Genomic DNA, 132,959 nt, shown 5'->3' with positions numbered 1-132,959 from the left:
CCCCACCCTATCACAATTTTTGATATGGCTCTGTGAGATATTAACCCCTCAAGACCAAGCCTATTTGCACCTAAAAACCAGGCTCATTTTTCAAAATCTGACCTGTCTCACTTTATGCGCTTATAGCTCAGTGATGCTTTAACGTATGCTAGCGATTCTGAGATTGTTTTTCGTCACATATGGCATTTTATATTAGTGGCAAAATTTGGTCACTACTTTGTGTGTTTTTTGTGAAAAACATCAAATCATCATGAAAAATTAAAAAAATTAGCATTTATGAACTTTGAAATTCTCTGCTTCTAAAAAAAGAAAGTCGTATCACATAAATTAGTTACTAAGTCACATTACCGATATGTCCTCTTTATTCTGGATTCATTTCATAAACATATTTTACTTTTTTAGGGTGCTACAGGGCTTAGAAATTTATCAGCAAATTACCACATTTTCGTGAAAGTTTCCAAACTGATTTTTTTAGGGACCAGTTCTTTTTTTAAGTTGATTTAGGAGGTTTGTATACTGGAAACCCCCATAAGTGACCCCATTTTGGAAACTACACACCTTAAAGAATTAATCTAGGGTATAATGAGCATTTTAACCCTACAGGGGGTGGAGAAAGTATTCACCATTAGGCCATATAAAAAATTAAAATTAAAAATTTCCAAAATATATACGTTTAGATTAAAGTTTCTCATTTTCAAAAGGAAGATGAGAAAAAGGAACCCCAAAATTTGTAAAGCAGGTTCTCTTGAGTACTACGGTACCCCATATGTGGGCATAAACCAATGTATGGGCACACAGCAGGGCTCAGAAGGAAGGGAGCGCCAATTAGCTTTTCCATTGCACATTTTGCTGAAGAAGTTTCCGAGCGCCAGGTGCATTTGCAGAGCCCCTGTAGTGTCAGCAGAGAGAAAAAAAACCATAAGTCACCCCATTTAGGAAAGTACACCCCTCATCATCTTGGGGTAGGATGAGCATTTTGACCCCACAGGTGTTAGAGGAAAGTATTCAAAATTAGACAGTAAAAATGAAAAACTCAAATTTTTCCAATAATATGTTCGTTTAGTTTGAAATTTCTCAATTTCACGAGGCACAAGAGAAAAAAAGTACCACAAATTTGTAATGCAGGTTCTCCTGAGTAAAAAGGTACCTCATATGTCGGTAAAAAGCCACTGTATGGGCACACAGCAGGGCTCAGAAGGAAAGGAGCGCCAATTAGCTTTTTCAATGCAGATTTTGCTGAAGAAGTTTCTGAGCACCCACGTGTGTTTGCAGTGCCCCTGTAGTGCCAGCGGAGTAAAATATCACCATAAGTCACCCCATTTTAGAAAGTTTACCCTCAAAGAATTCATTTTGGGGTGTGGTGAGCATTTTGACCCCACAGGTATTAGAGGAAAGTATTCAAAAGTAGACAGTAAAAATGAAAAACTCGAATTTTCCAATAATATGTTCCTTTAGTTTGAAATTTCTCAATTTCACAAGGAACAGGAGAGAAAATTCACCCCAAAATCTGTAACGCAGGTTCTCCTGAGTAGAACAGTACCCATTTGTGGGCATAAACCATTGTATGGGCACACAGCCGGGCTCAGAAGGGAAGGAGCGCCAATTAGCATTTTCCGTGCAGATTTTTCTGAAGAAGTTTCTGAGCGCCAGGTGCGTTTGCAGTGCCCCTGTAATGTCTACAGAATAGAACCCCCCCAAAAGTCACCCCATTGGGAAAGTACACCCCTCAATAATTCATCTTGGGGTAGGATGAGCATTTTGGCCCCACAGGTATTAGAGGAAAGTATTCAAAATTGGCCAGTAAAAATGAAAAACGCAGGTTCTCCTGAGTACAATGGTACCCCATATGTGGGCATAAACCACTGTATGGGCACACAGCAGGGCTGAGAAGGGAAGGAGCGCCAATTTGCTGGAGCAAAACCGCAGCTAGTAATAGTTATTAGAATAGCGCAGTTACTAAAATAAAATTAAAAAAAAAAGATTACAGGTAATGTGGGGTGGTTACGGACAGTCTGGGGTGGTTCCGGGTAATCTGAAGGTGGTTACGGGCAGTCTGAGGTGGTTACGGGTAATCTGGGGTGGTTATGAGTATTCTGGGGTGGTTACGGGTAATCTAGGGTGGATACGGTCAACATGGGGTGGTCACGGGCAACCTGCTGTGGTTACAGGCAACCTGGGGTGGTTACAGGCAATCTGCTGTGGTTAGAGGCAACGTGGGGTGGTTACAGACAATCTGGGGTGGTTACGGACAATCTGGGTGGTTACAGACAAACTGGGGTGGTTACAGACAATCTGGGGTGGTTACAGGCAACTGCTGTGGTTACGGCAACCTGGGGTGGTTACGGGCAACGTGGGGTGGATACGGGCAACGTGGGGTGGATACGGGCAACGTGGGGTGGATACGGGCAACCTGCTATGGTTACAGACAATCTAGAGTGGTTACAGGCAACACTGCTGTGGTTACAGGGAAACGTGGAGTGGTTACGGACAATCTGGGGTGGTTACGGACAATCTGGGTTGGTTACAGGCAACCTGCTATGTTTACGGCAACCTGGGTGTTTACAGGCAACCTGGGGTGGTTACGGGCAACCTGGGGTGGTTACGGGCAACCTGGGGTGGATACGGACAACCTGCTGTGGTACAGACAATCTAGGGTGGTTACAGGCAACCTGCTGTGGTTACGGGACACGTGGGGTGGTTACAGACAATCTGGGGTGGTTACGGACAATCAGGGGTGGTTACAGACAATCTGGGGTGGTTACAGGCAACCTGCTGTGGTTTCAGAGGCGACATGCAGTGGTCAGAGGCGACGTGCAGTGGTCAGAGGCAAGGTGCGGTGGTCAGAGGCAAGGTGCGGTGGTCAGAGGCAAGGGTGCGGTGGTCAGAGGCAAGGTGCGGTGGTCAGACGCAACCTGCGGTGGTTGCGTGCAATCTGGGGGGTTACATGTAATCTGGCATGATTACGGGCATTCTGGGTGGTTATGCGCAACCTGCGGTGGTTACGGGAAACCTGAAGGGGTTACAGACAATCTTGAATTGTTACGGATAGACTGAAGTGCTTTAGGTAATCTGGGGTGGGTACATGTAATTTGGGGTGGTTACAGGCAATCTGGGGTGATAACGGACAATCTGGAGGGGGTCACTGGCAACGAGTGGTGGTTACGGGTAACGTCCGGTGATTACGGGCAATGTGCAGTGGTTACGGGCAACGTGCGGTGGTTACGGGCAACGTGGTTACGTGTAATCTGGGGGGTTAGGTGCAATCTGACGTGATTACGGGCAACCTGCGGTGGTTACAGGTAATCTGGGGGGGGGGGGGGGGGTATTTGGGGTAGGAGGTAAACGCAATTATAAACTGCAATTATTACTAAATAAAAGTGTGTGTTTTATTTTTTTGTATGTTTGCACTTTTTGTACTTTATACATTCATTTTCACTGTATTACTATGATTACTGTGATATTTTCTATCACAGTATTCATAGTTTAGTGACAGAGACCAAATTAGTCTCGGTCACTTTAAATTTCCAGAGCTGGCTGGTTGTGGAGTGCATGCGCACTTCATAACCAGCCAGGACGGCGAGGAGGAAGGAGCTCCAGGATCAGGTGAGTATATGGGGTAGGGGGTGACTGGGGGACGGGAGGTGACTGGGGGGGTGGGGGCACATCACTTTTTATCCCCTGTCACCAATCATTCATGGTGACAGGGGATAAAAAGTGCCGGCGGCACATGGCAAAAGCGATCAGCGGTATATAGTATATACCGCCGATTGCTTGTACCGGGACCCCACAGGGGCGGTGGCGGTGGCGGAGAGCATGGGGCTTTCATTCATTTTTACTTTGAGATCACTGTGAACAGATATACTCTGTTCACAGTGATGGCGGCGGCCATCTTGGATCTGATGGCCGCCGGGGGAGGGGGGGTTAGTTACTGAGGCACTAGGGGGGCTGATCTGGGGTCTGATTTTACTTATTTCATCTCCCCCCACCGTGGATTCACGGTGGGGGGAGATGAAATATAGCGGCGGGCACCGGCCCATTAGTGACCACGTTTTGGCGGTCACTAAGGGGTTAATGGGGGTCAGCTGCGGGATCGGATCGCAGCTGACTCTCATTTCCTCCGGGGCTGCAGTCAGATGAGAGCGGGATCGCTATCTCTGTAGCGATCCCGCTCTCATCATAAAACCCCCTCAAGTCAGGAACGTATATGTACATTCCTACTGCACGGGGCATGTGCAATAGGAACGTATATATACAGATTGCTGACGTGAAGGGGTTAATCACAGGTACTCTTTAACCCGTTTATGACAGGGGCCTTGAGGACAAAGCCATTTTTTATTTTTGCAGTTTAATTTTTCTATTCTTGTCAATTTTCTATGTACAGAGCTAGAGAGCTGTATGAGGACTTACTTGTGCGGAATGGATACTTTTTAACTAGAGATGAGCGAACCGGGTTCAGGTTCGAGTCGATCCGAACCGAACGATCGGCATTTGATTAGCGGTGGCTGCTAAACTTGGATAAAGCTCTAAGGTTGTCTGGAAAACATGGATACAGCCAATGACTATATCCATGATTTCCACAAAGCCTTAGGGCTTTATCCAAGTTCAGCAGCCACCGCTAATCAAATGCCGAAAGTTCGGGTTCGGATCGCTCATCTCTATTTTTAACCCTTTCCAACATATAATGTAAATGAACACTATGGAAGTCTGTCACCTATATATAGCACACATTTGGACGTACATTTACACCATAAACTACAGGGGCTCTATGAAGCGAGCTCAGGAGCTGAGGCTTCATAGAGGGTGAGGACCCCCACGTCCTCACAGGTAGTGACAGGCAGCAGCGATCGCACACCCGCCCATCATTAACTCCTTAAAGGGGTGCTCCGGCGGGGGGGCACTTTTTTGGGGGGACCGGGGAGGAGGTGGCTGAAATAAAAGATGTTCACTTACCTTCCCGGTTCCAGCGGCGGGTCCCGCATCACGGCTATCCAGTCCCCGGTTCCCGGCCGCTTCGGGTGTCTGACGCCGCCCGAGACGCTACGTCTCAGGGCCGCTCAGCCACTCAGTGAAGGAGGCGGGATCCGAGCGGACTTCACACGGATCCCGCCTCCTTCACTGAGTGGCTGAGCGGACCTGAGACGTCACGTCTCGGGCCCGGGTCAGACACCCGGAAGTGGCCGGAAACCGGGGACCGGAGCGCCGTGATGCAAGACCCGCCGCTGGAACCGGGGAGGTAAGTGAACGTCTTTTATTTCAGCCACCTCCTCCCTGGTCCCCCCCAAAAAGTGCCCCCCTCCGCCGGAGCACCCTTTAACCACTTAGTGACCGCCCATACGTATCTTAACGGTGGTCAGTAATGGGCTTTTTTCCGATACATACGCCTTTTTATGGCATATGTATCGGAATGCTCTGCCACCCCCTGCAGCGGCAGAGCAGGGGATCAGCTGTCAGTGTGTCAGCTGATCTCCCCCTGTAACTACCCAGAGCAGAGGGTCCTCCACTCCGGGTAGTTTAACCCGTTAAATGCCACTGTCAAATGATGATACTCACCTGATCACCATGTCCTGCGGCGCTGTCTGTTCCCCGATTGTCTCCATGGTAATCCCGAGGGCCTAATGAAGGCCCCTGGGCTTACCATAGATATGCCTCTGCTCAACTATAGAAGAGGGATGGCTGAGCAGATTGCCTGTCAGCATGATGCTGACATATACAATACACTGCACTACAGTAGTAGTGCAGTGCAGGGGCGTAGCTAATTTTTTTTCGGGCCCTGGTGCAAGAGGTCAACTTGGGCCCCCCCTCCCTTACCACATACTGACTAACACAACCGCTGCTACTGAATAAAATCCTCTGTACATAGACCAATATCACCTCATCCAGTCATATAGAGGTGGCCCCAGCTCTACACAGGCTCTATACACCATATACATTACAGTGCAAATATATCAGGTGACTCACAGGGGACGTCTTCTCTGATCGGAGTTCTTCCCTTTTCATCTTCTCCATCTGCCCAGGGCCATTATGAGAACTTTTGGAGCCACGAATCCACAGAATCTGCCAGACAAACATATTAGGCTCCTCACACTGACACCATCCTCATCTCTCTACAAACTGCACATCTGTATTGGCCCCTTTACACCCTCATTTAGTGGGTAGCCTGACTCTATGTGACTCCCTTATAGTACATATCCCCCTATTGTATACACCCCCTGTGTAGTCCACCTTATAGATGGCCCCCCAATGTTTCCCCCTTATAGATGGCCCCCTGTGTTGTCCCTATTATAGATGCCCCCCATGTTATCCCCCATATAGATTGCCCCCATGTTATCAACCATATAGATGTCCCCCATTTTATCCCCCTTACAGATGCCCCCATGTTGTCCCCTCCTCCTGCCCCTCCATCATCATACTACTACCCCTTTCATCCTCCTGCCCCTCCATCATCATACTACAACCACCTCCACCATATACTACTACCCCTTCATCCTCCTGCCCTTTCATCATCATACCACTTCACCCCTCATCATCCTCTTGTTCCATGATCATCATACCACTACATCCTCATCATCCTCTTGTTCCTTCATCATCATACCACTACACCGCTCATCATCCTCTTGTTTCATCATCATACCACTACACCCCCCACCATCCTCTTGTTCCATCATCATCATCATACCACTACATCCTCATCATCTTCTTGTTCCATCATCATACCACAACACCCCTCATCATCCTCTTGTTCCTTCATAATCCTCTTGTTCCTTCATCATCATACCACTACACCTCCCCATCATCCTCTTGTTCCATCATCATCATACCACTACATCCTCATCATCCTCTTGTTCCTTCATCATCATACCACTACACCCCTCATCATCCTCTTGTTCCATCATCATACCACTACATCCCCATCATCCTCGTTCCATCATCATCATACCACTACACCCCTCATCATCCTCTTGTTCCATCATCATACCACTACATCCCCATCATCCTCGTTCCATCATCATCATACCACTACACCCCCATCATCCTCTTGTTCCATCATCATACCACTACCCCTCATCATCCTCTTGTTCCATCATCATCATACCACTACACCCCTCATCATCCTCTTGTTCCATCATCATCATACCACTACACCCCCATCATCCTCTTGTTCCATCATCATACCACTACACCCCTCATCCTCCTCTTGTTCCATCATCATCATACCACTACATTCCCATCATCCTCTTGTTCCATCATCATACCACTACACCCCTCATCATCCTCTTGTTCCATCATCATCATACCACTACACCCCATCATCCTCTTGTTCCTTCATCATCATAATCATACCACTACACCCCTCATCTTCCTCTTGTTCCATCATCATCATCATACTACTACAACCCCCATCATCCTCTTGTTCCTTCATCATCATCATACCACTACACCCCTCATCATTCTCTTGTTCCATCATCATACCACTACACCCCCATCCTCCCTCTTGTTCCATCATCATCATACCACTACACCCCTCATCATCCTCTTGTTCCATCATCATCATACCCACTACACCCCCATCATCCTCTTGTTTCCATCATCATACCACTACACCCCATCATCCTCTTGTTCCATCATCATACCCACTACACCCCCATCATCCTCTTGTTCCATCATCATCATCTACCACTACCACCCCCATCATCCGCTTGTTCCATCATCATATCAACTACACCCCCATCATCCCCTTAAAAACAAAAAATCTATACTCACCTGCATGATTTTCTGTAGCCCCCAGGTCACACACGCTGGCGGGCTTCCCCCCGGCGGGAGGCGGGGCTTAGCGCGGAGGGGTCGGAGCTTCGCGGGGCCTGTTTTTTTCTTAACGCGATGCTCCCTGCGCTGGAAGTACTTCCCCCCCCCCGCCGCACACAGAGCTCCCCTGGGGGCCGCAAGACAGCCGGGGGCCCCTTGCCTCTTGTAATCGCAAGCAAAAACATTGCTTGCGGTCACAAGAGGGAGTGGGATGGCGGGCAGTGCAGTGGTAAGGGGGGCCTCGCGGGCCCCCCCTTGGTAGCGGCCCTAGGTCGCAGGCGGGCGACCCCCTGTCGACCGCGGGTCGCTACGCACTGGTGCAGTGTAATTGTATCAATGATCAATGATTACTGTTTAGTATTACACTAGTGTAAAGTAAGGTACACGAGTGTAAAAGTTAAAAAAAAGTGCACCAAAACACATAACACTCCCCCCCCATAGTAAAAATGCATTACATTCCCTATACACAATAAACCGTTACATAAAAACAGATCAAAAAGACAAATACTATGCATATTTGGCATCGCCATGTCCGTAACGACTCAATCTATAAAACTATATCATTAATTATATCGCAACTGCACCCCCTGTAAAAAAAATAGCGATAGAATTGCTGTATTTTATCAATCCGCTTTTAGAAAATACTGTCATAAAAGAGATCAAAAAGTTCATATACATGTAAAACTTGGTATCAGTAGAAACTACAGATCTTCCCGCAAAAATAAGCCCAAAACCAGCTATGTTACACAAAATATAACAACAGCTATGGGTCTTGCAATTTGGCGACAGTTTTGTGGGTTTTTTGCTAGGAAGATAGTTTCTATTTGCCCCAAAGTGGTAATAGTTAAAAAAAACCTTTACAAATTGGTTATCACCGTAACCGTAGTGAACCACATACATGTATTATATTATTAGTGACCACAGATACGGATTTTTACCAGCAGTCCACTAATGGGCTCTATTCTGCTGCCATCAGCTCTTTATGGCGATGGCACCGAACTCTAGTGACCCAGTCACTAACCCTCCCCGGACGGCCATCTGATCCAAGATGGCTGCCGCCATCACTGTGAACAGACCGTTCACAGCCATCAGCGCTATAGGTGGATTAATCAAAGCACTATGGCTCTCTAGAAGGCGAGGAGGAAAAAAAGCATTTAAAGTGGTTCCTCGAATAACATTACTTGTCCCCATCCTATGGAAGTAGAAATCACAGGGAGTCCGACCTCCAGTACTCAGCTACAGCATATGACTCTTTCCAGCAGCTCTATAAACAATGAATAGAGATGCTGGTCACTTACCGAGGCATGGCTGTATTAAAAACAAAGGAGGCGGGGGCCGATCTGAAGATTGCCAGGGGCACAGCTGTCTGCACCTCGCAATTTTTTACATTGTAGGGATAAGTACATTTAATTTGAAAAACCCCTTTGAGGCCAAAATCCAAAAAGGGTTAATGTGAAAAAAAAAAAGTTGGGGAGGCGCAGCACTTGATTGCACCCAGGCCAGTATAGTTGAAAAGAGACAAGTTGAGCAGCAGGAGAGGCAGCACTTGATTGCTCTCAGGCCAGTATTGTTGAGAATAGACAAGTTGAGGAGCAGGAGGAGGCAGCACTTGATTGCACCCAGACCAGTATTGTTGAGAACAGATAAGTTGAGGAGGAGGAGGATGAGGCAGCACTTGATTGCATCCAGGCCAGTATTGTTGAGAACAGACAAGTTGAGGAGCAGGAGGAGGCAGCACTTGATTGCACCCAGGCCTGTATTGTTGACAACAGACAAGTTTAGGAGGAGGAGGAGGAGGCAGCACTTGATTGCACTCAGGCCAGTATTGTTGAGAACAGACAAGTTGAGGAACAGGAGGAGGCAGCACTTGATTGCTCCCAGGCCAGTATAGTTGAGAAGAGAAAAGTTGAGGAGGAGGAGGAGGAGGAGGCAAGCACTTGATTGCACCCAGGCCAGTATTGTGGAGAAGAGACAAGTTGAGCAGCAGAAGGAGGAGGCAGCACTTGATTGCACCCAGGCCAGTATAGTTGAGAAGAGACAAGTTGAGCAGCAGGAGGAGGCAGCACTTGATTGCTCTCAGGCCAGTATTGTTGAGAAGAGACACATTGAGGAGTAGGAGGAGGCAGCACTTGATTGCTCTCAGGCCAGTATTGTTGAGAAGAGACAAGTTGAAGAGCAGGAGGAGGCAGCACTTGATTGCACCCAGGCCAGTATTTTTGAGAAGAGACAAGTTGAGGAGCAGGTGGAGGCAGCACTTGATTGCACTCAGGCCAGGTTTTGTGGGGTGCTGACTTAGCATCACACTCTATGGAGGGCTTCAATAAGTTTAGCTGCTATAGGTTACTTCACCTATAACAGCTTATGAGAAACAAACTTTTTTGGTTGCGGCTAAACTGGGTTGACGGCACCCAGCAAAGCAGAAATGGACAGGTTTCATGGGGCGCTGACTTAGCGTCACACTCTATGGAGGGCTTCTATAAGTTTTGCTGCTATAGGTTACTTCATCTATAACAGCTTATGAGAACAAACTTTTTGGTTGCGGCTAAACGGGGTTGACGGCACCCAGCAGAGCAGCAACATGTACTCTCAGTCACGGGACAGGAGCTGTTTAATGCTACCTGTCCTGACTCTTTTCTCACTTTTCTCTCCCTATTTCTTTTTTTATCTCCCTAACTCTCCCTAGATCCCACAATTTTTTTTTATTTAGATGCCTATCTCTCCCTATCTCTACCTATCTCTTGATTTCTCAGCCTCTTTCCCAATGTATCAGCTTATTTTCTATATCCAGCTTTCCCTGGATCTTGCTATTTTTTTTCTGTCTTCCTCTCTCCTGCTTCTCTTTCCAACACTTTCTATTCCTTCTCTATCTCTCTCTGTATCTATCGAGTTGTTTGGCTATCTGTCTCTTTTCTCTCTCTATCTACTGTGGAGCTCCTCTCTCTCTCTGAAGTCTTGCAACACAATGAGGGGATCCCGCCTCCTTCACTGAGTGGCTGAGCGGACCTGAGACATCACGTCTCGGGCCCGCGTCAGACACCCGGAAGCGTCCGGGAACCGGGCACCGGAGCGACGAGATGAGGGACCCGCCGCTGGAACCGGGGAGGTGAGTGGACGTCTTTTCTTTCAGCCACCTCCTCCCCGACCATATGAAAAAATAACCCCCACGCTGGACAACTCCTTTAAGTACGAACTCATTATGTTTCTCAAATTCAGGTGCTAGTTTTCTAAGATAGTATTCTGCAGCTCTTAGACCATAAGAGTGGGGAATAGAGCTATATAGCGCCTCCACGTCTATGCTTGCCAGGTACGCCCCAGGGTCCACATCCAGATGTTCTATTTTACGGAGGAAATCCATACTGTCGCTAGTATATGATGGTAGACTCTCAACATAACTTCTCAGAACCTTATCGATGTACTGACTAATATTCTGAGTGATGGAGTCAATACCAGAGACAATCGGTCTCCCCCATAATGGATGTAGACCCTTGTGCACCTTGGGCAAAGCATAGAACGTGGCAAGTTTAGGGTGTTTTGGGAGAAGGAAAAGAAATTCATTTTTGTCAATCAAGTTATCTTTCAGAGCTTCCTCCAAAACGCATCTAGTTCTCGCATAAACATATCTGACGGGTCTTTTGGTAAAAAGGTTATAACAGTCTCTGTTGTTAAGCATTGCGTAGCACATTATCCTATATTTCTGATGATCCAGAATGACCAGATTGCCACCCTTGTTGAAGGTCTTGATAATAATCGTGACATCCCTCTCTAGAGACAGTAAGGCCTCCATTTCATTCTTGGGCATATTTGTGGACACATGTTCACGTGTCTCAAGTTCTTCCAGATCATGGGTAAATAGCTGTAAAAAGATATCGATCGGTCCTGTCTCATTTAAGGGTGGCAATCTGGTACTCTTGGGGCGAAGGTCTGTAAATGGCCCCTTTCCTGGCTCTCTTTGGCCCTCTTCATATAAATCTGCTAGTTGTTGAACATCAGATAATTCATCAGGGGATATCCCTAGTTCGATACATGTTTTACAATTCATATGCTTAAAGAACTTCGGGAGTTCGGGAGAACTTCGGGATTTAGGTCCCTTACCCAGAAGAAGGGGTTAAATCGAGTGACTGGAGTGAAGTCATACATCTTGATTTTCACAGAAAACCAGGATACAAGGCATTATAGGAGTAATAATCCCTTGTATCCTGGTCTATTCTGTGAAAAAAGTACAATTTTGCATCGCCGTTGTTATTTTTAACAGATTTGTAACAAACTTTTTCAATACCGAACCAAACTTTTCTCAAAGTTTGTAACAAATCTGGTTCGTAACGGTTCGGTCCGCTCATCCCTAGAGTATGCCATTGTTAAATAAAGCCCTGCCCCCTTTCCCAGCTGGATTTACTAAGAGACGTACACCTCTTAGTAAAGCTGACCAGCCCTGCTCTGGAGGCCACTCCTCCTTCCTGACGATTTGGACTACACAGACTTTATGCTGTTATAATACTACAGCAATTGGGGAATTATACCTATATATTGATGCATATGTTATACATCCATTTTATTTCCTTTTCTTTCTTTTTTTAATCTTTTATTTTTATCTTTTCATTGCTTGTTTTTAAAACTCATTTTATCTGGTTTACCAACTTTTGCTCATTTATTTTTAATGTTTTTTTTTTATTTTATTCTATATTTTTTGGGTGTACACCTAATTTAGGCATTTAATTGTATCGCCATTATTTGTGATTTTATACGTGAATCTAGATCTCTATTTTTATCTTTTATACAATACATTGTCTCACTTGAGGACCTATACACTTTACCTTCTCTTTAGATTTATACTTCTTGGGTAGAATCTTTATAGGTTAACCTCGTTGATCTCACACTATATTCTTTCCCTTATTGTGGGTGTGGTTTGTGTTACGTATGTAGGAGGTGTGATTTTTCACCATGAGTGTGTTTTTTTCCCACCAGAATTTTCCTTATAAATCACCCTTATTATACAGACTGTACAGTTATGAAAATACGGAGGGATCAGGTTTGTACAGCCTGACAGCTGACAGTTATCCCCCTCTGCTTCACTGTGCTGCAGACAACATTCCCAAGTGTTTTAGGGCGGATTCAGATTACGGAATTCTCGCGGATAAATTCCGCGGAATTCCGTTGCCTGTATGCACTCAAGGCTGCGCGCCTTTCCGCCAGCTTCATGGACACCATTCCAGGGGCCGGCTGATTCCGCTATCCGCCGAAAGAATTGACGTGTCAATTCTTTCGGCGGAATGCGGAATCCGCCCAAGCATAGAATGGTGTCTATGGCACGGGCGGAGAGGCGCTCGGCCATGCGCGTGTACAGGCAACGGAATTCATCCGCGAGAATTCCTCAGTGTGAACCCACCCGAAGTCTGTAATGCTAACATGCATTAGAATAGACATCAGGGATACAATTTCTGGGGGCCTAATACTGGGGTATAATATGTGCTGAGGGCCTGATTCTGGGATCTGTATTATGCAGGAGGCCTGATACCAGGGTCTTAAATTATGGACTGAGTTGTGCTGGGGGCCTGTTTCTGGGGTGTGTATTATGCAAGGGACCTGATACCAGGGTCTTATTATGCTTCTGGGGTCTGTATTATGCTGGGGGCCTGATTCTGTGGTCTGCATTCTGCTGGGGGCCTGATACCAGGGTCTTATTATGGGGTCTGTGTCATGCGGGGGGTTCTGGGGTCTGTATTATGCTGAGGGCCTGATTCTGTGGTATTATGCAGAAAGCTTGACACCAGAGTCTTCATATAGGTTCTGTGTTATACTGGGGGCCTGCTTCTGGGCTCTGCACTCTGCTGAGGGACGGATACCAGGGTCTTATTATGTTATTATGGGCTGTGTGTTATGCAGGGGGCCTGCTTCTGGGGTCTATATAATGCCGGGGGCTTGATACCAGTGCATTATGGTGTCTATGTTATTCTGGGATCTGGTTCTGGGGTCTGTATTATGCTGGGGGCTCGATACTGGAGTCTTTTTATGGGATCTGTGTTACATACAGTAAATGGCCTGACACAGAGGTGTGTATTATGCTGAGGGCCTGATAATGGTGTCTAGATTATATTGTGAGCTTGATACTGGGGACCAGGGGTGGATTAACTTTACCATAGGCCCTGGGCTGTTCAAAAGCCTAACCCCACACACACACACACTGTAACAATGGCAGCACTAGCATGGTGATTATTGTACAGGATAAATAATGTCATGATGCCCTGATTTGTGCAAAATTGCTGTAAAAAAGCAGCATGTTTTTGCAAATCATGGTCGAACTGTAGCCAGGAGACAGTACACCATTGAAAGTATAAGTCTGTTTGGGTGGCCATGGGCCCCGGGCTACCACCCGAAAAGGACCTATTATAATCCGCTACTGCTGGGGACCAGATCTTGGGGTCTGAATTATACAATTATTACCAGTCACAGCAGCAATACAGAGGTCTGAGCCATGTGTACAGAGGAGCTGGATGAAGGGGGAGGAGGGGTCTGAATGAAGCACAATATTAGGGTGGCTCCAGCAGCACCCACCCTGTAGCCTCTATGTGAGCCCCTGCTATTAGCAACTAGCTATACCGGGGCCTACTCTGAGATGTTGCACGAAGCTGCCTGTGCACTCCTGCCCCTGACTCCCACATATGATAACAGCCGTAGGGGATCCCTGGGGTGTGAGGGCCCTGGGCAACTGCCCAGTTTGCCACCCTAACATCAGCCGTGCACACAGTCAGTATCATTGTGCACCAGCTAGGAGAAGCACACTGTATATAGAAATTACAGTTTCATCAATATAGATCTATATTCTACATTTCTTGTTAATCTCCATATGATGCATTTCACCTTCCCCCACTTTTGTAGTACCAGAAATTCAGATAATTAAATTGACTGGTTTGGTTCATTATTTTTTTTCTATTGTTGTTCTGTGAATAGGGCAATGGTTCTTTAACCCTTTCAAGACTAAGCCTATTTGGGCCTTAATGACCAGGCTCATTTCTCAAAATCTGACCTGTCTCACTTTATGCGCTTATAGCTCAGTGATGCTTTAACGTATGCTAGCGATTCTGAGACTGTTTTTTCGTAAGATATGGTACTTCATGATAGTGGCAAAATTTGGTCACTGTCTTGTTTTTTTTTGTGAAAAACATCAAAATATAAAAAATTTGAACTTTACAAACTTTGAAATTCTTTGCTTCTAAAAATAGAAAGTCGTATCACATAAATTATTTACTATGTCACATTTTCAATATGTCTTCTTTATTCTGGCTTGATTTCATAAACATGTTTTACTTTTTTAGGGTGTTACAGGGCTTAGAAATGTATCAGCAAATTTTTAAACTTTCATGAAATTTCCAAAACCCCCATAAGGGGCTGCATTTTAGAAACTACACACCCTAAAGAATTAATCTAGGGGTATAATGAGCATTTTTACCCTACAGGGGCTGGAGGAAAGTATTCACAATTAGGCCGTAAAAAATGGAAAATAGAAATTTTCCAATAATATATTTGTTTACATTAAATTATCTAATTTTCACAAGCAACATGAGAGAAAACGCACCCCAAAATATGGGCTACCGTTCTACTCAGGAGAACCTGTGTTATAGAACGCAGGTTCTCCTGAGTAGAACGGTACCCCATATGTGGGTGTAAACCACTGTGTGGGCACACAGCGGGGGTCAGAAGGTAAGGAGCTCCAATTAGCATTTTCAGGGCAGATTTTTCTGAAGAAGTTTCTGAGCGCCATGTGCGTTTGCAGTGCCCCTGTAGTGTCAGCAGAATAGAACCCCCCCAAAAGTCATCCCATTTTGGAAATTACACCCCTCAAAGAATTCAACTTGGTGTGTGATGAGCATTTTGACCCCAAAAGTATTAGAGGAAAGTATTTAAAATTAGACAGTAAGAATGAAACAATTAAATTTTTTCAATAATATGTTTGTTTAGTTTGAAATCTCCCAACTTCACTAGGAACAGAGGAGAAGATGCACCCCAACATTTGTAACACAGTTTCTCCTGAGTAGAATGGTACCCCATATGTGGGCGTAAACCACTGTTTTGTGTTTTGGTGCACTTTTTTTTTCTTTTACACTAGCGTACATTACTGTACACTAGTGTTATACCGTAAAGTGATCTGTGATCACTGATACAATACACAGTACTACTACTGTAGCGCAGTGGCATCTTGCTGACATGCTGACAAGCTGCATAGCCATGCCTGTCAGCATCATAGCATATCCATGGTAATCCTGGGGGGATCTTCATTAGGCCCCGGGAATTACCATGGAGACCATTGTAACGCCTGGAGTAGTGGATCCACTGGACCGGCACCAGCGATGGCACAAACCTCACCAGGGAGCGGAGTCTAAGGGGCCGCTGGTTTTCACCAGAGCCCGCCGCAAGGCGGGATGGACTTGCTGCGGCAGGCGACCCCCAGGTCGCTACCCCTGGCTTGGTTGCTGGTGACGGCAGGCGAGGCGTGGCAGGAGCAGTAGGCAGGAGATGGCACTGGCAAAGGTCTGCAGGTGAGAGCGCACGTGACAGGCTGAACGCAGGAACAGATGGAGTGACAGGGAAACAGGAACCAGGAACAGGGACTAGGGACCGGGTAACGGATAGGACTCAGGAACAGGGACTGGGACCAGGTAACAGATAGGACTCAGGAACAACAGGGGGCTGGGCCAAACGCTATGGGAAGCATGTAGAGGCTCCAACACTAAGGACAGGGCATGCTGGGATTTATAGGGGAGTGATTGGGTGCAACTACCAATTAGGAGCGCACTGCCCCTTTAAATCTGAGACAGCCGGCGCGCGCGCGCCCTAGGAGGCGGGGACGCGCGCGCCGGCCGGCACAGCGGGAGACAGGAGCGTGGAGAGGTGAGGCGCCCCCCGGGGCCGAGGTGACAGCAGCGCCGGGTCCCCGACTATGGACACCGGCTGCTGCATAGGGCAGGTAGCGGTCGCGGCGGCGGCCCGGAACGCGGGACGCCGCCGCGGCCGTAACAGTACCCCCCCCCTTTGGCCTCCCCCTCTTTCTTGCCTGCAAATGGTACAGGAAGCCACAAAGTCTTTGACATCTTGGGATAGGCTGGGCCACCAGTAGTGGCGAGAGATCCGTTGGCCGGTCTTACGGACTCCCGGGTGCCCGGCCTCCAACGAGGAATGTCCCCAGTTCAAAATACCTCTTCGAAGCGCAGGGTGAACATGAGTCTTTCCGGGGGGTACTCTCTGAAGAGTGGAGGTGACGACTGGTACTAGGCGATCAGGCGGTATAACGTGGCAAGGGACCTTCTGTAAGTTCTTCCGGTGGTGAGAGGACACGACCTTAGTCTTGGGTACGGGGAGAGGGTACACCTCGGCAGAGAAGGCATCCGCCGAGTCTTGGTCTTCTGCCGGTAGGCCGGATAGAGGCTTGGCCGGGACAGGAAATGACATAATACACTTGGTCTGAGGTGACTTGAGACACTGGTGGGAACAGTCCTGACCCCAACTGAGAATCTCCCCGGTTCTCCAGTCCAGCTGAGGGGCATGTTCTTGTAGCCACGGGAGTCCCAGGAGGACCGCGGGGGAAGAATGGGGCAGGACGTAGAAGGATATCTCTTCTTGATGTGAAGGACCCACCTGGAGGACTAAAGATGCGGTCTGGTAGTACACACGGTCGGTAAGAATTTCGCCCGTGACCGAGGAGATAGTCAGGGGCCTGGCTAGTCGGGTCACGGGTAGCCGCCATCTTTGGACCAATGTTGCCGCAATAAAACTGCCTGCTGACCCAGAATCGAGGAAGGCAGTAGTCAGATGATTTTGTCCTGAGGGAGTCCGGATGGAAACTGGCATAGACAGACTGGGAATGGTGGCATTTACACCTAGGGACACCTGTCCCACCGGACCTAGGTGCGAGCATTTTCCGGATGTTTGGGGACGTAGGGGACATCCCAGCCGGAAGTGATCGGAACCACCGCAATAGAGACAGAGATTCTGCTCCAGGCGCCGGATTCTTTCATCAGGCGTCAGGTGAGCCCGTTCCACCTGCATAGGAATCTCAGGAGAGGGTTGGGACATCGAAAGGTCAGGATTCTGGAAAACTGGCGCCAGCTGGGGATGGCGACGGGAACGGGTTAGTAAATGTTCATGCCGAACCTCCTCCTCCCTCTCCGAAAAACGAGTATCAACTCGGGTGGCCAGTAGAATGAGTTCGTTCAGGGAGGTAGGCAGGTCTCGGGCAGCGAGCACGTCTCTCACACGACTAGACAGGCCCTTCTTGAAGGTGGCCAATAGGGCGGCCTCGTTCCAGTCCAATTCAGCTGCCAGGGTGCGGAACTGGATGGCGTAGTCACCAACAGAGGAGCTGCCTTGAGAGAGGTTGAGGAGAGCAGTCTCGGCTGAAGAAGCACGGGCAGGTTCCTCAAAGACGGAGCGAAACTCGAATAGGAAGGCCCGGAGATTGGCAGCAACAGGATCATCACGGTCCCACAGTGGCGTGGCCCAGGCCAGGGCTCTACCCTCTAATAGGCTGATGATGAAAGCCACTTTAGAGCGCTCGGTGGAAAACTGACTACTCAAAAGTTCAATGTGCATGGTGCACTGAGTCAGGAATCCTCTGCACAACTTAGAGTCCCCAGAGTACTTGCTTGGGAGGGCCAGTCGGAGTGAAGAAGCAGCGTCAGGAGATGGTGTGCGCTGGGCAGTAGTCTGCTGCTGTAAGGCGGCAGTGAGTTGCTGGATCTGCTGTGACTGTTTCTGGATTTGTTGAGCCTGTTGCGCGACCACTCTGGCGACGTCACGGAGATCTGGCACCTCGCCGGGATCCATGGTTGGAGCCTACTGTAACGCCTGGAGTAGTGGATCCACTGGACCGGCACCAGCGATGGCACAAACCTCACCAGGGAGCGGAGTCTAAGGGGCCGCTGGTTTTCACCAGAGCCCGCCGCAAGGCGGGATGGACTTGCTGCGGCAGGCGACCCCCAGGTCGCTACCCCTGGCTTGGTTGCTGGTGACGGCAGGCGAGGCGTGGCAGGAGCAGTAGGCAGGAGATGGCACTGGCAAAGGTCTGCAGGTGAGAGCGCACGTGACAGGCTGAACGCAGGAACAGATGGAGTGACAGGGAAACAGGAACCAGGAACAGGGACTAGGGACCGGGTAACGGATAGGACTCAGGAACAGGGACTGGGACCAGGTAACAGATAGGACTCAGGAACAACAGGGGGCTGGGCCAAACGCTATGGGAAGCATGTAGAGGCTCCAACACTAAGGACAGGGCATGCTGGGATTTATAGGGGAGTGATTGGGTGCAACTACCAATTAGGAGCGCACTGCCCCTTTAAATCTGAGACAGCCGGCGCGCGCGCGCCCTAGGAGGCGGGGACGCGCGCGCCGGCCGGCACAGCGGGAGACAGGAGCGTGGAGAGGTGAGGCGCCCCCCGGGGCCGAGGTGACAGCAGCGCCGGGTCCCCGACTATGGACACCGGCTGCTGCATAGGGCAGGTAGCGGTCGCGGCGGCGGCCCGGAACGCGGGACGCCGCCGCGGCCGTAACAACCATCGATGGACGGCACCGCAGGACCTCCGATCACGTGAGTATACCCGCGCCAGCCACCGGAACCCATAACATGCCGCTGTTATGATATGACAGCGGCATTTAATGGGTTAAACTACACGGAGCGGAGGATCCTCCGCTCTGGATAGTTTCAAGGGGAGATCAGCTGTCACACTGACAGCTAATCCCCCGCTCTGCCGCCGCAAGGGGGCGGCAGAGCATTCCAATACGTACGCCGGTAAAAGGCGTACGTATCGGAATAAAGCCCATTAGTGACCGCCGTGAAAATACGTATTGGCGTCCACTAAGGTGTTCATGTAATATTTGTATTGCAAGCGTCATTACACACACGGCAATACTAAATGTGTACTTTTATTTTTTTTACATTTATTATTGTATTGAGGGCTATGGGGCTTATACGTAAATTTTATTTTATTATAAATGCATTTTGTGTTTGTGTGTGTTTTTTTCTAACAGTTTGGGGGACATTTATTAAGTCCGGCGTTTTTTACGTACATAAATCCCTCTACATAAATCCTGTGCGCTTACTGTGGAGCAGTAATCTTCTCTCATTTCCTGCAACTGTAGTACAGGTAGAGAGGGCACTGTATCACTCTATAGATACAGCAGCACCATAATGTAATAATAATATTACTGTGTGATATCAGACACATGACTTTGTGTGGTGCTGGATAGTGATGAGTCGAACCTCGAACAGTAGTAGTGTTTGGTTCGAGGTTCGACTCGAACCTGAACCCCATTAAAGTCAATGGGAGATGTTTGGGTTAATTTTGACACATATACAGGTGAGGAAAAGCTGGAATTACCATCCAGAAGAGTAAACTGTATACTTGGAACAACTAAGGTTACAAACCCACTTGCCGGATCTGCAGCGAGTCTCCTTGCTGCGTTTTTGCAGCGAGAATCGCTGCAGATCCTGGCCCTATACTTTCAATAGCAGAGAAACTCACAGATTTTGTCTGCAGCCCGCCCCATTAACCCCCCGTCCGCCGGACATTATACATTACCGGGTCCCCGTTCCTGCTTGCTTCGGGGCTCCCGGTGTCTTCACGGCCCGCCCGGCCAATCAGTGCGCTGCGGCGGGGCAGCGCACTGATTGGCCGGGCGGAACGTGCCGGGAGCCGCCAAAGCAAGCAGGAGCGGGGACCTGGTAATGTATATCCTGCCCGCCCCCCTGCAGCCCCGATCGCCCCGCAGCCCCCGGCCGCACGATCGCCCCCAGCACCGCAGCCCCCGGCCGCACGATCGCCTGCAGCCCCCCAGCCCCCGGCCGCACGATCGCCTGCAGCTCCACAGCCCCCAGCCGCATGATCGCCCGCAGCCCCCAGCCCCGCAGCCCCCGGCTGCATGATCGCCCGCTGGGGGCGATCGTGCGGCCGGGGGCTGCGATGCTGGGGGCGATCGTGAGGTCGGGGGCTGCAGAGCTGGGGGCGATCATGCGGCCGGGGGCTGCGGGCGATGGTGCGGTCGGGGGCTGCGGGGCTGGGGGCGATCGTGCGGCCGGGGGCTGGGGGCGATATACATTACCTGATCCCGGCTCCTGCTTGCTTCAGCGGCTCCCGACACGTTCCGCCCGGCCAATCAGTGCGCTGCCCCGCCGCAGCGCACTGATTGGCCGGGCCGGCCGTGAATACACCGGGAGCCCCGAAGCAAGCAGGAACGGGGACCCGGTAATGTATAATGGCCGGCGGCCGGGGGGTTAATGGGGCGGGCTGCTATTGAAAGTATAGGGCCAGGATCTGCAGCGAGTCTCGCTGCAAAAACGCAGCAAGGAGACTCGCTGCAGATCCGGCAAGTGGGTTTGTAACCTTAGTGAAGAAAATTTGGCTCTAAGAATGACAGAAAAAAATTAAAAGGGAAAAATACTTCATTCCTTTCAATGGATAACTGAGGTAGCAGAGTTAAGAGAGTGACATAGCAGAGTTGCGGTAGCAGAGTTGAGACGGCAGAGACGTAGCACAGTTGTGGTAGTAAGGTATTTACAAAGCAGAGTTGAGGTAGTAATGTAGTGATGTAGCAGAGTTGACGTAGCAGAGTTGAGGCGGCAGTGACGTAGCACAGTTGAGCACCAAATTACATCCCATCCACCAATTGGAACAGAGCGACTTGTTTTAACGCTGATCTGGCGTCTTTATCAAGCTTATAAAAATTTCTGCTGTTTTCTGCATCCTTATATATATCCATTAAAAGGTTGTAGCTAAAAACTGGCATAAGATCACAATCAAAATCCAGCATGGATCAAACACTATTCAGAAAATTGCTAAAAATCAACAAACATACTCAAGGTTCTTATATTACAGCTGGTCAGACCTTCCCAAGTACTGTATCACAACGAGAGCTCCCTCGTGGCTCAAATGGATATTCCCATCTGATCAGCTGTAATATAAGAACCTTGAGTATGTTTGTTGATTTTTAGCAATTTTATGAAGTGTTTGATCCATGCCGGGTTTTGATTGTGATCTTATGCCAGTTTTTAGCTACAACCTTTTAATGGATATATATAAGGATGCGGAAAACAGCTGAAGTTTTTATGAGTTCGATAAAGACGCCAGATCGGTGTTTAAACGCGTTGCTTATTTTTACTGTACATTTTATCGGAGTGTGCAATAAAGTAGTGCTTTTATTAGCAACAAGAGTCCCTATTCCTGCGCCAAGGCTGTAAGGTTAATCTAATTGGTGGATGTAAGTTGGTGTACTTTAGGCAATCGCATTGTGACGGATGACAATTGCGGGATCACAAGCCAGTCTGCGGTACTTCTGCTCAATACAAATGCTTCATAGAGTTGTGCCTAGTTCAGCACAACCTAACAGGTTAGTTTCCATTTAATGAATGTCACCTGTTGCTTGATCCACTGAAGACACTACACTATAGTGAGCCTCTGTTTCTTGTATATTTGTCTATCTGTAGCACAGTTGAGGTAGTGAGATATTGACATAGCAGAGTCGAGGTAGTAAGGTAGTGATGTAGCAGAGTTGAGTCGGCAGTGATGTAGCAGAGTTGAGGCGCAGTGGCGTAGCAGAGTTGAGGCGGCAGAGGCGTAGCAGAGTTTCGGCAGTAGTGACGTAGCAAAGTTGAGGTGGCAGTGACACCAGTTGTAGGTCACTCAGCTTTCCTAGGGTGTTGTAGAGTAGTCAGTATAATGGAGGTCTCTCAGCTTTCCCAGCATCTTGTATAATGGACATCACCCAGCTTTCCCAGCATCTTGTATAGTAGGCAGTATAATGGAGGTCACCCAGCTTTAATAACATCTTGTATAGTAGGAAGTACAATGGAGGTCCCCCAGCTTTCCTAGCATCTTGTATAGTACGCAGTAAAATGGCGTTCACCCAGCTTTCCTAGCATCTTGTATAGTAGGCAGTATAATGGCGGTCACCCAGCTTTCCTACCATCATGTATAGTAGTCAGTATAATGGCGGTCACCCAGCTTTCCTAGCATCTTGTATAGTAGTCAGTATAATGGCGGTCACCAAGCTTTGCTAGCATCTTGTATAGAAGGTAATACAATGGCGGTCCCCCAGCTTTCCTAGCATCTTGTATAGTACGCAGTATAATGGCGGTCACCCAGCTTTCCTAGCATCTTGTATAGTAGTCAGTATAATGGCAGTCACCCAGCTTATCTAGCATCATATATAGTAGTCAGTATATCGGTGGTCACCCAGCTTTCCAGCATCATGTATAGTAGTCAGTATATCGGTGGTCACCCAGCTTTCCAGCATCATGTATAGTAGTCAGTATATCGGTGGTCACCCAGCTTTCCAGCATCATGTATAGTAGTCAGTATAATGGAGGTCACCCAGCTTTTATATTGGAAAGATGGAAAGCTATGGGTGGGCTATTTATTAATGCAAAAAAAAAATGATTTTGGGGGGGATACCCCTGTGAAAATTACTTTTTGCCATTGAGAAAGATTTTGCAACAGAGAGAACTCTATTTCCTGGATATATATCTGTATGACAATAATACACGGTAAATATATCTATATGACAATAACACACAGTATATTTGAACAGTATTTCAACCCCCTAAATTGACAAAAATTAACATTTAACTAAGCATCTCCTATGTATGATTAATAAATGCTTATGATAGATGGGAAGACGTCTTTTTTATACTATTATTCAGTAAAAAAAGTTAGCTTTGGTTCGAGTTTGAGAAAATCGAGATGTTCGACTCGAACCTAACTTTTCTCCAACAGTTCAAACAACGCTAGTGCTGGATACTGACATGGTAACCTGCATTAAGAGGATACAGACACACCTACACCTGTACCTATATATAGAAATTATGAGGTATTTTGATTACTGTTATTATATTGATTAAAGACATGCATATGTAATCTTGTTTATTTCTATTCTTTGCGATTGTACAGGTATTTGATCCATCAAGTTTGGATAGGTTGCGTCATCAGTAAAAATACTCTGTTGTACTAATGACCTTTATGGAATACATACTGTATTTGCAAAAGTATAGGTGGCGGTCAACACAAGACAAAGTAGAGGGAAAATACAGAAGCAAGGGGAATGCTGTATTCAGGGCTATTTAAGTTCTTCTGATGCCTCAGGCAGAAATTGAAATGTCACCCTTATACCCTATGCCCAATCCTCCCCCCCTCGCTCTTAAAGGAAGCAAGGTCGCTTTTAAAGGGACCCAGGTCGCTCTTAAAGGGACCGAGGTCTCTCTTAAAGGGACCCATTTAACTCTTAAAGGGACCCAGGTCGCTCTTAAAGGGACCCATTTTGCTCTTAAAGGGACATATTTCGCTCTTAAAAGGGACCCATTTTGCCCTAAAGGGACCCAGGTCGCTCTTAAAGGGACCAGGGTCACTCTTAAAGGGACCCAGGTCGTTCTTAAAGGGACCAAGGTCGCTCTTAAAGGGACCCAGGTCGTTCTTAAAGGGACCCAGGTCGCTCTTAAAGGTAATCATTTTGCTCTTAAGAGGGACCCATTTCGCTCTTAAAGGGATCCAGGTCGCTCTTAAAGGGACCAGGGTCACTCTTAAAGGGACCCAGGTCGTTCTTAAAGGGACCAAGGTCGCTCTTAAAGGGACCCAGGTCGTTCTTAAAGGGACCAAGGTCGCTCTTAAAGGGATCCAGGTCGTTCTTAAAGGGACCCAGGTCACTCTTAAAGGGACCAAAGTCGCTCTTAAAGGGACCCAGGTCATCCTTAAAGGGACCCATTTCGCTCTTAAAAGGGACCCATTTCGCTCTTAAAGGGATCCAGGTCGCTCTTTAAGGTACTCATTTCGCTCTTAAAAGGGATTCATTTCGCTGTTAAAGGGATCAAGGTCGCTCTTAAAGGGACCCATTTCGCTCTTAAAGGGACCCAGGTCACTCTTAACCCCTAGACGACCCTGGACGTAGGGTTACGTCATGGAAGTCTGTCCCCAGACGACCCATGACGTAACCTTACGTCCTGGGTGTTTCTCCCGCTATGAAGCGTGCTCCGGAGCGGAGCGTGCTTCATAGCAGGTGGGGGCCGGCTGCAAACAGCAGCCGGGACCTCACCGGTAATGACACGCTGCAGCGATCACGCTGCCGCGTGTCATTAACCCCTTAAACACCGCGGCGTTTAAGTGTAAGTGACAGGGGGAGTCCCCTGTCACTTACCGATCGGGACCCCCGCAGTGTGACTGCGGGGGTCCCGATCGTTGAAACGGACTGCCGGAGGTCTCTCACCTGCCTCCGTGCGGTCCGATCGGCGATCTGCTACACTGAGCCTGCACAGGCAGGCTCAATGAGCAGAGCGCCGATAACACTGATCAATGCTATGCCTATGGCATAGCAATGATCAGTGTATAAATCAAAGTACTGTATGTAAAAGTCCCCCAAAGAGACTTCAAGTGTAAAAAAAAAAAAGTTCAAAACACTATTACACTACCCCAAAACCCCTCCCCCAATAAAAGTCTAAATCACCCCCCTTTCCCATTATATAAATAAAACATATAAAAATAAATAAATAGATAAACATATAATATACCGTAGCATGCGTAATTGTCCGATCTATTAAAATATAACAAGCGTCATTGTGATCGGTGAACGGCGTACACGAAAAGAGGGGAAACAGTGCGCAGATTACCGATTTTATGTTACATTATATATTAAAAAAAAAATCAATAAAAAGTGATCAAAACGTCCGATCTTCACAAATATGGTATTAATAAAAACTAGAGATCATGGCGGAAAAAATGACACCCCATACAGCCCCATAGGTGAAAAAATAAAACCGTTATAAGCGTCACAATAGGCCCATTTTATTAGTATTTAATTGCCAAAAAAGGATTTCATAAAAAAATACATATATAACATTAGAGAATCTGTGTAACCTGCATATGGTTGTGTTCGGACTGACCTATAGAATAATAGTGTCATGTCGCTGTTACCATATAGTGCATTACGTAGACACAGGAACCCCCCAAACGTTACCATATTGCATTCTTATTTACGATTTCACCTATTTATATCTTCATAAATAATATATTTGGAATTCCATCATACATGTTATGGTAAAATGAATGACGCCATTACACAGTACAACTATTCCTGTAAAAAACAAGCACTTACATGGCTTGTAGATAGAAAACTGAGAGTGCTGGAGCTCTTAGAAGGGGAGGAGGTAAAAACGAAAACACTAAGATCAAAATTTGTGTCATTTTGGGCCTGGTCCTCAAAGGGTTAAAGGGTCCAAAGTCGCTCTTAAAGAGACCCAGTTCGTTCTTAAAGGGACCCAGGTCGCTCTTAAAGGGACCGAGGTCTCTCTTAAAGGGACCCATTTAACTCTTAAAGGGACATATTTCGCCCTAAAGGGACCCAGGTCGCTCTTAAAGGGACTCAAGTCGCTCTTAAAGGGACCAGGGTCACTCTTAAAGGGACCAAGGTCGCTCTTAAAGGGACCAAGGTCGCTCTTAAAGGGACCAAGGTCGCTCTTAAAGGTAATCATTTCGCTCTTAAAAGGGACCCATTTCGCTCTTAATGGGATCCAGGTCACTCTTAAAGGGACCCATTTCGCTCTTAAAGGGACCCTGTTCGCTCTTAAAGGGACCCGGGTCGCTCTTAAAGTGACCAAGGTCGCTCTTAAAGGTACTCATTTCGCTCTTAAAAGGGACCCATTTCGCTCTTAAAAGGGACCCATTTCGCTCTTAAAGGGACCCAGGTCACTCTTAAAGGGACCAAAGTCGCTCTTAAAGGGACCCAGGTCATTCTTAAAGGGACCCAGATCGCTCTTAAAGGTAGTCATTTCGCTCTTAAAAGGGACCCATTTCGCTCTTAAAGGGACCCAGGTCGCTCTTAAAGGGACCCAGGTCGCTTTTAAAGGGACTTAGATCGCTTTTAAAGGGACTTAGGTCGCTCTTAAAGGGACCGATTTAGAGCGACATGGGTCCCTTTAAGAGCGACTTTGGTACCGTCCCTTTAAATGCGACTTGGGTACTGTCTCTTTAAGAGCGACTTGGGTACCATCCCTTTAAGAGCGACTTGGGTACCATCCCTTTTAAGAGCGACTTGGGTACAATCCCTTTAAGAGTGACTTGGGTACTGTCCCTTTAAGATTGGCTTGAGTACTGTCCCTGTAAGAGCGACTTGTTTACCGTCCCTTTAAGAGCAGCTTGGGTACTGTCCCTGTAAGAGCGACTTATGTAATTTCCCTTACACAGCGACTTTAAGAGAAGCTTGGGTACCGCCCCTTTAAGAGCGGCTTTGGTACGGTCCCTTTAAGAGCGGCTTGGGTACCGTCCCTTTAAGAGCGGCTTGGGTACCATCCCTTTAAGAGCGGCTTGGGTACCATCCCTTTAAGAGCAGCTTTGGTACCGTTCCTTTAAGAGCGGCTTGGGTACCGTCCCTTTAAGAGCGGCTTGGGTACCGTCCCTGCTACATGGCTGCCTCAGCTCTGCTATTTTACTGACTGAACTCTGCTACTTATAATGGTAAAGATCATTGCTCGGTTACCATGACAATCTTATTCATGTCAGTGAGACAACATCTTCTATTGGCCAATAGTGGACATGTGACTGTGGATGTTGTGATACATTGCCTGACAAGACCTTAAGTTCCTATTGGCTGCTATATTTCAGCTATTTGCATATGTGCTCTGATTGGCTGTTAGCGTTTAGAGTGTGGCCATTATTTCCAATGGTCCATTATTTTCTATGGGAAATTCGGGGTCTTTAAACGTAAATTTCTTAAAAACGACAAATCTGATCAAAAGCGAAAAATAGATAGCACACCTCACACCGCCGAGGGCTTCGAAACATAGTTTGAACGGAGTCTGTGTGCAAAGCGGTTTGTGCTGTAAAATGCCTGGAAGAAACGGAAGAAGAATACAGAAAGTTATATATATATATAGCCACAACATGTTGCCACAGTATATTGTCCTCAGATACAGAGTCAAAAGAGACCTGAAGGAGACACTTCAAAAGTTTTGATTGGTCTGGGGTAAGGATGAGCGAACCGAACCGTTACAAACCAGTTTTGTTACGAACTTTGAGAAAGTTTGTTACGAATCTGGTAAAAATAACAACGGCGACACAAAATTGTACTATTTTCACAGAATAGACCAGGATACAAGGGATTATAACTCCTATAATCCCTTGTATCCTGGTTTTCTGTGAATATCAAGATGTGTGACGTCACCCCTGTTAGGGTGAGACCTTAAATTAGTCTCCTCAGATATATCTGGGTGCTGCCTAATCAAAAATGTAATGTGACAGCTGTCTGTGAGTAGCAACCAAGACACATGAAAGCAACTTCAGTGTTCAAGCTTATCGAATTTATTAAGGGAAAATCAGTTCATATCTTTACAATCAGGTTCAAAAAATGGGAGAACCCTGTTTAGCCGCAACAACAAAAAGTTTAAAAAAAAAGAAAAATTCCAAAAAAAAGTCCCATCACTGCTCAGTTGTGTAGAAAAATGTTGGCGACTCATTGGGATTCTTGGTGTCCAAGACCGTGCACCCCAGTGCTGATGTCTGGTCCTTTAATTATGGGCAAGGGCAGTACATGTCTGTTGCTGCCCATTGGGTCAACATTCCCCCAGAAGGCCACCAGAAAGTTAGCCCATTCTTGCCACTGTCACTTCCCCGATGCTTTAGGGGGCCAATTCTGCAAAAGTTCTGCCTCCACCAGCTTGCAACCATCCACCACTTTGACTGCAGTCAAACCTGCCCCGGTGTCCTACCAACGATGTCAGGCCCGGCGCTCTCAGGCAGTCCTCCATTTTGTGAGCCTGGGTGAATGAAGCCACAGTGGGCAGGAGCTCCTACAGACCATCAGGGAGGAGATATATGAATGGCTGACCCCAGGTCAACTAACGGTGGGAAGTGTTGTAGCCCACAAAGGGAGGAACCTTTTCTCTGCAGTGCAGCAGGGAGTCATAAACTTTGTATAGCACATGTGATAAACCTTACAGTGCACAGGTTTCTTCGAACATGTCGTGCCAATTGTTGATCCCTTTTGAGGACGTGACTCTGTGAGCAGGCATCAATGACATCATCCCGCTCGTCCGTGTTGTTGAAAGTACGGTGAACAACATCATCAGCGAGGAATCATACTGGGCTTGGTGCAATCAAATGGTGCCGCCTCCTCCAATAGTCTCTTTTCAACCATACTGGGCTGGGTGCAATCAAGTGCTACTGCCTCCTCCTCCCCCTCCTCCATACTGGGTCCAATACAGTGCTATTACTGCTGCTGGTTCCACTGTCAAATGTCTGTTTTCCACCCTACTGGGTCTAAGGAACTTTGTGTCCTATGTCCCGTGTAATCACTTACACCTTGGCTAATTTTTTTTCACTATTTTTGCACTTCGATTTTTTCCACTTTCTTCATTGTAATAGCAACTGCAACTAAACGAAACTATACCCTATCAGACTCCCACAGCCCCCCCCCCTCCCCCCTCAGAAAGACATCCAAGGCAACTAGACATCAACCGTCTCATCCAGCATTAGCCAGCAGATCCATATTTTCTTGAACTTCTTAGGGCATTTGCGGCTCTCATATAGAGCTTGGTATAATGGGACATATTTGTTAATGAGCTGTTTCCAGCAAGCCAGAGAAGGAGTTTCCACACACTTTTAGGCCACGTTCATACGCTGTAAGACAGCGGCCGTTCTTTGACACAAAACGGCTGCTGTCTGTGAAGTTCATCACTTCTTTTGAATTGGTCTGTACACGTCTGTAGAAGCTTATCTCCGTTACGCGAAACAGCTGTCACGCTGCTGTGCTGATTGAGGAGCCCTGGCGTCTCCGTCGTGCTCGTCCTGCACTTCTACTCCTTTGAAGTTTTTTAAGAAGATTTAATAAAGACATGAATTTTTAATGGTGAGTGCTCTCTCCAAACTTTTCACTTTTTTGTATTTGAAGATGCATCTGCTAATCCCGTAGAAGTGAGTACCCCATAAATTGATATGCAAACCCATATATTGTCTTGTTTGTGGGATCCTAGACACAAGACTATAGGAGTGCCCGTTACTGTTTCTTTTTTATGATCAATTTTACTGATCAATGCTTTGCTATGGTATAGCAATGATCAGTGTATTAAATGCAATGTAAAAATGTTAAAGTCCCCTAAGGGGACATAAAAAGTGTAAAATAAAAAAATGTAAAAACACACCATAGCCCCTCCCCAATAAAAAATTAAATCACCCCCTTTCCAATTTTATAAATAAAACACATAAAAATAAACAAATAAATAAACATATTATATACCTTATCATGCGTAATCGTCCAACCGATTAAAATAAAACAATATTATTCCCGCATGGTGAACGGTGTAAACAAAAAGCGGTAAAAAACCACTGCTGATTTTTATTACATTTTATTTTTAAAAGAAATTATAAAGATTATGGTACTAGTAAAAACTAGAGATCATGGCACAAAAAATGACATCCCATACAGCCCCTTATGTGAAAAAATAAAAGCGCTATAAGAGTCACAATAGGGCCATTGTAATCATGCCTATTTGCCAAAAAAAAAGTTTTGCTGTTATTAAAAATAGTAAAACATTAGAAAAGCTATATGAACTGCATATTGCTGTATTCAGACTGACCTATAGAATAAATATACCCTGTCAGTTTTACCATAAAAAGCATTACGTAAACAAGGAACCCCCCAAAAATTTGCAGAATTGTGTGTGTGGGGGGGGGTTCCCAATTTCACACCATAAATAATATTTTGGGGGTTCCGTCATACATGTTATGGTAGATTAAAATATGCCTTTACAAAGTACACCTGCTCCTGAAAAAAACAAGCCCTCACATGGCCCTGTAGGTGGAAAAATAAAAGAGTTATAGCTCTTAGAAGGCGAGGAGGGAAAAACAAAAACGCTAAACTGATAAATTGGGAATGGAAGACACTTTACATATGGGGATTAAAAAGAAAAGTGAAGACAAAACGGTTAGATTTGTGTCTACCTATAACTGTAAGTAGGAAATGATGCGGACGGTGTTACAAAAACACTGTCCGGTCTTAATTACAGACCTAGTGTTAGTGTTAAAACTTCCCAGAGCTCCTGCAATAACAGCTAAAAGAGGTAAAAACCTGAAGGATGTGCTAGTTAATCCTTAGAGAATCGGGCTAACTTAAAAGTGCATTTTCGCTTTTTCCTCCTTGTGCTTAAAAGGCCATAGCCCTTCTTTTTGCGCTACTAATTGTACTTTATAATGACAGGCTGAATTTATGCATAAAGTACACAGCGCCGTTTGCCCTGGGGTAAAGCTGTCTTGTTATATATGTTCCTCAAGTTGTTACGATTACAACGATATGTAACTTGTATAACTTTTACTTTATTTGATGGCTTTTAAAAAATTCAAACCATTTAAAAAATATATATGTTCCTTAAAATCACTCTATTCCCATGCTTATAATGCTTTTATCCTTTGGTCTATGGGGCTGTGTGAGGTGTCATTTTTTGCGCCATGATCTGTACTTTCTATCGGTTTCTTGACTGCACATATACGACTTTTTGATCACTTTTTATTACAATTTTTCTGGATTTGATGCAACCAAAAATGCGTAATTTCACACTTTGGAATTGTTTTGCGCTTATGCCATTTACCGTGCGAGATCAACTTTGCCAACTTTGATAAAGTCGGTGTAACCGACGAAACTAGTCAGGAAGAAGGCTATGGGAATTTTAATGTAGTTAGAGTATTGAGCACTGTATATGCACTGATCATGCTCTGATCACTACTAAATTAATCAGACCATACTCACGCAGCCTGTGAAGTGATGTATAAGCTTCCGGCAGCTACGGGCCTGGGCTGTAGCTTATATGCCGACTTAGCTTAACAGTCTAGAATTGGGCATAACGCTATTGCCAGACTGACAGATAGCCATCACTCACTAGCTGCAGGTCTGACTTTTTCCATTAATCGGTCTCTAGTCTATACACTATACATCACCAACAGCAGAAGCTTTAAGCCTAGCTGTGATCCCGATCACGGATACAGCAGAGACAGTGTATGACTCTCGCCATCTACTGACCGAATCTTATTAGTGCCTATGGCAAAGAACCGCTACTGATAGCATTCATATATGCAGACACAATGAGTAATACAAAGGCGGTGAAGCAACCCCCTGTGTTTTATCTCGTATGTGCAGACTACGAGAGGAGGTAGATGCACCCCTCATCCGTAGTCTAATCATCTCCTGGCCGATGATATAGGATTGATCTAACAGCATTCAGCTCAACACCTAACTACTTTTAACGTAGCACTGTATATACACGTTATCACAGGATTCTTTTGATTTAATTTTATTATTGTATAAAATAAAAGCTAAGTTTTAGCTTGGGGCAAGAATTAGGTATTTCGCCTACGGGCACTAAGTCTAAACCGTGCAAGATCAGGAATGACACAGCAATCAGAGTTCTCGGCACTACTTACATTCGCTAGTGGACATATTAATTTAGTGTGCATGGTAGCCAATATACTGGAGCATGCTACAGGTGGTGCACAGAAATAGGTTCACAGTCCTTCAGATAATCAAAATATGAAGTAGAGTCTGGCACTCACCGATGTAGCAAAAATATTAAATTCCTTTATTCACCAAACAGGTAACAGAGTGGATAAACACACAGATAAGGCAACAGCTGTTTTGCGTTAACCACGCTTTTTCACAGCCCTGACATCATCACGTATCACGGTCATTCTTATACAACATTACGTCTCAGTAATTAGCATATTTAAAAAGACATACATCCTTACATAGAAAATAAATCAAGACACATAAATACAATCAATGATATTAACACAAACTGCATCTTTGTACAGTGCATAGTAAGAGAGCTACTACTGCATCACCAGCAGGTTCCATGAATACCGGATCTATCATTCAGACCAAGCGGTCTGATGGCTTCCATTTTTAGTATCAGTTCAGTCTGACGATCGCCCCCAGCTGGCAATTGTTTTACCTGTTTCAAACCCATACAACGTAAATCAAAAATTGGCTCCGTCCTTAAGAGGTTAAGGTCATTTTGTCCTTAAAGGGTTAAGTATACATGTTATTATGCATGGAAAATTGCCTTATGTATGTGGATGAGGGCCCTTTTTAAATTGTGTGATATTTGTTGATGGTGGTGGTGGGGGGGGGGGATTAAAAGGTTGCAATGAGGCCCAGTCATTTCTAGTTACACCCCTGTGTCAAACCAAACACAGGTAGTTTTACCTCCTCCATCATGTGTGAATCCAGCTTTACAGGCTTATCATCTGAACTGACTCATACAATTATTAGGACTATGTTCAAGGGATTATGAAATTACTCTAATAATCCTTGTCAATTATCTGCAGGAAACTTAGTCATAAGCTTTGTCATAAGGCCCAATTAACATCACGTTTTGGGGTTCATTTGCCTGCATGCCTTAGATAAACTACTCTGACATAAATCACTGCATAACATTATTAGACCAAATATAGTCTAATAGTTATTAGGTTTGGTCATGTCTCAAGAATACATATGTTTTATTTGCGGGACACAAAAGCATAGTATAACATAGGGTATTCCACAGTGTATGTCAGTGTACCTTTTATTAAAAATCATCCCTACATATCCCAATGATGAAGCCCTGAAATATGATGTCAGATGGGTCTAGGGTCACCAGGATTTAAAAACATATAAGTCTTATCTGTATGCGCTTTCGAAGTCTATCACAAGTGAAAAAAGTACAAGGGTTAGACATAGAAAATCTTTTTAACTTTTTAGGGTGCCTACTTATGGGCTTATTATGGCTAGATTTTTGTATCCATATTACCGTAACATGTCTTGGCCTGACTGTGATTCTGATAAATCAAACTAATAGCTGCCAGTTTGGGTCATGAGACCTACAGTATAGTGAGGATTAGACTATAATACGCCCATGAGAACTGCAGTTTTCTGTTTCCAAATGTAAAAAAATGCACTTGGAGAGAAGGAATCCTCTATCCAAGTATCATATCGGCAGTTCTGTGTTAGCAAAGACTTCAGAATAGAAGGATTTAGCTGTAGTGATTTCTGACAGCCTTAGGCTATGTTCACACATAGTATTTTGTAACAGCATTTATGTCAGTATTTTGGTCAGTATTTGCAGCCTAAGGCCATGTTCACATGGCGTAAGAGACCAGCCGTTCTGTAATCCGGCCAGGTCACAGAGCAGCCGGTCTCTGAAAAGATCATTCCAGCTGGTACTGCAGTTCTTTTCGGCCACAGGGTTTTGATGCGGGCACATCCTTGCATGCCCGCATCAAAACTCCCAAAAGGACACTATATAGCTTGCGGACGCATCCGATTGCTTTATAGTGTGAACTGACATGGTTTTCTACAGATGCTATTCACTGAATAGCGGCCGCAGAAAACTGACATGTCAGTTCTTTGCGGCGCCGCAAGGGATTCTGGGCGGAACGTATACAATGTGTATACGCTCCGGCCGGGATCCCATAGAAGGCAAGGCAAGGTATGGTTTCGTACAGAGTACGGCCATTGTTGCCGATTGCAACAAAGGCCGTACTTTTATGAAAACATACGTTGTGTGAACATAGCCTAAATCCGGAGTGGAACAGACAGAAAATTTATAATGGAAAGATTGGCCCAGTTTCTGTGTTTTCAACCTAGTCCTGGTTTTGGTTGAAAAAAATACTGACCAAAATACTGAGCGAAATACTGTGTATGAACATAGCCTTAAAAGAGTCACCAAAAGAGTCAAGTGGTAGAGAAAGCAAATATTATGCTGGGCTGTATAGCTAGAGGTATAACCAGTAGGAAGAGGTAGATTATGATCCTGCTATATAGAGCTCTGGTGAGACCACATCTGGAATACTGTGTCCAGTTTTGGACACATAAAGATATTGACACAATAGTATGGATACAGAGATGGGCTACAAAAATAGTGGAAGGTCTGAAAGTATAAAGTCTGGAAAGACTAAACCTGAGTTGTCTGAAGAAAAGAAGAGAGAAGAGCAACCTTAAAGACTTAATAAGGTTCAAGAGGGAAATGTTTTTAATGAGAAACTAAACACAAGAACAAGGGGCCACAATCTAAGTTCAACTGTGGGTAAGATCAGAAACAAAACATATCTATCCCTAAAATAATAGAAATACAAAAAAGGAATACAAAAATACAAAAAAGAAATAGATAATAGAAATGCAAAAATGGAATACAAGAAATACAAAAAGGCAGACTAGATGGACCCAGTGGTCTTTTTCTGCCAATAATCTGGTCAGTAATTGTGCGATGCCCCGACCCGAGGGGGTCACTCCGCAGTGCGGATGGTATTGCAGGCAGTAACCGGGCAGCTGTGGACACGGTCACGGTCACGGTTAGGGCACGAGGGTGGCACAGCTGTAGGCCGGTCTGCGGTACTATGTGGGACACTGGGCATGCGATTCTTCGTTGTACCTAGTCGGGGCACCAGATATTGGACACCAATGCCAGGGTTCAGTAACAACGGTGGTTACAGTTTTATTATAACTGAGGTAACTGGTAGCAACAGTCTCATCCGGATGCAACCGGGGATATACTTGTACAAGCAGAGCAAGGGTGGTGCTGCATAGTCTGAGAGTAAAACGTGCCGGATGATGGGAGTAGTAGTGATAGAGAAATAGAGAGGCTGGGTGGATTAGAGTACTTGCGGTGAATATTTTGAGATGATGAGAAGGTAGAGAACAGGAACGACACCCAGATGAGAGGATACTCCAGGCACTTGAGCAGGCGGACAGCCGATAACTGCAACAGCAACGCACCAGCCACTCTTCTAAAGGTACACATCCGTCCTCTCTGAAGTAGAGGACAGAACTCCTCAATAAGGGGAAGTCACATGGTAACGCCTGGCCAAAGCTCGACGGCCATTGGAGGAACCATGGTTACGGGGCACGGTCACGTGATCACCAGCCTCCGCATACCACTGTACATAGTTATACACACAGAAATATACATAAAACTGTACAGGATCCTGAGAGCAATAGGGGTGAAACAGCAAGTAGTTGCAGTGCATAGAGTTACCAGGACAGGCAGGACCATAATAATAAAAGTAGACTTACAGTGAGAAAGGGACAGCCTGTTCTGGGACACTGCATTTGTAACTTAAACCATGGGTGGAACTGACACTATGGAACTATAATGGAAAGATAGATAGATAGATAGATAGATAGATAGATAGATAGATAGTTATACAATATGGGTTTTTTTTGTCAATTCCCCCTTTTTTAGGTCAATTCATGGCACTGATATACATTCTGTAACTGGAATCAATCTTGTATTTGCATTTCCGGCATATGACCATGCACAAACTAACATCCACTGGCCCCATGGAATAACAGCAAGCAGGGATCATAAACCACAAGAAATTGATTAGGCTACAAACACACTTGGCGGGTCTGCAGTGAGTCTCCTTGCTGCGTATTTGCAGCGAGACCCGCTGCAGATCCCGGCCCTATACTTTCAATGTTAGACAAAATCGCAGCAGGGATGTACATCCCTGCTGCGAGTTTGTCCCCAGCCCGCCCCGTAACCCCCCGTCCGCCGGAGCATATACTTTACCTGATCCCGGCTCCGGCTTGCTTCGGCGGTTCCCGGAGTCTTCAGCAAGCCGGAGCCGGGATCAGGTAAAGTATATGCTCGCTTCAGTGCCCGCCCGCAGCCCCGGCCTTCTGATCACCCTCCCCGCAGCCCCAGCCGTCTGATCACCCCCCCCCCCGCAGCCCCGATCGCCCACCCGCAGCCCCGGCCGTCTGATCACCCCCCCGAAACACCGATCTGCGGGCGATCGGGCGGCCGGGTCTGCAGGGGAGCGATCGGGGCTGTGGGGGGGTTTGATCAAATGGCCGGGGCTGCGAGTGGGCGATCGGGGCTGCGGGGGGGGGGGATCAGACGGCCGGGGCTGCGGGCGGGCGATCGGGGCTGCGGGGGGGTGATCAGACGGCCGGGGCTGCGGGGGGGTGATCAGACGGCCGGGGCTGCGGGGGGGTAATCAGACGGCCGGGGCTGCGGGGGGGTGATCAGACGGCCGGGGCTGCGGGCGGCCACTGGAGCGAGCATATACTTTACCTGATCCCGGCTCCTGCTTGCTGAAGACTCCAGGAACCGCCGAAGCAAGCCGGAGCCGGGATCAGGTAAAGTATATGCTCCGGCGGACGGGAGGTTAACGGGGCGGGCTGGGGACAAACTCGCAGCAGGGATGTACATTGAAAGTATAGGGCCGGGATCTGCAGCGAGTCTCGCTGCAAATACGCAGCAAGGAGACTCGCTGCAGACCCGCCAAGTGTGTTTGTAACCTTAATGCATAATTTGCTGAATAAGCAAGCCAAAATCTGAATGATAATTATGTAGATTTCTAATAATTATTGTGCATACCTTCAGAATCCTGTGCCACTCCTAAGGTTTTAATTAGCATAGTATAATAATGTCTGGCCAGGTGCCCAGAACCACTCCAGTATATATAGATCAGTAAGAATGAAGGTAGTTGAAGGCATCTCTTGAGACGAGGAAGTAAGTGTGGAAGATTGAAGATTGTGGACAACATGGCAATTGAACACATACAGGATAAGGTACATTTCTTCAGTTTCTTTTAGAAATGTAACAATGTAATGCTGTGACTGAGGTCCAGGTATTCTGAAGTTCAGTGCCTTCAAAGTCATGATATTAGGCCTCTAACTGTAATTTCTAGTGCTAAGGACTATAGTCATCATGTAAACAAATCTGCCGTTGTTTGGCTACACATGTATGATGTGGTATGGAAATATGTTTAGCAGCTATAGTTTCTTTGCCATTATTATTTTAATCGTAATTTGTTTTAAAAACTACTTAATTCGTTTAAAAAAAACTAATGGAAAATGAAAAATTAGGCATCAAGGTAAAGACATGCACAGAGCCTATATGGCAGTGTATGGAGATCATATGGCTACCTAGTATAGAGCTGTCTAATTGAGCATGGCACAATTTTTTTCTGTTGATTTTATGCAGAAAATGACAGAGAAAAAAACAATATCCCTCTGTATCAAATTGGAGGTCACAGTAGGCAAAGATCCCCATACACCTTATACTTTTGTCAGCTGTATGGGGCTCTCCTGACAATACATAGCCACATGATAGGTGCTAATAGGGGTCTGACATGATGGGGAAATTTCTGACCTACCCCGTTGTTCTGGAAGAGATAAGCCACAGCCAGAGCTCTCTGTCTGCAGCTCAACCCTCCCCATAGAGAACACAAGAATGCTTGGCCGTACCAAAAGTTCCTGTGTATGGAAAGGACAGGGAGTGGACAGGAGAGATATCTGACAGCCAGATTTTCGTTCATCAGTTATTGAAGGTGAATGTGGGCTTTACGTCTCAGTATAAATTCGAATAGAACAGAATGGATTTTTAACTAGAGATAAGCGAACCGGGTTCGGGTTCGAGTCGATCCGAACCCGAATGTTCAGTATTTGATTAGTGGTGGCTGCTGAACTTGGATAAAGCTCTAAGGTTGTCTGGAAAACATGGATACAGCCAATGACTATATCCATGTTTTCCACATAGCCTTAGGGCTTTATCCAACTTCAGCAGCCACCGCTAATCAAATGCCGAAAGTTCGGGTTCGGATCGACTCGAGCATGCTCGAGGTTCGCTCATCTCTATTTTTAACATAGCCAAGTGCATGAACCCTTAGTAGGAGGAGACTCTAATTTAAGGTGAATGTACACAAATATTCTTATTGTAGCTCCAGGTGTCATTTCCTGACTGCAAAATGGCGAATTCTCTAAAACTCCTAGGCATTCCTAGTCCTTAGCTTTCAAATGTTGAATAAACATGCAGACAAAAGTATATTATAGTATCACTTTCTCATAAACCAATTCTATGTATACAACCATTTGAACACATTGCCTCTGATGGCGTTACAAATAAAAGTTGCAATACCTCTGTATATAAAAGAAACATAGTTATTAAAGTGTGGCTGCTGCCTATCTTTTAGGATCTGATGTAGTGTCACCACATCAGTATTTCCTACAGATTTTTCCTGCATGGAAATGTCTAAGGGTCCATTTACACAGAAATATTATCTGACAGATTATCTGCCAAACATTTGAAGCCAAAGCCAGAAACAGACTATAAACAGAGATCAGGTCATAAAGGAAAGCCTGAGATTTCTCCTCTTTACAAATCCATTCCTGGCTTTGGCTTCAAATCTTTGGCAGCTAATCTGTCACATAATCTTTCTGTTTAAATGGACCCTTAAAAGTTACCTGTTGGAGTAGGAATGAATATCAGGTGATGGGCATGATTATACAATCAGGAGCTGTATATGAGGCATGCATGCAGGGCCGGCCTTTGGGGTGTGCGACCTGTGCGGTTGCACAGGGCGCATCACTCCTGGCCAGCTGGGGGGGGCGCTCTGGCAGACAGCTGCACATCTAACTGCTCTGGCAGACAGACGTTCTATCTGTCTGCCAGAGCGCCCCCCTAGCTGTCCGCTTACCCTCCGGCGCCCACCGCGGATACGGACACTCTCCTTGCAGTGTGGCCATGACATTATCTGGGTCCCCCTCACCATGTCATCCTTTGTGCCTCCTCCTGTCTCCTTCCAGACCCCCATCAGTATCTCCACCTTACCGACCTCCATAGTGTTATGTGGACACTGATGTGGTTGGGGATCTCAGACATTAGGAGGATTGTACAGCATTAGAGAAACATGGCTGCTTTCCTCCAGCACACAGCGCCACCCCTGTGCACAGGTGACACCCGATATTGCAGCTCCCTCACGTCTCTTCTCTGGGGCTGAGCTGCAATACCACAAACAACCTGGAGCGGTGCTGTTTTATTTTTAAGCAGATTAAATGAAATTCTGTGATGTTTCTCACAGCTGAGGGTTTGCTACGAGTACGTGTACTCTATTCCCTGACAGACAGCAGAGATACTGGAAAGAACTGCAACTATTAGAGAGTTCCAAAACTTTTCATACAATAATCCCTTTAATTCCCCTCTGACCTCGGGAGTCTTTGCCGCAGTCACTCATGACCCCTCGGTGACTCTCCATTTAATCCAAAAAATTTATGTTAATCTCTGTCAGTGTGGAGTCATCTTCCTGTACGGCGGTGGCGGCTCCCAGGAGCTGAGGTACCGAGCAGCTAGGATGGTTCCCCGAGGAGCCAGGAGGAGGCAATACTGAGAGCTCACTGATTGGTCACCAGGAGCGGCGATCTCCAAGGCCTGATGATAGACATGGAGGTCACGCAGCGCCGTTGCTAGGTTACGGGCTCTCTGTGTTATGGCAGGAGTCTGTGCGCCATGTTATCCTGTATGTGCTGAAGCTGCAACGTGTCTGCTGTGGTGCTGATACAGTATCTTATACTCAGTATAATGGAGGTCACCCAGCTTTCCCAGTATCTTGTAGTCAGTATGATGGAGGTCACACAGCTTTCCCACCATCTTATACTCAGTATAATGGAGGTCACCAGCTTTCCCAGCATCCTGTAGTCAGTATGATAGAGGTCACCAGCTTTCCCAGCATCTTATACTCAGTATGATGGAGGTCACCCAGCTTTCCAGGTATCTTGTAGTCAGTATGATGGAAGTCACCCAGCTTTCCCAGCATCTTATACTCAGTATGATGGAGGTCACCAGCTTTCCCAGTATCTTGCAGTAAGTGTGATAGAGGTCACCCAGCTTTCCCAGCATCTTATACTCAGTATGATGAAGGTCACCAGCTTTCCCAGTATCTTGTAGTCAGTATGATGGAAGTCACCCAGCTTTCCCAGTATCTTGTAGTCAGTATGATGGAAGTCACCCAGCTTTCCCAGTATCTTGTAGTCAGTATGATGGAGGTCACCCAGCTTTCCCAGTATCTTGTAGTAAGTATGAAGGAGGTCACCCAGCTTTCCTAGTATCTTATACTCAGTTTGATGGGGGTCACCAACTTTCCCAGCATCCTGTAGTCAGTATGATGAAGGTCACCCAGCTTTCCTAGCATCTTGTAGTAAGTATGGTGGAGGTCACCCAGCTTTCCCAGCATCCTGTAGTCATTATGATGAAGGTCACCCAGCTTTCCTAGTATCTTGTAGTAAGTATGATGGAAGTCACCCATCTTTTCTAGTATCTTACACTCAGTATGATGGAGGTCACCCATCTTTCCTAGTATCTAACACTCAGTATGATGGAGGTCACCAGCTTTCCAGTATCTTGTAGTCAGTATGATAAGGGTCACACAGCTTTCCTAGCATCTTGTATAGTACGCAGTATATGGAGGTCACCCAGCTAGATAGATACTGTAGATTGATTGATAGGTAGATACCTAGATAGATATAGAGATAGTCTATGTTACTATTGGGGGTATCAACAGGGGGGGGCGCCAAAAGAAAGTTTCGCACAGGGCGCCATCTACCCTAAGGCCGGCCCTGCATGCATGCCCCTTAATGTAAAATATTCACACCCCTGCCTGTATAATTAAACCAGGGATGGGAAACCTTTAGGCTGCACTCACACATACGTAGATTTTGCAGACCTACGGACAATGAATGCATGCAATGGATTGTTTCCCCGCCCAGCATAATGTGTCAATATCCATTGCATGCATTCACCGTCTCTAGATCCACAAAATCTACGTACAGTATGTGTGAATGCAGCCTTAGCTCTCCAGCTGTTGCAAAACTACAAATCCCATCATGCTAAGCTAAAGCTTTGGCTGTCCGAGCATGATGGGAATTGTAGTTTTGCCACAGCTGTAGGGCCACAGGTTCCCCATCCATGTATTACACTCATCACCTGATAATTACTCATTATTATTAAAGTCAAGTTCATGTCCATTTGACTATTGACTGAATTGTAAGACAAACTATCTTGGGAATGGGAGAAACTGTAAAAAGATGAGTAATGCGCCCGCATCAGAACACTGCGGTCGGAAAGATCATCCGTCCGGTACTTAAGTACCTCACGGAACGGCCGGTCTCTTACGTAGTGTGAACATAGCCTTAATGTGCGTTTAATAAGCATTGATTGGCCACAAATGAGCAATTTCTGTAGATTTTAATGTTATAAACATATAATACATGACGAAACAATTTGTACATACAATAGCTAGTAATAAACCAACAAACTTCATTGAATGTTCTTCCTCCTTTATTCTTTAGTCATTTGGTGGACTTATCCCTGACTACAATTAGCCATACAGATAAGATAGCTGATTTCTCAGATAGCTGAATCTTCAACTCCAACTGCTATAAATACTTTTAATGGTTGATATTCATTTTATGCTTTTCTGTAACCACCTTTACTGAATATTGCTGATTGACATAAACACCAATCCAAAGAGCACCAGAAATTTCCAGAAATTTCCCAGAAATTTGCAGGCAGCTCGTTTTTTACTGCAAAATCTGTCCTGAGTCATAGGAACACATTAGTCACGGACACCCTTCAGGATTTTTCCTGAAGGGTGTCCGTTCAGGAAAATAGGTCAGGATTTTTTAGATCCTGTCCTATTTTGTGGGAGCCCTGGAACCTCGGATGTGCATCAGGAAAGTGTCTGGAGTTCTGAATCATATGGGAACCCCCCCCCCACACACACACCACTCGTCCACCTTTCCCCAGGGCTTACCAGACGGCACCCCCGGCCTCCTGCTGCCGCTGTCTCTAGTCTGCCCCAGCCTCTTGCTGCACTGCCCACCCCCGGCACCCCCAGCCTCCCGCCGTCTGCCCCAGCCCTCAGCACACACGGCAAAACGTGTTCAGACATTTGTTATGATGGGAGTTGTAGTTTTGCAACCTGTTGCTCTCCCTGTTGCAGAACTACAACCCCCATTATGTCCTATAGGCAGGTAATAATGGGAGTTGTAGTTCTGCAACACATTAGAGGATGACACAGTATAGGAGGAGGAAGGCAGTGGCACAGTAGAACTACATCTCCCAGCATGGTGTGTGTGGTAATATGCAGGACTACATCACATAATGGGAGTTGTAGTTCTGCAACAGATTAGAGAATGACACATGGCAAGAGGGGGAGACAGTGACACAGTACATGGGGGGGGGGTAAGGGGCACGGTACACAAGGGGGAGACTGTGCTAGGGTACACGAAGGGTGACGATGGCAGGGTACACGAGAGGTGATGGTGGCAGGGTACACGAAGGGTGATGGTGGCAGGATACACAAGGGGTGATGGTGGCAGGGTACACAAGGGGGAGACAGTGGCACAGGGTACACAAGGGGAGAAGGTGGCGTGGTACACAAGGGGGACACGTGACAGTGGTAGGGTACATGAGGGGCAATGTGGATTCTTGTGACGTATGTTAGCATACTAGACCACATTGAGAACGCTTCTTTTTTTTTTTCTCATCAGGAAATCCTGATGGTTTCCTGAAGGTAAAAACGGATTACTGTCAGGAAATCCTGATGCTTTCCTGATGCCATTTAATGCCTCCTGATCAGGATTTCCTGACAGTAAAAACTGACATGGATGTGTGAATGGGGCCTTGGAGTATTTTTAAGGAGAAGTCCAGCCCAGTCAAAAATCTGACAGGCGAAAGGGGCAAGGGAGAAAATAACAAACAATCTTTGCTTACCTCTCCCCATGCCCACGATGAGCAGCGTGGGTGGACCCAGGACCCCTGCCGGAAGGCATTTTCCTCCAAGTTGGGATGACATCACGACTCAGCGGAGAATGCCCATACCAGCTGATGGACAGCTCGCTCAGCTGATCAGTGACTGCAGTGGTGTTCCACCCCAGTCACTGACTGGCTGAGCGGCCAATCCATCAGCCGGGTTGTGACGTCGGCTCTAGTGGAGGTCCCAAAGTGGCAATCCAGAGGTGGAGAGGCATGGGGTATAAGAAAAATGTTGCTCCTGGCCGGCCTTTTTGTTCTAAATTTTTTCTTCATTTAGAGGCATTATAGTTTCCTATGTATTGCTTCTTGTTGATGTTGGAATTATAATGAAGTACATTTCATGAAAAAGAGAATTCAATTACAATAACATGCTCATCAGAATGATTTGTTTTTCTATTTTTATTTTTATTTTTTAGGCATCAATGGAAAGATGTATCCAAGAAGCTGGAGGAAAACTTGTAGTGATTTCTTTCATTTCCCCTACATGTAGATACTGCAGAATGCTAATGACCTATCTTGAAGTAAGCAATGCCACGAACAGCTAAGAAGGAAATTCTGACTAAGGGTATATTCACACGAACGGGCTCGCAGCGAGATTCTCGCTGCAAGCCCGGCAGGTCCTGGCAGTTCCCATACACTACATACTTGCTGCGGTCTAAACGACCGCAGCGAGTATGTAATTCTGCCGCCCTTAACCCCTTCTGCTACCGCCCGGCTCCCCCGCTGTAAGCATACTTTACCTGTCCTTGCTGCACGGGTCCGGCGTCCTGCTCTCCCTTCCGGCCAACCAGTGGCTGCGGCTGGGCAACACACTGATTGGCCGGACGGGAGAGCAGGATGCCGGACCCGTGCAGCGAGGAGAGGTAATGTACGCTTACAGCTGGGGAGCCGGCCGGGAGCAGAAGGGGTTAAGGGCGGCAGAATTACATACTCGCTGCGGTCGTTTAGACCGCAGCAAGTATGTAGTGTATAGGAACTGCCAGGACCTGCCGGGCTCGCAGCGAGAATCTCGCTGCGAGCCCGTTCATGTGAATATACCCTTAAAATATAACTTAGCGTATGCTCAAACATACCGTATAGCAGCGGATTTCACACTGCAAGCTTCTCGCTGTGAAATCCACTGCAAATCCATTCCATGGCACTCCATTCTTGCAGCGCATTTTCAATCTATAGCTGGAATTTAATCCATAGTGGTGTAAAGTGAGATACTGTGCTGCCGTGATGTTAAAGAATAAAAAAAAGCCATGCTTGTCCACGCTCCTCCAGTGAGCCCCTCCTCCTTATGTTTCTCCGCTCAGTGATGGCCCACTTGGCCAACCACTGGCTTCAGTGAGACAGTGATTGACTGATTGGACTGTAAGTGAGCGGGGGGACAGAGATGAGACTGGAGGACACTGAGGGAAAACAGAGAGGTAAGGATAGCCTCTTTTTTAATTTTTTTTAATCAAATAGTTTTTATTAAAGGTTTTGTATTTTTTTGAAAGACACATAACCACAGGGAGGCCAGTACAGTAGCCCAAACCCTGCGCAAAACAGTACAGAACAGAAAGTAAAAACAACAAATTGGCAACAACCAAAATAGTTCGAAAGGGTAACCCTTCAGAAGAGGAGGGGTACGCAGCAGTAAAGACAGTAAACCATTAGATAGGCTCTATAACCTCCATTATAAGCAGAAACTCCTGGACATATTTCTAGGTGGCCGTTGAGGGAGAGAGCCTGCCTCTAGTAAGTGACGGCGGCGCCATACCAGGGGTATCTAGCCAAGGGGCCCAGATCTTCTCAAATTTTTTCATCGCCTCCCCGCTTTTCATAGGCATATTTATCATTGGCAATGAGCCAGTTAACTTTAGCTACAAAGACAGTACTCGTCGGAGGGTCCTGGTCAAGCCAGGATTGAGCTATCAGCTTTCTAGCCATATACAAGATCCTAGCAACAGCTACTTTGCCAGGATTGGGTAAGGCTATGTCCTCTACGTAGCCTAAGATGCAAACTAAGGGAGACTGTTCAAGGTGAACAGAATAGACTTTGTGGATAATTGAAGCAACCTCTTGCCAATACCTCATTAATTTTGGGCACCGCCAGAACATGTGCAGGATCCCTCCCTCGTCTCTCCGGCACAGGGCATCGGGACGAAGTCCCACTCTAAATAAGAACTCCGGAGTTCTGTAGACACGGTGTAACAGGTACAAATGGGACAGTCGGTGCTGCTCCCCCACGGACAACTGGGGCATCATCTCCAAAATTTCCTTCCATAACTCATCCTCCAGGGGACCCAAGTCAGCCTCCCACTTCTCCTTTATGGTCAACGGATGTTTTTCTAAAAATTTGTCGTGCAAGTGGATATATAGCAAGGAAATGAGACCAGATGTGAAAGTAGATGCACCTACTATATGGATAGGCGGAATAATTACCCGCTCCCGGGATAAAATGTCCCCCTCACTATCACACGCATGGCGTATCTGGAGGTGTTTGTAAAAATGTGTCCTAGGGATGGGGAATTCTTCACACAGCCGCTGGAAACTTTTTAGCTGGCCATTAATGTATAACTGCTCCACTCGTCTAAGACCAAGTGCCCGCCATGGTGTAAACCCTTCCAAGAAGAATAACTCACTCAACCAAGGGGTATCCCATATAGAGGTGTATGCAGAGCATCTGGACAACCCATACATGTCTCTAACCTTCTACCAGACTCTATGATAAAGCTGAAGTGTAAGGAGGCCTGCTGCAGCCGCTGAGAAGCGTTTAGCCTCCAGGACCTCAAATAACTGCCCCGTTCCAAAGTGGGCCTGTAATAATTGGAAAGTAGGGTCCGTTAACGTGTCTGTCTCCCACCCCCTAAGATGTTGCAGCTGAGAGGCTAAGAAATAAATCATGGCATTAGGCACTGCCAACCCCCCTGCTGTTTTAGCTCTTTGCAAAGTTTCTAGCTTTATACGAGGGCGCTGGGAACCCCAAATGAGGTCTCTGAATAAGCTGTGTACTTTATGAAAGTAACGGATAGGAATCCATATCGGGGAATTATGCAATACATATAGTAATTGAGGCATCCATACCATTTTTATCAGATTAGAGCATCCCACCACTGATAAAGGGAGCTTACGCCACCCCCCCAGAATAGAAAGCCAATGCGGATTAAGGCGCCAAGACCGCACTGTGGGGCGCCACACCCCAGGGTGTTCCAGGAGGAGACTCAAGGGGGAGTGGTCAGAGAGTGACCGCGGCAAATATTTTACCTCTATCACCAAGGACAGCGTCCAAGCATCCCCAAGGGCAAGGTCAATACGAGACAGACTATTGTGCGTAGCCGAGTAACAGGAGTAGGTGCGCACACCCGGGTGCCGTGCCCTCCAAAGATCAAAGAGAGCTACCTCGGGTAAGAGCGCACCCAAGGGGCTCAAGCGCACATTTGAGGTCGATGCCACTGCAGACATCCTATCAAGGGTGCCATCCACAACAGAATTGAAATCTCCTATGAGGAGCAGTGAGGCATCCGGGTGTGCTGCACCAAAACTCAAAATTTTTTTAAAACCGAATTATTGTAAGGTGGAGGTATATAGAGTGAACACAATACCCACTTAGTAGCATAAATGGAGCAATACAAACAAATGAACTGACCGTGAGGGTCTACTTTAACCTTTAAACAAACAAACGGTATATTTTTATGGATCAATATGCTCACCCCCTGGGAATACTGTGAATAGTAAGAATGATAGCTCCAGCCTATCCATGACCTGTGTAACAGGTGAGCTGTGTCTTTGGTAAGGTGGGTCTCCTGCAGACACAAGATGAGGGGGTGGAAAGTACGTAATCTATTAAACAGTGCGTAACGCTTATCAGCCTCACCCAGACCTCTTATGTTCCAGGAGACCACTCTAATGCCATTCGCCATAAGGGAACAGAAAGAAATACATTTGCAAATATAAACACATCAATGCACAGTGCGTAGTACAATGAAAAATATCGGAGGGTAGAGAGTACATGTATAGTGTGTGGGAGTTGCCAAGAAACACAGGGCCTGGTAGACCCAGCAACCAGAAAAAAAAACAAGTAGAAAAAAGAGAAACAGAAAAAAGAACAAAAAACAGGAACAGGGACAATTGTCCACTACGTGTGGACAGTGGGGGCCACCAGTTCTCCACACTACCGGGTATAGGTGAAAAGCTCGCATCTTCTTCGGGCCACCCCGCTTCAATCAGGATACAAAGTGCAACTGCGGGCTGAGGACAAAAGGCACCAAAAGGAAATATATATTCTCCACAGCAGAGGGAGAAACCTTCCACAAACCATGGAGGAAAGCAAAGGGGCGTGGAACACATCAGGGGTTGGCCCCCCGCCGAATCTGCTGCTGGTGGGCTTCAAGCCAGCGGTCAGCATCTCGTGGTTCAGTGAAGAAATGCGTGTCTCCCATAGCAACAACGCGCAATTTGGCTGGGTACAACATGGCATAGGGAACATGAAGTTGGCGTAGCCTGCGTTTGATTTCCGTAAAGCGTACCCGCTTCTTTTGAATTTCTGCTCAATAATCCGGATAGAAGGAAATGCGACAGCCATTGTAGGTAATATCAGGGTTTTGGCGTACAGCCTGCAGGATAGCGTCTCTGTCTTTATAGTGTAGCAGTTTCGCCAGAACCGAGCGTGGCTGAGCCCCAGGTGGCAACGGACGAGCAGGGACTCGGTGGGCTCTTTCTATAGCATACAAAGGTGACAGCGTCCCATCTCCCATAGCATCCTTAATCCAGGATTCAAAGAAACGAGTGGGATTAGGGCCTTCTGCTTTTTCTGGGAAGCCCACAATGCGCACATTGTTGCGTCTCAGTCTGTTTTCCAGATCATCTGCTTTTAGGAGGAGAGCAGAGATTTGCTGATCATGTCTGCGAGTATCTCTAGCAACAGGGCCTAGCTTGTCCTCTAAATCACTGATTCTGCCCTCAGCAGCAACCATTCTCTCATTAACTTTTTGCACATTTTGGCACATAAAGGACAGTTCTTCCTGGATAGAGCCTACTTGCTGTTGTAGGGAGGCAATGGCCATGTTGTCTTTCATTACTGCTCAAAAAACCTCCCTCAGTGTGGGCTCAGGCAGGTCATCCTCCTCCTCCTCCCTGTGGATCTGGGCCTCATGACTCTGCTGCCCAGTAATGACAGGCCCCAGTGAGGATTGGGCGGGCAGGATTGCGTCCGGGGAACGCGGGCTCCGGTTTTGGCTGGTGCCTGGGCTGCCCCCCTGCTCCCCTGGCTGGTCCCCGGCACACACTGCCAACTTGCCTGCAGCCTGCTGTATGGGCGCCCCGCCGGATCGGAGCCATCTTGGAGGCCTCTGTTGGATGGCGCCGCCGTGTCCCTGTGCTCCCGGGTGTTCTTTTTGGACGTCCCGCCAGCCATGTCGGATCCCCGCCGCGTCCTCGGTCCTCTGGTATGTGGGGTATGTGGGTGCCGCCGTCCTCCAGCCCGCAGGAGCATGTATAATGCGGCGGTATGTGGGAGCTCACATGGCGCGCGTCTCACTCCATCCCCGGTCAGGCTCCGCCCCCACTCTTTTTTAATTTTTAACATCACAACAGGACATGGTATTGCAGCTTGTTTTTTTTCATGGGACAAGCTGCAATACCAGGTGCAACTGCTAATAAATGCATGGAACTGTGTCCTTCGGGTGGCGGGGCTGCGGGAGGTGTTAAAGGGGCTGCGGGCGGGCGGCTGGCTGGAGCATATACTTCACCTGGTCCCCGCTCCAGCTTTCTGAAGACACCGGGAACCGCTGAAGCAAGCCAGAGCCGGGATCAGGTAAAGTATCAGCTCCGGCGGCCGGGGGGTTAACGGGGCGGGCTGCGGACAAACTTGCAGCAGGGATTTACATTCCTGCTGCGATTTTGTCTGCCATTGACTAAACAGGTACGGGATCCGCAGCGAGTTTCACTGCGTATACGCAGCGAGAAACTAGCTGCAGATACGTTGTGTGTGTTTGTACCCTGAAGCTGTTTCTGCAAAAATTAGAAACATTTACTCAACTTCACCAGGTGGACAGACATAAGGGGGTTTAAACATAAATTGGGCATGCCACCCACCAGCACTAAATTTACTGCAGTTTACAGCTGCGCATAGGGGTAAATTATAGCAGCCTAGAGTTGGCATACATTTCAGTAAGGGCACAAGGATTTATGTAGAGCTCCTCTGAAAGTGGTGACTGAAAGTATTCATCATCTAGGGGGAGATTTACTTGTATGGTGGTCTTTAATAAGGCCCTGTCCCCATGCAGACCGCCAGATTTACTAAGAGACACATGCATCTTATTAAATCCAGTGGGACTTGACTCTGCTGCACAGTGGGTGGAGAAATCTACACTGGCTCTGGTTTCTGCCATGGTTTACCACTGTTTGCAGGCATAAACCATGATACAGTAAATTAAGAGTCTTGCCGTGCCCTCTTGCCCACGCATCAGGCGAGCGGGGTCTATGCGATGAAAAAGGCACAAATTTTTGCGCAATAATCTGAACCTTTTCCATGGCATACACCGGGGGGGTGGGGATTTATGAAGATCAGCGTACAAGTATGCCAGTCTTATATTACGCCTTGCCCCCTTTTCCTCGGCAGGATTCACTAAGAGGCGCACATGCGGGCATCCAGCAGATGTAGATTTTGATCATGATTTACGCCAGCGAGCAGGCGTAAATCATGATGAATGAGGCACGGGAGGAGGCCACAACTCCTCCTCCCTGCCATATCACGCCCCCCGCAAGCTCCGCCAGCCCACCCAACGAAAGGCATACGCCAGGGAGAAGGGGCAGATCTGCACCTTCTCCCTGGTATACGCCTCTGGCGAACGCTTCGTAAATCCCCTCCATAGTGTGTAGTTACTAAAAGAACTTCATGTTTAGAGTCTACAGCCATTTAGATGTAGTAACGGGTAATTGTATCTCTTTTTTTCTCTAGAACCTAAATCAAGAGATGCGTGGAGTCATTTTCAGGAAGGTGGACATTAATGCTTCACCAGTAACTATGATTTTAACATATTTATTTAACTACAGCAGTAAAAATCAACTGGAGTATTTTTTTCTAAAGCTGTATTTTATTCTATTATCTTTAGGATCTGATGGATGAATATAACATCCATAGTGTACCATATACTTATCTGGTCAAAAATGGTCAATTGGTATGTAATTTTTTTTTATCAAGAGCATTACTATTATAACTGATTTATACATTATGTTTTAGATTACCTTTATGTGATTGGAAGCTGGTATTTTGACTAAATTATGTGGAGATCAGAAGAGGATTAAACTGCTATCACTATGCAGTTATTACAAGTTACACCAATGAGCTGAATAGCCAGTAATATGCTGTGGCCTGGGTCACTGGGACCAGCCAGGGTATTGAACCAGCCAGTGGGTTTTGGTGTTTTGGGGCTACTTGTCACGGTGGCCAGGAGTGGTCCTGGACACATAGGCAACTGGACCTTCAAATAGAACAGATGTGAGGTGCAGGTGCGGCGGGAGAGATAACTGTGTACAACTTTAAACAATATTCAACCTTAATGGAACTTAACTTCAGTGCAATACAAAAGTAACAGTGTATAGATAATTAGTGCTAAGATCAGTAATATTAGTAGTAGCCGCAGGGCCGCCATCAGGAATTTCGGGGCCTCATACAAGCTGTATTGTCTGCACACTTCAGTGTGCTGTTTGTCTGCCGGAGTGCCCCTGGCCACCCTCCTCCCGCAGGGGTTAGTTCCCTTGCCTCTCCTGCGTGGCAACATAGCATGATGTCACCCGGCACCAGTACTGGCCGTCGCCCTGATAGGCTTGACGTACGCTTCGGACAGCCACAGCTCCTGTATTCCGGAAGCCAAAACCTGGAGTGGATTTGAAAAGAGAAGAAATCTCAGTATTTCCTTTATGGCCCATTCCCAGTTTAGGTCTGTTTCTGACTTAAAAAATCTGTCAGATAAATCTGCCTGTGTAAACGCACCATTAGTAAGAGCTCAGGAGGGAAAGAAGAGGGGGGATCAGGTAGCTGTTTGTATTGCTGAAGGGCTGGATATTTTGTTTGTATAGCAGGGGTGGGGAGGCTAGCATGACTGGTTAGCCACTGCTGTGCAGCTACAACCCTCAGCATTCCTGGTCAGCCGCTGCTGTCAAACTACAACCCCCAGGATGCCTGTCACCTACTGCTATGAAACTACAAGCCCTTTCATATGCCTAGTCATCCACTACTGTGAAACTACAACCCTCATCATGCCTGGTCACCTGCTGCTGTGAAACTACAACCAACCCCCAGCATGTCTAGACACCTGCTGCTGTTAAACTACAACCCCCAGCATGCCTAGACACCTGCAGCTGTGAAACTACAACCCCCAGCATGCCTAGACAGATACCATACAGGCTGGGATATAGTATACAGATTCCATATAGCCTGGGATATAGTATACAGATGCCATACAGTCTGGATATAATATACAGATACCATACGGCCTGGATATAGTATACAGATACCATACAGCCTGGGGTATAACAGATACAGTACAGCCTGGATATAATGTACAGCAGGGGTACTCAACAACTTTTAGTGAAGGTCCACTTACCGGGGTCTATTGTCAGGTGAAGGTCCGAGCTGAACATCAGTAGGAAACGTGTTTTGTTACTTTGTCACAAACGTTCAACTATTTATATACAGAATTGCTGCTTATTAGCGGGAAAATTGGCATTTTTTTCTCTCTCACCAGTCCTTTGATATTAGGTACAAAGGGGGTGACTGCCCTGGTAGTATATAGCCCCCCTGTTGCTCCCCCAGTAGTGTATAGCCCCCCCTGTGCGCTCTCCTTCAGTAGTATATAGCCCCCTGTTGCTCCCCCAGTAGTATATAGCCCCCCTGTGCGCTCTCCCCCTGTAGTATATAGCCCCCTGTGAGCTCCCCCCAGTAGTATATAGCCTCCCCGTGCGCTCTCCCCCTGTAGAATATAGCCCCCTGTGAGCTCCCCCCAGTAGTATATAGCCCCCCTGTGCGCTCTCCCCCTGTAGTATATAGCCCCCCTGTGCGCTCTCCCTCTGTAGTATATAGCCCCCTGTGCGCTGTCCCCCAGTAGTATATAGCCCCCTGTGAGCTCCCCCCCGTAGTATATAGCCCCCCTGTGCTCTCCCCCTGTAGTATATAGCCCCCTGTGAGCTCCCCCCAGTAGTATATAGCCCCCGTGAGCTCCCCCCAAGTAGTATATAGCCCCCCTGTAAGCTCCCCCCTGTAGTATATAGCCCCCTGTGAGCTCCCCCTGTAGTATATAGCCCCCCATGCGCTGTCCCCCTGTAGTATATAGCCCCCTGTGAGCTCCCCCCAGTAGTATATAGCGCCCCTGTGCTCTCCCCCCAGTAGTATATAGCCCCCCTTGTGCTTTCCCCCTGTAGTATATAGCCCCTGTGAGGTCCCCCCTGTAGTATATAACCCCCTGTGCGCTCCCCCCAGTAGTATATAGCCCCCTGTAGTATATAGCCCCTGTGAGGTCCCCCCTGTAGTATATAACCCCCTGTGCGCTCCCCCCAGTAGTATATAGCCCCCTCAGTAGTATATAGCCCCCTGTGAGGTCCCCCCTGTAGTATATAGCCCCCTGTGCGCTCCCCCCAGTAGTATATAGTCCCCTCAGTAGTATATAGCCCCCTGTGAGGTCCCCCCCTGTAGTATATAGTCCACCTGTGCGCTCTCCCCTTGTAGATGCCCCCCAGACAGGAAAAAAAAATAACAAAAACAACTCACCTAGCACCTCGTTCCCCGCTGCGCCTGTCTTCGTCTCTTCCCATCAGTCCGGCCCCCGGCTGATACGCGCTCTGTAGGGATGTCCCGGGGATTCCCCAGCAGAGCGCGCATCAGTGACCTCAGCGTACGCCGCCGGCCTGCACTTCCGGGAAGGACAGGCCGGCAGCGTACACTGAGGTCTGTGGTGCGCGCTCTGCTGGGGAATCCCCGGGACATCCCCAGAGAGCGCGTATCAGCCGGGGGCCGGACCGACACTGCCCTCAGCCCCACAGGCGTACTGACATCTAAGGACAGTACGCCTATGGGGCGGGAGGCAGTGCGGTGGGGAGCGGGACGGACCGGATCCGGGGCGGTTAGGAGGTCTGACCAGGGGTCCGGACAGCTGGCCTCCGCGGTCCGGGTTCGGACCGCGGTCCGCCAGTTGAGGACCCCTGATGTACAGGTAGGTAGCGATCAGTGGCGGATTATAATATGGGCGGTTTGGGCGGCCGCCCGGGGCCCGAGGCTCCGGGGGGGCCCATGCCACACCGCCCACATTATAATCCGCCACTGAGTCTTTCTTGTAGTCCCCCGGCTGATGCGCGGCTGCCGGGGGTGTCCCGTCCTATCCCCGGCAGCACGCGTATCAGATCGCTCCCCGTGCGCCTGTGGCTGTGACTTCCGGCGCACGGGGAGCTCTCTGATGTGCGCGCTGCTAGGGACAGGATAGGACACCCCCGGTAGCCGCACATCAGACGGGGACAGACCAGGAGGCGTGAGGCTCGACCGGGTAACGAATGGCAGGTGAGTTGTGTTCTTTTTTTTTTTCTTTTTATCTGCTGTGCACGGGGGGGGGGGGGGGGGGTAACCATCTATAAGGGAGGGAGAGAGGGGGACCATCTATCAGGGAGGGGGGGGGAGAGGGGGACCATCTATAAGGGAGGGGGAGAGGGGCACCATCTATAAGGGAGGGGGTAGAGGGGCACCATCTTTAAAGGGGGGGAAGAGGGGGACCATCTATAAGGGAGGGGGGAGAGGGGGGCCATCTATAAGGGAGGGGGGAGAGGGGGACCATCTATAAGGGAGGGGGGAGAGGGGGACCATCTATAAGGGAGGGGGGAGAGGGGGCCATCTATAAAGGAGGGGGGAGAGGGGGACCATCTATAAGGGAGGGGGGAGAGGGGGGCCATCTATAAGGGATGGGGGAGAGGGGGACCATCTTTAAAGGGGGAAGAGGGGGACCATCTATAAGGGGGTGAAGGGGGACCATCTATAAGGGAGGGGGGAGAGGGGGACTATCTTTAAAGGAGGGAAGAGGGGGACCAACTGTAAGAGAGGGGGGAGAGGGGGGCCATCTTTAAAGGGGGGGAAGAGGGGGACCATGTATAAGGGGGGAAGAGGGGGAGCATCTATAAGGGAGGGGGGAGAGGGGGACCATCTATAAGGGAGGGGGGAGAGGGGGACCATCTATAAGGGAGGGGGGAGAGGGGGACCATCTGTAAGGGAGGGGGGAGAGGGGCACCATTCTTAAAGGGGGGAAAGAGGGGGACCATCGTTAAAGGGGGGGAAGAGGGGGGGCATCTATAAGGGGGGGGAAGAGGGGGACCATCTATAAGGGAGGGGGGCTATCTATAAGGGGGGGGGAGAGGGGGACCATCTATAAGGGAGGGGGGAGAGGGGGACCATCGTTAAAGGGGGGGAAGAGGGGGACCATCTATAAGGGGGGGAAGAGGGGGACCATCTATAAGGGAGGGGGGGAGGGGGGACCATCTATAAGGGAGGGGGGGAGGGGGGACCATCTATAAGGGAGGGGGTAGAGGGGGACCATTCTTAAAGGGGGGGAAGAGGGGGACCATCGTTAAAGGGGGGGAAGAGGGGGGGCATCTATAAGGGGGGGGAAGAGGGGGACCATCTATAAAGGGGGAAGAGGGGGACCATCTATAAGGGAGGGGGGAGAGGGGGACCATCGTTAAAGGGGGGGAAGAGGGGGGGCCATCTATAAGGGGGGGAAGAGGGGGACCATCTATAAGGGAGGGGGGAGGGGGGCCATCTATAAGGGAGGGGGGAGAGGGGGGAAGGGGGGACCATCTATAAGGGAGGGGGGAGAGGGGGATCATCTATAAAGGGGGGAAGAGGGGGACCATCTATAAGGGGGGAAGGACCATCTCCTATAAGATCAGCACCCTCCTCTCCTGACATCCTCTGTGCTACTGTGACCTCCCCTAAAAGATCAGCACCCTCCTCTCCTGACATCCTCTGTGCTGCTGGTACCTCCCCTTTAAGATCAGCCCCCTCCTGTCCTGACATCCTCTGTGCTGCTTGGACCTCTCCTATAGATCAGCACCCTCCTCTCCTGACATCCTCTGTGCTGCTGTGACACTGCGTCCTCTCCTATAGGATCAGCACCCTCTTCTCCTGACATCCTCTGTGCTGCTGTGACCTCCCCTATAGATCAGCACCCTACTCTCCTGACATCCTCTGTGCTGCTGTGACCTCCCCTATAGATCAGCACCCTACTCTCCTGACATCCTCTGTGCTGCTGGGACCTCTCCTATAGGATTAGCACCCTCCTCTCCTGACATCATCTGTGCTGCTGGGACCTCTCCTATAGGATTAGCACCCTGCTCTCCTGACAGCCTCTGTGCTGCTGGGACCTCCCCTATAAGATCAGCACCCTCCTCTCCTGACATCCTCTGTGATGCTGTGACCTCCCCTATAAGATCAACACCCTCCTCTCCTGACATCCTCTGTGCTGCTGGGATGCTGTGACCTCCCCTATAAGATCAGCACCCTCCTTTCCTGACATCCTCTGTGCTGCTGGGACCCTGCGACCTCCCCTATAAGATCAGCACCCTCCTCTCCTGACATCCTCTGTGCTGCTGTGACCTCCCCAATTATATCAGCACCCTCCTCTCCTGACATCCTCTGTGCTGCTGTGACCTCCCCTATAAGATCAGCCCCTCCTCTCCTTACATCCTCTGTGCAGCAAGGGACCAAACATTATGTTTATTGGGGACAGCATGGGGTGGGGGGCAGTAGTGGATTATAATGTGGGTAGATTGACCGGGGGGGCAGGTTTGGTGGACAGCCCGGGCCCCAGGGTACATTTAATCCGCCACTGGTAGCCATACAGTAGATGCGTGTGCATGCATTCTCAGGAAAAAGCAGCTGCTCCCAGACCCCTCTGTCCCCTTCAGACTCCTCATCCCCTTCAGAGCCCTCTGTTCCCTCTGCAGTCTCATCGGTCCCTACCAGACTTCTCTGTCCCTCTTCACCCCTTCTACAGACTCCTTAACCCTCCAGACTCCATGTCCACAGAAATCAGCACACACACACAGAAATCAGCACACACACACAGAAATCAGCACACACACACACACACACAGACACATACACACAGACACACTCTTACTTTATGCAGGGAAGCTCCAGGGCCCATGTGCTGCCCTCCACACACAGCAGCTCCAGCCGCCAATACTGCCCTGATGGCGGCCCTGGTAGCACGAAACAGGGTAAGAGAAAAAATTGCAACAGGAGATAGGGGCTGGATAGGAGGGCCTCTTGCCTAATGTAAGTGAAGTGTGTGAAATATCTTTAAGAACTCCTTGTGCTCACGTATAGAAATAGTTATTAGTGATTAGCGAATACTGTTCGATCAAATAGATATTCGATCGAATAGTAAGGTATTCGATCGAATATTATCGAATAGTTCGCTGAATATTCAATAAATATTCGATAAGCGTTCAAATCCCCCAGCTTCCGTTTTTTTCTTCCAAGTGGTCGAGTAGATGTTTTTCAATAATTGAATACTTGTTCCCATAGACTTTAATGGGATCGAATATTCGATCGAATATTCGAATATCCATACGATATTCGTATAAATATCGAATATTCGAATATTTCACTATTCCCTCATCACTACTAGTTATCTTATCTGACTGTCTTCTGCCTCTTAGTGTTGGGTTCCTGGCCTGGCCTGGAGAGCGGATATCGTGCTCTACTGTGGGTCATTTTTTCTTTCTTCTCCTTTCTTTAAGGGTTTGACTGTCCTGATCTACGTTGTAGGAAATGGGGGGGATGCTCCTTTATCTCCAGACACCCTGCAGTCAAATGTAGCAGTGCATCACTGGTGTTGTAGGTCACACTTGGAAATGGAAACTAGTCTGGTCTCTCCCTAACCCACAACCAACCGCAAACTACACTACTCAGGAAGGAAGTGCCGAGTGTGTGAGTGTGTGACAAGCTAAACCTTCCTCTGAACTGTAGCTGTGCCCTGTGGGAGTGTGACACCTAGTGGTTGGAGTACGGCTCAGCAGTTAACTGTACTATCTGTGACACCTGACAGAAACACTTTTACTTGGGTGTGTAAAGAACAAAGAAACACATAGTGGGGCACTACAATAGGCTAGCTTTTATATAGACTCTGTATTGTAATTTCCCTTTTGTGGGGCGATACAATTATGTTAGCCACAATTTAGAGCCCATACTATAGTTCCAAATATGTAGCAGTTTCTTTGTAGCTGACTATCCCAGCAGAACCCATAAAATGGCGGTATCCAATGGAATTGTTCTTAACGCAAAAGCCACATATTGGTACCAACACAATAATGCCATCTCTGTTAGTAAGTACCACTAGGACATGAGATTGCCTAAAATCCACTGCAATTAAAAACCTACACCGTGGTTAGAAATAAGCGTAAGGTATTATGAAATACCTTTCATATGTACTGTACTTTACTGGTGTACCATATTTTTCATAAGTCATTTACCTGTAGCTTATTTTAGTGTCCATACGAGTGTGGCTACAATTTATCAATGGGATATTCAGGATTAAGGACAGGTCATCAATATAAGATGACTGAAGGATATCATTGTTTCCACCTTTACAAATCAGCTATTGAGTGAAAGGGCTCCATATCCATTTCACTCTTTACCGCTTAAAGATCTTTACTGTGGCTTTGCCTGGTATTACCCCTCTTTGCTACTTCAATATCAGGTACAGTGGCTACAAAATGTATGCCTGATGAGCAATGAAGACGACACAGCGCTCAATCAGCTGATTAGCGGAGCAGACAAGAGTTATGGTGCGTTTACACACACAGATTTATCTGACAGATTTTGGATGCCAAAGCCAGGAGTGGATTTGAAAACAGGAGAAATCTCAGTCTTACCTTTATGACCTATTCCCTGTTTATAGTCTGCTCCTGGTTTTGGATTCCAAAATCTGTCAGATAAATCTGTCTGTGTAAACGCACCATTAGACCCCAGTATTTTGATGGCTTGCAACCAGGGGCGGTCTTGGCTTTTCTGGAGCCCCAAGCGAAGTTATGTCTGGGGCCCCCCCTCGACACGCGTTCCAAAACAATAGACCGCTGTGTGTTGCCCCCAGTAGTATATACCCCTTGTGTCCTGCCCCCAATAGTATATACCCCTTGTTTGCTTCCCCCAGTAGTATATAGACCCCTGTGTGTTCCCCCAGTTATATATAGCCCCCCGTGTGCTCCCCCAGAAGTATATAGACCTCCTGTGTGCTGCCCCAGTTGTATATAGACCCCCTGTGTGCTCCTTTAGAAGTATATAGACCTCCTGTGTGCTCCCCCACTTGGATACAGACCTCCTGTGTGCTCCCCCACTTGGATATAGACCCCTGTGTGCTCCTCCAGTAGTATATAAACCCCCTGTGTGCTTCCCCCATTTATATAGACCCCCGATGTGCTCTCCTTTGTGCTCCCCCTCCCATACAGTATATAACACAATAAAACAAACACTTATACTCACCTGGGTCCGGGCGTCTCCTCTTCTCTTCACTCTTGTGGCCGCAGGAAGGGTTTTCCCTGCGATCACAAGAGACTGCACTCCCCTTGTCCTGGCGCCGATGCTCCAGTGATGTCACTGGAGCGCTGGCACCACAAGGACAAAGCTGCCACTTGTGACCACAGGGAAAGCCCTTCCTGCGGCCACAAGAGTGACTGACGGGAAGGGAGCCAATGTCTCCTGCCCTGTCAGTGCTGCTGCATGTAACTATGAGCGCTCATTACGAGTGTTCATAGTTACAGTTCAGATGGCAGCAGCGAGCGGGGCAGCGGCCCTGTCCAGCGGTCTTGAGCACAAGAGCAGGGCGTGGGGGCCCCCCTGGATGTTGGGGGCCCCAAGCGATCGCTTGGTGTGCTTGGTGCCAAAGACCGCCACTGCTTGCAACTAGGGATAGGCCATCAATATAAAATTTCTGTAAAAACATTTTAATCTTTATTGTTACTTTGCGTCAAATGTAATTATACAATAAACTAAATTATATTACATATTACTACTGAATGCCATTCATAAACAAATATTTTTATATTACAGCAAAACCAAGTAAAGGGGGCTGATGAAGAATCACTGATAAATCGTATCATGGAGCTGAAAGACTAGAATTGTTCATCTTCCATCTGATGTCATTCAGTTTAATTTGTTTAATCATCATCTAAGTAATCTGACTTTACCACGTTTACAACCACCATGAAGGGCAATAATAATAAAAAATGTATATGTCTGTAAGTTTTCATTTTATCTCCATTTTAAATAATGACTTTAGTTCAAATATCTTTGTTATCCAAGGAAAAAGTCATAGTGACATAGAAGTGACCATAAAAACACAGATCAAGAACATACTACCAATTTGTAAAGAAGTCTGCTTTGGTTCACCCTTGCCCATATCTTCTTTTGGGATGGGTAAATACAATAAAGAAGAACTACCCAACTTAAGACCTCTTTCTATTAGATGGTAATAGTTTGGGGCATATTTATAATGCATAATGCCTTTTGATCTCATGGATGCCCCTAGAGGGAGGAAGGCTTAGCACAGAAACACATTACTGGTTCTAGACACATTGGGGTTGATTTCCTATTATAGCCTGTGCCAAAACACTGTCTTACATGATTTGCACTACATTTATTATGAGTTTTTGATACTTTTTAGACTCTTTTAGCCTCACCTAACAAGATAATAGGGCTTGTTGTAAGTGGGCATTCCTTCCAAGAAGGGGCATGGCCTGTGTGCAACTACCTGCACTAACAATTATGTTGTAGCATTTTGGAGTAAAGTAAGCATCTAAAAGTTGGTTCAAACGTAAACTGCATAGTATAAAGATGCACCTGACTGATCAAACAGCCTAAGCCTGTGATAAATCGGAAGCATTTTTATTCTGTCTTGTCTAAGTTAAATTGGTATTCCACTCAAAATCATTTTATATTAATAAATAGCCCACCCATAGCTTTCTATCTTTATAAAAATAAGTAATTATGTGTTCTGCGTCGTTTTCATGCATTTTATGTGGACCCACCCTCTTAGTCCACTCCATCTCACTCCTTCCTCTTGGCCCCCGCCTTCTGAGACATGGAGCACGTGTCCTCCATCTCTTCAGTAGGCTGGGTGAGCACTTGTAACCCTGCCCACGGTAGATACATGATCCACTGACATCAGCTTATTGCTTGGCAGTGGGCCCTGCTTCCAGTAGCAGCAGAGCCAGCTCATTCATTATACTTTAGGAATTACTTGTCTTTAACCTATAATTGTCGGGCGCCGACCACGCACCGCTACTTGTAATAGCGGTGTGCGGCCGGTGCCGACGATTAGCAAAGAATAATACATTATCTATCCAGGCTGCAGGGCTCCTCTTCCTCTGTGCTTCTCCCTGGGCCCTGCTCGCTCCAGCTTCAGAGCGGCCTGTCTAAGCTGACAGGCCACTCAGCCAATCACTAGCCGGGACCGCCGCGGCCAGTGATTGGCTGAGCGGCCTGTCAGCTGAGACAGGCGTATCTGAAGCTGGAGCGCACGGACCCGGGGAGAAGCACAGAGGAAGTGGAGCCCTGCAGCCTGGACGGGTAATGTATAAAGTTTAAACAAGGGAACTCTCTGTCACATAATGTTGTTATGGCTGATTCATTAAATAAGTTCAAGGGAGGTCTGGATGCTTTTATTGAAAAATATAATATTACAAGTTATGGGTAATAGATTTCCGGTGATGCGTTGATCCAGGGATTATTCTGATTGCCCTTGAAGTCAGGAACAAGCTTTCTCCCTGTGATGGGGCAATTGTCATCTGCCTCCAGGAGCGATCTTGGCATTTCTGGGGCCCCAAGCAAAGTCATGTCCCCCCCCCCCCAGTAGTCCTCTTCTAACCCTCCTACCACCATACAGTGATTACATATTGACTCAAAACTGCTCTGCACAAAACAGAAAGATATCACCAATGATGCCATTACATAATACTGCCACATCATGATCACTATCACTACAAGCCTATAACAGAGTGCAGTTACATCCAGTGACTCACAGGTGGCGTCTTCTCTGATCAGGGTCTTTTACTTCTTTTTTTTTCCTATCCATCCAGCATGGGCCATCTTGAAGTCTTCTCCCGGCTGTGAATCCTCTCTGCAGAATCTGTCAGAGAAATATTTTAGGCTCCAAGACATACAGTAGTTAGGTCCCCTGTACCCCTCTATAGTAGTTACACCCCTCTGTGCCCCCACAGTTTTAAGGTGTCCCTGTGCCCTCACTTAATAATTAGGTATGTTCTGTGCTCCAGTATAGTAGTAAGGTATATAGGCACCTCTGTGCAATCCCAATGTAATATACACCAATGTATGCTGCCCTCAGTAGCATATACCCCTTGTGCACTGCCGCCAGTAGTATTTTCCGCTTGTGTACTGCCCCCAGTATTATATACTCTTTTTGTGCTGCCCCCAGTAGTATATAGACCCCTGTCTGCTCCCCCAGTTATATATAGACCCCTGTGTGCTCACCCAGTTATATATAGACCCCCTGTGTGCTGCCCCAGTTATATGTAGCCCCACCTATGTGCTCCCCCAGTATAATGTATAGACCCCCTGTATTCTGCCCCCAGTCATATATACCCCCTGTGTGCTGCCCCCAGTCGAATATACCCCCTGTGTGCTGCCACCAGTTGAATATACCCCCTGTGTGCTGCCCCCAGTTGTATATACCCCCTGTTTTCTGTTCTCAGTTGTATATACCCCCTGTGTGCTCCCCCACTTATATATAGCCCCCTCATGTGCTCCCCCAATAGTCTAAAGCCTTCATGTGTGCTCCCCCAGTTATATACAGATCCCCTGTGTGCTTCCCAGTTTATATAGCCCTCCTGTGCACTCCCCCGTTTATAAAGACCCCTGTGTGCTCCCCCCATTTATATAGACTACCTGTGATCTCCACCTATTTATATAGCCCCCCCTGTGTGCTTCCCCTCCCCCATTTATATAGACCCCCGCTGTGTGCTCCCCCCGTTTTCACAGACCCCCGCTGTGTGCTCCCCCTCCCATATAGCATTTAACACAAAAAACCAAACACTTATACTCACCTGGGTCCGGACGTCTACTCTTCTCTTCACTCTTGTGGCCGCAGGAAGTGTTTTCCCTGTGGTCACAAGAGGCCGCACTCCCCTTGTCCTGGCACCTGCGCTTCAGTGACGCCTCTAGAGCGCCGGCACCAGTGACACAGAGCGGCCTCTTGTGACCACAGGGAAAACACTTCCTGCGGCCACAAGAGTGACTGACAGGGAGGGAGCCGATGGCCCTGTCAGTGCTACCGCTGCTGCTGCAAGTAACTATGAGCTCTCATTACGAGCGCACATAATTACAGTTAAGATCGCAGCAGCCGGCGGGCCAGCGGTCTTGGGCACCAGAGTAGGGTCCCCCTGGATGTTCGGGTCCCCATGCAATTGCGTGGGATGCTTGGTGCCCAAGACCGCTACTGTCTGCCTCATAGGGGTTTTTGCCTTCCCCTGGATCAACACAGTAGGGTTTCCCCAGGTTGAACCTGTTGGACTCTTGTCTTCTTTCCACCTTATTAACTATGTTAACTATGTTACTGCCAATCCCACCTGGAGAAAAAACGAGGCATAAACAGTATATCCCATGTAAGATTATATCGGATAAAGTCCTTATTTTGGGGCTCAACTTCAAAGATAAAAGGTGCTTGATCATAATATGTGCGTGGAGATGAAAAGAAAAAAAAATTAAATTAAATTAAAAATGTCTTTATTTTATTCCAATATCAGCGTTACAGGTAGAGAATACAGCATGCTGTGTGGTGTTACAGGTAGAGAATACAGAGTGCTGTGTGGGTTTACAGGTAGAGAATACAGTGTGCTATGTGGTGTTACAGATAGAGAATACAGTGTGCTGTGTGGGTGAGACCACAATGAAATGATAAAGTACTGCAAATAATCCAGTAACACAATGAAACTCCAATGTGTGAACACAGCCTAGATGTTTTGCAACAGATTTGGGAAGGGAATAGGCAGGGTAGAGAACTGTGATGAACAGCTGTAAGAAAGCAATGCAATTCTGGAACCTTTAGTACTATGTACAACTGCTCAATCAGGAAGTACAGCCACACAATACAGAACAAAGAAACCCAAAACAAAAGGATTTTTGGTAGTTTCAAATCTGGGATAGATAGGTAAATAATGCTATTTTCTTCTGCAGAAGGTTCTTTTTTTACCTCTACCTGAAGTTCATCTTTAAAGGAGAAGTCCGGTGAAAATTTTTATTAAAGCATTGTATTGCCCCCCCAAAAGTTATAAAAATTTCCAATATACACTTATTACGGGAAATGCACATAAATTACTTTTTCTCCTGCACTTACTACTGCATCAAGGCTTCACTTCCTGGATAAAATGGTGATGTCACTTCCTGGATAAAATGGTGATGTCACTTCCTGGATAAAATGGTGATGTCACTTCCTGGATAAAATGGTGATGTCACTTCCTGTCCCTTCAGTGCCCTGTATCCCTCAGTGTCCCCCTGCCATCGTCCCCTCCAGCAGCCACAGCCCGCACAGCTCTGGGAGTCGGGGCGTGACATCACCATTTTATCTTTTACCATTTACCATTTTATTTCCCGTAATAAGTGTATATTGGTGTTTTTTTGTATAACTTTTGGGGTTCAATACAATGCTTTAATAAAAATTTTCACCGGACTTCTCCTTTAAGGGATTAGGGTCTGCAGTAGTCTGCTCAACTAATCTTTGGCTGCCGCAGTGTTCCTCAGCCACTAAAGCACTGTAAACTGAGAAAAGGAGAACTGCAGCGGCAGGAGGGCAAGGAAGGTAAGGTATATGGTATTATTTGATTTACTCAAGTACAGTAGTAAATAGAAAAATACCTTTAGTACACTAAATGCCATAAAAACATAAGCCTCAATTAGAAATGAGTGAACTTCAAAAGTTCAGTTCAGCAGATGTGGTGTTTATAAAATATGCTCATCAATACTTACCCTTGGTGTCCTCTTTCTCTGGTCTCTCAGTAAGTCAGTAATTGGCTAAGCAGGCTGTGATTTCTGAGATGAGAGTGGCAGCCTGCTCAGCCAATCACTGACTGATTAAGAAGGGACAGTGCCACAGCCAGTGATTGGCTGAGCAGGCTGAGACAAGAGTGACAGCCCCCTCAGCCAATTACTAGTCGAGGCACTGTCCTGTCTCAGTCAGTAATTGGTTGAGTGGGCTGGGGGTCGCAGGAGTAGGACACCAGGGGAGTGCGGGAAGGTTAGCATACCTTTAAAAAAAAAAAAAAAATATATATATATATATATATATATATATATATATATATATATATATATACATCAAATTGTGCTGCCAACATCTTTACAAACTCATTCCGAACTTTGCAATTCTCTTTTCGTAAGATTTGGTTCACTCATCTCTACCCCAACAAAAAGTAAGAAGCAGAGAAATGAGCAGGGAAGTGGATGACATCACAGAGGGAGCTACAGGGGACCCAGTTAAGTGAGCATGACTTATTTTTATTATTACTTTTATAGCAGCCCCAGCAACATATAAAAATGTACATGTCCTGAATACCTCTTTAAAGCTCCTGGTACAGTTTTGTTGCTGATGTAACTTTTAGAGGCAGTGTGGAAGTGAGTCATGTAACAAAGAATAGGTTATGTACCATGAGAGCATTAGCACTCAGTAGCCCTGCTCTGTCAGTATGTGTGGTCTACCACTTTATGCTGAATGATGCAGGTCAGACAGAGAATAAGGGCAGCAGAGGCTACAATCTCACCAAGGCAATATTCTGCACTGAAATAATGCAACAGCTTTGGTTGGGGAACTGTCAGGGTGCTGTGGGAGGGGATTAGGCAGGGTGGGTGGACTGTAATAAACAGCTGAGGAAAAGCAATACATTCTGGGAATTGTAGTACCAAGCAACTGCTCAATCAGGATTTAAAACCACAAAATACAGGACTAAGACCCCGAAAACAAATTAAGTTTTGGTAGTTTCAGAACTGAGGCAGAAATGGAAGTAATCTGATTTACTTTTATTTTTTGTTGAAATCATGATTTGCTGCTCTAGTTGTTATGGAAGTGAAGATTCCATGTTAATGTTAGTTTTATACATGACAGCTGCATTTTATTGCCATGTAAAGGGATCACCTGGTGGTCTAGTGGATCTATTGTTCTGGCCAGATATCAGTGCTGGAATAACGATGATTCCGGCACAGAAATCCATAGATTTGGGCTGCAGCAGCCTAGAGCAATACAGCACTGATGTAATCGATCAGTGCTATATAAAGTATACTACACTGATCTCAATGGGAGAGTTGTAATAGAAGTCCCCCAGGTTGATTTCTAATTAATGAAAGAGCCTTCCCCCGAACAAAAGTTTAAATCACCCTCTTTTTCCATTTTATAAATAGAAATAAATAAGTAAATAAATGGGCATATTTGGTATCACCGTATGTGTAATCGCCCAAACTATTAAATTATCACATTCCTGATCTCGCAAAAAATTCCAAAGTGCAAAATTACACATTTTTGGTTGCATCAAATCCATAAAAATTGTAATAAAAAATGATCAAAAAGTGGCACAAAGATCATGGCACAAAAAAGGAGACCTCACACAATGAACATTTAATTATTTAAAAAAGGATTAACATTTTTTAAAAGTTGTCAAATAAAATAAAAGTTCTACAAATTGCATATCATTGTAATTGTGCTGACATGAGGAACATAGATGACATGTCCGCTTTACCATAGGGCAAAAGGTGCAAACACAAACACCTCCCACACACAAATAAAAAAAATGTGTTTTATTTTTAATTTCATTGTGCATTTAATTTTTTTTCTGGTTTCGCACTATATTTAAAGCAAAAATTAAGTCTGTCATTGGAAAGTATTGCAAACATTTGGGTCTGTAGGTGAAAACATGCAACCGCTATGGCCTTTTAAGCACAAGGAGAAAAAAAAAAAACAGGAAAGCACTAAAATGAAAATTGGCCTGGTCTTCAAAGAGTTATACTGAAAGCAGACCTGAGCTCCTGATAGCCCTTGCCAGCATTCTGTGATAACAATAGTGATAGTAATGGTGTGTTTAGACAAAGAGATTGATCTGACAGATTTTTGAAGCCAAAGCCAGGAATGGATTTGAGAAGAGAAGAAATCTAAGTCTTTCCTTTGTGACCTGGTCTCTGTTTATAGTCTGTTCCTGGCTTTGGCTTCAAAAATGTGTCAGATTTGTCTGTCTAAACATACCAAAAGACACGAAGCAGCCATTGCAGACAGAATTTTGCTTTAAAGGGGCACTTTCGTTAATTTTTTTTTTTTAACAGGGGTTGTGATTGCAAGCAGTTTTGCAATATACATTTTTTTTATTTTTTCAATCAAGATTATACATATGGCCACTAGGTGTCTCGCTTCACTGTGTATGTGTACAGCTGCTGTGTATTGACATTCAGTAGCAGAGAATGCTGGGGTGTGCTTGCGTTGTATAGTCAGCTTTTTTGTCACACAGCACCAAAACCTGTTCTAAAATTGACAATGACACTTATTCTGCTCTCAGACGCAGTTTTATAGGCCACCTGATATAACCTAAGAGGTGGCTGATAAATTTAACCTTGGAGAGCTATGGATGTTGGCGGATCACTGACGTACAATGAGTCATTTTACGCCAGTGAGTCCCCAACATCCACAACTCTCCTGGGTGAAGTTAACCCAGTGAGTCACCTGTCAGGTGATGATAGAAATGCCCTTGGTGTTGGTGAGGTGCAGTAGAAATCAGCCAACAAGAAGACAAGTTCAACAGCGACTTTACTCAAACGTCAAGTACAACAGGTAAAACTCTTGAGTACCTTCATAGCCGCTGGCCACAGATGGGTCGATAAGTAAATAAATTTGTCTTTCAAATACAAAGCATAAACATGATATGCAGCATATAATTGCAGCATAGGTGAATATTCCCAAATAAAGTGCAATAGGAATGAATATCACAATAAATAGAAACATTTAGCAGTTTTCCTTCCACATACATGGTGTAATGGCCAGGCACTTTTCTTAAAGGTTACATGTGGCCAACATGGCACAACTTAACACTTTGCCCAACTGGACATACTATAGAAAACACAAACCCTAACTGCCCAAAATCGAAGTACCACAGTATACTCTCACTATACCAAAAAAAATCACTGAAAAGAGCATAATGCATGAAAAAATATATAAAATACAACTTTTAACCGTTAGGCGATCCTCACCGCGTTCAGAGCGGGGCCGCGCGGCGGCTGCGCTCTGAACCACCGCGGTCCCGGGTGCCGCTCGTAGCCCGGGACCGCGGGTATTAGCGGGCACGGTCCGATCGCGGTGCCCGCTAATACAGTAATCCGATGCAGCTGTCAAAGTTGACAGCTGCATCCGATTACCGAATGCAGCCTTTCCCTGGTGTCTAGTGGGGAGGATCGGGATCCACACATCTTACCCCTTCCGGGGTTAGCGCCGTAATGGCGCTGGTCCCGGCTCAGCACTCGATTGCTTCCGGCTGCAGCAGCCGGAAGCAATCGATGTGCCTATCTCATCGATCTGTGCTGCATATCTATGCAGCACAGATCTGAATGACAGATCAGTGCACTTATACTAGAAGTCCCCCAGGGAGGCTTCTAGTATAAATGTAAAAGTTAAAATAAAAATGGTGTTATTAGTAAAAAGCCCCCTCCCCTAATAAAAGTTAGAATCACCCCCCTTTTCCCATGTTATAAATAAAAATAAACAAATAAATAAACATGTTTGCTATCGCCGCGTGCGTAATCGCCCGAACTATTAATTAATCACATTCCTGATCTCGCACGGTAAATGGCGTAAGCGCAAAAAAATCCCAAAGTGCAAAATTGCGCATTTTTGGTCGCATCAAATCCAGAAAAATTGTAATAAAAAGCGATCAAAAAGTTGTATATGCGCAATCAAGGTACAGATAGAAAGAACACATCATGATGCAAAAAATGACACCTCACACAGCCCCATAGACCAAAGGATAAAAGCGCTATAAGCATGGGAATAGAGCGATTTTAAGGAACATATATTTGTTAACTGGTTTGAATTTTTTACAGGCCATGAGATACAATTAAAGTTATACATGTTATATATCGTTGTAATCGTAACAACTTGAGGAACATATATAACAAGTCTGTTTCACCCCAGGGTGAACGGCGTAAAAACAAATACCCCCCCCCCCCCCCCCCCCCCCAAATAAAAGAAATGCGTTGAATTTTTTTCTGGTTTCGCAGTGTACTTTATGAAAAAATTCAGCCTGTCATTGCAGAGTACAATTAGTGGCGCAAAAAATAAGGGCTCATGTGGGTTTCTAGGTGAAAAAATGCAAGTGCTATGGCCTTTTAAACACAAGAAGGAAAAAACGAAAACGCAAAAATTTAAATTGGCCCGGTCCTCTAAGGGTTAATGAATCAAGGATAAAATCCTAAATGACATATAAATATATCCCAAATAATAATAAACAGTGCAAATACTAGGAAATAATCAAATCTTACCCCTCCTAGATAATACATGAGAAGATATCATCTGGAGTGAGTGTGAAACATCCATATTCTCATATGGGTACATTTTTTACTATGGGTCCACTGTTGGCACTGGTGCTTTGGACAGCTAAGTAAGCCATTTATGGTATAAAGATGCTTGGGGCAGCCGTTTCCTGGCACTGCCCTAATATGCCCTAGCAATGCTGTCCCTCCCGACCGCTCCCATCCTAATAAGGGAGACCCCGCTACTCTCACCTCTAGGGTCTATAGGTAACCCGATGAAACGGTGGCTGTGTCTCAATGCATTTCCATCCTGTTAGGGAATTAGTCAGGGGATCGTAGTGAAGTTTCAACACCACAAAAGTAAAATGAATGTGAGGGGCTATGTTGCACATACGGTTGCCAACAACATATATGGCATCCCCTAGCGCTGGTCATGTGATTTGGGCTTATAACTACTAAACTCCGCCCTTCAAGGTTGCGGAATCGCGCATGTTGCATAAATTAATTGTCCACCATGTTAGAACCAGAATAGACCAGGATACAAGGAATTATTACTCCTATAATCCCTTGTATCCTGGTTTTCTGTGAATATCAAGATGTGTGACGTCAACCCTATTAGGGTGAGACCTTAAATTAGTCTCCTCAGATATACCTGGGTGCTGCCTAATCAAAAATGTAATGTAACAGCTGTCTGTGAGTGTTAACCAAGACACATGAAAGCAACTTCAGTGATCAAGCTTATCGAATTTATTCGATAAGTTCATTTCATTTCATATCAGTTCATATCTTTACAATCAAGTTAAAAAAAACAGGAGAACTCCGTTTAGCCGCAACAACAAAAAGTTAAAAAAAAAAAAAAAGTCCAAAAAAAGTCTCATCACTGTCCGAGAAACAAAAAAAGTCCAAAAAAGTCCCATCAGCTGTCCCATCACTGCACAGTTGTGTAGAAAAATGTTGGCGACTCATTGGGTATCTTGGTGTCCAAGACCGTGCACCCCAGTGCTGATGTCTGGTCCTTTAATTATGGGCAAGGGCAGTACATGTCTGTTACTGCCCATTGGGTCAACATTCCCCCAACATTCCCCCAGAAGACCACCAGAAAGTTAGCCCATTCTTGCCACTGTCACTTCCCCGGTGCTTTAGGGGGCCAGTTCTGCAAAAGTTCTGCCTCCACCAGCTTGCAACCATCCACTGCTTTGACTGCAGTCCAACCTGCCCCGGTCTTACCAACGATGCCCCGGCGCTCTCAGGCTGTCCTCCATTTTGTGAGCCTGGGTGAACTAAGCAACAGTGGGCAGGAGCTCCTCCAATTACTGCTGCTGGTTCCATTGTCAAATGTCTGTTTTCCACCCTACTGGGTCTAAGGAACTTTGTGTCCTATGTCCAGTGTGTCACGGCCGCGGCGGCGTCCCGCATTCCGGGCCGCCGCCGCGACCGCCTCCTGCCCCATGCAGCAGCCGGTGTCCATAGTCAGGGACCCGGCGCTGCTGTTACTTCGGCCCCGGGGGGCGCCTCACCTCTCCACGTTCCTGTCTGTCGCTGTGCCGGCCGGCGCGCGCGTCCCCGCCTCCTAGGGCGCGCGCGCGCCGGCTGTCTCAGATTTAAAGGGGCAGTCCGCCCCTAATTGGTAGTTGCACTCAATTACTCCCTATAAATCCCAGCATGCCCTGTCCCCTGTGTTGGAGCCTCTACATGCTTCCCATAGCGTTTGGCCCAGCTCCCTGTTGTTCCTGATTCCTGTCCGCTACCTGGTCCCAAGTCCTTGTTCCTGATTCCTATCCGCTACCTGGTCCCAAGTCCTTGTTCCTGATTGCTATCCGCTACCTGGTCCCAAGTCCTTGTTCCTGGTTCCTGCTCCCCTGTCACACCATTGCTCCTGTGTTCAGCCTGTCACCTGCGGTCACGCCTACAGACCTCTGCCAGTACCATCTCCTGCCTACTGCTCCTGCCACGCCTCGCCTGCCGTCACCAGCAACTAAGCCAGGGGTAGCGACCTGGGGGTCGCCTGCCGCAGCAAGTCCATCCCGCCTTGCGGCGGGCTCTGGTGAAAACCAGCGGCCCCTTAGACTCCGCTCCCTGGTGAGGTTAGTGCCATCGCTGGTGACGGTCCAGTGGATCCACTACTCCAGGCGTTACAGTAGGCTCCAACCATGGATCCCGGCGAGGTGCCTGATCTCCGTGACGTCGCCAGAGTGGTCGCTCAACAGGCGCATAAATACAGAAACAGTCGCAGCAGATCCAGCAACTCACTGCCGCCTTACAGCGCACACCACCTCCTGACGCTGTTTCTACACTCCGACTTGCTCTCCCAAGCAAATACTCTGGTGACTCCAAGTTGTGCAGAGGAATCCTGACTCAGTGCACCATGCATATTGAACTTTTAAGTAGTCAGTTTTCCACCGAGCGCTCTAAAGTGGCTTTCATCATCAGCCTATTGGAGGGTAGAGCCCTGGCCTGGGCCACGCCACTGTGGGACCGTGATGATCCTGTTGCTGCCAATCTCCGGGCCTTCCTATTCGAGTTTCGCTCCGTCTTTGAGGAACCTGCCCGTGCTTCTTCAGCCGAGACTGCTCTCCTCAACCTCTCTCAAGGGAGCTCCTCTGTTGGCGATTACGCCATCCAGTTCCGTACCCTGGCGGCTGAATTGGACTGGAATGAAGCCGCTCTAATAACCACCTTCAAGAAGGGCCTATCCAGTCAAGTGAAAGACGTGCTTTCCGCCCGAGACCTACCTACCTCCCTGAACGAACTCATCCTACTGGCCGCCAGAGTTGATACTCGTTTTTCGGAGAGGGAGGAGGAGGTTCGGCATGAACATCTACTAAGCCATTCCCGTCGCCATCCCCAGCTGGCGCCGGTTTTCCAGAATCCTGACTTTCCGATGTCCCAGCCCTCTTCTGAGATTCCCATGCAGGTGGAATGGGCTCACCTGACGCCTGATGAAAGAATCCGTCGTCTGGAGTTGAATCTCTGTCTCTATTGCGGTGGTTCAGATCACTTTCGGCTGAGATGTCCCCTACGTCCTCAAACGTCCGGAAAATGCTCGCACCTAGGTCCGGTGGGACAGGTGTCCCTAGGTGTGAATGCCACCCTTCCAAGTCTGTCTTTGCCAGTTTCCATCCGGACTCCCTCAGGACAAAATCACCAGACTACTGCCTTTCTCGATTCTGGGTCAGCAGGCAGTTTCATTGCGGCAACATTGGTCCAAAGATGGCAGCTACCCGTGACCCGACTAGCCAGGCCCCTGACTATCTCCTCGGTCACGGGCGAAATTCTTACCGACCGTGTGTACTACCAGACCGCACCTTTAGTCCTCCAGGTGGGTCCTTTACATCAGGAAAAGATATCCTTCTACGTCCTGCCCCATTCTTCCCCCGCCGTCCTCCTGGGACTCCCTTGGCTGCAATTACATGCCCCTAAGCTGGACTGGAGAACCGGGGAGATTCTCAGTTGGGGTCAGGACTGTTCCAGCCAGTGTCTCAAGTCACCTCAGACCAAGTACTCTATGGCGTCATCCGACCCCGCCAAGCCTCTATCCGGCCTACCGGCTGAAGACCAAGACTTGGCGGAAGCCTTCTCTGCCGAAGTGTACCCTCTCTCCGTAACCGAGACTGAGGTCATGTCCTCTTACCACCGGGAGAACTTACAGAAGGATCTCATCCACAATCCCACATCTCCTTGCCACGTTATACCTCCGGATCGCCTAGTACCAATCGTCACTTCTACTCTTCGGAAAGTACCCCCCGGAAAGACCCATGTTCACCCTGCGCTTCGAAGAGGTATTTTGAAGTGGGGACATTCCTCATTGGAGGCCGGGCACTCTGGAGTCCGTAAGACCGGCCAACGAATCTCCCGTCACTACTGGTGGTCCAGTCTGTTCCAAGATGTCAAAGACTTTGTGGCTTCCTGTGCCATCTGCAGGCAAGAAAGAGGGGGAGGCCAAAGGGGGGGGGTACTGTCACGGCCGCGGCGGCGTCCCGCGTTCCGGGCCGCCGCCGCGACCGCCTCCTGCCCCATGCAGCAGCCGGTGTCCATAGTCAGGGACCCGGCGCTGCTGTTACTTCGGCCCCGGGGGGCGTCTCACCTCTCCACGTTCCTGTCTGTCGCTGTGCCGGCCGGCGCACGCGTCCCCGCCTCCTAGCGTGCGCCGGCTGTCTCAGATTTAAAGGGGCAGTCCGCCCCTAATTGGTAGTTGCACTCAATCACTCCCTATAAATCCCAGCATGCCCTGTCCCCTGTGTTGGAGCCTCTACATGCTTCCCATAGCGTTTGGCCCAGCTCCCTGTTGTTCCTGATTCCTATCCGCTACCTGGTCCCAAGTCCTTGTTCCTGATTGCTATCCGCTACCTGGTCCCAAGTCCTTGTTCCTGGTTCCTGCTCCCCTGTCACACCATTGCTCCTGTGTTCAGCCTGTCACCTGCGGTCACGCCTACAGACCTCTGCCAGTACCATCTCCTGCCTACTGCTCCTGCCACGCTTCGCCTGCCGTCACCAGCAACCAAGCCAGGGGTAGCGACCTGGGGGTCGCCTGCCGCAGCAAGTCCATCCCGCCTTGCGGCGAGCTCTGGTGAAAACCAGCGGCCCCTTAGACTCCGCTCCCTGGTGAGGTTAGTGCCATCGCTGGTGACGGTCCAGTGGATCCACTACTCCAGGCGTTACAATATCACATTAAAATAGGTATAAAACATGTCCGTATTTTGAATCTAAGGGCCCTATTATATGGCCCAATCTTGAGGAATAAGCAAGCGACAACCTGTCAGGTCAGTAATCGCTTGCTCCTCTTTGCCCTCTTGCTGTCGGCTCATATAATAGTATATTAATAAAAGAACGGGGAAGGGGGAAGCTAGGGAAGGAACTGGTCCAGGGAGCCCATAGGACATAGCACAAAGCGACGCCCAGGATTTTGGTGGTGACGGTCCAGTGGATCCACTACTCCAGGCGTTACACAGTGTAATCACTTACACCTTGGCTAATTTTTTTTCCATATTTTCCTTGTAATAGCAACTGCAACTAAACAAAACTATACCCTATCAGACTCCCACTATTGTAGCTGCAATTATTCAGCCGTTATTGTAAGGTTCGTTTTAGGTTTGGTTCGGCCGAATCCAAAATTCACGAAAGTTCGCCGGATCGAACCGAACCAAACTTTTTAAAAGTTCGCTCATCCCTACTGCTAATCAAGAAAAAATTTGAGGGTCCAGCAAGTTAGAAAACACAAATTCCGTTTTATTTGAAATCCACTGATATGTACAGAAGCCATACTCAAGGCTACCTTCCAAGTGAATGAATCTGGATTAAATATAAGTAAGTGCAGCATGCTGGGACTGCAACACCTGACAAAATCAAAATAATTAATAACCAGAGATGAGCGAACCGGGTTCGGGTTCGAGTCCATCGGAACCCGAACGTTCGGCATTGGATTAGCGGTGGCTGCTGAACTTGGATAAAGCTCTAAGGTTGTCTGGAAAACATGGATACAGCCAATGACTATATCCATGATTTCCACATAGCCTTGGGGCTTTATCCAAGTTCAGCAGCCACGGCTAATCAAATGCCGATACTTCGGGTTCGGATGGACTCGAGCATGGCTCGAGGTTCGCTCATCTCTATTAATAACCCCGTATCATTCAAACACAAATAAATATAAAAACATTTACTTTCTTGGATTAAAACTAACCCTGCCAGATGCAAATACAATATATATATATATATATATATATATATATATAGAGAAGATAAAGATTTGCAAGATGGCACTGTGTAGGCTCAAAGGCTCAGGTGGGTGCACGAACTCAGGTAGCCAGACCCAGGCTTCCAAATCCACAGCAAGTCAAGCGAGGCGGCACTCCAGTATAAAGTGAAGAAAATGATTTTATTCACCCATCAATGTGCAACGTTTCGATCTCTCATTGAGATCTTTTTCAAGCATCAGTATCAGTGTAACAATGGCTGGTTTTTAACATGGAAACCCCTCCCATCGTACATCCCTTCATTAGTGACATCATCATCATTACCATATGTAAATAGTGCATAGCACAGCGTATTATAGTACATTCATTATGTGTGAAGCATCAATTCATATATATATACAACGTGACATAAGTGATTCATAAATGTCCAGTCCTCTTGATCTGCATAATAAAGTTCATAAACCTCAAAATTAATAAATGATCATCCTATGATATAGTCCAATCACATCGCGGTTATGGGAGGAGGCCGTCACTCACCACGTCTTGTTAACAATCAGCTGTTCGCCCCGTGGTCATTCCATGGCGTCGGTGTTTGTACACAATAAGACCACGCATGCGCCGGGTGAACGCAATAGTTATGGGAAGGTCCGAACTACGTCACCAGATTCTTTTGAGCAGAGGAAAACCGCGCATGCGCACAACGTTGTCAAAGCCCACGGACTCCATCTTGAAATAGGTACAGTATGCCCTTAGTGCAAAAGTGAATTAAAGGATGTGCCGGTAACGTGCCGGTACCGCAGACGTCACCATCATGTTCCGGCTGTCACTTAAATGCGGCAGACATGGATAAAGGAGTCCGACAGTTTTTCCTGCTGTATGACCCAGCACCTGCACGGTGTCTCTCAGGGAACAGCTGGACTGGTTGACTCCTGGTCCTGTTGTAGACGCAGACACCTGCATCTAGCCCCCAGGGTCTTCCAACATCTGTATTCAACTCCACCATGGCATGCATACCTCTGACATCACGATCGCTAGTACCGATTCCGTGGAATAGTCCATATGGGTAGTGCGGTTCCAATGCGTTATTCCATCTAGACGTTCGTGGGACCATCCATAAAAAACAAATCAAAAATGCTAAAGGTGAGTGTAGTAAGCCTCCTTCCAAAACCGGTATCTACAAGAAAACCAAAAAATAATTAATATTACAGATACATAGAAGACAGTCTAAATATGAAATATGTGGAATATGTGAAATATAGTACAATATACATAAACTAAATAAAGAAAAAACTGAAACCCTCTCTGCGACAAAAGTGTTAGCACTCTAGAAGGCATAGGGCATGGTCTTACATAAATGCTCTCAGTGAAAAATCCATGTTTAACCCATGGGGATACAAAGAGTTCAAATTCGCAATCCATTGAGCCTCTCTTTTTTTCAATAATTTCTGTCTGTCTCCTCCCCTGCGTGGGGGCGGGATGTGATCAACTATGCAAAATCGCATCTGTTGTACAGTATGTTTACATTCCTTAAAATGTTGTGGCACTGGTAGTTCACACTTCTCAGTTCTTATTGAAGATTTATGGTTATTCAGTCTAGTTTTGCACTCGGTGGTCGTTTCAACCACGTAAATCATAGGGCACGGGCATTGTAACACATATATCACATAGTCCGATTTGCACGTCAGGTGATATCTAATTTTAAACCTCCTCTGGGTGATAGGGTGTATGAAACTATCCCTGCCAGATGCAAATACAATAAATATATATATATAATTACGGTAATGACTTTGCTAATAAAAACTGGAAGTAAATATAATGCATATATAAACAATATACAGTATGCATTATATTTACTTTCAGTTTTTCTTAGTAAAATGATGAAAGTCATTAAAGGGAATCAACCAGCATGATTGTGCTAATACGGTTCCCAGCTGCACAGTATAGCTCTGCTGTGCAGCTCCCCGAAGCTACCAGCTGCGTCCGCGGCGTTAGTTTTACATACAGGAAAAAGGAGTTTGATTCGGCCATGCGATAAAAGGAGAGGGGTGACAACTAGACATCTGGGTGGGGGACATTCTCTTTTTTCCTACTTCTTATTTATGGTCTCTAGAAGGTGATGTTTTTCACTGTAATTTTCCTTCTAGAGAGTTATATTTCTCACAGTCCTATCAGAAGTATCAGTGCTTTTTAACTCATTTTCTCCTTCATTGCTTCAGGAAGGCAGGTGGTTAAAAATGAGATGACATTTCCTGTAGTTACTTTTCCTAGGTTACATAATATAGGCGTGTTTGATTGTTTTAACCTAAGTAATAAAGATATTTTTATTGCCAAACAATCATGACAAGGCAAATTCTGCAAACGTCTTTTCTTCACAACATCACCACCAATTATTACTACAGTAGCAATGCTATAGAACAAAGTTGTGTAATCTCATTTTGTTACTAGTAACTGTACAGTGCTATGTTCCTAGCATTCTCAAACAAGCAAAACAATAAGGGAAGTCATTGAAGTGTTGACATTTTCTGGAATTTCAGGTTTATGTACAAAGGTTATTCTTAGTCACCATATTAACAAGAAATAGAAGACATAATAATACATTCACTTCAACATCATTCAGTACACAAACCTTTTTACATGTATACACCATGTTCCTAATTTTTATGTAATTATGTAAATTAAAATGACAGTAAGTATAATATTCAAGTCATCAACCATTACTGTATAGATTAGAGACAAGCAAACTTTTAAAAGTTTGAATTTGTCAGGGTTCACGCAACTAGAAAAGTTCTGGTTCGGCTGTATCTTAAATGAACGGCACTAAATCAGATAAAGGATTGCAGGCATTTAGCTATTTAAGTCAATCACCAGTAGGTAGGTGGCTGCCGGCACTACCCTTGTTTCCTGTCAGTGAATAGAAGTGTGTCCATGCATTGGAGTGGGTGTGCGTGTAGCAAGGTAATTTGCTTGCAGTAACATCTGACATGCGATGTTTGACAGGTAGTGGGGTGCTCAGGCTCAGATAAACATATAAATATATAGCACAAGTCCAGTAGAAAGCAAATATAGGAAAGCGGCACTCACCACGTTAGATGCTGTTCTTTGTAAATTTTATTGCAGTCTCACAGTGTCAGTCTCTAAAAATCACATATAGGGGCAGGGAGGGAGGCTGAAGCTGATCGCTGAAGACGCTGGCTACAGCCCGCTTCGTCAGGCCATGTCAGGCACAAAAATGGTGCCAGTTCTTTAAAAAGTTCACTGAGGACACACTAAATTTGGCGTGTAGAACGCCATTCATAAATAACATAAATTACTACGATCAATGTGGGAATCAAAACAAAGCAGTGAGCAGACAGATACAGTTGTATCAAAACATGGCAATACACAGCAAGCATGAATCACATTGCAAGCTAATACATTTTCAGAGCTATTTACAGAAATAATGTTACCATAGACTCCTGTTAAGAAGGAAACTTACATCAAAAGTCACAATGTAAATTGGGTCACAAATACCACAGGCCCAAGGCTGGTATGCATAATGCCAAGAATAGCGGGATGCTGGCACCGTGGATGTGCGGCAAGGAAACAAGACAGTCATCATGCGAACCCTGTGCTGGGGTCACTGCAGGGGGGAATTCTTCCCACCACGATCTGTCTTTAGAGCCTGGGCAAGCTGCGTATCCTTAGCAGGGGTACCATGGGTGAGCATGTCTTAATTAATGTATCAAAAGTAGCATACAAGCAAAATAAACTCGGGAAAGGAGATAGTCCAAGAGAAGGAGGAAAGGAAAGTCATTAAGTCAGTGGAGCTGCATGTGCAGACACTCTAGGAATGAACTCAGTTCATTTCTTTCTTCAATCAATCCCAGACCTCCGATGGCATCATTTTTTGGCAATCCATTTAGTGTCTTTTCTCAGGAGAAGCTTGTGTCTATCTCCTGGGATTCACATACCAACTCTTTCTATTCTTGCAAAGAACAGGGCTCCTGTGCCGTGTCCTTATGTGCTCTATAAGATGGTGGCAACCTTGGCCTGTCCTGATAGATCTCAAATGTCCCTAAAACCTTTTTTATGAAGCTGCGGATCATAGAGCCGATATAGAGGAGCCTACATGGGCAAAAGATCATGTATATTAGGAAGTCACTCTTTCAGCACAGAGGTTGTCTGACATCAATCTGTATCCCCGCCCCCCCCCCCCCAATAGTCACATTAGGGCCTTGCTCAATGTATTTGAAGTAATTACAGTGACCGCATTTTTTGTTTCCTTGGGGGGTTCAGGGCTTTTAGCCAGTGCTTTTTAGGGGGGTCTTGGGAGAAGCTGCTGAACGCTATGATGTTGCTTAGAGTCCTACTTTTCCTCAAAGAAATAATGGGTTTATTAGCTGCAATATCACTTATAATAGTGTCTTTTTCCAGGATGTACCAGTTCTTCCTTATCACCTTTTGTATCATTTCAGTTGCTGTTTCTTTCTTTGTTTTTCACTCTTTTTAAAAAGGGTTAGCTCTGTGGGTGTTCTTAACCCTCTCTAGGGCATCGTTTTCAGGAAGTAGCCTCTTTTCAGTAGATTTTCTTTCAGTTCTTTTGCTTTACTGTCACAATCTTCTTTCTTATTGAACTTTTTTAGCCTCAGAAAATAGCCATAGGGCACTGCTGTTTTCACACAGGAGGGATAGTAGCTGTGATGGTGTAGGTAGCTATTTGTAGCTGTGGGGTTTTTGTATCTGTTAGTTGTCAGACCTGTTTCTGTTTTACACACCACTATATCAAGAAACTCCGGAGCAGTCTTGCTGTACTTGCCTGTAAAGAACATGTTGCAGCTATTCTCATTATTAAAATAGGTTACAAACTCATCAAAAATCCTTCTCGTTGCCATCTCAGGCCAAGATATCATTCACATATCTTATGTATTTCTTTATTCTTTTAGCATATTTGTTCCTTGTGCTGTAGATGTATTCTTCTTCAAAGGCCGCCAAGTACATATTAGCAAATGTACAAGAGACTGGAATCCCCATCACAGTACCAGTCTTTTAACCGTACCAGTCTTCCCCAAAGGGGAATGTTATCTCAGCTTCACTCATGAACCTTGTGAAATCCTTACTTTTGTTTGTGGCCTGCAAGAATGCTGCAACTGCTTCAATGCCTTTTTTTGTGGGGTATACTTGTATGCAAGCTCTCCACGTCTATGGTAGCTAGGCTCTAGTTCTCTTCCCAGTGCCCTTCTTTCATTAGTCTCAGGAATTTGGTGGTGTTCTTAAAGTACAAAGGTGTTGCTTCCAGGACTATGTGCAAGACAGGGCTTCTGTGAGGCCTTCGATGGCCGCTATTATGGGCCTTCCAGGTGGGATGGTTAGAGATTTATGCATTTTAGGTGGTAAGTACAATCTAGGGCCCAGGTTTATCAAAGGGTATAAATTTTAGACTGGTGCAAACTGCCCACAGCAACCAATCACAGCTGCTCATTCATTTTACCAGAGCTGAGAGCTCAGCTGTGATTGGTTGCTGTGGGCAGTTTGCACCAGTCTAAAATTTACACCCTTTGATATATCACCCCCTAGATCTTTTGGGATTTTTGATGAGCAATTTCTCTGACATTTTTTGTGAGATCATGTTTTTCTCTGTGTTCTTTTTCAAAAATGATTGTATCTTGCTCTGTATCTCCTGTGTGGGGTCTGTTTCTAATTTCTCCTAGACCATCGTGTTGTTCAGTTGTCTATGTGCTTTGTACTTGTAGTATTCTTTATCCATCACGACTACATTCCCCCCTTATCCGCCTTCTTGATGATGAGGTCAGTGCCTGACTTTGGCTATTTCAATTGCCCTATATGGGTTCAATTAGAGGCTACTTCTAGGTGGGTGAGGGCTTTCATTTCTTTTTGGACAGTACTGCAGAATATGTCTACGCTACTCCCTGTAGGTATCTGTGGATTGAATGTAGATCTATTTCCACCTTTAAAGTTCTGTATCTCCACATCAGATTTGGGTATTCTGTCACTGTTGCTCCTTTCCTTTCCCATGTTTGAAAGAGCCAATATACTCTCTCTTTCTTCTTCTGTGTATTCAGATTGTACACTGAATCCTAGAGGTCCAATTAAGAGTAGTTCTTCTCCTTTTTCGGCTTTTTTCATAGTCTTGCTAGTATTTTGTTTAAGAAATCTGCAAAGATTAATTTATCTCATTTCCTGATATAGGTCAATTTCACACTCTACTGGATCAAACTTCGCTGCGGATCCATGTAGTGTGAAGGTCTATGTAATCCGGCCCCTTTCCCGCCAACTTGCAAACTCCAATGCGGATCCAGTACAAGTGAAGCTACCCTTACTTGGTTATCCTTCTCCTATATCCTTTGCTTTGCTGTCTTTTCTCCCGCCGATTGAATACTGTGTTTTCGTCTATGTCCTTTTTGGCTCTTAGGAACTTATCTTTCTTTCTTTTATCTCCTCCTGTATGGGAACGAGTTTGGAAATGTATTAGCCTGCACTGTGATTCATGCTTGCTGTGTATTATTATGTTTTGATACAACTGTATCTGCAAAACCCCTCCCAAACTGCAGACAAGAGTCGGGCTATCTCTGGAAGAAAGTGGCCATGTTTTTCTAACACTGGATAACCTCTTTTTATACAATGATTTTGACATAAACCTTCCTTATTATGTCTGAATCATCCACAAATTTCTTCACAGTTCGATAATCATTTTTAAAGAAAATCTGTTCTTTCTGTTCAGCCGTTCTCCTGATATGCAGGAGAATAGGATTCTTGCAACATCACTTACCCCGCCCTCTAGCTGCTGATTGACAGGTGACTGTCTATATACAGCATGGATAGATAACTGCCATTTAGCAGCTGGTGGGTGGAGTTTTCTGCTTCTCATCAATAACGAGGGCTACTTATTGTCCATGTTATATAGGAAGATATCTCTAAATCAGCTGCACAGAACAATGTAAGTGATACATCATTCTGTTCAGTTTCTTTGTCACTACTCTTTTCTACCCTTAGATAGGACAGCATAAACCTACTGAAGGAGTCTAAGTTTTTGTAAAATATCTAATATTTTCATACCTTGTCCTAGGCATTGCATTATTTGATGCTTTTTGACAGCAGAGAGATGCTTTTTCTTTCCCATATTGCTAGAAACCTGTGGCAGCTTAACAGGGCTGGATTAAAGGGAGGGCACCTGTGGCAAGTGCTATATGGCCTCCACCAGCCTAAACCCAGAAGCAGGGTTTCAGGTTCAGGCTGATAGATGCCACTGGTAGTTTAGTTAACCCCCAGTGATGTCCCTAGTAGTGCACTGCCATATACTGGTGGTATTATACCTGGCGCACTGCCATATACTGATGGTATTACCCCTAGTACACTGGCATATAATGGTGGTATTATCCCTGATGCATTGGTATGCTGCATATAGTGTCAGTGCACTATCCTTGCAGGAGCCAGGTAACACCGCAGGGAGCCGCATGTGCCAGGATGGCATGCACGTGTCTCACTCACAGGGCCATTAGTGACATTAGCCTTTGTGGTATCCTCCATGTCGGACAGCAAGGAGGATGGCTACATCTTCCTCCTCAACTGCCCCACAGTCATACTGCTGTTGGGCACAGTGGGGACAGCATGCTCTCCTCTGTCTGCAGACTATGGCCTTCCTTTCCTCCTACCTGTCACAAACTGTGAACGGAGGGGTGCTGTCAAATGTTGGCTTGGCGGGGCCTTTTAGTGCACGGCCGCTGCATTGGCGTGGTCTGACAGTCATGGTAGCTAAGCTACTGCGTGTGCCACTCTGGTAGGGCAGGAGCCAGCATGCACAGCATCCTCCTGTGTCTAGCAGCCTCCGCATTCAATGTTATATTGTTTGCAGCGCCCATCAGACAGGCTGCATCGGGAAATCTTGGAGCCAGAACCCCACCCCTGGCCTAGATTTTCTTTTGCATATTAAAGTCAAGTACTAAATCATGTTCTCTTATTCTAATCTGTTACTATTTTCTAATTAAATTTCACTTTTTGTACGTTGTTATGGGGGGGGGCATGCTTTACAAGACTAATGGACATAGACAACAATAGACAATAGAGTCTGTCCCCATGGGATGAATATAAAACATTACTGAGCGCATTCTGTGACCTTTGAAGAGGTTATCACATGGAGCTGCTTTTGTCTCCTTTGTGTACTAGTGTTACATGCTGCTGCAATAATGTAGAGATCACTTTACAGCAGCCTCCTCTTATCCTCTTACCACAGACACAACAGGAAGTCTCTGCTTAAATTTAGCCCTAGTGGTGAAAATGAAAACTGCAAGATTTCAGGATTATTTTAGAATATAGATAGAAAAATAGAGAATTACAAAAATCATCATCAAAAATTATTTTAAAATATTATTTCATTATATTATCATTATCATTGTCTAATGACACATTCTCTTTAAATGCAGTGTGATATATAAGATATTGATTTAAAAGGGGGATAAAATTAAGCATACCTCATTTGCTGATTATTGTTTGTAAGTTATAAAGGTGCCTGTTTTAGCAGCTAAAGAGTCAAACTGGACTACACTGACACCAGATTGTCTCCCTGCGATCTCACTGTAGGGAGACGATTCAGCCATTGGATCACCAATGCAGGTATAAAAGGCCATTTAAATGCCTCTCTGAGTTGTGACAGCAGCATCTAAATGATTAAAATACCCGCTGCATGTTAGCTATTAACAGCAGCCTCCAGCTGCTGATAGCAGCCAAGTATAGACAGGGATCACTCTGTGAGCCTTCTCAATACTAGAGATGAGCGGAACTTTCGGACTTTCGGTCCGAAAGCTGCTCACTCCAGTGCGATGCCTGCGATCCCCGGTGCATAGTTGCGCTCCCGGGAATCTGCGGCCGGGATCTTTCAGGGAATTCAAGATACATTCCCTGGAAATGTATCTTGAATTCCCTGGAAGATCCTGCCCGCAGATTCCCGGGAGCACAGCTATGCACCTGGGATTGCAGGCATCGTAATTGAGCGAAGATGCCGTTGGACCAAAGGTCAGACGGTTCGCTCATCCCTACTCAATACCCCATTAGTGATGCAATGATGGGTATTCCCCTCATTAAGGGATTAAAAATATTTGAGAAGTGACCCTCTTCCTTCTAGTTAACAGGGTGGAAATCACTGAATCAATAGGACCCCTATCTAAAAACAATATCTTAACAACCAGGCCATCAGCTAAAGATTCTGCAAATGAGGGTAAAAAAAGATGGGCCTTGGTTTTAGGAGATCTGACAATTTCCGAAAGTACCACGAACTGGCTGTTGAAAGTAAACCAAAGCCTTCTGGGCCAAAAGGAAGCTATCAAGGAAGCAATCATTGTGGGGGTTAAGGCACATTGCTCTTTGCTTCAAGACTGTGAGAAAACATCTACTTCTGATTAAACATCCCCTGTATTCAGAAAGTAAAATCTGTCCGCCTGCCTGATGTCTTCAGTAGCGAAAAGGTGTCTGCTCCCCATGTTCCATAGGACAGACATCTGCAGTTTAAACACTTAATGATTCAGAACACATCCCCCCGATTCAGAAGCACTCTGTCCAAATAATTGGCTGTAATATTTTCCATCCCCTTGAAGTGGAGGGCTTTAATTGAATTTACTTTGCCTTCTATTGGCCTGAAATAAAGTGGTAGGATTATATTATCTGCCCCACCCCCCTTTTTTTAATTTGCATGGGCTTCTACTGTTAAGTTGTCTGTCAGAATTCCGATATTGTTCCCTATCCATCTGGGAGGAGCTTGAGAGAGCAAAGAAAATTGCTCTTGATAATCTAACATTCTTGGGATCATGACCTTCCAAGTTCGTGAAGTAGAAATGATTCTGCATGAGCCTCCCTACCTCTGTAGTGGTATTACGATAATCGAAATGATGGAATACAAGAGGTAATCATGGCCAATTTCTGGAGGATTTCTCCAGATTTACTTCTAGGCCCAGTTTTGAAAAGATATATACAAGATTACATACTGCGGCACTTCATTTGAAAAGCTTCATCTTGTGTCCAAAACACATATCAGACTGTTTTGTGCCTTGAGAAAGCATTTGATAGTCAGGGATGTCAGGGAGTGTGCATTCCTCTATGTTCTCTTATGTGTTTTTGGATACAATAAAGATGAAGCTTTTAAGGTGAAGTGCTGCGGTATGTAATCTTCTTGTATATACTTTTATGGACCTATGTGTTAAGCTGAGCCTGGGACCAGTAGTGCCGATGAGATAGCTAACTGTTGACCAGTTTTGAAAAGATGTGCTGCATGTTGTGTCAGCTGGATCAATTCCTTCTCTGATTTGCCTACAATCATAAAGTCATCTAGATATATGACTATTATAATATTCTTGTTTACTTGTTTATGTTTACTAATATTTTGGTAAAGGCTCTCGGAGCTAGGGACAGACCGAAGGGAAGGGCCTAGAACTAAAATAGCTCCCTATTTTAACCACTAACCTTAGGAATATCGGGATCAGGGAATAGGCAGTAGCGGATTATAATAGATCCGTTTAAGCAGTAGCCCGGGGCCCATGGCCACCCAAAAAGGCTTTTACTTTCAGTAGAGTTTTGTCTCCTGGCTACAGTTCTGCCATGATTTGCAAAAAATTGCAAATTTTTACAGCAATTTTGCACAAATCAGGGCATCATGACATTATCTATCCTGTACTTGTCACGGCCGCGGCGGCGTCCCGTGTTCCAGGCCGCCGCCGCGACCTCCTCCTGCCCCATGCAGCCGCCGGGGTCCTTGTGCAGGGACCCGGCGCTGCTGCTAGTTCGGCCCCTGGGGGCGCCTCACCTCTCCTCCGCTCCTGTCTCCGTCTGTGCCGGCTGGCGCGCGCGTCCCCGCCTCCTAGGGCGCGCGCGCGCCGGCTGTCTCAGATTTAAAGGGTCAGTCCGCCCTTAATTGGTTAGTTGCACCAATCACTCCCTATAAATCCCAGCATGCCCTGTCCCTTGTGTTGGAGCCTCTACATGCTTCCCATAGCGTTTGGCCCAGCCCCCTGTTGTTCCTGATTCTATCCGCTGCCTGGTCCCAAGTCCTTGTTCCTGATTCCTATCCGCTACCTGGTCCCTAGTCCTTGTTCCTGGTTCCTGCTCCCTTGTCACTCCATTGCTCCTGTGTTCAGCCTGTCACCTGCGGTTACGCCTACAGACCTCTGCCAGCACCATCTCCTGCCACGCCTCGCCTGCCGTCACTAGCAACCAAGCCAGGGGTAGCGACCTGGGGGTCGCCTGCCGCAGCAAGTCCATCCCGCCTTGCGGCGGGCTCTGGTGAGAACCAGCGGCCCCTTAGACTCCGCCCCCTGGTGAGGTTAGTGCCATCGCTGGTGACGGTCCAGTGGATCCACTACTCCAGGCGTTACAGTACTATAAACATCACGCTAGTGCTGCCATAGTTACAGGGGGCTAGGGGCACAGGCTGAGTGAACAGCCCGGGGCCTATGGTAAAGTTAATCCGCCCCGGGAATAGGCATTGATTTCTGGGAATAGGCATCATGCAGATCCAGAACAGAGCTTGAAAAGGGTCAGGACAGTGGACAGGACTGACTCCATCCAGAATTTCTCAGAAAGAAGGTGCTGGTTGAACCCTGAACCCCTTTCAGAGTCTAGAACTGATATTACCACTCTCAACTGGAATAGTGACTCAACCTCTGACTCCAGTGCTGTCTTTTTGAATTTGAGTGATCCGTAACACAAACCTGCACACCAAAATGCACAGGGCATTGGACCCCAAACACATGATCCAGAGTCTGCTGCCCCATGCACCTAGGACTGGAGGAAAGGGAGAAAAGGAAAGGTGGTGGGTAACCAGGGGTCCACTTTACTGCAGCAGACCCCCTGGAGACTTAGTGTACTATTTCACAGGCCGAGCAGGGCCCGATCAATGATGTAAACGAGCGGCGATCTGCTAGATCGCCGCTCGTTTACTGGGCCTATTCCACGGCCCGATGATCGTTGAGCGAGGGCTGCAGGGACATCGTTACCGATGTCCTGGCAGCATACATTACCTGTCAGGTCTTCTGATCCGCTCCGACTTCCTCCCCGGGTCCCGCGCGCTCTAGCTTCAGAATGGCCTGTCAGCTGACCGGCCACTCAGCCAATCACAGGCCGCGGGGGTCCTGGCCTGCGTTTGGCTGAGCGCTCCGTCAGCTGACAATCCATTCTGAAGATAGAGCGCGAGGGACCCGGGGAGAAAGATAGAGCGGAAGAGAAGACCTGACAGGTAATGTATGATGCTGCTGCTGCTTCTCATATCATCGGTCGCCCGCCGTGCAGCGCTATTCAACCGTAGCGATGCGCGGTGGGGGAACGATGATTTTAGGTCTGGCCCTAAATGAACGATCAGCCGATGACACGATCATCGGCTGATCGTTCTCTCTATTTCACCGAGCGATAATCGGCCCGATTCGGCGGATTATCGTTACTGTGGAATAGGGCCCTTAGATGCCACTTAGGTAATTAGCTGAAAGAGAGACGAGGGGTGCCTTCTGGTGCAGCATCATCCAATTCGCTTCTAGTGTCCTCTCAAAGTGCAACACATACGCTCACCTTGGGAGGTTATCCAAACACAATAATACTAGAAGCCTTGACATGAGGTGTCACTGCTGCTTACCAAGGACCGACCCCCCCAATAATACTGAAAATTTAGCCAGGACCAACCAGTAAGCAGTTCCTTCCAAGAGCAGTAAGCACCTGGGATAGACAACTACAGTATTTGTGCAAAAAACACGCCTATACCACTGAAGGAGCAGATGGAACTAGAATGCTATAGGCAAAAAAAATATATATATATTTTATTGTGGGCAACGTGTTTCAGCTCAACAATACAGTAGAGCCTTCCTCAACATGCTATTACAACCTTTACATACCATTAACAGCAATCGAATCTCATGACCACTTCCGCGTCCAAACATAAATATATACAGTAAATGAATCAATCGCATAATCATATAAATAAACATACTCGAATGAACATAATCATAGAAACCAACAGCATTATATCATGTTTGTTACCCAAAAGATTATCCATAATGAAAAATAACCATTGCATCACACGGCACGGGGGAGGCCTCTGAGATGTAGATTTGCCTTTTGCATATAGTTAGTAAACCAAGAGTTGGAGCATTACCCCCTTTTTTGCAGGTTATCATATTTGGTACTTGCGCCATATATGACGTCCACTGGAGCTTGCGTGGAACATCTAGTTGGCAGAAGCTAGGAACTCTGTAGGTACAGAGACAAGATTGGATAACTAATAGTTTTTTTTTTTAACCTCTCTCTTTTTATTTTATGTCTAACATACCAAAACAGGTGACAATGTACAGAGGATATAAAGTCATGGGAGTGGAGTCACTCGCAAGTAATAAACTGGTTGAAAGTGATAGTTACATTGTCAAGTAAATGACAAAACCAAGGGGAATGCGGTAAAACTGGTATACAAGCAGAAGCTTGAGGGATAGCAAAGGTGAGCATGAGCTCCAAGCGGTCAGCCTTCCAAAGCCAGACAGGAAAGAGACCTTCAAACAGGAGGTGGAAAAAGCAAATAGGTAGGTAGGCAGGCTAATCCCTGCTGCCAGTCAACATCCTAAAAATTATGAAAGGGGAGTTTGAAGAGCACGGTGGCTCAGTGGTTAGCACTGTAGCCTTGCAGTGCTGGAGTCCTGGGTTCAAATCCCACCAAGGGCAACATCTGCAAAGAGTTTGTATGTTCTCTCCGTATTTGTGTGTTTGTGTTTCCTCTGGGTACTCTGGTTTCCTCCCACACCCAAAAACATACAGATAGGTGAAGCGCTGCGGAATCTGTGTGCGCTATACAAATAAAAACATTATTATTAAAAACATTTGAGGAGACCTTGAAATTGAGCAGGGAGAGGATGGCCTAGAAGGGGGTGAAGTGGACACAGGCAACCATGCAAGATAGCACCAAGACTCCACGTCTCCAGGAAAGCATCATGCATCCTGCTTGACCAACTGGAGAGCTCTTCAAAGCAACACAATTGATTTACCTTCCCAACCCACTCCAAAAGAGAAGAGAGTGAGGTGTGTTTCCACTTGAGGGGAATGAGGGACTAAGCAGCTGCTTGCAAGTAAGTCACCAAATTGGTTTTAGATGGCTTATACAGAGCAGAGGACCTGGATAGAGCAATCAAGTCAAGGGACAGCGTAACTACCATATTTTCCTGGGTATAAGACCACTTTTTAACCTCAAAAAATCTGCACATGTCGGGGGTCGTCTTATCCACCGAGAATGGTCGAGCTAAAAACGGCTGCACCCGCAACATATGCAGTGACAGCTATATAAAAAATAAAATTAAATTCACCTGTCACCTGTTCCCGACAGCCGCACGTCTCCCCTCATGTTCCCGTGGCAGGCAGCGTGGTGGAGAGACACTGTCTGCACCAGAGGTCCCCGAAGCTCTCCCGAGCAGCCGAGCGTCTCAACGGCTCAGCTGCCTGGAGAGCTTTGGGGACTTCCAGCACCTCTGCCATACTCCCGAAGCTCTCCTGGCAGCCGAACCTCTCCGATGAGATGGTCGGCTGCCCTGGAGAGCTTCAGGTACCTCCGGCGCTGGCAGTGCTTCTCCATCGCGCTGCCTGCACTGGGAACATGGAGACGCGTGGCTGCCAGAAACGGGTAACAGGTGAGTTCATTGGGTGTTTTATTAGTTTCGGTGGGGACCCTGCAGCAAGGGGTAGTCAGGCGGTGGGTTGGTTCCTGCCTCCCACTTCAGTTAACCCCTGCCTGACTGCAGAAGGGCTCCAGCTGGTAAACCTGCTGTGGTCAGGCAGGGGTTAACATTTTCCAGCAAATAAGACGAACCCCTGAAAATCTTCTTAAAAGTCAGGGTTCGTCTTATACGCCGAAAAATACAGTAATAGGTTTTTGCCATGTGAATAGGTTGAACACTGAAAGTTTTTATTTTTAGGAGAGCAATCTTTATCAGGTTGTTTTTAATGAAGTCCAAGGGCTTATTTGGGTCTGTAGGTAAAAAATGCAAGCGCTGTGGTCTTGACACAAGGAAGTAAAAACAAAAATTGGCTTAATCCTTAAAGTGTTAAATGTTATAATGATGTACTGTTGCGGTGTGAGGGCTTGTTGAGCTGAAACACGTTGTCCACAATAAAATATTTTTTAATGTTTATCTACTTACTACCTTCTAGTACCATCTGTTTCTGCAGTGGTATTAGGGCGTTTTCTGCAAATAATTGCTCATCACCTGCACTTACAACTCTTGGAGGAAATCACTTACCGTATTTTACGGCGTATAAGGTGACTGGGCATATAAAACAACCCCTGACTCTCAAGAAGATTGTCAGAGGTTCGCCTTAGATGCCGGAAAATGTTAACCCCTGCCTGACTGCAGCAGGGTTTACAAGCTAAAGCCCTGCTGCAGTCAGGCAGGGATTAACTGCAGTTAAAGGGCTCGGCTGCCAGGAGAGGTTCGGTAGAATGACAAGACTTCGGAGACTTCAGGAGCCTCTGTCATTCTCCCAAAAGCTCTTCTGGCAGGTAAGCGTCTCCGAGGAGATGCTCAGCTGCCCTGGAGAGCTTCGGTGACCTCCGGCGCAGGCAGTGTGATACAGGACAAGAGACGCGCGGCTGTCAGAAACAGGTCACAAGTGGGTTAACTTTTTTTTTTAATAGTGGTCTCCCCATATAGTTGGGATGCTGCCATTTTTTAGCTCCCCCACCGACCATACCCGGCGTATAAGATGAACCCCGACTTCTGAGAAGATTTTTCGGGGTTAAAAAGTAGTCTTATATGGTGCGTTCACACCTACAGGATCTGCAGCTGATTTTCTGCAGCAGATTTCATTTAAATAACTGAACACAGCATCAAATCTGCTGCAGATCCTGTAGGTGTGAACGCACCCATACGCCGGAAAATACACTGCCAGTTGGTCCTGGCAGGATTGTCAGTATTTCTTAGAAAACTAAATGTCCCTTTGAGTAGCTTTCTGGACCAGGCTCTTTCAGTCTGTACTTTATCCCGATACATAGAAGGTGCGAGGTTTTATGCCGACCATCTCCTGTCTTGACAGAAGGAGGTGGACGCTTGGACGCTGCTGTATGGGCTGTCATAGGGTGATTGGGAAAATTACATTGTTATAAATACAGTGCATTATAGTTTGTGATTGGAAAGACAACACTAAAATATTGTATAGTTTGTTTAATGAAAACATTTAACAAGGAAAATACCAAAACAGGATATTAGGAAAATACTGCACTCTAACCAAAAAGAAAAAAGCTGTATGCAAGAAATTAGAACCCATTACCCGAAAGTAACATGATCAACACATCTTTACTAATTTACACATGAATAAATGACCAGCGTATCACCAAAACATGAAATAAAAAAAAAATTATGGAAGGGTCCTAGGAAAAGATGAGCGCATTGCTTCATTTCTATCTGCATTCTGCTCATCAGGCTGTGGGCTTTGAAGTCTACTCCGCTCCTGGGAATCCTGCTCCTGCTGGGAATCGCTTCATTCCTACTGTAGATTCGCTAGTCCCAGGTAATGGAAACCAACCCCACTCACTGGGTAATGCATTTATATATTCACAAGTCCCTTCACAATCAAATGTATGAGAGTATCCAATGTAGCTCGAACAAGAACATCATCTCCTGACAAAGCTACATGGATGGAGAGATACGCATGGGGCGTCTTTCTGTCACTGGCTTGTTCAATGTGACACTACTTCCTCGCAGCTCCACTGCACACACTTTTTTGTTTTTAGAGTTTCTAATGTTTTGGGGATATTCTGTGATTATGTTTGAGCCATGAATGCTCTGGTGTTTTATGTATTCATTCATGTCTATATCTATCAAGATATGTTTATCATGTTACTATTAGAAAGTGTGTTCTAATTTGTGGCATACGCCTTTTTTTTTCTTCTTTTGCCATCACTGATATTTTGAATGATATTAGTTTCAATTAGTGCTGCCCACTTCTTTTGCGTTTTTTGTCTGTGGCCGAGTGCAGTGCAACAATAAGTAGAGTAGTCACAACTATTCTTATTCCTGTTATGTTTTAATCACAAGTTTAAACTGTGTTTCCAACTTAAAGGGGTACTCCTAGTGGGAGCTTTTTTAATATATGCCCGGGGATAGGTCATTTGAAAATAATAAAAAGCATTTAGCTCCCATGGCACCACCGGTATTTTACCGATCCGTCTTACTGTTTGGCCGCTTCCAGGTTCTGAGGCTGTTATGTTGCAGGCCAGCCAAGCCAATCCGCAGCTGCAGCAGTATCCCATCTCAGCCACCAATTGGCTCGCAGGCCTGTAACTCCTCGGACCCAGGACCCAGAAGCAGCTAAACAGCGAGACTAATCAGTAGGATACCGGGGGTGCCACAGCAGCCGGAAACGTGCTTGCACTTTATTATTTTCATACAACCCATCCTCCGGCATATATTAGAAAATGCTCCCTCCCAGAGTAGAATGACAAGATTTTTCACCACACTGCCTAAATCTATTTAATTATTTTATAGGTTCAATACTTTATCCTGTAAAATAAAACCATGCGAAAAAGAGAAGTTGAAACCAGAAAAGGAGCATATTTAAAGCTGGTCGAACAGTTGTGAAATGAAGACAGCCACATTCTCCTATATAAAAAGTCATAGATCCATAAATCAGACATCAAAATGTTGTGTAACAAATCAGGTTGGCCAGGTAAATAAAAAGGGGTTTGCCAGCTTTCAACAAATAGTTCTTAACCTAGAGTTCCTGTTAGAGTACATAGTAAGGAGCTGTTCGGATAAGTATGAGCAGATCCTATACATGTGAACACATGGAATCAGAGTAGAAAGCACTGACAAAACAAAATCATGACTGGCACTTCTAGAATGCAAATTAGTTTAATGCATAAGCAACTTTTTTTTTTTTTTACACAACCTCACTATCAGAGACAGTCATTGAACATTATAAACCAACCAACATTACTAAGGGGGAATTTACACGTTCTGCAATTACTGTCCCTACAAGGATTATGGACTACAGACAGGAATTTAGAACTCCTGGCATCAAGGTCTGAAAGTTTAAACTTTAATCCTACTATACAGACACAGCCATATGGCTATGTTAGTATATAGCGCAATAATGCAAGATATCGTTGGGAGTTCCGAAGTCTGTTCCATAGCACCTGTAATTGCGGACCGTGCACTGAATTTGTAAAATGACCCCTAAGGCTGCCAGTGACCACAATGCTTTTAAGAGGAGGTAGATGCTGTCTCAGCAAGAAAAGTTTACAGAAGTGACCGCAGGAAAAACAGGAAATAAAGATATGGAGGTTCAACTCTTAAGGCAAATAACAGTGTCTCCATGCAATAGATCTTATATTTCTTCATTTGGGCATCCACTTCTTGACCTTAGTCTCAAGCTCACACTGATCAGCACCACACATTTCATCAACCTGTAGGGTTAAAGATGTATAATTATATAAAGGTCAACAGACTGGAAACATTGGGCTCCAATAGAGACAACAGTACATAATTTCAACAGTTATACATTTGCTACTTAAACTAGTTCAAGACAAAACATTTTCCCCTGTTTACAAGGGAATGCAAGTGACACCCCCTCCCAAGCTCAGAACCATGATGCCATATGTTTTGCTGCAGTCCCCTGGTTTGCAATAGAGGTGTGAACACTTCTTTTCAGTGATTTTAGTGTAGGTGCCTTCTTTGTAGACTAGAAGCTGGGTTGTAGCTGTGCCTCTCAGCCACTAGAGGGTCTGGGGAAGCCTACATAAAGCCTAATTTGGGACACCTAAAGGATGCCTTCACACATATAATCGCAGCGGATTTCATGCTGCGAGTTTGCAGCCAAATCCGCTGCGATTTCCCTCCTGTAACTTTCAATAGGATTACATACTCGCAGCGTAATTTTCATCCCGCTGCGAGTATGTAAGTGGCAGCCCCCTTAACCCCCAGCGGCCCGGTGCATACATTACTGGTCCGCACTCCAGCTTGTTCTGTGGCTCCTGGCATCTGGACGTCCTGCTTAGCCAATCAGGGCCCTATCCCAGCAGGGTACTTCAGTGCAATCTTTTCTTTTCAAATCAACTGGTGCCAGAAAGTGCCAGAGATTTGTAATTTACTTCTATTTATAATCTCCAGTTTGCCACTACTTCTACTTATCAGGTGCTGCATGTTCTGCAGGAAGTGGTGTATTCTTTCCAGTCAGACACAGTGCTCTCTGCTGCTGCTCTGTCCATAGCAATAGAAAATCTCTGTAGAAACCCTCTCCTGCTGTGGACAATTCCTGTCACAGACAGAGGTGGCAGCAGAGTGCACCATTTCACACTAAATAAGTACACCACTTCCTAAATCTAGTCTGATATGGTGCACTCTGCTGCCACCTCTGTCTGTGACAGGAATTGTCCACAGCAGGAGAGGGTTTCTACAGAGATTTTCTATTGCTATTGACAGAGCAGCAGCAGTGAGCACTATGTCAGACTAGATTAAGTACACCACTTCGTGCAGGGCATACAAATCTATATAAATTCCTGACATCAGCTGATTTTAAAAGTAAAAAAAAAAAAATAATATTATATATATATATATATATACACACACACTGGGGTATCCTTTTTCAAGGGGTAACTTAATATAGTGCTGCCCTTATATAAAACATCAAACATCTTATTCTTTCCTAACCACCCTGCTGATGTAACCATTTCCAAGATTAACTTGTCACAGGAGTGACAGCCTGCTCGACAAATCACTGGCTTAGAGTATGTTCACATCTCGTTTTTGGCCCTGTCGGGCTACATGTCAGGAATCAGTGAAAAAAAGGATGCTGACTTGCAGCCCGTTGTGCGGCCGACAGCCACATTGACTTGAATGAGCAGGACGGAGTCATTATGTGACTATGTTCTGCTCATTTGCCGGACGTACACTGCTTTTGCACAGGACTCAAAAGTGTGGTCAACCATACTTTTGAGTCCTGCACAAAGGCAGTGTACGTCTGGCAAATGAGCAGAACGTAGTCACATAATGACTCCGTCCTGCTCATTCAAGTCGATGTGGCCGTCGGCCGCACGCCAGCATACTTTTTTCACTGATTCCTGATGTGTAGCCCAACGTGGGGCCAAAAACGAGACGTGAACATACCCTTAGACGGGACAGCGCTGCGTTCATCGTTAAGCTGAGGGGGCTTGCCACTGCCAAGGCAAGTTAGTCTTAGATGTGGGAGCTGTGACCCTGGGGGGACCTGGAGCTATCACAAAAAGACACTGGGGGAGCGCAGACAGGTAAGAATAAGATGGACTTTTTATATAGTGCTGCCCTTAAATAAAACATAACAACTAAGTGCCCCTTTAATTAATTTACATATTTTTTTATATTTTTTTTCTGTGATACAAACTTTGTCTCTTAACACCTATAGCAACCAATCAGAGCTCACCAGGGCTCATTTAAATGAGCAGAGCTGCGATTGGTTACTATTAGAGATGAGCGAACCTCGAGCATGCTCGAGTCGATCCGAACTTTCGGCATTTGATTAACGGTGGCTGCTGAACTTGGATAAAGCCCTAAGGCTATGTGGAAATCATGGATATAGTCATTGGCTGTATCCATGTTTTCCAGACAACCTTACAGCTTTATCCAAGTTCAGCAGCCGCCACTAATCGAATGCCGAACGTTCGGGTTCGGATCGACTCGAACCCGGTTCGCTCATCTCTAGTTACTATGGGCAAAAAAAAAAAAAAAAAAAAAATCTTAGAAACTTATAGAGAAAGTGTTTTTGATCCAATAATAAACATAATGCAAAGAAAATTACTTCAAAAGATAATATCCATAGCCATAAACCATAACCCTATTTTAAACTGTTAGGACATACCTTATTTCCACCCTTATAGAAGAAAAATGTTGGCATGGCTCTTATACCACATTCACCAGCTATCTCCTGCAGAAACAGGAAAAAAAATGATATATGTGCATCTCAAACAAATACATAGAGCTTGCCATTCACTGCAGAATGACACATGATGTTTATATTGAAAACAAAACAGCATCATTTCAGGGCGGAGGGGCAGGGGCAATGTAGGATTACAGCATAGTGTCATCTGTGATGAACTATACTAACATGATGGTGATCTGCATAAACAGCTTAGGTATATTAATAGGTCATTCCCACTTGGTTTTGCTGCAATAAAATAAATCCCTCTAAAACAAATACTTTTTTCTCTTCCCTTTTTCTAGAAAATATTTGGAGAAAAAAAATAAATAAAATCAAAGCATATTTGATATCACCAAAATTGTTACAACCTGAACAACGTTATTATATTATTCATCCCGCACAGTAAGTGTGTTAAAGATTAAAATAGAAAAAAAAAAAAAAAAAAAAACACACTATGGGGAAGATTAAAAAAGAAAAGTGGTCATAGGGGGGTGATTTATCAAAGGGTGTAAAATTTTGACTGGTGCAAATTGGCCACAGCAACCAATCACAGCTCAACTTTCATTTTACTAGAGCTGGAAGTTGAGCTGTGATTGGTTGCTGTGGGCAGTTTGCAACAGTTTAAATTTTACACCCTTTGATAAATCTCCCCCTATGACACCACAATTTTTTTTAATCTGGCCCCCAATTATATTCCTTGAATTTGTATAAGAAAGAAAAAATAATATTGTTATATTAACATTATAATATTAACAATATAATTTCAAAAATATCAATAATTTTACATCAGGATTCAGAGTAAAGCTGGGTTCAAACTGCGCAATTTGTTTTTGCAAAAACAGATGCATGTGTGTGCATCTCTTTTGATCCATTTATCCACTATAAAAAAAGAAAATGAAGTATAAATCAACCACTTTTTTTTTCCAGAATGGAAGTCAATGGAGAAACAGATGCACACAAATGCTTCAGTTTTTTGCAAAAACAGATAAAAAAAAAAAAAAAAAAAAAGACTACAAAAACATAGTATAAACCCAGCCTTACACAAAATATTATCTAATGGTGTAGCCCAGGGGTTCCAAAACTTTTCACACAGGGGGCCAGTCCACTGTCCCTATGACCGTCGGAGCGCTGGACTATAAAAAACAAACAAAAAAAACCCCCACTATAATCAAATCCCAATACAAAATGACCCCCCCCCCCCCCAAAAAAAAGTAAAAGCATCCCTCTTTCTTTCCACCCCTCACCCAGCCCCCATGCATCCCCTCAACCAGCCCCCTTACTCCCCCCTTCACACCCTCAACCATTTCCTCACAGTTCATGCCGGAGACCTTACCCATATCTCATGCACAGGCATAGAACCAGTTGGCTACACGGCTAGAGGCGGCAATAGGGAAAGTATGCGGCTCAGCCTTGAAGCCTTTTGGATATTCACATTGGGAACAAGGCGTCCTACAGGTTTAAATCATAGATATGATGTTCCAATACTGATATCATGTCTTGTTCTTGCTATATTTGGATGTATCTCTTGTATTTGTGTTCCTAACATTGTAATTTTCTACACACCATTGTGTGCGTTTTTTGTATTTTTCACGTGATTTTATTTGCAATAGCGGTGGAGCAGCGCACAGTATGTTACCTATTGCAAACAATAACATCATTATGGGACGGACCCAACCTCACAAAAAACACTATATAACCATGTATTATTTTATCTTATGTCATGCTATGATTAAGACAGTCCATCCGAACCCGATCATTCGGCATTTGATTAGTGGCGGTTGCTGAACTTGGATAAAGCTCTAAGGTTGTCTGAAAAACATGGATACAGCCAATGACTATATCCATGTTTTCTACATAGCCTTAGGGCTTTATCCAACTTCAGCAGCCCCAGCTAATCAAATGCCGAACGATCGGATTCGTATGGACTCAAGCATGCTCCAGGTTCGCTCATCTCTAATCATGATCGAAACGCATCAGTTTGACTTGGATTGTATGCGAAGCCAAATTAAGAAACTGCCAACTAAGGCTAGGTTCACACTGCGTTTTTGCAAACCTTTTTTTTCACCTGTTTTTTTTTGCAAAAAACGGATAAGAAACAGATGAAAAAAAAATGGATGCATTTGTGTGCATCCATTTTTCCATAGACTTCCATTGTTTTTAAAAAAAAAAACGATCAAATGTTTTTTTTTACGGACACAAAAGTAGTGTCAGCTACGTCCGTCAAAAAAAAAAAAACGGATCAGTTTAGTTTTTTGCAAAAAAAAGGATAAAAAAAAAAGGATGCATTTGTGTGCATCTGTTTTTTCCATTGACTTCCATTGAAAAAACGGATTGCAAAAACCCAGTGTAAATCTAGCCTTAACAGAGTTGCAGGAACTTCCTTCTACCTATATTAACGGTGAACTAACACTATCTGTGCACCGGGTGGAGCATATTTAGACAGGTGCAGATTCAAAGGGAAAAAATAAATAAATAAAACACACACAAACAAACAAACAAACAAAAAAAGCATCCAGAACACAATCTAAGAGGTGGAAATGCAACCCACACCATCTCTCTTGTGTATAGGGTGATGTAATATAGAGCTGGATATAGATAGAAATAGTATTAGGATTGACTTCTAGTGCTTTGAATGACCTACTCCAACAGCTATGTGTGCGCGCGCACGCGCACACACACACACACACACACACACACGTTGTGGGGGGGGGGGCATAGCTGTATCTTACCGATGCCTCATCCACATCAACCTTGTATAACAGAACTCCAGGGTAGGTAGCAGCAAGGGACTAGAAAATAAAAACAAAATGGTATGAGTAATGGTGAAAACAAAAAAAAAAAATAGCTTTTAATCCAAGATTACCTTACAAGACCACATAACAGTTGGCTGAGACATACTATTTCAACTGTTTTGCTCAACTAACAAGAACATTTGTTTTTAGATAGCAGTACAGTCATTTACAGATCTGAAGAAGCCTGGTTACTAGAGATGCTTCTAGGTAATGAAGCCCAACAACTGACTCCAATAGTATAGTAATAAGATAACAATACAACTAAAGTGCATGAAAAGGGATTGTGGAGGAGATTTTGTTAGTGACATAATTCTATAATTCATATGTAATCTGGTGACAAACCACATGTTCAGCACTGTTTACCATTTTATGCACCTGTGTATAAAGGGTCTTTTACAAGGGCTTATTATTGTCCAGGAGCATTGGTAGAAATGTTTCTGTGGCCGACAATTGGTCGGTATAAAAAGTACAAAAGTTAAAATAAAAAAAAAATAAAAAAAATAAAAAAACTTACGTTCCAGCCATGGCTGGTTCCACCACATGAAGAAGCGTCGTTAATAGTTGTACATTCTGGCTTCATACAACATACTTCAAACTGATATAAATAATACATTATGTATATTGATGGCACCCAGTACAGGTATATGCACACTATGGAATCCGCTGCCCTATGGAATCACCCACAACAGATTCCGCAGCTCACCCCTGCCCGCAATTCCATCTGTGCCATAGACTCCATTCTATGGTCGGGCGGATTCCGCCATCCATCTAAAGAATGAACCTGTTCATTCAATGGTCGGGTAGATTCTGCCATCCATCCAAAGAATGGAGTCTATGGCACGGGCAGAAAGGCTCGCGGGGTGAGCTGTGGAATCTGACGCAGGTGATCCGCGCATATTTTGTAGAGTCCACATACCCCACTAGTTCAAAAGGTAATAGGGGAAGTGCTCAAAGTGAATCTGTCACCTGCAATTTGGAGTTCTAAACTGTTGACACTTAAATTATTTTATTCCTTGGTGCAAAGTATCAATCTTATCCTAATCCTTATCTTATCCTGATATTTAATGTAAAGTACCAGGAAATACAGCCATCATTACCTCTTCATAATGATGAATCATCTTCATGATTCCATAATAATGCTCCACTAATTGATATGGAAAAATATTTATAAAGTAATTTTATAAGTAGACTGAATATTTCACGAAGCCAGTATGTTGATTGCTCTGTGTCATTTCTAATTTGCATCTTTGCTGTAAAGTGCTGTGCGACCAGCTGGAGATTCCATCATCTGTGCCAGGGCTCATAGATCAGAGTCCACAATGTGGCACTCCTTTCTATTAACTCTCAATATAATAATAGTGTATTTGCAAGCCAGACTAGACAAGTGTTCTAAACTTACCTCATAGAAAGGAGCTATACGTTGGCATGGTCCACACCATGATGCGGTAAAATCAACAACTATAAGTTTATCTCCACCACTTTGAATAATGGCAGTAAATTCAGGCTGTTAAAAAAAAAGAATCTACAGTCAGAGACATAACAGGCTTTAAGAGAAACACATTATAGGACAGACTGTTAGAGAATGCGTCGCCTAGATTTACCATTTTGCCTGAGGTGTTTTTAACAGCATTTAATAAAATGCTTTATGGCAAGCCTCATGGACACAACAAACATCTCCAAAGCCTATTTTTTGTATGGGACATGTTTGTAAGCATGCTCTGTGCTGGAAGGGGAGTCCGAGATGTTACCTGCCACTGTAACACTGTACAGATATAGAGGGGACAACAGATTTTTTTTTTTTAACACAAAAATACTGTGCCATTACAGGTACTGCAATGATAAAAATTGTGTGTGTGTGTGTGTGTGTGTACACATTCGCTTTGAACATTTTCTGACGACACATTCTCTTCAAAGACATCAACGGAAAAAGTGCTTGCTATGATATATCAGTTTTCATCTTTGCCAATAGAGCAAAGTTTGTTTTTTTTCCCCCTACACTAAATAAAAAAATAAAAAAAAAACATATACATTTTCTTCCAAAAAAACAAATATCTTTTTTTAAGTGAATGTACCATCAGGTTCTTTTATATAAATAGATCGGCACGGGGTGCCAAGTCTTTTTTTTTTTTTTTTTTTGAGCCACAGCCCGTTTCCTGCCCACGGTGCTGGTCTATTCCCGAGCACTGTCCTGTCCCTGAGCACTGGAGGCCGGTGTGCCGGCCCCCAATGTGACGAAACTCCCTCCTCTTTTTGACGCAGCTACATTAATTCTAATGGAGTGGCGACATAGAAGGGAGGGGCCTGCCTCCAGTGCTCAGGAATACACCATCACAGCGTGCAGGAAATGAGCCGCGGTTAAAGAAAAGATCACAGCACCAGCATGCTGGCGCAATCAATTTAAGAAAATAGCAATGTACCTGATGGTACGTTCACCTAAGATCGTTCCCTGTTTCCCCCCATCAATAGATGAATAGATTGTTGTTACCACCACCATTCATTTTACCATAAAAGCTAATTTGTAACGCAATGAAGGACAGCTGGATGGCAATGAAATTACTGCAATAAAGTGATGCAGTAACGCAATGAAATTACACGTGTGAACACAGCCTGAATGTTAGAGCCCTAATACACAGGGTGATCATCTGCCGCACAGAACAACATTGCCCTGGGTAATAGCGCCAGCGGTCAGCCAACAAATGAGACGATTACATTGTAACCTGTCAAACTGTGCGGCCAATGACCATCAGCATGCCATCTCTCTAATGCTTGCCATCAGCATGCCACCTCTGGGCCAGCTCTCTATCCATCAGCATGCCATCTCTCTAATGCTTGCCATCAGCATGCCACCTCTGGGCCAGCTCTCTATCCATCAGCATGCCATCTCTGGGCCGGCTCTCTAACCATCAGCATGCCACCTCTGGGCCAGCTCTCTATCCATCAGCATGCCACCTCTGGGCCAGCTCTCTATCCATCAGCATGCCACCTCTCTATCCATCAGCATGCCATCTCTGGGCCAGCTCTCTAATGCTCGCCATCAGCATGCCATCTCTGGGCCAGCTCTCTAATGTTTACCATCTCTGGGCTAGCTCTCTAATGCTCACCATCAGCATGCCACCTCTGGTCCAGCTCTCTAACCATCAGCATGCCATCTCTGGGCCAGCTCTCTAACCATCAGCATGTCATCTTTGGTTCAGCTCTCTAACCATCAGCATGCCATCTCTGGGCCAGCTCTCTAACCATCAGCATGCCATCTCTGGTTCAGCTCTCTAACCATCAGCATGTCATCTTTGGTTCAGCTCTCTAACCATCAGCATGCCATCTCTGGGCCAGCTCTCTAACCATCAGCATGCCATCTCTGGTTCAGCTCTCTAACCATCAGCATGTCATCTTTGGTTCAGCTCTCTAACCATCAGCATGCCATCTCTGGGCCGGCTCTCTAACCATCAGCATGCCATCTCTGGTTCAGCTCTCTAACCATCAGCATGTCATCTTTGGTTCAGCTCTCTAACCATCAGCATGCCATCTCTGGGCCAGCTCTCTATCCATCAGTATGCCACCTCTCTAACGCTCGCCATCAGCATGCCATCTCTGGGCCAGCTCTCTATCCATCAGCATGCCATCTCTGGGCCGGCTCTCTATCCATCAGCATGCCATTTCTGGGCCAGCTCTCTATCCATCAGCATGCCATCTCTGGGCCAGCTCTCTATCCATCAGCATGCCATCTCTGGGCCACCTCTCTATCCATCAGCATGCCACCTCTGGGCCAGCTCTCTATCCATCAGCATGCCACCTCTCTATCCATCAGCATGCCACCTCTGGGCCAGCTCTCTATCCATCAGCATGCCATCTCTGGGCTGGCTCTCTATCCATCAGCATGCCATCTCTGGGCTGGCTCTCTATCCATCAGCATGCCATCTCTGGGCCGGCTCTCTATCCATCAGCATGCCATCTCTCTATCCATCAGCATGCCATCTCTGGGCCAGCTCTCTAACCATCAGCATGCCACCTCTCTATCCATCAGCATGCCATCTCTGGGCCGGCTCTCTATCCATCAGCATGCCACCTCTCTATCCATCAGCATGCCACCTCTGGGCCGGCTCTCTAACCATCAGCATGCCACCTCTCTATCCATCAGCATGCCATCTCTGGGCCGGCTCTCTATCCATCAGCATGCCACCTCTCTATCCATCAGCATGCCATCTCTGGGCCGGCTCTCTATCCATCAGCATGCCACCTCTCTATCCATCAGCATGCCACCTCTGCACTAATACATCAGCTTGGGGAGAAGGTGTGGAGGCTGGATAAGGCAGGGAAGGGGAACCTGCAGCCCCTGTAGCTGTGGCAGACTACACTTCCCATCAGGCCGGGCTTCCTGTGCTCAGGCAGGATGGTACCTGTAGTTCTGCATCAGCAGGAGGGCCGCAGGTCCCCCTCTCCTTCCTCTCCCTGTGTAGGCACCGAACCACCAATGACTGAGCGCCAGAGAGGGAGCCAGGAAGGGCACAGGAGGCCTACACACTGCACTGAGGCACCGCATGACAGTATAGGCCACGCCCGCTGACTGCTGCAGGACACACAGGAGGGTCGGGGAGCCCGGGCTGTACCAGCTAGTGCCATAGCGCGACAGTGCCGGAGAGCAGGCTGTGCCGCATAACAGGCAGCTGCCAATAGCTCAGACACTACAGCCACACTGTGCACACTATACCCTCATCTATGGAAGGGCCGGTATTCCCCCTAATACATCCCTCATTCAGGAGACTCCTGATTCTTCTCCCCGGCGGGTAAGGAGGATGACCACAGCACCCCCACCCCACCCCGACATAGTCCCTGCAGTTACCGGATACATAATGGCACTTACCAGGGATTCCACGTAATGCACCATGACGTTGGCTGTAGGGGTTGAAGTGCTGCAGGTACCGCTCTGACCTGCTGACTACATATACAGAAAAGGGCTGGGCGGGACAGTGAGAAGATGGACGCCCCCTAGGGGAGAGCCCGGCCATGACACGTCTCCTGGGCTGTCACGTGACTGGAAGGGTAGAGGTGGAGGCTAGGATGTAGTTGCCAGAGGAAGGCGTATAGGACCTGTGATGACGTCATGCCCTTGTGACCAGCTTCTTGTGTGGACGGAGCTATTCTTACTCATATTACTATGCAGTCAGTCACGGTGAACTTGTTAGAGAATTATGCCGTGCCCCTGGGCTGTTTCTGAGGTGTTTCTTTTACCAAGGTTTCTGTGCAGTGGAATGTGATCCACAGGAAGTAACCACACTCAGGCTGTACTGTTATGCAATGTTCTGCAGTGACTGGGGGCTGGCTGTACTGTAATGCAATAATCTGCAGTGACTGGGGGCTGGCCAGTGGCGGAGTAAATGACCACCCCGTCAATCCGCCCAAACCACCCACATTATAATCCGCTACTGCCCCCCCCCCACGCTGTCCCCAATAAACACTGCCTGCCTCCCCTCCCTGCTGGCCCCAATAAACACATACCTCCCAACTTTGGCTGAGAGGAAAGAGGGACATGGACACGCCCCTAGCCCCACCCAAAGACACGCCCCTAACCCCAAAACACGCCCCTAAATCGGTCATAAACGCAACGTTTTAGCGAGTCGATCGCCATTTTCATGCTTCAAAATGGTGATTGACTCACCGAAACCTCGCGTTTGTAGATGATAGATAGATAAATGATTGATTGATTGATTGATAGATAGGAGATAGATAGGAGATAGATAGATAGATAGATAGATAGGAGATAGATAGATAGATAGATAGATAGATAGATAGATAGATAGATAGATAGATAATAAATAGATAGATAGATTAGGAGATAGATAGATAGATAGATAGATAGATAGATAGGAGATAGATAGATAGATAGATAGATAGATAGATAATAAATAGATAGATAGATTAGGAGATAGATAGATAGATAGATAGATAGATAGATAGATAGATAGGAGATAGATAGATAGATAATAGATAGATAGAAGATAGATAGATAGATAGATAGATAGATAGATAGATAGATAAAATAGGAAAACGGAGCAGCACTTCAGACTTCAAAAGAATAACAGGTGCCAGCGGATCCTGGTCAGGACCAAAGACCGGTGTATATAATGGAGGAAAATCCACAGCACTCCTTGGTAAATTTCAAAAAAGGTGCGGTTTATTCAAAAGACTTGTGCAGCATACAAACGCGACGTTTCAGCGGCTACTGCCGCTATCTTCAAGCGTGCCCAGTAAAACACATGTGAGTTATTTATATCCAAACTTCATTCTGTGATTGGTTAACATTTAAATTATACATTCATTACAGCTGTGATTAAGGATCACGAGGGTTGCTCCAGGCATCCCCAGTGATTTACATACATCAGGTGATTCTTGCTTATCATGTGACCATTTGTGCATAGTGTCCATTCTGTGTCCGTGATAAGATCGCTTGAAATTTCATATAGGCAAATAGCCGTATTTAAGAGAAAGTTCCTTAATATTACAAAATAGTAAATAATTAGGATGAAGAATCACACCATAGAGACATCGGGAGTAGCAGGAAGCGTTGTCTGAAAATGGAGTCATGTGACTTCTGGCACCCCGTCTGATGTTACTAGGCAACATGACGCTTGTTGCTCACCTGGGAATAGCACGTCACTGCGGTACACCACAAAGCCGGAATATGGCCACAGCACCAGTGTGAACTGATGCCTGCACGAGTCTTCCACTTGTACCACTCGGACGAGTAGTTCCGCGGCGCTCGTTGTTCGGCCAAGTCTCCGGAGGACCTCTCCAGGTCCAACACGTAGTTTAGCAATACCGCTCAGTGTGAATCCCTCATTGTGGTATAGCACGTCATGTCTCCAGGGGCCGATGGTGAAATCATAAAATATAGTCATCTCCCATTCTCCTGGTGGGTTCTCCATCCTGTTAGATTTCAGAGTCTGCGAATAAATTTAGAAAAGGTAAGTACATTTTATACTGTGTTTCACAATTATTTACAGTTTCTACCAAGATAAGTCAATCTGGGCAAGTGGTGAGCAAGGCTACCTAAACATAGAGCTGTTAACCTTGTACTCAATGTTGAGTCCAATTTCACTTAACGCTTTTAATTTAAAAATCCACTGTAATTCTCGTTTTTTTCAGAACACTCACTCTATCACCACCATATTTTAATGGCGGTACTCTGTCAATTACCATTACTTTGAGGTCCTTTTCAGAATGCCTTGCTTCCGTACAGTGTTTAGACAATGGCAGGTCCAATTTCTGTTTACGGACTGAATATCGATGTTGTCCAAATCTGGTGCGTAAATCATATGTAGTCTCACCTACGTATATCTTTTTGCAGGGACACCATATCACATAGATGATCCAATCTGATTGGCAAGTTAGATAATGCCTTATCTTGTATTTTTCTTGTGTGCCTGGATGGATGAAATGCGTCCCTTTAACCAAATATTTACAAGTGACACAATTTGGACATGAGTAACAGCCTCTTTTTTGTACAGACAAAAATGTTTGGGTGTCAGTTTTTCTAATAGATATGTCTGTTTTGACAAGTCTGTCTCGTAGATTTGTATTTCTCCTGTAAGAAAGTAGGGGAGGGAGTTGGAGTTCAGGAATCTTAGGAAAAGAATCACGTAATATATACCAGTACTTGTGTATACTCCTGCCTATCTTAGCAGATGTTGGTGTATACGTGCTCACAAATGGTATTCTTTTCAGTTTGTCTTTCTGGGTACTCTTCTGCAACAATGTGTCTCTTTTAATATTAGATATTTTATCCTGACATTTATGTAATAGAGTCCTTGGATATCCTCTACTAGTGAACTCATTTCTCATGGTATTAAATGCGGTATGTAGTTGTTTGTCACTATCTATAATGCGGCGGGCCCGCAGCATTTGACTATATGGCAATGAATTTATCATCTGTCTGGGGTGACAGCTTGTATAATGGAGGGTATTATTACAGTCTGTGGGCTTTCTAAAAATGTCTGTACATAATCTGTTGTCAATCAATGTCACTTTAACATCCAGATAGTGAATTTCACTATTGGAATATGTGCCCGTGAATTTGATAGTATTGTCTATTGTATTCAGGAACTCAATGAATGTACAAAGTTCACTCTCCCCACCAGTCCAAATAAGGAACACGTCGTCTATGAAACGCCACCAGGTCAGAACATGCTGAAACTGGTGGCTTCCATAGACGAAGTGCTCCTCCAAAAAGGTGACAACCAGATTAGCGTACGTGGGCGCTACGTTAGCGCCCATCGCCACACCCCTTTGCTGTAAAAATAACTCATTATTGAACATGAAATAATTATTTGTTAGGACCATCTCCAGCAATTGCATAAGAAAATCACAATCTTTAGCAGATACCGACAAAGAAGGTAAACTCGCTGTAATTGCGGTAAGCCCCATGTCTTGTTGTATAGATGTATAGAGGCTGACAATGTCCAAAGTTACTAGTAATGAACCAGGCGGTACGGTCAAATTTTTGATGTTGTTAAGAAAATGTGTGGTGTCACGTAAGTATGATTTAGATTCGTATACCAAAGGTCTAAGGACTTTGTCTAAGAAAATAGAGACATTACTCAGAACTGACCCCCGTCCAGATACAATTGGACGGCCGGGTGGGTTCTCTTTGTCTTTGTGGATCTTTGGAAGAAAGTACATAAGAGGTGTTTTAGGATGTTGTACCACTAAGAATTCTGCAATTTTATCATCAATGATTTGTTGTGTCAAACCCTCCTGAATTATTTTGTCCAATTTTTTCTGGATCAAAAATTTTGGGTCATTAGTCAGTGGTCGGTATACATCTCTATCATTCAATTGTCGGTATGCCTCTGTCAAATATTTTTCCCGATCCATGACCACGATCGAGCCCCCTTTATCAGCGGGCTTAATCACTAGATCGTGGTCATGGATCAGGGATTGCATAGTTTGGATGTCCGTTGTAGTCATGTTCGGGTGTAGTATATCAATACTGGCATCATTAGTCCGTAATACAGTCATGTCTTGTTTTATCAAGTTGTGAAATGTCTGTAAAGCAACAGGTGTCACTGAAGGGGTAAATTCACTGGTTAACCTCAATCCCAGACTTTTTAAATCAAATGTAACATTATCCTTAGGGTTACTAGATGGTGTTACAGGTATACCAGAAAAATAAATTTTCAAATTAATCCCTCTGATAAATCTGATTAAATCAAGGTCCAGTTCAAACCAATCAGGTTTTTGACTTGGACAAAAATTTAACCCTTTATGTAACAGTTGCATATGGTTATCTGACAAATGAACAGATGAAATATTTACCACATTTTTTTGCGAGTGGTCATTTTCGGCGTACTCGATTTGCTGTTGCTTCTGGTATATTTTTCCTTTTCTCCCTCTTTGCCTCTTCCTTCCCCCTCTCCGGGTTTTGCGGGTGCTCGTGATCGAGCCCCTAAAAAAGAATCACTGTCATTGCTGGTAGTATGTTTTTCTGTAGTGTCTTCTTTCTTTCTGGAGACTCTTTTGTTGTTACTATTTTTGTCCACTTGGTCAGTCCATAAATATACTCGGCCGCGTTGGTAGTCTAAGGCATCTCTGTACCATTTATGTTTCTTTTCTTCTTGTAATTCTTGCCGGAACTTATCAAGAAAATTATGTTGCTTGGTTTTAACCTTGATTAACTCTTCAGCTGTTAATATTGATTTAAGGGAATCATCAACCTCCGCAAGTTTTTCTTTAATGTCTCTGAGATGTTTTTGTAGTACATCTATGTGAAGAAGTATAACTTCAAAAGCGTATTTATCTGAGATAATTTCAAATCTCCGTCTAAAGTCCATATCTTCCAACAACATAGTGGGCTTTAACCTGGAACGCATTCCACGTGGAATTCTTTTCTCTCTATAGTATTTCGCCAGAGTACTGATGTGCAATTGGATAGTTACCATACGTTTAGAAAGGTTTTCATAATTGCGTTGGACATCAATCGGAGCAGGTACGTCCAGGTACACAGCTTGATCTTCCACCTCTCCCATAATACGACTTTCCTCGGTGGTAGAAAAGGTAAACGGGTATGCTGCCATAGCTGAAGTCGGTATATCAGTAACAACTGAATCCAAATTTTCTTCCATGTTTTGCAGAGTGCCAGCTACCAAGTCACTGTAGCTAAAATAGGAAAACGGAGCAGCACTTCAGACTTCAAAAGAATAACAGGTGCCAGCGGATCCTGGTCAGGACCAAAGACCGGTGTATATAATGGAGGAAAATCCACAGCACTCCTTGGTAAATTTCAAAAAAGGTGCGGTTTATTCAAAAGACTTGTGCAGCATACAAACGCGACGTTTCAGCGGCTACTGCCGCTATCTTCAAGCGTGCCCAGTAAAACACATGTGAGTTATTTATATCCAAACTTCATTCTGTGATTGGTTAACATTTAAATTATACATTCATTACAGCTGTGATTAAGGATCACGAGGGTTGCTCCAGGCATCCCCAGTGATTTACATACATCAGGTGATTCTTGCTTATCATGTGACCATTTGTGCATAGTGTCCATTCTGTGTCCGTGATAAGATCGCTTGAAATTTCATATAGGCAAATAGCCGTATTTAAGAGAAAGTTCCTTAATATTACAAAATAGTAAATAATTAGGATGCGTTAAGTGAAATTGGACTCAACATTGAGTACAAGGTTAACAGCTCTATGTTTAGGTAGCCTTGCTCACCACTTGCCCAGATTGACTTATCTTGGTAGAAACTGTAAATAATTGTGAAACACAGTATAAAATGTACTTACCTTTTCTAAATTTATTCGCAGACTCTGAAATCTAACAGGATGGAGAACCCACCAGGAGAATGGGAGATGACTATATTTTATGATTTCACCATCGGCCCCTGGAGACATGACGTGCTATACCACAATGAGGGATTCACACTGAGCGGTATTGCTAAACTACGTGTTGGACCTGGAGAGGTCCTCCGGAGACTTGGCCGAACAACGAGCGCCGCGGAACTACTCGTCCGAGTGGTACAAGTGGAAGACTCGTGCAGGCATCAGTTCACACTGGTGCTGTGGCCATATTCCGGCTTTGTGGTGTACCGCAGTGACGTGCTATTCCCAGGTGAGCAACAAGCGTCATGTTGCCTAGTAACATCAGACGGGGTGCCAGAAGTCACATGACTCCATTTTCAGACAACGCTTCCTGCTACTCCCGATGTCTCTATGGTGTGATTCTTCATCCTTATTATTTACTATTTTGTAATATTAAGGAACTTTCTCTTAAATACGGCTATTTGCCTATATGAAATTTCAAGCGATCTTATCACGGACACAGAATGGACACTATGCACAAATGGTCACATGATAAGCAAGAATCACCTGATGTATGTAAATCACTGGGGATGCCTGGAGCAACCCTCGTGATCCTTAATCACAGCTGTAATGAATGTATAATTTAAATGTTAACCAATCACAGAATGAAGTTTGGATATAAATAACTCACATGTGTTTTACTGGGCACGCTTGAAGATAGCGGCAGTAGCCGCTGAAACGTCGCGTTTGTATGCTGCACAAGTCTTTTGAATAAACCGCACCTTTTTTGAAATTTACCAAGGAGTGCTGTGGATTTTCCTCCATTATATACACCGGTCTTTGGTCCTGACCAGGATCCGCTGGCACCTGTTATTCTTTTGAAGTCTGAAGTGCTGCTCCGTTTTCCTATTTTAGCTACAGTGACTTGGTAGCTGGCACTCTGCAAAACATGGAAGAAAATTTGGATTCAGTTGTTACTGATATACCGACTTCAGCTATGGCAGCATACCCGTTTACCTTTTCTACCACCGAGGAAAGTCGTATTATGGGAGAGGTGGAAGATCAAGCTGTGTACCTGGACGTACCTGCTCCGATTGATGTCCAACGCAATTATGAAAACCTTTCTAAACGTATGGTAACTATCCAATTGCACATCAGTACTCTGGCGAAATACTATAGAGAGAAAAGAATTCCACGTGGAATGCGTTCCAGGTTAAAGCCCACTATGTTGTTGGAAGATATGGACTTTAGACGGAGATTTGAAATTATCTCAGATAAATACGCTTTTGAAGTTATACTTCTTCACATAGATGTACTACAAAAACATCTCAGAGACATTAAAGAAAAACTTGCGGAGGTTGATGATTCCCTTAAATCAATATTAACAGCTGAAGAGTTAATCAAGGTTAAAACCAAGCAACATAATTTTCTTGATAAGTTCCGGCAAGAATTACAAGAAGAAAAGAAACATAAATGGTACAGAGATGCCTTAGACTACCAACGCGGCCGAGTATATTTATGGACTGACCAAGTGGACAAAAATAGTAACAACAAAAGAGTCTCCAGAAAGAAAGAAGACACTACAGAAAAACATACTACCAGCAATGACAGTGATTCTTTTTTAGGGGCTCGATCACGAGCACCCGCAAAACCCGGAGAGGGGGAAGGAAGAGGCAAAGAGGGAGAAAAGGAAAAATATACCAGAAGCAACAGCAAATCGAGTACGCCGAAAATGACCACTCGCAAAAAAATGTGGTAAATATTTCATCTGTTCATTTGTCAGATAACCATATGCAACTGTTACATAAAGGGTTAAATTTTTGTCCAAGTCAAAAACCTGATTGGTTTGAACTGGACCTTGATTTAATCAGATTTATCAGAGGGATTAATTTGAAAATTTATTTTTCTGGTATACCTGTAACACCATCTAGTAACCCTAAGGATAATGTTACATTTGATTTAAAAAGTCTGGGATTGAGGTTAACCAGTGAATTTACCCCTTCAGTGACACCTGTTGCTTTACAGACATTTCACAACTTGATAAAACAAGACATGACTGTATTACGGACTAATGATGCCAGTATTGATATACTACACCCGAACATGACTACAACGGACATCCAAACTATGCAATCCCTGATCCATGACCACGATCTAGTGATTAAGCCCGCTGATAAAGGGGGCTCGATCGTGGTCATGGATCGGGAAAAATATTTGACAGAGGCATACCGACAATTGAATGATAGAGATGTATACCGACCACTGACTAATGACCCAAAATTTTTGATCCAGAAAAAATTGGACAAAATAATTCAGGAGGGTTTGACACAACAAATCATTGATGATAAAATTGCAGAATTCTTAGTGGTACAACATCCTAAAACACCTCTTATGTACTTTCTTCCAAAGATCCACAAAGACAAAGAGAACCCACCCGGCCGTCCAATTGTATCTGGACGGGGGTCAGTTCTGAGTAATGTCTCTATTTTCTTAGACAAAGTCCTTAGACCTTTGGTATACGAATCTAAATCATACTTACGTGACACCACACATTTTCTTAACAACATCAAAAATTTGACCATACCGCCTGGTTCATTACTAGTAACTTTGGACATTGTCAGCCTCTATACATCTATACAACAAGACATGGGGCTTACCGCAATTACAGCGAGTTTACCTTCTTTGTCGGTATCTGCTAAAGATTGTGATTTTCTTATGCAATTGCTGGAGATGGTCCTAACAAATAATTATTTCATGTTCAATAATGAGTTATTTTTACAGCAAAGGGGTGTGGCGATGGGCGCTAACGTAGCGCCCACGTACGCTAATCTGGTTGTCACCTTTTTGGAGGAGCACTTCGTCTATGGAAGCCACCAGTTTCAGCATGTTCTGACCTGGTGGCGTTTCATAGACGACGTGTTCCTTATTTGGACTGGTGGGGAGAGTGAACTTTGTACATTCATTGAGTTCCTGAATACAATAGACAATACTATCAAATTCACGGGCACATATTCCAATAGTGAAATTCACTATCTGGATGTTAAAGTGACATTGATTGACAACAGATTATGTACAGACATTTTTAGAAAGCCCACAGACTGTAATAATACCCTCCATTATACAAGCTGTCACCCCAGACAGATGATAAATTCATTGCCATATAGTCAAATGCTGCGGGCCCGCCGCATTATAGATAGTGACAAACAACTACATACCGCATTGAATACCATGACAAATGAGTTCACTAGTAGAGGATATCCAAGGACTCTATTACATAAATGTCAGGATAAAATATCTAATATTAAAAGAGACACATTGTTGCAGAAGAGTACCCAGAAAGACAAACTGAAAAGAATACCATTTGTGAGCACGTATACACCAACATCTGCTAAGATAGGCAGGAGTATACACAAGTACTGGTATATATTACGTGATTCTTTTCCTAAGATTCCTGAACTCCAACTCCCTCCCCTACTTTCTTACAGGAGAAATACAAATCTACGAGACAGACTTGTCAAAACAGACATATCTATTAGAAAAACTGACACCCAAACATTTTTGTCTGTACAAAAAAGAGGCTGTTACTCATGTCCAAATTGTGTCACTTGTAAATATTTGGTTAAAGGGACGCATTTCATCCATCCAGGCACACAAGAAAAATACAAGATAAGGCATTATCTAACTTGCCAATCAGATTGGATCATCTATGTGATATGGTGTCCCTGCAAAAAGATATACGTAGGTGAGACTACATATGATTTACGCACCAGATTTGGACAACATCGATATTCAGTCCGTAAACAGAAATTGGACCTGCCATTGTCTAAACACTGTACGGAAGCAGGGCATTCTGAAAAGGACCTCAAAGTAATGGTAATTGACAGAGTACCGCCATTAAAATATGGTGGTGATAGAGTGAGTGTTCTGAAAAAACGAGAATTACAGTGGATTTTTAAATTAAAAGCGTTAAGTGAAATTGGACTCAACATTGAGTACAAGGTTAACAGCTCTATGTTTAGGTAGCCTTGCTCACCACTTGCCCAGATTGACTTATCTTGGTAGAAACTGTAAATAATTGTGAAACACAGTATAAAATGTACTTACCTTTTCTAAATTTATTCGCAGACTCTGAAATCTAACAGGATGGAGAACCCACCAGGAGAATGGGAGATGACTATATTTTATGATTTCACCATCGGCCCCTGGAGACATGACGTGCTATACCACAATGAGGGATTCACACTGAGCGGTATTGCTAAACTACGTGTTGGACCTGGAGAGGTCCTCCGGAGACTTGGCCGAACAACGAGCGCCGCGGAACTACTCGTCCGAGTGGTACAAGTGGAAGACTCGTGCAGGCATCAGTTCACACTGGTGCTGTGGCCATATTCCGGCTTTGTGGTGTACCGCAGTGACGTGCTATTCCCAGGTGAGCAACAAGCGTCATGTTGCCTAGTAACATCAGACGGGGTGCCAGAAGTCACATGACTCCATTTTCAGACAACGCTTCCTGCTACTCCCGATGTCTCTATGGTGTGATTCTTCATCCTAATTATTTACTATTTTGTAATATTAAGGAACTTTCTCTTAAATACGGCTATTTGCCTATATGAAATTTCAAGCGATCTTATCACGGACACAGAATGGACACTATGCACAAATGGTCACATGATAAGCAAGAATCACCTGATGTATGTAAATCACTGGGGATGCCTGGAGCAACCCTCGTGATCCTTAATCACAGCTGTAATGAATGTATAATTTAAATGTTAACCAATCACAGAATGAAGTTTGGATATAAATAACTCACATGTGTTTTACTGGGCACGCTTGAAGATAGCGGCAGTAGCCGCTGAAACGTCGCGTTTGTATGCTGCACAAGTCTTTTGAATAAACCGCACCTTTTTTGAAATTTACCAAGGAGTGCTGTGGATTTTCCTCCATTAGATAGATAGATAGATAGATAGATAGGAGATAGATAGATAGATAGATAGATAGAAGATAGATAGATAGATAGATAGATAGATAGATAGATAGATTGGGAGATAGATAGATAGATAGGAGATAGATAGATAGATAGATAGATAGATAGATAGATAGATAGATAGATAGATAGATAGAAGATAGATAGGAGATAGATAGATAGATAGATAGATAGATAGATAGATAGATAGATAGATAGATAGGAGATAGATAGATAGATAGATAGATAGATAGATAGGAGATAGATAGATAGATAGATAGATAGATAGATAGATAGATAGATAGATAGATAGATAGATGTGTACCAAAAAAAATAAAAAAGGATACTCACATGGCAGCACAGCAGTGTATTTCTCCCCAGTAGTGGCTACTTGCACACCTCACACACAGCTCCCAGCCCCCGCAGCTCCTATCTCCAGTCCCGCGGCCCCTGCACTCTCTTCTCTCCTGTCTGTCCCAGACATGTGACGTCATCAGCAGCGAGAAGAAGATAAGCAGGGGAGAAGATAAGCAGGGGAGAAGATAAGCAGGTGAGAAGATAAGCAGGGGAGAAGATGAATGCCAGTGCCGCGGGGCTGGAGATAAGAGCTTCGGGGGCTGGGCGGTATGTGAGCTGCCTGCTCAGGGCTCTGAAAGGGACAGAGAATGTGACCTGTCAGCGGCCACTGACTGATACTGAAGGCCGCAGCTGCTGAGTGTCAGATGGCCCTCAGTGTCAGTCAGTGTGTGGCAGCAGCGGCACCCCCCCCCCCCCCCCTCTCCTGCTTGTAACCCCTACCCCTGGTCACTGCTGATCACTCTGCTGTGTGACTGCACCGCCTCCCCCCTCCGTCCCCGGCCGGAATGCATAGCAGTCAGACAGCAGAGAGATGAAGACCCCCTCCCCCAGCACTCCCATGATGAACACCTCCCCCCACCATCCCTCGTTTGATTAAAAATAAGAATAAGCACATACTCACTCAGGTTCTGTGCTTCAGCCGGCTCCAGCGTCTCCTTCTTCTCTCTGCTCTGCCAGTGACGTCACTCCCCTGCTCCGCGCGGGAACGCAGGGGATGAGAGAGACCTCTAGTGACCGGAGGCAGAATGCAGCTTCCGGCCACTAGAGGGAGCAGTGCACAGCCCGAATCTGCTCATCAGGCGCTCTCGCAATTAAAGGGCCAGGTACGTTTTGGGAAGCGGGACACTTGGGGCCCGTTCCGGGACAGCGGGACTTGACCCCGAAATCGGGACTGTCCCGCTAGATCCGGGACAGTTGGGAGGTATGTAAACATAATGTTTGGTCCCTTGCTGCTACCTCCAGTAAGCATTGTCCACCCCACCTCCGCTGCCCCCAATAAACATATTGCCACTTGTTCACCCGCTGTTGCCCCCAATAAACATATTGCCACCTGGTTTCCTGCTGTTGCCCCCCCAAGGTCACAGCTGCACAGAGCTTGTCAGGAGAGAAGAGGGCTGATCTTATAGGGTAGATCACAGGGTCACAGCAGCACAGAGGATGTCAGGAGAGGAGGGTGCTGATCTTATAGGGGAGGTCACAGCAGCACAGAGGATGTCAGGAGAGGAGGGTGCTAATCCTATAGGAGAGGTCCCAGCAGCACAGAGGATGTCAGGAGAGGAGGGTGCTGATCTTATAGGGGAGGTCACAGGGTAGATGGTCCCCCTCTAACCCCCTCATAGATGGTCCCCCTCTTCCCTCTCCCCCCCTTATAGATGGCCCCCTCTTTCCCCTCCTGTGCACAGCAGATAACACACACACACAAAAAAACATAACTCACCTGCCATCCATTCCCCCGTCGAGCCTCTCGCCTCCTGGTCTGTTCCCGGCTGATGTGCGGCTGCCGGGGGTGTTCCGTCCTATCCCCAGCAGCATGCGCATCAGAGAGCTCCCCGTGCGCCGAAAGTCACAGCCACAGGCGCACGGGGAGCCCTCTGATGCGCGCAAGGATAGGGGATAGGGAGCTGGTGACTGTACCCGAAGTATACAACAGTACAGTGCTTGGCTGCCTCCAGTATTCCCACAGACTAGTAGTATACAACAGTACAGTGCTTGGCTGCCCCCAGTATTCCCACAGACTAGTAGTATACAACATTACAGTGCTTGGCTGCCTCCAGTATTCCCACAGAATAGCAGTATACAACAGTACAGTGCTTGGCTGCCTCCAATATTACCACAGACTAGTAGTATACAACAGTTCAGTGCTTAGCTGCCTCCAGTATTACCACAGACTAGTAGTATACAACAGTACAGTGCTTGGCTGCCTCCAGTATTCCCACAGATTAGTAGTATACAACAGTACAGTGCTTGGCTCTCCAGTATTACCACAGACTAGTAGTATACAAGAGTACAGTGGTTGGCCGCCTCCAGTATTCCCACAGACTAGTAGTATATAACAGTACAGTGCTTGGTTGTTTCCACAGACTAGTAGTATACAACAGTACAGTGCTTGGCTGCCTACAGTATTACCACAGACTAGTAGTATACAACAGTACAGTGCTTGGCTGCCTCCAGTATTCCCATAGAGGTAGTATACAACAGTACAGTGCTTGGCTGCCTCCAGTATTACCACAGACTAGTAGTATACAACAGTACAGTGCTTGGCTGCCTCCAGTATTCCCACAGACTAGTAGTATACAACGGTACAGCGCTTGGCTGCCTCCAGTATTACCACAGATTAGTAGTATACAACAGTGCAGTGCTTGGCTGCCTCCAGTATTCCCACAGACTAGTAGTCTACAACAGTACAGTGCTTGGCTGTCTCCTGTGTTACCACCGACTAGTAGTATACAACAGTACAGTGCTTGGCTGCCTCCAGTATTCCCACAGACTAGTAGTATACAACAGTACAGTGCTTGGCTGCCTCCATGATTACCACAGACTTGTAGTATACAACAGTACAGTGCTTGGCTGCCTCCATTATTACCACAGAGTGGTAGTATACAACAGTACAGTGCTTGGCTGCCTCCAGTATTCCCACAGAGTGGTAGTATACAACAGTACAGTGCTTGGCTGCCTCCAATATTCCCACAGATTAGTAGTATACAACAGTACAGTGCTTGGCTGCCTCCAGTATTCCCACAGACTAGTAGTATACAACAGTACAGTGCTTGGCTGCCTCCAGTATTCCCATAATGGTAGTATACAACAGTGCAGTGCTTGGCTGCCTCCAGTATTCCCATAATGGTAGTATACAACAGTGCAGTGCTTGGCTGCCTCCAGTATTCCCACAGAGTGGTAGTATACAACAGTACAGTGCCTGGCTGCCTCTTATCCCCACACAGTGGTAGTATACAACAGTACAGTGCTTGGCTTCTCAGCAACTCAATATAAAATAAATATAGTGGCGTTGCACATACTCTTCTAGCCACTCCATTTAGCCGGGAGAGTCAGGTTCCCATTTATTTAAAAAATAACTATGATGGAGACATAACAAAGTTTTTTTTTTTTTTTTTTTTAAGTGGCTTTTATTCATATCTTCTTACGCACCCTGCTGATCAATTAATGGACAGAAGCCTCTCCAGTGGTGTTAGACTTGTGGCCCTCCAACTGTTGCAAAACTACAATTTTCATCATTCCTGGACAGCCAAAGCTTTAACTGTGCAGACATGATGAGAATTGTCGTTTTGCAACCACTGGAGCGCTGCAAATTGACACACCTGCTTTACATAGTGTAGGGAAGTCACTGGGTTACTGTATTCTATTCATTTCAGCTGCATTAACCTGGTACCACCACTACACAATAAGCGGCTCAGAGGCTGCTGACTGATTCTGTTGTTTTTTTTTTGGCAGAAGTAGAAAGGTTGCAAGATAACTATGGTTATTATTTGGTTTTATTTTTGTTTCTTTTTTATTTTACAGAAAGACCAAGGTTGAAGCTAAGCCCTGCAGGTCTCCCAGAAAACCCTGGCAAATTGGATCAAGAAGGTTATAACTGTTGTGGCATCCAAGGTATCGCCTCTAAAACTAAGACCTTTCTCTACTAGAGCTGTATCTACCTCCTGAGCTAAAAGGACTGATGCTACCATTGAGATATGCCGAGATGCTATCTGGTTCTCAGTGCATACCTTCACCAAGCACTATCGTCTGGACAACTAATAGGTAAAGGATCTCTCCTTTGGGAGAAAAGTGCTTCAAGCTATGGTCACACCCTAGGTGGTAATTAGGCACTACTACTACTCCTGTGGTGCTGTCACTAGGGAAAATAAACTTAGTTCCTATACCAGTAATTTGGTTTTTAGGAATCCTCCTTGACAGCACAGATATACCCTTTCTTCCTCTTGCTCTGTGTTATGGTCAGTTATAATATACTGCAGGTAATGTTGGGAGGGGCCTTTTACCTCTCTGTTTTTGTCCCTCAGCGGGGTGGGGAGCCTTTACTCTGTCGAGGGCCAGTCGGGCATTAATAAAATCATTTGAGGGCCGCATACTGTGCCCGGCAGTTTGTAGCGTGGGCTCACAGCACCCAGGGCAAGGCAAAGTATTGTTCCCCTAGTGCCCATGCTATTGTAGTTAACCCTCAGTGATGCCTCTCGTACCTGATGTGAATCCTTAGTGATTCCCGGTAGCAAGAGTTAACCCCCTGGTAGTCCTAATAAACCCCCAGTGATGCCCCTGGTTGCTGATGATAACCCCCAGTGATGCCCCTGGTCGCTGATGTTAACCCACAGTGATGCCCCTGGTAGCTCTAGCTAACCCCTTATTAATGCCCCTGGTAGCTCTAGTTAACCCCTTATTGATGCTCCTGGTAGCTGTAGTTAACCCCTTATTGATGCCCCTGGTAGCTCTAATTAACCCCCCAGTCATGCCCCTGGTAGCTCTAGTTACCCACCCCCACCCCCAGTCATGCACCTGGTAGCTCTAGATACCCCCCCCCCCTCCCTCCCAGTCATGCCCCTGGTGGCTCTAGTTACCCCCCCCCCAGTCATGCCCCTGGTGGCTCTAGTTACCCCCTCCCCCCCCCCCCCCCGCCAGTCATATTAAGTTGGGGCTTAGTATGGAACTGGGTGGTATTGGTTTGACGTTATTAGTCTGGTAAGGACCAATGTAAATGGCTCTTCCCAACCTGGAAATGCCAGGCTGCTCCTGCTTGGCTTTGTATTTGGTTGGTTATAGAAATTAGGGGGTCCCCCTACCAGCCTGCTACCACCCAGTCCCATATCTCATGTGTTTGACACTCTGGGCTTGACAGTAACTTTCTCTTTCCAGTCGGTGGTGCGTACCAGGGTATAATGGGGGTTAACAATAGCTGTTTTAAGGGCCAATGTTAAGTCCAGCTTAGTAATAGACACTGTATCAGATGCTTCTACTACAAAGACACAAATGAGTAAGAAAAGAAAATGTAAAAAAAAGAAATAACCGAAAATTCGAAAAAAAAAACAAAGGCCTCTAAATAACCCTTTTATAAAAAGGCGTTATCCAGGATTAGGAAAAAACACAGCTACCCAGTTCATCTTTATTCACTTAAAGTGACTGTACCACCAGATCCAGCCTGAAGCACTGGAGGCGGGCCGACCCACCCCCAGTGGGAAGAAACCCCAGCCCCTCCATGACATGACTCCATTAGAATCAATGGAAGTCTATAATAGAGGGGCAGGGGTTTCCTCCCACTAAGGGTGGGTTGGCCCGCCTCCAGTGCTTCAGCCTTGGCCTGGTGGTACAGTCACTTTAAATGAAACACAACTCTTGTCTCCAGTTCAGGTGCAGTTTGCAATTAAGCTCCATTCACTTTAATGGAACTGAGCAGCAAAACCCCACCCAAGCTAGAGACAAGAGTGGTGCTGTCTCTGGAAGAAAGTGGCCATGGTTTTGTAGCGCTGGATAACCCCTTTAAAACCTACACCCAAAGGGTATGTGCACACTGAGGAAATGTGACAGAAATTCCATCACAAAATTTGCCGCTGTGCACATACCCAAACTGAGGACAAAAGTGTGTGTATTTCTGAAAGAAAGCAGCCATGGGTTTCACTGATTCTGAACCCAGAAGTGCAGCTCATTAGGGAGTAGGTAGGGGAGAGGTGGTAGGGAAGCAGGGAAGGTAGGTATGTTTTTTTTCTTCCATTTAGACTGAGCACAGATTAAAGGAGTACTTTAGAGACTAAAAATACATTGCTTTAATAAAGTTATATTACAAAGTAATATAACTTTAAAGGGGAAGTCCAAGCAAAATAATTTTAAGATATGTTAATGCCCAACAAAAGTTATGAAAATTACTAATATACACTTATTATGGGAAATGCACCTATAGTGTATTTTCCCTGCACTTACTACTGCATGGCGTTTTCAGGTCTCTGTAAAGTTGGTGATGTGACGTCACATAAACTGCCGACACCTGCTACTCCAGTCTGTCCCACCTCTGCAGCAGGAGCCGTCAGTTTATGTGACATCACTAACTTTAAGAGAAACAGATTGCTGAACTCAGGGAGACCAGCCAAACGACAACACTGCCGGCTGCTAGTGAAAGCGCTCAATGCAGTGAAGTCCTAGGTGCATTGCCCCCTGGGAAACATGAATATGCAAAAGAGGAGCCCGTGGAGCCTCATTGAAGAGTCTCAAAACACAGGACTAGCCAGATATCCCTCCAGGAAGGACCCAGCCAAGGGGCAGCTCTTGTTAGGAAACCACCAAAACCACCATATTAAGTGGCCCTATAAGTCAATGTAATGACAAGGGATAAACCAAGGCTAGGTAACCATCCACATACACCTGTTTCGGGGTGTTGCCCCTCATCAGTGTGGAGCAGGATTCTGGCTAGGTGGGAGCAATGCCTAGTAGAGCCATAAGAGAAACAGATTGCTGAACTCAGGGAGACCAGCCAAACGACAACACTGCCGGCTGCTAGTGAAAGCGCTCAATGCAGTGAAGTCCTAGGTGCATTGCAAAATAATTTTAAGATATGTTATTGCCCAACAAAAGTTATGAAAATTACTAATATACACTTATTATGGGAAATGCACCTATAGTGTATTTTCCCTGCACTTACTACTGCATGGCGTGTTCAGGTCTCTGTAAAGTTGGTGATGTGACGTCACATAAACTGCCGACACCTGCTACTCCAGTCTGTCCCACCTTTGCAGCAGGAGCCGGCAGTTTATGTGACATCACTAACTTTACAGAGACCTGAACATGCCATGCTGTAGTAAGTGCAGGGTAAATACTCTATAGGTGCATCTCCCATAATAAGTGTCTATTAGTAATTTTTATAACTTTTATTGGGCAATAACACATCTTAAAATTATTTTGCCTGAACTTTCCCTTTAATAAAATAAATATGGTTTATTTACATATTTACATGGGCCCCTCTGCTGCCACCAATGTTTGTGTCAGGAACTGCAGGGCTAAGTTCTACAGTTCCATCCAAGTACTGTGCGGCAATGCTTGAGCAGAGCAGGGGATCATGAACTGCAGGACTTCGGTTGGGTTCACACTACGTTTCTGCAATCCGTTTTTCCCAAAAAACTGATGGAAAAAAACAGATGCATGTGTGTGCATTCATCAGTTTTTTTGACGGACACAAAAACGCGGTCGACCTCATTTTTGTGTCTGTAAAAAAAAAACGGATCCCTTTTTTTTATAATCGAAGTGAATGGAAAAACGGATCAAAACGGATGCACACACATGCATCCGTTTTTTCCATTAGTTTTTCATCCGTTTTTTGCAAAAAAAAAGGATGAAAAAATACTAATTGCAAAAACGCAGTGTGAACCCAGCCTTAGATAGTTTCTGACACAAACATTTGTAGCAGCAGAGGGGGCTGTGTAGCCTCTTACTGTTAACAGTCAATTGAAGTGTATATGTAAATTAAAAAGTAAACATTTATTTTAATACAGTTATGTTACAATTTTTATTAAAGTATTGTATTGTCCCTCAAAAGAAAAAATAATTTATTTGCCAATACATAATAATTAAAGGAGAAGTCCGGTGAAAATTTTTATTAAAAGTATTGTATTGCCCCCCAAAAGTTACACTTATTACGGAAAATGCTTATAAAGTGCTTTTTACCTGCATGTATTACTGCATCAAGGCTTCACTTCCTGGATAACATGGTGATGGCACGACCAAACTCCCCGAGCTGTGCAGGCTGTGGCTGCTGGAGAGGATGATGGCAGAGGGATGCTCAGTGTCTCTCCAGTGCCCTGTGTCCCTCAGTGTCCCCCTGCCATCATCCTCTCTAGCAGCCACAGCCCCCGTAGCTCTGGGAGTCGGGTCGTGACATCACCATTTTATCCAGGAAGTGAAGCCTTGATGCAGTAGTAAGTGCAGGGAAAAAAGCACTTTATAAGCATTTCCTGTAATAAGTGTATATTGGTGATTTGTATAACTTTTGGGGGGCAATACAATACTTTTAATAAAAATTTTCACCGGACTTCTCCTTTAATTATTAAAGCAATGTATTGGCAAATTATTTTTTCTTTGTCTCCTTGTACCCTTTTAAATTACCAGCTAGTGAAAAACCCCTTTGATAAACTCCGTAGCATCTATAGTATGTGTGAACACACCCTATTTATAAGTGGGCAGCACATTTTGGTAACATTTGTGGTAACATTTTTGGTAACATTTTGGTAACGATACTACTGCTTATACATCCTCTTTCCTGTATTATGCCTTATCATGAGTTCTTGTATTTGTGGTATGCCTGATATACAGAATTATATACCCAGAATGGAGAGCCCTGACACATATGCTCCTGTAAGCTACTAGAGGATAAGGTGAACAAAGGACCTCCATTCTTATTGGTGGGGGAAGAGGACCCACGCTCTTATTGGTGGGTTAGAGGAGTCCTATTCTAAACATTTTTAAATTGCCATAGACATACAGATAAGTGTAAATACATCCACAGGAACAGAAGGGATGAGAAAAAGAGTGATTGGGAAATGCTTCTACTTCTTCTTAGTGTTCACATCTCAGAATTAAGCCTTTCAGGACATGAGGGAGGAGGTAGTCATGAACATCATGGGTGGGCAAGACTGCGTCCACGTGTAATGTTCAGTTGCTGCACACCAGGTCTGCTGACCCCTCACACTCCAGGCGCACCTTCTCATAGATCCACTAACTCACCGGCATCAGGTCTTCTGACCCCTCACAGTCCAGGCATATCCTTTCCTGGATCCCCTCACACACCAGCACCAGACCTCCTGATCTCTCACAATCGAGGCTCATCCTCTCATCGATCCACTCACAAAAACACTAGGTCTGCTGATCCTTCACAAGTCACGCTTGTCTTCTGGATCCCCTTCCACATCTGCACCAGGTCTCCTGACCCCTCACGGTCTTGGCTCGTCTTCTCCTGGATCCCCCCCGGCATGTCTCAAAAAGTCCTCTAGTATCATAAAACAACAGTATATGCCTGAGCATAGACACATAAGGGCCCCATTAACCAAGCGATTACCTGCCATATTTGGCCTACTACTGGCCGTTCCGGATGATAATTGTTTGGTGTAACAAGCCTGTTGGCTGATCGTTGTCTTTCAAAATGTGAAATTAAAACAATCGTGGCAGCGACGGACTGCTGCCCGTCGCTCCATGTAACTGGAGTGACGGCAACCAACTGCCATTCTCTTCAATGAGCCACCCTGACTTCCCTCTTGGCTATTACTACCCTTAGCCCATAAAACAAGCTCCATTCTAGTTAACAAAAGTAACCAGATCCATTAGCCCAATAGGATTTAGTATTGTCACATACAGTAAGCTATTTCCTAGTGGGTAAAGGGAACAGGTCCTTAAAGGGGTTGTCCAGCGAAAATCTTTTTCTTTCAAATCAACTGATATCAGAAAGTTATATAGATTCGGAAGTTACTTCCATTAACCCTTAGGCGACCCTGGACGTACCCATACGTCCAGGGCCGCCTCCACATGTTCAGAGCGGGGCCGTGCGGCGGCCGCGCTCTGAACCGCCGCGGTCCCGGGTGCTGCTCATAGCCCAGGACCGCGGCTATTTACGGGCACGGTCCGATCGCCATGCCCGCTAATGCCGCCGTTCCCTGGTGTCTAGTGGGGTGGATCGCTCCTCCAGGACGTTGTCCACACATCTTACCCCGTCCGGGGTCTGCGCCGCAATGCCACTTATCCCGCTGCTGCCCGTCGCTCCATGTAACTGGAGTGACGGCAACCAACTGCCATTCTCTTCAATGAGCCATCCTGACTTCCCTCTTGGCTATTACTACCCTTAGCCCATAAAACAAGCTCCATTCTAGTTAACAAAAGTAACCAGATCCATTAGCCCAATAGGATTTAGTATTGTCACATACAGTAAGCTATTTCCTAGTGGGTAAAGGGAACAGGTCCTTAAAGGGGTTGTCCAGCGAAAATCTTTTTCTTTCAAATCAACTGATATCAGAAAGTTATATAGATTCGGAAGTTACTTCCATTAACCCTTAGGCGACCCTGGACGTACCCATACGTCCAGGGCCGCCTCCACATGTTCAGAGCGGGGCCGTGCGGCGGCCGCGCTCTGAACCGCCGCGGTCCCGGGTGCTGCTCATAGCCCAGGACCGCGGCTATTTACGGGCACGGTCCGATCGCCATGCCCGCTAATGCCGCCGTTCCCTGGTGTCTAGTGGGGTGGATCGCTCCTCCAGGACGTTGTCCACACATCTTACCCCGTCCGGGGTCTGCGCCGCAATGCCACTTATCCCGGCTCGGCACTCGATTGCTTCCGGCTGCAGCAGCCGGAAGCAATCAATGTACCTATCTCATCGATTTATGCTGCATATCTATGCAGCATAGATCTGTATGAGAGATCAGAGTAGCTATACTAGAAGTCCCCACAGGGGGCTTCTAGTATAAGTGTAAAAGAAAAAAAAAGTGTTGTTATTAATAAAAATCCCCCTCCCCTAATAAAAGTTTGAATCACCCCCCTTTTCCCATGTTATAAATAAAAAATAAATAAATAAACATGTTTGTTATCGCTGCGTGCGCAATCGCCCGAACTATTAATTAATCACATTCCCGATCTCGCACGGTAAATGGAGTAAGCGCCAAAAAATCCCAAAGTGCAAAATTGCACATTTTTGGTCGCATCAAATCCAGAAAAATTGTAATAAAAAGCGATCAAAAAGTTGCATATGCGCAATCAAGGTACCGATAGAAAGAACACATCATGGCGCAAAGAATGACACCTCACACAGCCCCATAGACCAAAGGATAAAAGTGCTATAAGCATGGGAATAGAGCGATTTTAAGGAACATATATTTGTTAAAAATGGTTTGAATTTTTTACAGGCCATCAGATACAATAAAAGTTATACATGTTATATATCGTTTTAATCGTAACGACTTGAGAAACATATATAACAAGTCAGTTTTACCCCAGGACGAACGGCGTAAAAACCCCAAATAAAAGAAATTTTTTTTTTCAATTTCACCACACATTGAATTTTTTTCTGGTTTCGCAGTGTACTTTATGAAAAAATTCAGCCTGTCATTACAAAGTACAATTAGTGACGCAAAAAATAAGGGCTCATGTGGGTTTCTAGGTGGAAAAATGCAAGTGCTATGGCCTTTTAAGCACAAGGAGGGAAAAACGAAAACACAAAAATTTAAATTGGCCCGGTCCCCTAAGGGTTAAAAAATCTCAAGTCTTACCATACTTATTAGCTACTATATATCATGTAGGAAATGTTTTATTTTCAGTCTGACACAGTGCTCTCTGCTGACATCTCTGACCGAGAAAGGAACTTTGAATCCCCATAGAAAACCTCTCCTGCTCTGGAAAGTTCCTGTCTTGGCCAGAGATGTCAGCAGAGAGCACTGTGTCAGACTGAAAATAAAACAACAGTTCCTGCATGAAATATAGTAGCTAATAAGTATGGGAAGACTTGAGAATAAACGTAAATTACAAATCTATATAACTTTCTGACACCAGTTGATTTGAAAGAAAAAGATTTTCGCTGGAAAACCCCTTTAAGCATACTTGGATTTCACATTGGCGTATACTAGGACGCATGTCTAATAAATGTGCCCCCATGTACAACAGAAATGTTGCAGAATTGCCTTTTCTGTGGTGTCCGCCAGGCATAAGCCTTCACCTCATGGGTGCAAGGAACAGGAGTGGCCTCCTCCTCCACCTAATGTGTAATATGATTTACACCTAGAAATCAGAAGTCTGTGTGCATCTCTGGCTAGAAAAATGGCCTACCAGTGTAAATGTTTGTGTTCAGTTCACTAAACAGGAGCTGACTTGCAAAATATATATTAAAGAGAGGGAACTTGCAGCCAATTTCCTGGCTGCAAGGGATTATAGTTAAACCCTTTCAACAGGACTTTTGCTTTAATGTGTGAAGTGCAGTGGCCATTTTGGATTGAGTTGGTAGGAACTTTTTGAAAAACTTGTATATTTCCAGAATCAAACTTTTTGCAAACTTTGTAACAAATCTTAATTCGGGAAGTTGGGTTCACTCATCTCTATTTTTAATACACAGTTTGTAAGTGGAGCTTGTCAATCATCTGAAAATGTACCTATGAGTTAGAATGTCCGTGTATATGCACTACAAAGAAAAGGAACGGTGTACATTGCTTAAAACTGCAGCTTACATAGAAATAAGAAAGTGCATGACTAGTGGTGCTCTCCTTGGGCGGTTGTGCTATGAGCCCAACACCACCAATTGCTTTTATTATCCGTCTGCTGCCCATCCAGGTACCAGAGCAATTCGGTGCACGAACCAGAGAAAGATGAACACAGAGGTCCGATGAATGGAGTTTTTCCTGGAGGATCAGGCGCTGCACGGCAAGTACAACATCCTTATCAAAGGAGGATGGGAGTCGTAGTGGTGCAGATAACAACTTTGGCCTGAAGATAAGTGTCCTGTCTGAGACAGCAGCACACCCAAGTTCAAAACCTGGGTAACACATAAATGTTTTTCATAATTAATGAGGAGAACTCATTGGTAAATGGTTTACTTTTTTTACTTTTTTTTTCTTTATTGTGGACAGAATTTTAGAGTTACATACATTAGCAGATGATATACAAGCAATAAATTACATATATAAGCATAAATCTGACAGCACCTGTTTCCACAGGTTATCACATTTTACATATATTAAGATCAAGATCTTTATCCGCCTACAGGCAGGAAAACAGTATAAACCAAACATCATAACAAACAGCATCTGTCGCCCAATAAAAACGAATCAAGAAGTCCATCGGGAGATAAGATGAATGTCCACAGTACGATCATGTTCCTTGAACCTTCATATAAATACCCCACTTGCAGTGGTCTGCGACGTCAGTAGACCAATAAGGCGTATCCAGGCAGTGTTCTCATTGGGTTGGCAAGCGTTATATAGGAAATAATCTGTAAATACAAAAGTAAGTCTAGTTCTGAGTTCTGAGCACCCCTCTTACTCATTACTGACTAGGTCTGAAAAGTCATATCCAAGATCCCTACAAAACAAAAATGATTTTTTAAGGTTGCCTAAGTTACCCTTGTGGTCTTCTGTACAATACCATTCAGTCAATTGGAATTTTTTTCGTAAGAGTTTGTCTTTTGTCCACAGAAGACCAGTGTTGTACAGTATGTATTCCTTCCACTTAGTAAGTTTCTCTTTATCTCGTAACGTGTGTATGAGCTCATAATGTAAGGTCACCTCCATACATGCTTTAATTTCCTCAATAGATGGGACTGTGGGGAGTAGCCAATGCCTGAAGATACTTTTCAGTGCGAGTAATAAAAATAAATGTATACCTTTATGTGTGACTAATTCCTTTGTAAAATCGGATGGATCAACTTGTACACTACTGTTCAAAAGTTTGGAATCACATTGAAATGTCCTTATTTTTGAAGGAAAAGCACTGTACTTTTCGATGAAGATAACTTTAAACTAGTCCTAACTTTAAAGAAATACACTCTATACATTGCTAATGTGGTAAATGACTATTCTAGCTGCAAATGTCTGGTTTTTGGTGCAATATCTACATAGGTGTATAGAGGCCCATTTCCAGCAACTATCACTCCAGTGTTCTAATGGTACAATGTGTTTGCTCATTGGTTTAGAAGGCGAATTGATGATTAGAAAACCCTTGTGCAATCATGTTCACACATCTGAAAACAGTCTAGCTCGTTACAGAAGCTACAAAACTGACCTTCCTTTGAGCAGATTAAGTTTCTGGAGCATCACATTTGTTGGGTCAATTAAACGCTCAAAGTGGCCAGAAAAAGAGAACTTTCATCTGAAACTCGACAGTCTATTCTTGTTCTTAGAAATGAAGGCTATTCCATGCGAGAAATTGCTAAGAAATTGAAGATTTCCTACAACGGTGTGTACTACTCCCTTCAGAGGACAGCACAAACAGGCTCTAACCAGAGTAGAAAAAGAAGTGGGAGGCCATGTTGCACAACTAAGCAAGAAGATAAGCACATTAGAGTCTCTAGTTTGAGAAACAGACGCCTCACAGGTCCCCAACTGGCATCTTCATTAAATAGTACCCGCAAAAAAACAGTGTCAACATCTACAGTAAAGAGGCAGCTGCGGGATTTTGGTCTTCAGGGCAGAGTGGCAAAGAAAAAGCCATATCTGAGACTGGCCAATAAAAGAAAAAGATTAAGATGGGCAAAAGAACACAGACATTGGACAGAGGAAGACTGGAAAAAAGTGTTGTGGACGGATGAATCCAAGTTTGAGGTGTTTGGATCACAAAGAAGAACGTTTGTGAGAAGCAGAACAAATGAAAAGATACTGGAAGAATGCCTGTGTCATGATCTCGCCTGAAAAGGCATCAGTGCCACCCTCTGCTGCGAAGATTAGACCTCTGCGCCAAAGACTGCGATTTTGGCCATAATCTTCCATTTATTCTGTGTTTAGTTTGCCTTGTTTTTGCCCTGTCTGAACTGTGTCTTATTCCTTCTGGTCTGCTAATTGTTTTCCCTGCCCCACCTGTGTCTGTTCTGCTAAGTTTCTTCTGGTCTTGTAACAGTTAACCTGCCTTTGCCTCAGTGATTGACAGCTGGTCCCTCCTATCACTTTCTGGACATGGTTCCTGGTCTCCTATTTAAGACTTCAGCTTCTGCCTGTGCCTTCCCGGTTATTGACTTAGTCTCTGCCTGCTTGTGGTTCTGTTTCTTTGTTTTCTCCTGATTTCTGCCTTGTATCTTTTGACCTCGCTTGCTTGCGGCCTGCCCCCGACCTTATTGCCTGTTTTCTGATTACTCTTTTGGATCCTGATTTTGTACCTTTGCTGCCAGACCGTTGTGACTCTGATTGTTGACTATTCTTATTGTGTTTGTTCGTTTTGTCTTGTCTATTGTATCACGTATCCAGGCCAGGGATCGCCGCCAAGTTGTCCGCTGCCATTTTAGGGCATATTGCGGCAATTAGGTAGGGACAGTGGGAGGGGATGAGCTCAGGGCTCACTGTCTCTGTGTGTTTGGTGTGACTGGTCGTGACAGCCTGACGCCATCTGCTAAGCATGGTGGAGGTAATGTGATGGTCTGGGGTTGCTTTGGTGCTGGTAAGGTGGGAGATTCGTACAGGGTAAAAGGGATTCTGAATAAGGAAGGCTATCACTCAATTTTGCAACGCCATGCCATACCCAGTGGACAGCGCTTGATTGGAGCCAGTTTCATCCTACAACAGGACAATGACCCTAAACACACCTCCAAATTGTGCAAGAACTATTTACAGCAGAAGCAGGCAGCTGGTATTCTATCGGTAATGGAGTGGCCAGCGCAGTCACCAGATCTGATAATTCTTAGATGGGTTTCTCTAAGAGATTCACTGGGTGTGGCCTGTCTAACTAGACTGATATCTTTTTTTTAAGTTTATCCGAGAGGCCATTATCGGTCAAAATCCCTGGCCACTTCCCCAGAGCTTTAGCTGCTACACCCTTTAGTGTGTCCAACAAAGAGAAAGTATGGGAGTGCAATCACCCTGATAAAATCTTCATCTTTATTCGTTCAGCAAAAAAAAACATCAACATGGCTAGCGGATGGTGGGGACGCCAACACCTCCGGATCACAACATTGTAATCCAGAGGTGTTGGAGTCCCCACCATCCCCAAGCCATGTTGATGTTTTTATTTGCTGAACGAATAAAGATGAAGATTTTATCAGGGTGAGTGCACTCCCATACTTTTTCTTTGTTGGATACCTATGTATGGACTTGTATCTGTGGGAGGAAGCACCACAAAATCACTATATATTCACACTTGTGAGACCTTGCATTTTCCATCTACTTTTATATACCTAGTTGTGCCGGTTACTGTGACTTCACATTAGATTTACTATATAGTGTGTATTCCTTTAACATCATGTACAGTATATGTCCGATAAAGAGTCTTACGTGGTAGGAGGACCAATTAGATGATCAAACCTATTTGGCTTCTTATGATATCAAAATTTACTACTAGGGAGTTGAAATGTAATTTCAACTGTTGGAATTGGAGGTATTGGTTTTGTGTCAAACCATATTTGACCACAAAGGCATCCCAGGTTTAAAACGTTCCTCTAGATAAATCAGGTAAATCCATAAAGGAAGTGATATTGTGTGTTCGCCAAGCGTTAAACAAAGTGTTTGAGAAGCCCTGGGGGAAATATTGGGGAGCACCATAAGGGGCAGTATTTAGACACGCAATAAGGTAAGTTGTACATTTTCTGCACAGCCTTCCACATTTCTATAGTGTCAATAACAAGAAGGTTAAAATTCAGGTCTCTGGGAAGGTCACGATATTTAGTGTGGGGAAGGGCTGCAAGTTTCCATGGCAGAACAAGTTGGTATTCCAGTGTGAGAATAGAATAATAATTTATCTCCAGTATCCAGTCTCTCGCATGACAAAACATAGCCGCCACATTGTAAGACCTGATATGAGAGAGTTGGGTCCCACCGTCACTTTTGGAAAGACAAAGAGTCTCATAAGCAATCCTGGATCGCTTGCCCTGCCGTATAAAATTAAAAGAGACACTCAATTTGGTATAATCAGTATGCCGAATGAGAAGAGGGATTGTTTGCATAGTGTAGAAAATCTTTGGGAAGGAAATCATCTTAAGTGAATGAATACTACCAACAAGGAGAGAGGAAAGAGGACCACCTAGCTAATTCACTTTCAATGCATTTGATAAGTGGGGGTGAATTTACATTATAGAGGGAAAGAGATTTACCAATTTCGATACCCATATACTGTAAGCGATATGGGAATTCTTGACCAGGATCATATGTGGAAGCCCATGGACATGAAACTTCAGGGACAGAGGGAGGAGCTAGCAATTATCAAAGTTAATTTCATAGCCTGAGAAAGACCTAAAAAGAGATATTGCAGATAAGAGGGCAATGTAAATTGTCATGGGGAGAGTCCATAAAAATAAGTGTGTAATCTGCCAAACACCCTAATTTTATTTCTTTAGTACCTACTTTAATTTCCTAGAGTATGTCTGAATGAATAAGATGGTGCGCTAAAGGTTCAATTGCCAGGTTAAACAAGAGGGGAGATGGAGCACCCCTGCCTCATACCTTTTTGAAGGGGGGAAGGGGAATACCGAATTTAGCCATCTCCAGCCAGACCCAGCTAACGTCATGAAATCATTTTTCTGCATCAACAATGAAAAGAGCTGGGGCCTGGCTGGCGTAGCCAAGTTTCTGAACTGCCGCTTAAGGTGCTAATGTTTAGCACTGCCGATCTGACTTTAACAAAATCGGTTTTGTGGGGGCCTATCAAACCCAGCAGCAGATCTCCCAATCGTGGGGAAATTATTTTGGATAGAATCTTAAGATCTTGATTGATCAGAGAAATAGGCCTGTAAGAACTAGGCAGCTTAACATCCTTGCCCGGTTTTTGCAGTACTTTAATATAGGCTAAATTTCCCGAAGGGATCGCTGTACCTTCTATAATCACTGTATTATATAGATCTACCAAGATTGAGGAAATATTAGGGGATAAGCATTTATAATAGTCCCCTGAGAAACCATCCGGTTTTGGAGCTTTAAGATTTTTGAGAGTTTTTATGGTGCTTTCTACCTCTTCTAAGGTGACTGGGGCATTTAAAGTTAGTTATTCCGATTGTGCAAGTAAATGTAGTTTGGCTAGAAATTCCTTCCCCACCTCCATATTTAGCGGTTTCTGTGAGTACAATTGTGCATAAAAGTTTTGGAGAGTCGCAGAGATCTCTTTTGGTTCTCTCTTTCGGACACCATTAGAATGCATTAGACCACCATTAGAGATGATCCCTTTTAAAAGTCTCCACTCTCCTGGGCAATGTCAAAATCCTGTTTAGCATTAACCCATGCCTGTTTGTTAGTTTTGGAGGGTTGTGTCAAAAATCGGTATACGTGGCCCTTATTTTAACCGTAGCTGAATTATAACCTAGTTGTTGTTGAGATCCTGTCATCATCTAGTCTGTAGCCTCAGCTGCATGGCCGGGCGCCATCTTGGTTTCCCCTTATCCTGTGGAGGAAGAGGCGCTGGCAGGGTAGCTGATGTCGCCACACTGCTTCATTGCAAAACTTGTCCATTTTGTACCTGGCACTCCCAGGAGGTGTATACAACCTGATGGAGCACAGTAGAGTGTCTGAGGCGAAGCAGGAGGACAGTGAATTGCTAGCCTGGTACGTAGCTGCAGGCCCATGCTGCTGCCATCCACGCACCGCAACTGGAAGTCTTAAATGCTTTAAGACTCTTAAAGACATATTGCTGGGCTGGATTATCTAGTGGTTTTCTTACATCATATGGTGCTCAGTTATCTTGAGGAAATCCAGGAGCGCAACTATTAGATAGAGATCAAATTATTTAAGAGTGAAAGAATAGATTTTGTAATTGATTGATAATAGCTACAAAGGGGGCAACAGTTAATTGATAATTTCCGTTGCTTCCTTTGAGCCATTAGGTTGCAGTGTATTTAGAGTGTAAATTCAATACATGTCCTTTTTTACTAGATTACTGTACTATTAGCTGTCTGAGGAACGTGGTCAGTCGGATAGATTT

At 45.4% G+C, this 132,959-nt stretch overlaps 2 protein-coding genes across 2 annotated transcripts; one reads left to right on the top strand and one right to left on the bottom strand.

Annotated features, from left to right (window-relative positions):
- The first annotated feature begins 37,262 nt into the window (after nt 1–37,262).
- On the top strand, nt 37,263–59,639 carry LOC138785785 (thioredoxin-like). The gene is made up of 5 exons (XM_069962103.1): nt 37,263–37,365; nt 43,804–43,908; nt 50,316–50,375; nt 50,470–50,535; nt 59,448–59,639. Exons 1-5 carry the CDS (start codon nt 37,339–37,341, stop codon nt 59,511–59,513), a joined length of 324 nt encoding a protein of 107 aa, XP_069818204.1. The 5' UTR covers nt 37,263–37,338; the 3' UTR covers nt 59,514–59,639.
- Nucleotides 59,640–90,744: 31,105 nt separating this feature from the next.
- On the bottom strand, nt 90,745–103,294 carry LOC138785783 (thioredoxin-like). The gene is made up of 5 exons (XM_069962102.1): nt 103,139–103,294; nt 99,680–99,784; nt 98,218–98,277; nt 95,429–95,494; nt 90,745–93,002 (listed from the first exon to the last, which is right to left on the bottom strand). Exons 1-5 carry the CDS (start codon nt 103,160–103,162, stop codon nt 92,934–92,936), a joined length of 324 nt encoding a protein of 107 aa, XP_069818203.1. The 5' UTR covers nt 103,163–103,294; the 3' UTR covers nt 90,745–92,933.
- Nucleotides 103,295–132,959: the final 29,665 nt, after the last annotated feature.

The sequence above is a fragment of the Dendropsophus ebraccatus genome, chromosome 3 (assembly GCF_027789765.1).
Source record: "Dendropsophus ebraccatus isolate aDenEbr1 chromosome 3, aDenEbr1.pat, whole genome shotgun sequence".
Taxonomy (NCBI): Eukaryota; Metazoa; Chordata; class Amphibia; order Anura; family Hylidae; genus Dendropsophus; species Dendropsophus ebraccatus.
This window is presented reverse-complemented; position numbering and strand designations above follow the sequence as displayed.

Coding starts and splice junctions, on each gene's coding strand:
- LOC138785783 (XM_069962102.1), bottom strand. CDS start 103,162: ATGGTGCATTACGTGGAATCCCTG. Junction 99,785..103,138: donor TGCATTACGTGGAATCCCTG/GTAAGTGCCATT, acceptor TTTTTTTAACAG/CCTGAATTTACTGCCATTAT. Junction 95,495..98,217: donor TTGATGTGGATGAGGCATCG/GTAAGATACAGC, acceptor CTGTTTCTGCAG/GAGATAGCTGGTGAATGTGG.
- LOC138785785 (XM_069962103.1), top strand. CDS start 37,339: ATGGCAATTGAACACATACAGGATAAG. Junction 43,909..50,315: donor TGCTAATGACCTATCTTGAA/GTAAGCAATGCC, acceptor TTTTTTCTCTAG/AACCTAAATCAAGAGATGCG. Junction 50,376..50,469: donor TGGACATTAATGCTTCACCA/GTAACTATGATT, acceptor TATTATCTTTAG/GATCTGATGGATGAATATAA.